The sequence below is a fragment of the Diabrotica virgifera genome, chromosome 9 (assembly GCF_917563875.1).
Source record: "Diabrotica virgifera virgifera chromosome 9, PGI_DIABVI_V3a".
Classification (NCBI taxonomy): domain Eukaryota; kingdom Metazoa; phylum Arthropoda; class Insecta; order Coleoptera; family Chrysomelidae; genus Diabrotica; species Diabrotica virgifera.
This window is the reverse complement of record NC_065451.1, coordinates 180,744,120-180,888,298: the sequence shown is the minus strand read 5'-3', so window position 1 is coordinate 180,888,298 and position 144,179 is coordinate 180,744,120. Positions and strand designations below refer to the sequence as shown.

Below are 144,179 nucleotides of genomic sequence, written 5' to 3'. Positions count from 1 at the left end.
CGTCCCGCACTCGAATACCGAGCAAGCGTTAGTAATTGACGCTTAAAATATCTTCAATTTTCTTCAATATTGTATCCAAAAATAATTATGTTGCTGCAAAGACTGCACTTTTTTGTTTAGTTGCTAGTTGTCATTATCAAGATATAAATAAATATGTAGGTATATAAATATGGCTTTTATTCACTTGTGGATAAATATGTATGACTATAAATATGTATCAATATATTGTAGTTCGATTATCCGAACAAATCGGTTTTCCGAACACCTATGTCCCCCAATTAGTTCGGATAATCGACGCTCTACTGTATTTCAACCTAATCCAAATGTATAATTACAATATGATTATAATAAAAACTACTTACCAAATTAGTATGAGTTTTCCTTGTCCAAAATAGTCCAAAAGTCAAAAATATAGGTATATGAAAACTATTTAAAAAGGCAGTATAACTATTAACTAACTTTTGTTTGTTGTTTCTTTTCACACAAATTTTAAAACGCAACAACCATAAATAATCTAACTACAGCTGTGCAACATCCGCCATATTGAATAATTTTTGACATGTCACTTGAACATCCAATCAGAACAAAGTTATAATGCGCATGCGCCGGGATCATAGGTTTTAACATATAAAAATTCACCCTCATATCGCCGGTAAAGAAGTATAACTTCAATAAGGGGGCAAAACAAGCCTGTCCTTATTCAATGTTTTTCCATCACTTAGGTTACACTTGGAACCTTCCTAATTCGCTTAGAAAATCTTTGTAATGTGTCAAAACCGTCCACCAAATTTCATTAAAATTGACTTACTAGATTTTGCATACTAATTTTGCAATCTAAACTTTTTTTAAAAAATTAAAATTTTTTAAAATCTTGCACAACAAAAACTAGAACATAGGTACAAAGATTTGTCAATTTTTTTACATATAAAGAAGCACTCCACCTATCTAATGCACTTTACAGAATTGAAATCGGATTGTTTTAAAGTTATAAACAATTTTTTGGCTTATAAACAAATAAGTGCTGTGTCCAGGAGGGGGTGCTACTGGCTCCTTTATTTAGATGAACTTACCCAAGTTTTTTTATGTATTTTGACCCGTAGAACACGAATTTTTTGGGTAACAGTTGATCCGGATGTCGATAAGATTGTTATAAACAAAGAACTTGAAGAATTACATAACATAAATTTTTCGCAAAATAAAACATTTTTTCGTATTTCTTGGGTAATTCTAAGCAAAAAATGTTCCTACAAGTTTTTTCGTAGGATGCATAGTTTTCGAGATACACGCGGTGGAACATTAAAAAAATCGAAAAATTGCAATTTTTGAACGAGAATAACTTTTGATTAAAAAATAAAATAGCAATTCTGCTGACAGCATTTAAAAGTCAAATTATACCGGTTTTAATTATTTGCATTGCTAAAAATTAATGTTTTTATTATTAAACAAAGCTATTTGTTTATAAGCCAAAAATTGTTTATAATTTTAAAACATTGCTGAGGCCCCTTAAATAATCCGATTTCAATTTCCGAATTACTAAGGTTCTAAGTGCCACCAAAGTGGTTAAGAAACATTGAATAACAACAGGCGTATTTTGCCCCCTTATTTTGTATTTATTGCTATATTGCAGAAAAGGTAATACTTTAAGACATTTTTGACCAGTCGTATATCATACAAAATTCAATTATGTTTATTTTATTTTTCTACGACTTTGTTCCAAAACGAACCGTTTTAAAGTTATAAGCAAAGAAAGCAGAAAAATATCGATGGTTTTCGAAATTTTTGAATATTTTAATTTTTTTATTAATGTTACGGGCATAACTGAGAAGGAGCATAATTCAATTTTTGTTACTGAAGGTGTCACCTAACTTTATCTGCAAAAATCCGAATGCCACCTCTCACATCCAAAAATACACGTTTTTTTACAGATTAGTCCTGGTCTATAACAATTTCAAGTCCGCCAAGTTCTTTCAAATAAGCCTCCAACTAAATATGAACATTTCTACCAACAGAACTAAATATATGGCAATAGGAAAAGATCTGCTCAGATATAAGTTAGTGGTTGAGAACAACCCCATAGAACGGGTGATGCAGCAGTGCCGGATTAACCAATAGGCAAAGTAGGCAGTTGCCTAGGGGCCTCTGCCTCAAAGGAGGCCTCGTTGGGCCCAAAATGAAAAAATAAGAATTAGATTTAAATAAAAATTATAAATCATATTACATATGTTGAAAAATTCAAATATCGCGCAACACCATAAAAGTACATTACAATGCATAATTTTGTTCACATAGAAAACCTATATGGTGAGCAGAAATCGCTATTGCGATTTCTGCAGGCTTGCAGGCTTGCAGGATTGCATTATGCAACAGGCGAACGGTCATTTTCAAAAATGAAAATTATTAAAAACTGTCAGCCATCGACAGTGGCACAAAATAGACTAGGATTTCCCCCAATTATGGCTATTGATATGGCAAGATAATGTTATTTATCAAAGTGACTAATAGCCTTTACATGTCAGTAGACTACTATACTTTTTCTACGACCTTCTTTCTTTTTTTTAGTGTTAGAAAAATTATTATACTTTAAAATGAATCGTTCGTTTATTAATAACAAAAAAAACTAAAATAATTTTTTAATGCAACATTTAAGCAAAATTATATAAATAAACAGTTTCTTGACTATTTCTTTGTTTTATTTCTTCAAGCAACACGTTTTACAAAATGAAGCAAAAATTTAAGTCTCAACCTACAAAATATCCACTAAGATATCAAAGAAATACTGCTCGGAGATGGAGCGGTTGGTTATCCGAAGTTTTGGGGGGAAAAGACAAAAGTTTCTTAAAGGGCCTCCTAGCTTGGGTTGCCTAGGGGCCTCAAGATTCTTAATCCGGGACTGGTGATGCAATTCAGATATCTGGGCATAGATATATCAAGCACTCACGACCCAGTAAAAGACCTGAGGAGTCAGATCAGAGTTGTTAACCCTACGGATTTTTCCGTAGATCTACGGATTTTCGAAATTATTTCGGATTTTCGGATATCGACCACATTTCTACGGATTTTTCAGCTGCAGCCATCAAGAAGCTAAAATGGGTATTTTTTGCTCTTTAAGTGTCATTCTGCTTCTTTTTTGGTCTGTCGAGTGACATTCGTCTTCTTTTTTGGTGTGTCAAGTGTCATTCTTCTTCTTTTTTGGTCTGTCAAGTGTCAGTCTTCTTCTTTTTGGCCTGTCAAGTGTCATTTTTCTTCTTTTTTGGTCTGTCAAGTGCCACTCTTCTTCTTTTTTTGGTCTCTCAAGTGTCATTTTCTGTCAAATTTCTGCACTACGGATTTCTACGGATTTTTAAAGCGCCCTCTACGGAAATATTCTGTTGCGGTGTTAACAACACTGAGTCAGATCAACAAGGCATCTGCATCGTCAGGATGACTGCGGGAGTTAGTCTGGTCAAATCCGTACACGCGCACAGATAGTAAATTTAGAATCTACAAAACTTGCATACAACCGATCATGACATATTTGGCATATAAGTGCGCGAAGTAGGGATGGGAAAAACCTACCGGTTTTAACCTATAACCGTTTTTTTTTTTACTTTGCAATAACCGGTTTTAACGGTTGTTTTTTGTCCCCGTTATAACCGGTTTTTTCTTTTTAAAGTAAAAACAGGTTATTAGGGTTTTTACGGTGATTAGAATCAGGTTAGGTATTATTTTGGATCCCAATCATAATTATATTCTCAAGTAATTATTCCATACAAAACCATAATTCAAATTTTATTTTATAAATACAGAAGCAAACTGAAAGTGCAAACTCACATCAGCCAGAAACAATTAAGTTTTATTACAATATTTCGTTGAAAAATTATTTGTAATCATAATATTTACATAAGAAACGCAAACATCATCTATTTTTCACACTTGACTATTAACATTGAAAGTGGATGAATGACTTTTTCTGATTACCAAAAATAATCTTCTGACTATGATTATCAAATTACCGATTACGAATACGAATCTCTAAGGTTTTCTCTACGTTTTCAAAACGATACACCCATACAGGAAGCATTCAATGAGTTAAAAGGTACCTATTATACAAATATACAAACGTGTTAAAAGAAATACATGATAATTTTTTTTACGAGCGTGCAAAAATGTCTACTTTCGCGCACGCGTTTTAGTTTAGAAAGTTTTACTTTTCCGCACACGTGTTACTTTTCCGCACGCGCTTTACTTTTCCGCACGCGTGTTAATTTAGATATGTTAATATGGCCTTAAAGTAATTATAATACATGCAATAAACTAATATTTAGATATTATTTACTAATTTATTTCAAATATATCTTATTGTGTTCATGTTTTAATGAAATTAACGCGAGAATTCGATGAAATAAAATAATTTTGACATAATATTCGAAAGTCAAATCAGTAGACAATAACAGTGGTTTTGAATCGTCGTCATGGAAACCAAGATCGTCGTCATGCTAACCAATTATGCTGAAAGTTTGGTTTTGACAACCTTGTCAAAGAATTAATTTGTGTATGTATTTTCTTATTAATTAAATTAATTGATTAAGATTTGGTCATTTTTTAAAGACTCGTAGAAAAAATATTGTTCCTAACGCTTGCAGAAAGTCTCTTTTCCGCACTCGACTGCTTGCCGAATTCCCGCTTCGCGTCGTTCGGCAAACTGCAGTCGCGTGCGGAAAAGTATGACTTTCTGCGCTTGTTAGGAAAATAACTATTTTGATAGTAGTAAAAATAAAAGATAAATTGCATTATCCAATTTATTTTTAAGTAAAATATTGTTGATATTATTTTTTTTAAATCCCATTTGAAAGAGTCTGGGAAATTTTTTATAAGTTGAAATGGTTGGGTTAAGTATATTATTGCAATATGTACCTATATATTAATCTTACGCTATATTATATTTAATAATCAATAAATATATAATAATAATAAAATAATAATTAAATATAATAATTAATAGAATAAAATAGTTTTATTAAAAATTGTGTTTTATTTATATTGACATTGATGTCCTTTCGATAGTACTAATTTTGATCATATTGATATCGAGTCGAGTGGAGTATAGCAAACTAAAGTGCATTGTAAATATAACATTGTAACCTATTGGATTAAAAAAACCGAAAACCGGTTTTTGTAAAAACCGGTTTTTTTGGCCGGTTAGAACCGCCAGGTTAAACCGTAAGCAAAAAAACCGGTATAACCGAAAACCGGTGTTTTGTCAAAAACCGCCATCCCTAGCGCGAAGGCACCAACAAAACGAAACAGATGCTAAGAGTTGCCGAAATGAAAACCCTGAGAACAATAGTGGGGAAAACGGGAAGAGACAGAGTTAGAAATACAGACATCAGAGATCAATGCAAAATTCAAGATATTGTAAGATGGGGAAGGCAGACGGAAGATAGTTGGTAATCTACCTCCCAGGAAATTAACCAGAGGCAGCTTCAGAATTAAACAGATCGAAAGGTCTCCAAGAAGTAAGAGAAGAAGAATAATTTCAAGTCCACTTAGAAAATAAAAAAAATACTTTTGAATTTTGAAAAATATATAGAATCGAATAAAAAGGTTTGGTGCGGTAGAAATAAAAAAAAGTAGATATATTCAGTTTCTAAGCGTTTTTTAGGGGTAGGTAAACCCCATGAAACCGCCTAAGAAGCTGTAGGGCGTAAGAGAGACTAGATAAACTGTTAAATGAACCTATGAAGCTCAGGTCATGCATACACAAGAGCTGTTATTAGCCAATAATATACCCATTATTGTAGACAGCTATACATATTACATTATTAAATATAAATAATGTGTAAATTATATTAGACCAGTAAGGATCTGTGAAAAAACGTCTATTTTTGGATGTGCGAGGTGGCATTCGGATTTTTGCAGATAAAGTTAGGTGACACCTTCAGTAATAATAATTGACTTATGCTCCTTCTCAAATATGCCCGGAACATTAATAAAAAAATTAAAATATTTATAAATTTCGAAAAACGTCGATTTGTTTCTGTTTTCTTTGCTTATAATTTTAAAACGATTCGTTTTCGAACAAAGTCGTAGAGAAATAAAATAAAGATAATTGAATTTTGTATGATATACGACTGGTCAAAAATGTCTTAACGTATTACCTTTTCTGCAATATAGCAATAAATACAAAATAAGGTGGCAAAATACTCCTGTTGTTATTCAATGTTTTTAACCACTTTGGTGGCACTTAGAACCTTAGTAATTCACTTAGGAAATTCTTTGTAATATACTTAAACTGTGTACCAAATTTCATTAAAATCGACCTAATTTATTTTGCATAATAAATTTGCAATCTAAATGTTTTTAAAAAGGTTCAAATTTTTTAAAATCTTTCTGAACAAAAAGTAGACCATTTAGAAGTTGGCTAATTTTTTTTCTTATATAGAGGTGCTCTACCTATCTAATACACTTTACAGAATTAAAATCGGATTAATTAAGTGGCCTCAGCAATGGTTTAAACTTATAAACAATTTTTTGGCTTATAAACAAATAGCTTTGTTTAATAATAAAAAAATTAATTTTTAGCAATGCAAATAATTAAAACCGGTATAATTTGACTTAAACTTTCAAATGCTGTCAGCAAAATTGCTATTTTATTTTTTAATCAAAAGTTATTCGCGTTCAAAAATTGCAATTTTTCGATTTTTTGAAAGTTCCACTGCGTTTATCTCGAAAACTGTGCATCCTACGAAAAAACTTGTAAGAACATTTTTTGCTTAGAATTACCCAAGAAATACAAAAAAATATATTATTTTGCGAAAAATCGATGTTATGTAATTCCTCAAGTTCTTTGTTTATAACAATCTTATCGACATCCAGATCAACTGTTATCCAAAAAAAAATCGTGTTCTACGGGTCAAAAAATACATAAAAATCTTGGGTAAGTCCATATAAATAAAGGAGCCCGTAGCACACCCTCCTGGCCACAGCACTAATTTGTTTATAAGCCAAAAAATTATTTATAATTTTAAAACATTGCTGAGGCTGCTTAAATAATCCGATTTCAATTCTGTAAAGTGTATTAGATAGGTGGAGTGCTTCTTTATGTGTAAAAAAATTAACAAATCTTTGTATGTTCTAGTTTTTGTTGTGCAATATTTTAAATATTTCAATTTTTAAAAAAAGTTTAGATTGCAAAATTATTATTCAAAATATAGTAAGTCAATTTTAATGAAATTTGGTGTACGGTTTTAGCACATTACAAAATTTTTTTAAGCGAATTAGGAATGTTCCAAGTGTAACCTAAGTGATGGAAAATCATTGAATAAGGACAGACTTGTTTTGCCCCCTTATTTTATATTTATTGCTATTCTGCAGCAAGGGTAATACATTAAGACATTTTTAACCAATCGCATCTGATAGAAAATTTAATTATTTTTGTTTTATTCCTATACGACTTTGTTCCAAAATGAATCGTTTTAAAGTTATAAGCAAAAAAAGTAGAAAAAAAGCGATATTTTTTGAAATTTTTAAATATTTTATTTTTTTTAAGAATGTTCCGGGCATATTTGAGAAGGAGCATAGATCAATTATTATTAACGAAGTTATCACCTAACTTTATCCGCAAAAATCTGAATGCCACCTCTCACATCCACCTCAAAACAGATCCTTACTGGTCTATATAGGTAGATAGGTATCTAACAATAGATAATATAGATAATGTAGTAACGTATAATGTTAATTTTGTTTGTATTTTTAAAAGTATTGAAATGTTGTTTTTTCGAAATATTACATTAGTTAAACGTTTTGTAAGCACATAAAAAAATATTGTTGGATATGTTTCTAAATTGTTTTTCAAAATTAAATAATTTTATATATTTAACTTCGTCACCTTTTTTCCATTAAACGTGGTCCAAGTGACCTCCGATGCCAGAAGCGTACTAAGTGTAAACTGGTGTCACCTAGCTATTATAGTCCAGGAACCTAAGCTTTTCACCTTGCAATTTTTACAGAATGGATCGATTTGCTTGAAAATTTGAGGATAAGTAGTGGATAGTCCAAGTATCAAAATCTATATGATGGCGAGAGGCGCTGTTACCGTGGGGGTGGTTGCCACCTTATTTCGGGGGTGGAAATTTTAATTATATTTTGACCGCAAAAGTTGATAAAAACGTTCATTTTAAGCAAAAAATGTTCTATACGTTTTTTTGATAAAATTAACAGTTTTCGATTTATTCGCTACCGAAAAAGTTAGTTTTATATCGAAAAAATAAATGTTTTTCAATAATATATACTCATTTATAATTCACTCAATTTTTGCTGTAGAAAAATTTTTTTCAAACCGAGTGCTTGGAAATTGAATAACCTATAATTTAATATTTAAATATTTTTTCATATCTCTGATGCTAATCTTTCCATTCTGAAGAAAATGGCATTTTTGCCATACTACAAAAATTTGTTATTCGCTTTTAACTAATTTTTTTTAAAAGCTAATCATTCTAAGCCAGTCAAACTTCTGGAATATCTTAATAATTCATAAATAAAGCAGAATGAATAAGGCAAATGACTAAAAACACCGCTAACTTACATTATTATATTCCAATAATTGGATTTCTCTTTTTATTTTTTATTCTGGAATGTTTGGTAAAAAAGAATTTTATAGGTTCTTACAAGGTTTATAAGGCTATTAATATTAAATCCTTTTAGAATCCTCAGTCGCAAAAAGAGGTGAGTTTGAAAGGGTTGGTAAAGGTGGTTTTTGCATGTTATTACAAGATTTTATTGTCAACAGATTTCTTAATTTTTGCCGTAGAAAAGATTTTTGCTAACTAAGTTCTTGGGAATTAAATAAGCTACAATTTTCTATTGAAATATTTTTTCGTGTCTCTGATGGTAATCTTTCTATTCTGAAGAAAAAAGAAATTTTTTTACCCAACTACAAAAATTCGTTATTTGCTTTTAACTCCATATTTTAAAAACAGATCATTCCAGGCCGGTCAAACGTCTAGAACCTATTATTAATACATAAATATAGAAGACCAAATACGGTCACTGCCTAATTTTAATTAGGGTGGTGAGTAGGAGGAAGTTTCCGATCACTTTTTCGCTGAAAAAAAATAGGGATTGACATTCTTTTTATTATAGGTATTTCACACAATTGTTGAGCTAGAGGCTATTTTTATACTACTAGAGATAGATATTTTTAAATACTTTAAATTAGTTTGAACAAGTTGTCCTCGAAAAATGCATAGTTTTCCCGTCTTTTGACTTTGAAACTACAATATTCAGCATTTGACAAAGAAGAGCTAACATATAATAAAGTATAGCTCGATTACTATTAGTCTTAAAAAAAATAAAAAAAAATTTGTTTACTTTTTCAAAAGGTACATTTTTGTTGAGAAAAGTTGTGTGTGTGATAAAACCAAAACTTTTTGAGTTATTAGCAGAAAATTTATTAAAAACATTGATTTTTTCGATATAAAACTAACACGTTCGATAGGGAATAAATCGAAAACTATTTATTTTATCAAAAAAATGTATAGAACATTTTTTGCTTAGAATTAACGTGTTTATGAACTTTTGTGGTCAAAATAAAATGAAAAATTTCCACCCCCGAGATGGGGTGGCAACCACCCCCATGGTAAAAGCGCCTTTCGGTCTCATAGATTTTGATCCTTGGACTATCCACTTAATCCACTACTTATTCTCAAATTTTCAAATAAATCGATCCATTCTGTAAAAATTGCGAGGTTTTGTCCTATTTTAAGCTTCATTACTTGGCCTATTAGTTATAAACATTCTAATAATAAGCGTCTTTAGGGTTCGAAGTAAAAATCGACTGTAGAGAGGCGAGCAGGGGCGGTTTCACCATTAGTTCACTTGTGCAGTGAACACCCAATCAAATTTCATTAAAATACGTATTTTTAAAAATCTCATAAATATCATTAAAATCTTTTTTCTTAAATCTCATAAATATCATAGTATCATTAAAATATAACTGTATTTATTAATCACATAATTTGTTTGCACAACACCGCTACGCTAGATGCAAGTGGTAAGTGCAGAATTCAAATTGAACAAAGCCACTATACAGTAACCCTATTGGGACCGTGCAAGTTCGGCAAAGCGACCTCTATTTCTACGCTCTGTACTTTTATTCGCACTTTTAATTATATTGGCCAATTATATTAGTCCTGGTTGCTGGATAATTGTCAAGACCATAGTCCAAAAAAATAATAAGAAGAAAAAATAAGATGCAGGTTATGTTTAGCAAACGTAAACAATTGTATGTAGTAAATAAAATAAGTTATTAAAATGCAGTACTGCAAGCAAAATACAATTAATTAAATTTACCTTTATATAATAATTGCATATCATATCAATATTGTGGAGCAATATATAATTTTTCTGCGTCAATGACAGAAGGTATGAAATATACGTCAATTTGACAATTTCAATTGACAATATGAATTATTTAAGATAGATGCAATATTTCTCCGCGACTCGCGCACGGTCGTTTCTCGTTTCCCTTTCCAAGTACTTGCACACCGCGAATAGAAGAACGAGAGCTCTTAAATCCGTGAACCAGGGATTCTCCTATCTTAAAACATTGACCATTTGTGCACTGCACACAGAGACCGGGGCGAAGCGTTTCGATTCACAGTTTGGCATTTTCTGTTGTGGGATTTTATTAAATACAATATTAGGTAGTTTTTTTAGGATGGTGGAGCCTTATTCCGTGAAGTTTATAAAAGAAAATGCAAATAGTTTTTGAAAATCGACTTCTTATAAAATGAATGGACTAACTTGGCCGGAGATAAACTTGGTACAAGAATGTGCAATAAGAAACAAAAAGTTTAAACATTGTTTTAAAGTTGAACAATATAGAAAAACTTAGTGATTATGTGGGTGTGATAAACTACATTCTTTATTTTGTTTTCCATGTTTAGTATTTTCAAAGAATAAAACTATAATTTTAATCTCGGTCTTTGGATGCCGTTAAAATAAACGGATTTTTAAACAGTTTTGACAAAGCCATTTCATTATTCGTAACTTCTGCCTCCACCTTCACCACCGAAGAAGCGCCATCATTCAGTAGGTATCATATTCTGCACAAAACAAAAAAAGTGTGTGACATCCTGACTAATCGGGTCAAAGATAGGTTTCATTTTACAGAACATCTTTTGGCGAGGCCCCAAAAATTTTTCGGCGCTTATTCACCGTTTGTATAATTACATTCTTTAATTGAACACCCTCCTTAAATTACCACGAGCCGCCACTGGAGGCGAGTCCAATGATTGAACCTCTAGTATGGAACAAACATGAAACTCCGACCGATAATACAGTGATGTGATGAGTACGTATTGAAACTATCAATATAATTGTAAATTTATAGGTTTATGCTGATAATTTTCCACCTCTACTAGTTTTGTCTCTTTTTATTTCACAACGTATTATGTTTTCTGTCTTTTACGTTATTTTGCCAGTTATTAGCGAACTCATCACTGTATACGAGTACTATATATTCAGTTTTATCGTGGAGAACTATTTTCGGTAATACAAAAAAGGTCACGAAAACGGTCCAAGCTTAAAATTAACAATGCTTTGTTATCATGTAGGGATCAAATTATCAATGCAATCATGTTGATAAGAACACGTTCTTATCGAGCAGTGAATCATGTTGCCCTTTGAGCACTCTTAATAAATTTGTCTTTTAACATCGACTTAGAGTCGCTACTAACATCAGATTATCAACATGTAAATCATATTTCTCGATGTCACCTATTTTATAAGGTTGCAAGTTTCATGTACTAAGCAGAACGCACTGAAGATGATCTGGTCTAGATCGAAAACGTTTTGCGAATCCTTTTGGATGACTTTTTAATAGTTTTTCAATAAACTTTTCATACCATTGTACACACGAAGATTTTACTTGTTCTGTATGATTTTTAATTATGGTATATAGCCAGCTACTGGGATTTTCCCATTGATTTTGAATTAGTTTACTAGATTTTCGTCGATTTTCGTCGTCCCGGTGCAAGAGGAAGACGGAACACCGGACGGAAAATGCAGGGACGCGCCAAGTAACTTCGGCGCCGTCGTGCAAAATATTGATAAGCGCCTCTATCAAAAGTACCAGGGTAGTAGAAATATTATAATCAATCATTCCTTCATATTTCAACGTGGAAAACTATGAACTTTTTTCTACATCTACCTAGATTTTTTTGAAGAAAACAATAAGTACACAGTACACAAGTACACTTATAAAAATAATATATTCTTCTTCTTCTTCTTCCTTCTTGTATGTAGGCTTTAAAGCCTGTTTCTTCTTCAATATTAGCCTCCTAAATTGTTTAGATTATCGCATTATCTTTTTCTGGGTCTGCCAATACTTCTTTGTCCATTTGGTGACTTATCCCGTGCTATACTAATGTGTTCGTTCCGCTCCTGCTTTCATTTTGTCACCCATCCATTTATATCTTATACATTGCATGCTCTTCTTATATTTTCGCTTCTTTTCCTATCCAACAGACTTTTCCCTGTTTTTGGTCGAAGTATTTTCATCTCTGTTTTTTTCTAGTAGTCTACGATCTGTTTTTAAATCAAGAGAAGTAATTCAAATTTACCGCGCCGTAATGCTTGTTTGTAATTGGTCCAACCTCAGGCAAGTTTACTTTACTGTTATAAAATTTTGACACTACTGGCATTTCATAGGTTAATTAAGTTATATCGGTGATTTTTTGTGTTTTCAGCGTTATTCCTTTAACTTTTAGATTCTTAGTCTGCTTTTATATAAAAAACAGTTCTTTTTAGAACTCTTTTAGCGACATAAGTAGTAAGTAGTATAATATAATATGTATGGATTACCGTCGAAGGCCGACATGATCGACAAAAAAAGAAGATGTATTTGGTGATTTTTCTAGTGACTTTCTTGGGTGTGAGTTGTCTTTTTAGTTTACTCCTCCTGGTTTAAAAATAAACTACATATAGTAGTTATTAAAAATAATATACAGTGCGTCCATAAAGTAACGCATAAATTATTTCGTAAACTGGCGACTTTAAGAAAAAATCCCGAAATGGGTGGATTTTTATTTTTAAATTACGATTTTTTGGCATATATATCATACTAGTGACGTCATCCATCTGGGTGTGATGACGTAATTGATGTTTTTGTTAAATGAGAATAGGGGTCATGTTATAGCTCACTTGAAAGGGTATTTAATTCTATATTCACTAATATAAACACTAAAATAATTATTTATACAGGGCGTCAAAAAAAAATTGTTTAAATTAAATTAATTGACACAAAAAGATAAATGTACCTATGTAATTTGTTTGATTCTAAATACATTTTACTTCTCTCAGAAAACATAAAAGTGCTTAATTTGAAAAATAAACATTGATTTTCGCTTAAACATAATGTTCAAATTTCCAAGAGGCAGGTGGGTGGCAGCTTTAACATTGAATTTAATAGCGAATGAAGCGAAAAGCAATATTTATTTGTCAAATAATAGCTATTTGTATAACAAGGGAGGAAAGTGCTACTTTTCCTCCCAAGAATGAAGTTTACTGCCCGACGCGTAGCGGAGGGCAGTAATCATTCAAGGGAGGAAAAGGCACTTTACCCCCATGTTATACATATGGTTTTTCCACCTTCCTCAAATAACAAGTCATTTTTTCATTTTTACTTCATTTATTTATGTAACTAATCAAAAAAATTTATTAGAACTAAAACAAACAAGTAGGTACAATATAACTGTCAACTGTCAAATATAAGTCAAATTGTTAATGTAAACATTGGTAAATCAAAATCACAATTTACTGTTTTTTACCTTTCTGCAAAATACAGGGTGTTTTATAAATAAACGTTAAAATGTATAGATACTTACGTAATAGAAAATAGATATTGTACAGGGCGTCAATAAGTTATATTTCATGAATGAAATACTATGACGTCACTTTCACTTTTCCTCCCTAGGGAGGAAAAGTACAACTTTGCTCCCTACAATCAGGTCCGGAAAAGTATACTTTCGGTAGAGGTAGGTGGAAAACATGTTTTTCCTGTTTTCTGACAACCGTAAAACGTATTCTGAATTAAATAAATTACATACATTCTTCTTTTTGTCTCAATTACTTTAATTAAAAAAGTATTGTGTGGACACCCTGTATAAATAATTATGGTAATGTTTATACTAGTGAATAGAGAATTGAATACCCTTTCAAATGAGCTATCACATGACTCCTATTCTCATTTAAAAAAATCATCGATTACGTCATCAAGTCCAGATGGATGACGTCACTAGTATATTATATATGCCAAAAAATTGTATTTTAAAAATAAAAATCGACCCGCTTCGAGATTTTTCCTTAAAGTCGCCGGCTCATGAAATAATGAATTTATGCGTTACTTTATGGACGCACTGTATAAAACACTATAAGTATTCACAATATACAGCGATGAGCGTGCTAATAACCGGCAAAATAGCTCAAAAGATGGAAAACATAATACATTGCGAAACAAACAGAGATGAAACTAGTGGAGGTGGAAATTATCGTGATAAACGTATTAATTAACATTACATTACATAGTTTCCCATCTTTAGACGTCTGTGACAGGAGTATTTTATAAAATTCTCCTGTCACAGTGACAGTTGTCATACTCCTCTGATACGTCTAAAGGTGGAAAACTATGTAATGTAATGTTAGTTAATACGTTTATCACGATAATTTCCACCTCCACTAGTTTCATCTCTTTTTGTTTCGCAATATATTATGTATTCCATCTTTTGAGCTATTTTGCCGGTAATTAGCGCGCTCATCACTGTATAAAATATATTGCACAATAAAACAGAACAGAATAAAAACTTTGTGAAAGTTATAAATCATTACTTAAACTTATTAAAAAACTGAAGATAAAAAAATAAAACATATTTTTATATTGCGATTTTTTTTAAACAAATATACTTATTATGATGAAAACTAATGAAATAAAAAATTTTAGTAGTTCCAAAATGACACAAAATCTAGGCATCGGATAAAAAAGTTTATTTGAAGAAAGTGTATTTTTCTGTTCTTCTTAATGGCGGTACAGGCTCGTTTTTTTAATATTGTATTTAATTACAGAGTAATTTCCACATATTAATATATTTTTCAAATTGGGCTCTGTACCGCCATTCTTTATTATATTACGAAAACTTGTGCCAAATATCTCGAAAAAATCTTCAAAATTACAGCCGCAATTTTGGAACGCGTTTTCGCTACCTGTTGATCGCTACTGTTTCCTCTTAATATACTATTGTAAATGACAAATCTTCTCTTATTTAAGACGATACTGTATAATTATATTAGCACATGTTTTATTATGTATGCATGTTTTATTGTTCAAGCATGACTAAGTGCGTAGCAAAATTGTCGCCAATAAAATATGTTATGTACATTATTCAATATATTCAAGTCACGAGAGGGAAAACCACATCTACGTTTGGTTTTTAATTATTAAAATATCTATAATAACTATTTTAACACATAAAATACACTCACCGGCACAGAATTACGCCACCCAAAATTTTTGATGTTTGACAATTTATAACTTTATTATTTTTTTGTTCTCCGACTTTCAAGATTATTGCATCAATTTGTAGGCACATGTATAGGGCTTTTCATCGATTGTCATTTGTTTCGAGCTGCTGTCATAAATATGTTGTATAATCTGTGTAGAATATTAATATCCACGGATTATACAACATTTGACGGAAGCTCGAAACAAATGACTTTGAATGAAAAGCCCTATTGATGTCGTTTGTTATTATTCCGGCAACAAAAAAATTTTGCATTATACGGGGGTGAATGAAAGCGTTGTAATTTCCCAAAAGTTTAAAAAATTCTGTGGAAAAATTGGAGGGCTGATTTTGTTTCATACTCCTTTTGTATTATCCTGGAGGTATCTCTAAGATTTAGTTTTTTGAATTATCCGAATATTTCTTTTATTGTAAAAGGTGTAAATAAAAACACTGCTTTGAAAGTTTATTTAATTAGAAATATCAAACGCACTAAAATTAACAACACAAAACAAAATTAACAACAAAACAAAACAAAACAATTCAATAGCGGGTATGTCCATGGGCGTCCACAGGGAGGGGTAGGGGGCATCTGCCCCCTAGAGAGGACGAGGTGAGTGTAAAATTGGTGAATAAGCAATATAGAAAAATACAAAGTTGTAACTTAATCTTGAATTTGAATGCAACCACTTTGTTTCTGCATTCTAGCTGGGACGAAAAAACCACATAAACTTAACAAAACTTTAATGAACATTTGAAATTTGCTATTATTTGTCAGAGTTGTCAATTGGTTAGAGATATTTTGATGAAGAAGCAGAAGAAATTCGTGAAGAATTTACAGGGTTTGTTCAGCTCGATGCTCTAAATGCACCCAGCATTGCAAAGGCAATTGATAATTTCCTGACAAATCATGAAGTTGATCCACTCAAATGTGTCCGCCTGAGGTTTGATGGTTGCTCCACTATGTCGGTAAAGGAAGGCAGAGTTCAAGCAATTTCAAGGGAAAAATACAGCAAATCTTTTTTTTTTACTGTGCTTCATACAGATTAAATTTAGTTGTGAACGATGTGAATCATTTAACCCTAGCAGAATTGCTATTTTATTTTTTAATCAAAAGATATTCTCGTTCAAAAATTGCAACTTTTCGATTTTTTTAATGTTCCACGGCGTTTATCTCGAAAACTATGCATCCTACGAAAAAACTTGCAGGAAAATTTTTTGCTTAGAATTACCCAAGAAATACAAAAAAATGTTTTATTTTGCGAAAAATCGATGCTATGTAATTCCTCAAGTTCTTTGTTTATAGCAATCTTATCGACATCCGGAACAACTGTTACCCAAAAATTCGTGTTCTACGGGTCAAAATACATAAAAAAAACTTGGGTAAGTCCATCTAAATAAAGGAGCCCGTAGCACCCTCTCCTGGACACAGCACTAATTTGCTTATAAGCCAAAAAATTGTTTATAACTTTAAAACATTGCTGAGGAAGCTTAAATTATCCGACTTCAATTCTGTAAAGTGCATTAGATATGTGGAGTGCTTCTTTATATGTAAAAAAATTGACAAATTTTGTATGTTCTAGTTTTTGTTGTGAAAGATTTTAAAAAATTTTAATTTTGAAAAAAAGTTTGGATTGCAAAATTATTATGCAAAATCTAGTACCTAAGTCAATTTTAATGAAATTTGGTGGACGGTTTTAACACATTACAAAAATTTTCTAAGCGAATTAGGAAGTTTTCAAGTGTAGCCTAAGTGATGGAAAAACAATGAATAAGGACAGGCTTGTTTTGTCCCCTTATTTTATATTTATTGCCATTTTGCAGCAAGGGTGTTAAATTAAGACATTTTTAACCATACATAATCGTATCTGAGAGAAAATTTAATTATCTTTGTTTTATTTCTATACGACTTTGTTCCAAAATGAATCGTTTTAAAGTTATAAGCAAAGAAAATAGAAAAAAACGAAATTTTTTGAAATTTTTAAATCTTTTATTTTTTTATTAATGTTCCGGGCATATTTGAGAAGGAGCATAAGTCAATTAAATTAAAGTCAATTAAATTAAAGTCAATTAAATTAAAGTCAATTAAATTAAATTATTATTAACGAAGTTATCACCTAACTTTATCCGCAAAAATCCGAATGCCACCTCTCACATCCACCTAAAAACAGATCCTTTCTGGTCTACCATGGGAAGCCGAGAAAATGCATTTTTTTAACGTATACCGATTTTGAACTTTGAGATTACATTTTCTCCAACCGAATTTTTGATTGGAATTTTGCTATTTTTGACAATTTTCACTCGTAATATCGATAGTTTTTATTATAATAATATATTTTATGAGTATTTTAAAGATATGAAAATTGGTGTGAAGAAAGAGGACCGAAATAAAAAGGTGATGTTTCGAAAATTATGATCCTATTGTTTATATCTTTGCCGTAAATACCGGTCAACTTTGACCGGTTTTATCTCTGAAACCACTCATCACAATTAAAGGTTTTTTCTTTTAAAAGAAGCGTCCTACCGCTTTTTTTTCCAGTACCGTTTTCATTATTTAATTTAATTTAGTATTTCCTGAGATATTCTATTTGTTTATAAGCCAAAAAATTGTTTATAATTTAGAGCTTTAATTTATTAGAGCTTTTATATTACCAAGGTATTTAATTATTGATAAACAATTACTCATCTAAAATCTTACTTGAAAACTAAAGATTTTGTTGGAAAAACCCGCATTTCCCGGGGAAAGTTTCCGTCCAAGTAAATCGGGAAAAACGTGTCTCTATTCAGAATTTAATTACGGTTAATTTTTATTTGAGTGTTTTTGATGTAAAGTTAAAATATTTGGAGTTATAGAGCAAAAATTGAAAAAACACGATTTTCGGGCGCCATTTTGTTTATAAAAAAAGTAGCACACTATCTGCGGACTTTGCATACCTCTATTATTAATATATTATACAATGATAAGATTCTATTCCAGCAATAAAATTGCTGGCAAATAACTTTTCCCAAAAATGACCTATTCTTCGATAATCTGCCCAGACTACTAAAAAAGTTGTCAGATATCTGGATAATTCAGTGTCCTCAGAAAATCTTCATTTTCCTGGACTATAAGTCAATAAAACTTCAATAGCTCATCACTAGTTTAGTGACGTTTATTTTCGAAACACATATGAGCAATAAAATCTATTTTTGTATTTACAAATATTCAATGTTATGTAGATGTACAACACTACAACAGTTATGAAGAAGTTAGTAAGTCAGTTATTTTGTTATTTAAGAACTTTAGATAAAAGCATACATTTGCAGCTTTTAGACCCATTTTCTCACTGAGGAGTTAATATTTTGATTAGCTAACCTAGGTTAAATTTTAACCAATATTTTAACCCTTCTAGTGTTTTTCAGTGCTTTAAACAACGTTAAAAAAAGGTCGTTAGCTAACCACCTTTTTTTCTGACGTCTTCAGGATAGTGTCAAAATTATCAGAAAGCTGAGTAAGTGACTACTGAATAGGTACATACAATCAAAACCTTAGCCGTCCACTCCAGGGTCTAATGAAAAATAAAAGTTATATTTTTGAGGAAAGATGTTTCAATTGCGTCCAGAAGTCGATCCAGCTCCTGAAATATTTAAGACTTAGCTTGCCAAATCTTTTCACCTAGTAATAAAGACAGAGATTATCGCTTTTTCTGCGTCAACACTTGATAATCTAATACCACTTTGTATGCCAGTATAATTTTTAATGGGATTGTCATGACTTGTATGAGATATAATCTGATAATATTATGAGTACTCTGGGCTAATTAGCAAAATACAAGGAAAAGTTATTTACCAGCAATTTTATTGCTGGAATCGAATCTTATTATTGTATGTATTAATAATATAGATATGCAAAGTCCGCAGATAGTGTGCTACTTTTTTTATAAACAAAATGGCGCCCGAAAATCGTGTTTTTTTCAATTTTTGCTCTATAACTCCAAAGATTTTAACTTTAGACCAAAAACACCCAAATAAAAATTCACCACAATTAAATTCTGCATAGAGACGTGTTTTTTCTGATTTACTTCGACGAAAACTTTCCCCGGAAAAAGCAGGTTTTTCCAACAAAATCTTTAATTTTCAACTAAACCTTTAGATAAGTAGTTGTTAATCAATAATTAAATAACTTAGTAAAGTAAAAGCCCTTTCCGTATATATTATGATTCCAGAAGTCTATGGAAATTGAATTAACAGTTTAGCAACAATTAAAATGTTAATTAAAAATTTACGGTCGCTATAATAACGACAATAATTATTACGCATAATAACAACTATGATTTTTTTATAAAAATTCACTATACCTATCTAATGTACTTTACAGAATTGAAATTCCACTATTTAAGCGGCCTCAGGAATATTTTAAAATTATAAACAATTTTTTTGTTTATAAACAACTAGAATATCTCGAGAAATATTAAACTAAATTAAATTGTGAAAACGGTATTCGAAAGTCAGTAGTAGGACGCTTCTTTTAAAATAAAAAACGTTTAATTATGATGAGTGGTTCCTGAGATACAACCGGTCAAAGTTGACCAGAATTTACGGCAAAGATATAGACAACAGGATCATAATTTTTAAACCATCACCTTTTTATTTTTGTCCTCTTTCTCCGTACCAATTTTCATATCTTTAAAATTCTCATAACATATATTATTATACTAAAAACTTTCGATAATACGTGTGAAAATTGCCAAAAATATCAAAATTCCAATCAAAAATTAGGTTGGAGAAAATGTAACCCTTAAAGTTCAAAATCGGTATACGTTAACAAAATGCATTCTCTCGGCTTCCCATGGAGCAATTTCCTTCATTCTTTTTTTGTTCCCTACTATCTCGAGTAGAGCCATCGAACTAACGTATTATTAAATGTCAAACTTGCTTTTGTTTTGTTATAATAGATTAATTTATTTATAAGAAGAGAAAATTACATATTTTTTCCAGTTGTAGGCTTTTTTTTTAAATAAACTTACTACAAGTATACCTTTTAAAGTTAAAAACATAAATATTCTCATTTGAAAGCTGTATAATTATTTAAACAATTTTTATTTAAACAAATTTAAATATTGTGTTATAATAAATAAATTAATTTATTATAACAAAACAAAAGCAAGTTTGACATTTAATAATGCGTTAGTTCGATGGCTCTACTCGAGTTACTTGGGAACAAAAAAAGAATGAACGAAATTGCTCAATAGGAAGCCGAGAAAATGCATTTTGTTAACGTATACCGATTTTGAACTTTGAGGGTTACATTTTCTCCAATCTAATTTTTGATTGGAATTTTGCTATTTTTGGCAATTTTCACACGTATTATCGATAGTTTTTATTATAATAATATATGTTATGAGGATTTTAAAGATATGAAAATTGGTGTGGAGAAAGAGAACCAAAACAAAAAGGTGATGGTTTGATAATTATGATCCTATTGTTTATATCTTTGCTGTAAATTTTGGTCAAATTTGACCGGTTGTATCTCAGGAACCACTCATCATAATTAAACGATTTTACTTTTAAAAGAAGCGTCCTGCCACTGCCTTTCGAATACCGTTTTCACAATTCAATTTAGTTTAATATTTCCCGAGATATTCTATTTGTTTATAAGCCAAAAAATTGTTTATAATTTTAAAATATTCCTGAGGCCGCTTAAATAGTCCAATTTCAATTCTGTAAAGTACATTAGATAGGTATAGTATATTTTTATGAAAAAATCATAATTATTCTTATGCATCATAATTATTGTCGTTATTATAGCAACCGTAAATTTTTAATTAACATTTCAATTGTTGCTAAACTGTTTATTAAATTTCCATGGCCTTCTGGAATTATAATACATATGGAAAGGGCTTTTACTTTACTAAGTTATTTAATTATTAATTAACAACTACTTATCTAAAAGTTTAGTTGAAAATTAAAGATTTTGTTGGAAAAACCCGCTTTTTCCGGGGAAAGTTTTCGTCGAAGTAAATCGGAAAAAACACGTCTCTATGTAGAATTTAATTGTGGTGGATTTTTACTTGAGTATTTTTGGTCTAAAGTTAAAATCTTTGGAGTTATAGAGCAAAAATTGAAAAAAAAAACACGATTTTCGGGCGCCATTTTGTTTATAAAAAAAGTAGCACACTATCTGCGGACTTTGCATAACTATATTATTAATACATACAAAAATAAGATTTGATTCCAGCAATAAAATTGCTGGTAAATAACTTTTCCTTGTATTTTGCTAATTAGCCCAGAGTAATAGTACTAATTTTGATCATATTGATATCGATTATCGAGTCGAGTGGAGTATCGCAAACTAAAGTGCATTGTAAATGTAACATTGTAACCTATTGGATTAAAAAAACCGATAACCGGTTTATGGGAAAACCGGTTTTTTTGGCCGGTTATAACCGCCATGTTAAACCGTAAGCCAAAAAATACGGTATAACCTAAAACCGGTGTTTTGTCAAAAACCGCCATCCCTAGTTAATTCCAAGCAATTTCTGCAAAACAATATGAGTCACCTCTCAACGTCCATCTCAAAACAGATGCGCCCTGGACTAATCATTGTCCGGTCAATGTCAGCAATTTCCGTTGTTAATCGGTCAATCTTGAAATTTACCCTAAAAGATAGGTTATGTTTATTATTTGCTTCATTTCTGTTCTCGTCCTGAAATATTACTCATAGTACATTTATGTAAAAAGTGTTACAAAATGCCATGGTTCACTATCTTAGCCTTGTTCGTTATAACCGACAATGTATTAAGGTGATACAGTAGCGATCAACAGGTAGCAAAAACGCGTTCCAAGATTGCGGCTGTAATTTTGAATGTTTTTTCGAGATATTTGGCACACGTATTAGTAATATAATAAAGAATGGCAGTACAGAGCCCAATTTGAAAAATATATTAATATGTGGAAATTACTCTGCAATTAAATACAATATTAAAAAAACGAGCCTGTACCGCCATTAAGAAGAACAAAAAAATACACTTTCTTCAAATAAACTTTTTTATCCGATTTTGGAACTACTAATGAAATAAAAAATTTTAGTAGTTCCAAAATGACACAAAATCTAGACATCGGATAAAAAAGTTTATTTGAAGAAAGTGTATTTTTTTTGTTCTTCTTAATGGCGGTACAGGCTCGTTTTTTTAATATTGTATTTAATTACAGAGTAATTTCCACATATTAATATATTTTACAAATTGGGCTCTGTACCGCCATTCTTTCTTATATTACGAATACGTGTGCCAAATATCTCGAAAAAATATTCAAAATTACAGCCGCAATCTTGGAACGCGTTTTCGCTACCTGTTGATCGCTACTGTTTCCTCTTAATATCGTTCTCCATACTACCAGATTTACAATAACAGATGAAAACTCTCTGGTTACTACCTCCGCGGCTTTCAAAAATTATAAGCCATACGGGTGCAGAGACGAACAGTAAAGCCGCGTTTACACGATGACAATGGACATCCTAAGTCTTGACGTCACAAAATTGGGAGGAGCTTATATCTGGCTCCAAACAATTTTGTTTATAGTGTTAAACACCCATAAGGAATTTTTAATTTATTGTTTACGTGGTTTGTGTGACAAAATAAGACTTTTCATTTAGGTATTTAGTTAAAGAAACGTGCCAATTAAGAGATTTTTATTCGTTTTGGCTCAGGTGTATTAATTTAATGCAATGATTAGAACGTAAACAGTGTTGAGGTTATGTTTATTTTCAATCACTAAGGAATAAAAACTACCTGAGCAAAAACGAATAAAAATCTCTTAATTAACACGTTTCTTTGACGAAATACGTAAATGAAGTCTTATTTTGCCACACAAAGCACATAAATGAAAAATTCCTTATGACCATTTAACGTTACAATCAAAATTGTTTGGAGCCAATATAAGCTCCTCCCAATTTTGTGACATTTGTGACGTCAGACTCAGGCTGTCCATTTAATTGGCGAGACAATTGTCAGAAGACAACTGACTGGCATGAAATTATTGTCTTCGTCTAAACACTTCAGGCCAATTGCCTTGCCAACTGTACTCGCCATTGGCCCAAGATTCAGTTGTCTCCGGGAGTAGACTGAGGACAATGAGCTGCGCCCAGTGAGCCCCCCACCACTAGAAATCTCAATTGTCGCGACAATTGTCGCCGTTTGAACGGTGTAGGCCTGTAAAGCTGATTTAACATTAGTTTTAAGTCCTCACCGGACACAACAGATGACGAGCAGTCGGCCATGTTTTAGCTGTCTATTGCCATGGCAATAGTTGGCCCCGTATAAACATCTTCTCGTTCAACTGGACTGGCCTCCGACAATCCGCAACCACGTGATGACAATTGTCTCGCCAATTGTCATCGTGTAGATTTCCTAAGGACTCCAAAAAGAGTAAATAAATTAAAAACCTATACAGAAGTAAAAACTTCAAATTGTATTTTGGTATAAAATAGTTTATTTAAAACTTCTAAAAGTCATCCACATGGATTGCAAAACGTTTTCGTTCTGAACAGAACATCTTCAGTGCCTGGAATGAAGTATTTCCACGTTAGATTAAGGCAAAAAGGTTAAAATTGTGACTGTTAATGAGAAAATTATGTGGAGAATACTTACATTCCGCAAAGTAGTTGTAACTAGCACACCAATGAAGGTGGTAACTTCAAAATATATCGCTTACATTATACCTTATGATAAAATATTATGACTACAAGTCGATGTTACTAGATTAAAATATGTATGTGCCTAAAGAGCAACATGCTTCCCTGCTCGAAAAAACTATTGTTTGTTTTTTAACCAAGAGGAGTGATTCAAATTTACCGCGCCGTAATGCTTGTTTCTAATTGGTCAAACCGCGGGCAAGTTTACTCCACTGTTATTAACTTTTGACACTAATGACATTTCTGAAATTTTGGAACTTCTGTCATTTTATAGGTTAATTAAGTATATCGGCGATTTTTTGTGTTTTCTGCATTATTCCTTTAATTTTTAGATTTTTAGTCCGCTTTTATATAAAAACAGTTGTTTTTAGATCTCTTTAGCGATGTGTTAGTATAATATAATATGTATGGATTATCATCGAAAGCTGATATGATCAACGAAAAAAGAAGATGAATTTGGTGACGTTTCTAGTAACTTTCTTGGGTGTGAATCTGTCTTTTTAGTTTACTCCTCTTGGTAAAAAAATCAACATAGGTACTTGCCATTTGAATTAGCACAGACCAACTGATGTAAAATGAAAAGGAATGACAAAGAGTGACATGACAAGACAAGGTAAAGTCAATTTTTGGTTACGAACTTCAAAAAGTGTAGTTTTAATTTTTTGGATTTTAATAAAATGTAAAGGTAGGTAATAGCTGATTGAAAATATAATTAAAAATGTTTAAAAAATAAGTTGAGAATCTATTGTAAAGTCTAAATAGCAACTCTCTAATCCAGAAAAAACTTTAGGTTTGTTGGAAATAAGATTGGTATAAGTCATGGTTAGAAGCTTGACGTCATCGATTGTTAAATTTAAAGGTGAAAGTTTAATTTGGTGTAATAGAATGAGGTTTATATGAAGGTCATTTTATTAAGGTAATGAGGTTTATATTAAGGTCATTTATTGTTTACATATAGTATAAACCTCATTCTATTACACCAAATTAAACTTTCACCTTTAAATTTAACAATCGATGACGTCAAGCTTCTAACCATGACTTCTACCAATCTTATTTCCAACAAACCTAAAGTTTTTTCTGGATTAGAGAGTTGCTATTTAGACTTTACAATAGATTCTCAACTTATTTTTTAAACATTTTTAATTATATTTTCAATCAGCTATTACCTACCTTTACATTTTATTAAAATCCAAAAAATTAAAACTACACTTTTTGAAGTTCGTAACCAAAAATTGACTTTACCTTGTCTTGTCATGTCACTCTTTGTCATTCCTTTTCATTTTACATCAGTTGGTCTGTGCTAATTCAAATGGCAAGTACCTAGTTTTTTCGAGCAGGGAAGCATGTTGCTCTTTAGGCACATACATATTTTAATCTAGTAACATCGACTTGTAGTCATAATATTTTATCATAAGGTATAATGTAAGCCATATATTTTGAAGTTACCACCTTCATTGGTGTGCTAGTTACAACTACTTTGCGGAATGTAAGTATTCTCCACATAATTTTCTCATTAACAGTCACAATTTTAACCTTTTTGCCTTAATCTAACGTGGAAATACTTCATTCCAGGCACTGAAGATGTTCTGTTCAGAACGAAAACGTTTTGCAATCCATGTGGACGACTTTTAGAAGTTTTAAATAAACTATTTTATACCAAAATACAATTTGAAGTTTTTACTTCTGTATAGGTTTTTAAACTATGGTATACAGCCAACTATTGGGATTTTTCCATTGATTTTAAATAAATTAAAAATGTATAAACATTTTCATCAAAAAACATCTTCAGAAACATCTGAAGAAATGGAAATAAAGAGAGGAGTCAGGCAAGGCTGCATACTATCACCTCTATTATTTAACGCTTATTCTGAAGAGGTAATTCGAGAAACTCTGGAAGATGAAACAGTCGGCATAAGAGTAAATGGAGTCTTAGTTAACAACATCAGATATGCAGATGATACAGTAATAATAGCCGATAGTTTACAAGACCTGCAAAAATCATGAGTAAAATAGTAAGGTGTAGTAGGGAGTACGGACTCTCTCTTAATATCAAAAAGACGAAGTTTATGAAAATTAGTAAAAACAACCATAATACTAAATAAATCTTAATAGTAGAGGATCAACAGATCGAAAGAGTAAAAAAGTACACTTACCTAAAAACACTTATAACAAAAAATAATGACTACACTGCAGAAATCAAAGTCAGAATCGAAAAAGCACGTTCTAATTTTATGAAAATGAAAAAGGTCCTATGTAGCAAAGATTTAACAATAGCTCTTAAAGTACGCCTAACAAAATGTTACGTATACAGTGTACTATACTATGGAGTGGAATCATGGACGTTAAATGCAGAGACAATGAGACGACTTAACGCCTTTGAAATGTGGACCTATAGAAGAGATATGAGGGTTTCCTGGGTAGATAGAGTTACGAACAACGAAGTACTGAGAAGAATATCTAGGTAAAGAGAAGGAAGTTGAACTTACAATTAAAGAAAGAAAACTACAGTATCTCGGACATGTGATGCGGGGCGAGAAATATGGCATCCTGCGATTCATAATGCAAGGAAAGATAGATGGCAGAAGAAGCATCGGAAGAAGACGAGTTTCATGGCTGAAGAACCTGAGAGAATGGTTTGGATGCAGCTCAAAACAACTATTTAGAGCTACTGCCTCAAAAATTAAAATAGCTATGATGATTGCCAACCTCCGTAGCGGAGATGGCACCTGAAGAAGAAGAAACATGTTCAATTTCGTTGCAACCCGAAAACGCAGTAGTACCATATTCTGGTTCAATCGAAGAGTGCAGGAAGAGTCTATACCGGTTTCGGTGCTTTTTTTGCCCCATCATAAGTAGTCCCATATACTCTTCTCTCCGACCAAATCAGATAACTCAAGTCCCAATTTGGTAAGATTGGCAAAAAAAAATTACTAAATAGTTAATAATCACCAAATAGTCAGTAATTTTACCAATTTTGGTAAAATTGGCCAAATGCAAAAAAATTACCTACTAAAATCACTAGCCAGTTGTGTCTGAGTTTAGCGAACCGACTATAAATATACGGAACAATTTTAACGTTTTTGTTCCCACTAGAATTATCATAAAAAATCTATAAATATGAAAATAGTCAGAAGAGTAGGTTGGCATTAAAAATCAAGATGAAAATTATCAGATAGGAGAAGAAAAATTAACATTTTTGTAGTCGAAACAAAAATTAGAAGAAAAGACCAAAAATAAAACATATTATATCATAAGTATTATTGTGTTTCAATTTATCAATGAAAGATAGAATAAAAATTTTAATTTTTTAAATATAACGCGGGCACATAAATTTGATACACCCTGTATATTGATTTCTAAATATTTATTAGAAGTTAGCTTTCAACGCAAAATGGTTTCTCCTTAATGAATTTTTCCATGAAGAATACTACATTAAGAAACATTTTTGTAAATAAAAGTGAAGTGAAAGTTATTTAGGATTAGTATTTTAAACCGATTGTTTATTACGGGAAAGATAGAAGCCATAGGTAATTAGTTCTTAGAAAATTAAGGTAAAGAAAGTTTGGAATTTTTTTTAAACTTTTTGTTTAACCCCGAGTAAAGTTTGTAGAATTTCCCGAAAGTAATTAGTATGATGGTAGGAAAAATTTTGAAAGTATGAGTGGGTTTTCGAATGAAAAAAAGAATGGGGAGAGAAAAATGTTTCTGATTGGCTTAGAAATTTGGAATGGGGAAAGTTTTGTTTGAATGTTGGGACGGTTTGGAAAAGAAAAGATCATTGTGTTACGGGCATTCGAGAAGAGCAGTCAAAAGTTTTCGTGAGTAGTTCAGACGTTCAGAAGCAAGTACTAGTGGTTGTTTTTGATAGTGAGAGTAGCTGAAAGTGGAACGAGAGACAAATCAAATCGAGAAGAAATACCTCTTTGATTCTGTAAAGTCCAAGAGAGTAAGTTACAAGAATTATCGTTATTAAAATTATTTGTAACACCAATTCAAAAAGATACTTGGGTCTCAGGAGATTATTGTTGAGAGAAAGAGAAGAGAGAGATTTGGAGTTTATTGAACGAGTCCTGGTCAAAGGAAGCCTGGCTTGTGTTTTGGAGAAATAGTTGCTGGTATCCTGCTGGATTGTTTGCTGAGAACGGAGAGGGCTTTGATTGGTAGCTTAACATAATCAACAAGGAGGAGCTGTTTGGGTCAAGAGGAGACATCATTGTGTGTGAATCAAAAAGGTCAGTCAATAACCTATGTGATAGATTTTTTTTATAATCAGAAGTTAATTTTTTTACGTAAAAGCATATGAATTTAAGATTCCAACATTTCAAAAATTTAATAGGAAGTATAAGTAATTTTGCGAATACCAAATTTGTTTGTTTAGCTGGGTTTATTAATGGTATCAAGAACAAAGCGATAAATATTTGTTTGAATTAGATTAATTTATATGGTAAAAGTTTGTTTTGGACAGTTATGCCCACAGAATTTAATTGATAAATTTACAGAACATTGCTTTTGGTAATAAAGATAATTGTATGTTTTTATTTATGATTTTTCTATTTATTCCCTTTTCCTATTTTATCCCGATAAGGATCAACTAAGAGATACTGAAACCACGAGAGAAGATAAGGATAACATAAGATAATTTAGACATTTTTTTATATTATAAAAGGGCACCCTGAGAGTCTTTCTTAATTTTTATGTATGATTTGCGTTAATTAAATAATTGATCAAGTAAATAATAATTAATATAAAAGCAATAGAAAGCAGATCATAACAGTATATTATATTTTCCTCTAGGTATGTGGGCCTATCCTATATATAATTTTATTTTTTGTATCTCATTCTATAATTAGGTACAGTTTATTTAAAATAATAGATATGCGTATGCATGTGAAAAACTTTATTTGGTCAGAAATCAGAAATATTCTTAAGCCAGCACTGTGCAGCAGTTTTCCAAATATCTAACATTTATTGATAATTTGCGTCATAAATAGATAACTATCCATTGAACTTTCTGTGCTTCTGTGCTGTATGTTACGTATGTTACGCAGTCGTGAGAAAGAATGAAAGAATAATAATATTATTATGTGATAATTGTATAATACTGTATGTTTATAAATTGTATAGGTAAGTTTCATTTTTAGAATTGTTTTCTTTTAATAATGTGAAACACTTAAATTCATAGATGTTTTGTACGAAATGAGTTTAATTAACATATGCATTCATTCATTAAGCATTACAATCATAGGCTTGTATCCCGCGTACCAAAAAAGTTGATTAATAACAAGCTGAAAATTTGTTAATAGCTTAAAGGTGTCTAGTCCGACATGATGTAGGGAACACTGGAACAGGGAAAGTTTTATTTGTGGAACAGCTTAAAAATTTGAAACGTCAGATTACGAAAACGGCCCATGTATTTTGTCTGACAAAACATCCAATTGATTTGTTACCCTTTCATTAAACTCTCATGCAAAAATCAGACTGCTATTAGGTACTAACCAACATGATTGCTGTCATTTGACATGTTCTTCGTTTTCCATTCATTGAAATGCCCAGTTGGTGATAAACACCAGTCTGATTTTTGCATGAGAGTTTAATGAACTGGTAACAATTCAATTGGAAGTTCTGTCCGACAAAATACATGGAGCGTTTTCGTAGGCTGAAGTTCCAAATTTTTACTGTTCCACAATTAAAACTTCCCCTGTTCCAGTGTTCCCATACATCAAAGTTTGTCCGACTAGACACCGTTAAGCTATTAACAAATTTTCAACTTGCTATTAATCAACCTTTTTTTCGGTACGCGGGACCCAGGTCTATCATACACTTCTTAGAGATTTTAGCTGACGCCATGGCGTTTAAAATCCTATTCTTGAGTGAGGTGGATTACTCCTCTGTCCTTCACTGGTTCTTGCACTGAACTTTCCAGTCTTTCACATTCATTGCTCTTAAGTCTTCTTCTACATCATCCAGCTATCTTCTTCTAGGTCTTCCTCTATACCTGGACCATAGTGGTGTCCAGTCAGTTATTCTTCTCAACACATCTGATTGTGGGCGACTTTGTATGTGTCCTCCATTCTAAGCTAAGAGATTTTATGTATCTGTCTATATTTTCTCTCTTTAATTCTTCTTCAATTTCGGCATTTGTTTTCATTCATATCTCCCTCTCGTGTTACATTGTGGCCCAGTACACGGGCGCCCATATAAAATTTTCAGGGAGGGGGGCAGTTCCGGATTTACCACTAGGCCGACTAGGCCGCGGCCTAGGGCCGCAGCGTTTTGTGAAAAAAACTTTTTTTTAATCTAATTTAATTTAATTTAAATTTTTGTATTCTTAATATTTTTATTTTTGAGTACCGTATCCTATTACTATTACAGTTCATATTATTTTGCTTGTTCTTTTACTTATAATGCCTTTTCAACTCGGCTTTTTTTAGTCTTTTTTTGTCACCTGTACTTTTCCTAATCGAATGAAACAAATGTTATTTAACTTTAACAATCAACTGCAATCCTAATTTTAGCCCACTAAATGACCGATTTGGAGTGTAATAATTTTCAAGGGCAACTCCAAATTGCATGAAAATTTGGATTTAGGTTCTACTTACCCTCCACGTCAAAGTTGAATTTGTGCCGTTTGTTACTTTTACTTGGGGGGTGACAGTCATCCCTTCTTGGGGGTGAAAAAACGCGTGTTTAAAATAAGCCCGGGAATGGATAAATTGACTAAGTCTAAGCAACTTTCGTTCTATAGAGTTTTTTATTTATGTAAGTCAATGCTGTTCGAGTTCTTTGCGATTGAAAATGTTTAATTTTCGACAAAAAATCTACGTTTTCAGACAGTTTTTCGCAAATAACTCAAAAAGTAAATATTTTATCGAAATAAATATTCTTAGCAAAAGTGTAGATTATAAAAAACACCAGCTAAACACGTGCCAACTTTATTTTGAGCGTAACTCGCTTATTCTTAACGCTAGAAACTTTTGTAAACAGTTAAAATAAAGCTTTTTTTACACACCTTTTTAAAATTTAAATGGGATTTTCCCGAAAAGTGCTCAATTTTTTGGTTATTTCACGATGAAATATTCGATTTGAAATTGGACGAATAAAAACGTATTTTTTATGAGCTACAAATTTGTTTTTGATGGATCTATACACTTCACGACTACACAACTCTTTTCGTTTTTTTCTAAGGTACACTTTTGCTAAAAATAGTTTTTTCGATAAAATATTTACTTTTTGAGTGATTTGCGAAAAACCGTCTGAAACCTTAGTTTTTGTCGAAAAATAAACATTTTCAATCGCAAACAACTCGAAAAGTTTTGACTTACATAAAAAACTCAGTTGAACCCGCTTATTAGAATACCATTTATAGGAATATCCCGCTTAAAGGAATAAAAATTTGAGGTCCCGGAACGTTACTATATATTCGCCACCAATGATCGGTTATTAGAATATAGAAATACTTTTGCATGGCACGAAGGCTATTCCAATAAGCGGGTTCGACTGTATAATGAAAGTTGCTTATAATCAGTCAATTTATCCATTTCCGGTTTTATCTTAGCTACTGCCTCAAAAATTAAAATGGCCATGATGATTGCCAACCTAGGTAGCGGAGATTGCACCTGAAGAAGAAGAAGGTCTTATCTTGAACGTATGTTTTTTCACCCCCGAGAAGGGGTTACTGTCACCCCCCAAGTAAAAAAACCAACGGCACAAATTCAACTTTGAAGTGGAGGGTAAGCAGAACCTAAATCCAAATTTTCATTCAATTCGGAGTTGCCCCTAAAAATTCAACGTTATCGTGTATCGCCGTATTTTTCGTTCATTTACTGGACTATTTAGGTATAATATAATAATTTTAGCAATATTAATATTTACAATATTTTTACAAATAACTGCTGGTTGCTAACTTTTTGAGTTAGGTATATACTTTCTATAATTTATAGAAATTGTTGTTGAAGCTGTTTTGGAATTTTAGCCAAATTTGTAAACCAAGAATATTCAATTAGTGAATACAACTTTTCAGCCTATTTATGTACCGTATTCAAATAATAGAACATTATTTTTCAGTTCTTTTCATTTATGTTATGCTATCGTGAAGTTATCCGGGGCCGCTCGGGGTAATTTGGCCTAGGACCGCAGGTATCCTAAATCCGGCACTGGCGGGGGGGGGGGGGTCAGACGTGAAGAATGTTGCACACTATATTTTGAATACTTTGGATAATCATCATAGTTTACAGCACCCAAATAACCAGTATCGTTCTCAATATTTTTTCTTTCAAATTTCAGAAGGCTATCTTCCTCTTTCTTGTTAATCGTCGTTGCTTCCATACCATATGTAACAACAGGTCTTATATAGGTTCATCTTTGTTATCATACTTACAGTCTTGCTTCTCTATTCATTCCATATGTTTTTTTGCCTTTAAGAATTCTTTCCTCTGTTCTCTCTTTGCGGTTTTCCCTATTGTTACTTCCAAGTAGCTAAAGGTGGATAGTTTCAAATTTATGGTTCTGTGTTATTAGATATTTCTGAGTTATTGTGTCATCCTTCCCTAACGTAATGTATTTTGTTTTGTGCTGGTTTATCTCTAGTCCTATTCTCTTCGCTTCCTTATCTATTTTTCAACTGTTTTTATAAGTGTCACCTTCATCTTCTATATGTTGACCAGATCATCTTCATATGCTACTAGTTGAAGTTGATCTGTAATAATGTTTTTGTTTGCAAAGTTTGTTCTTCTTATTATTACTTCCAATTTCAGGTTAATAGTGTCAATGAGATACAGTCACCTTGTTTCACTCCTTTGTTTACATTGATCTCCTTAGAAGTTGTTCCGTTGAAACTGATCTTTGCTGTGGTGTTATTTAGGCTCACTGTCAGCATATTTATTAAATTTTCTGAAATTCCAAGATTCTGTAGCTCCTCCATTATTTTCGTCCGATTGATTCTGTCAAAAGCGTTTTTGAAATCCAATTGAAATAAAATTATTTTTAATTCGACGCGGCCTCTCAGCTGATTGTGGACATCCAGACTTATGCTTCTAATGCTGGGGCCACAGTAACGTTAACGTCTAACTTCCATTATCGTATTAATTAACACACCAAAAATGATGGAATAAACTGCGCGCTAAAGTGACTGGCTACACTGATTTTAGCGCGTAGTCAGCAGAAAACGCGTTTTTAATCCAATAATTTCAAGATGGAAGTCCAAGCTGCCACGCTGTTATATTTTATGACTGCTAATTATTATTTTATAAACGGATCAAGCAAAAACCAAGACTCAGAAGAAGATGGTGGATGATAAATATTCACAGAAAACCAACACGGTAATGACATCAAATGCAAACCAGCTTGTTTTAGGTATATACCTGATTCGGTTCCATGTCAGATTTTAACGATTTTTTATATTTATTTAAATGCGTCCTATATTATGCCATAAGTATGTCTTTTTTTTTCAAATCTTCTACTTCGCTGGAAAAGATAATGATTGCACAATTCGACGCCAAGCATCACCATGAACACCACGATTTTCATGTGATTTTTGTCGGGGATGCCATAAACAAGGTTCTGTTTTAAACACTGTTAAAAATTCAAGTATTTTCTCGTTACTCCACTCCATTTTCGTAGAATAGTATCTATGTAACCTATTTCACAAAACAAATTACTCTGCTGCGATGCAAGCTAGAACTTGTTGAAACAGTGCAAGTGTAGCCACAGCCACAACAACGCGATAAGTAACGGAGTAACTACTTTGTGGTGTCGAAAGAAACCGACACCCGATCTATCGCCTAACGTTTAACCGCATTAATAATGGCAATGCCATTAACAAATTAGCGCGCTAAGTCATGGCTACACCTAACGCGTTAGTCAAATAACGCGTTAATTAACGGCATTAGATGTTACTGTGGCCCCAACATAAAAGGCGCTTGTAATGCGGTAAATCTGAATATTCTCCAAGAAAGCATAGTAAATAAGTCGAAAGTATCGGCCAACATGTTAATATATTCGCGAAGAGAAAATTTTATCAAAAAATAAAACACTGAAAACTTTTGTTTTCAATATTTCCACAAAACTGATTATAAATTAATGCCACCGCAGCTGTTTCGGCAGAGTGTCTTTCTCAAGTGATTTGTTTATTAATTTCCTTAGATTCTAATAATGATAGCTTAAGGCCATTATTCTGATTATGAAAAATTTGATCATCTCGGGGATTTATTATGGGTTAGTAGAAGGTGACCCGGTTATTTCTAAGCATTAAAACAATCTAATAGCTACAAAGATTTATTTAACAAAAAACTATAAAATAAAACAGACAGTGGAGAATTGAACCAGAAATATATGAAAAATGTATTGACTATTGAAACTACAAATTAATTATAAAATATTGCTATGACTTAAAAGCCCTAACTTATCACGTATATTATATGTATACACCTTTAATACCCTACAGTATAAAAGAATATGGATATAAAATACTACCAGATATGCACCCTGAATAGTAAAATGCGAGTACGTTCAGCAAGAATCAGATATGTACCGTACCATCTATATGAATTTTATTCTTCTTCTTCGTCTAGCCATTCACGTCCACATCTGAACATAAGCCTCTTCAAGTCTTCCTTTCCATTGTTTTTTGTTGTACGCTACTTGTAGCCAATTTTTCCTTGCAGTTATTATTATTATTATTATTATGTGAATATTATTATACCAAAAATAATGTAAATAATCTATACCATGAAGTGTCAAATACCTACTTCTTGCAAGTCTACCTGTGGAATTAACTAAGTACAACACCCTGTAATTACTCTGTTAAAATTAATATAGTACCTTCGTATAGCTCTATGTTCCGATGTACAACGAGGGTAACAGGAAGGACTTAGGTCTGAACAAAGTGGTAGGTATAGACACAGTATAGGATAGATGGTATACAGTGCGTCCATAAAGTAACGCATAAATTCATTATTTCGTAAACCAGCGATATTAAGGAAAAATCCCGAAACAGGTCAATTTTTATTTTTAAATTCCGATTTTTTGGCATATATATCATACTAGTGACGTCATCCATCTGGGCATGATGACGTAATCGATGTTTTTTTTAAAGAGAATAGGGGTCATGTAATAGCTCATTTGAAAGGGTATTCAATTCTCTGTTCACTAATATAAACATTAACATATTTATTTATACAAGGTGTTCAAACAAACATTTTTTTAATTAAAATAATTGAGACAAAAAGAAGAATGTATGTAATTTATTTAATTCAAAATACGTTTTACTGTTGCCAGAAAACAGGAAAAAAATGTTTATTTGACAAATAAATATTGTTTTTCGCTTAAATTCAATGTTAAAGCTGCCACCCACTTGGCTCTTGGCAGTTTGAACATTTCGTTTAAACGAAAATCTGCACAAATTAGGAATAGTTAATTCATCAATCTCTTTTTGTGATAATGTTTCGATTAGATATTTGAACCATATTTTCTTTGAATGCAAAATTAACGAGAGATATATAAATCAATTATATTACAATTTACGACAAACACAAGTTCATTTTCCAATTAGTATAGAATATCTAATAAGTTGTCATAAAATGGAAATATTTAAATTACTCATTAACTACTTGAGAAAAACAAATATAGTTATTTAAGTGAAATAGGTATAAATATAACAAAACTAATAAATTGAGGTAAAAATAAAATAAAAATCTGTGGCTAACGGACACGCATCCAAGCCATTTTTTCTCTCTCTCACACACAAATGTTTATTTGTCAAATACATTTTTTTTCCTTTACTGACAGTAGTAAAATGCATTTTGAATTAAAATAAATTACATATATTATTTTTTTTGTCTCACTTATTTTAATTAAAAAAATGTGTATAAATAATTATGTTAATGTTTATATTATTGGATACAGAATTAAATACTCTTTCAAATGAGCTATCATATGACCCCTATTCCCATTAAAAAAGATCATCGATTACGTCATCACGCCCAGATGGATGACGTCACTAGTATGATATGTATGCCAAAAAAATCGGAATTTAAAAATAAAAATCGACCTGTTTCGGGATTTTTCCTTAATATCGCCGGTTTACGAAATATTGAGTTTATTCGTTACTTTAAGGACGCACTGTATACAGCGTGTCTACTTAAGTTGGAGACATATGGGAAACTTTTTTGTTATTCATTTTACGAAAAAAAGTTATTCTTTATAAAAAGTTCTGCATGCTCTAAAACCTAAGATTCAATCATCAGATATCAAATTTTGTCAATATTATACGAGGTAAGTCAAAAAATATAAACTTCGTTCAAGAGTAAAGTACCTTTATTTCTCTCAATTTCGAAAATTCTTATTATGAAAAGTTGTTTGGAAATAGAAACTAAGGTCAAATATGCAATTACATGCTTCTAATGGGAAAAAAATATTTTCCAAATTTTTCTCAAATTTATTGATACTGAACTTCGTTTGTAGTTATTACATATACGATAACTTTTTTATTATTACTTTTACGAAAAAAAGGTATTATTTATAAAAAGCTCTGTATGCCCTAAGACCGAAGATGCAACCATCAGATATCACATTTTATTAATTTTATACGAGGTATGTCAAAAAATATGGGTCTCACTCAAGAATAAAGTACCTTTATTTTTCAGAATATTGAAAATGGTTATTAAAAAAAGTTGTTTAGAATTAAAAACAATGTTTCAAAATGCAATTACATCCTTCTAATTGAAATATTGTGAAATATAAAGGTACTATAATCTTGAGCGAATTTCATATTTTTTGACACACCTCGTATAAAATTAATAAAAGTTGATATATCATAGTTGTGTCCTAAATTTTAGACCATGCAGAGCTTTTTATGAAGAATAAGTTTTTTTCGTAAAATGGATAATAAAAGAGTTAATAATTAAAAACGATGTTGGGTACCTATCCATAAATTTGAGAAAAATTTTAATTTTTTTTTTCAATTAGAAGCATGTAATTACATATTTGATCTGAGTTTTTAATTCCAAACAACTTTTTATCATAAGATTTTTCGATATTGAGAGAAATAAAGGTACTTTACCCTTGACCGAAATTCATATTTTTTGACATACCTCGTATAATATTGAGAAAATTTTATATCTGATGATTGAATATTAGGTTTTGGGGCATGCAGAACTTTTTATAAAGAATAACTTTTTTTCGTAAAATTAATAATAAAAAAGTTTCCCATATGTTTCCAACTTAAATAGACACGCTGTATAAAAAATAGAGGTTATAGTACTGACTTCCTCTTCTTGCTCACGGTGTCGTAGGTGGGTGTTCCAGTTGTGATGACTGGTTGAATTAACTAGGTGCTAGCTACTAGTTGGTGGTATTGGGTGTTAGGACAGCCACGAGTTCCAAGTTGTGTCTTCAGGAAATTGGCCTACCAAGGAGAGAAAATACACTGACAGTAGGGACTATACGAGACACTAGAAATACTAGAGGCCATAAGCCTAGTAATAGCTTTAGGGCCGGTTGTTCGAACGCTAATCAACAATGATCATTATCAAATATTTAATTACTGTCGCCAACTGTCAATGTCAACTTTGTTTGGGTTGCTGAAAACATAATTGATTACAATTATGAAATTACTTAATCAATTATGTTAATAATTGTTATAATTATAATCAATTATGTTTTCAGCAACCCAATAAAAGTTGACATTGACAGTTTTGGTGACAGTAATTAAATATTTGATAGTGATCATTGTTGATTAGCGTTCGAACAACCGGCCCTTAAAGATATTTACCTGTGGTGGTATGTGGCCAACAGATAGGGGTTGTTACCAGGACCTTCCCTTAGCCTCGCGTGATGAAAGACAGCCTAGGAACGACACAGGGCATTAGTCCAAGCGTACCACAACGACCCAAACTACTGATTATAGTATAAACTTCTAAAATACTCACGTGTCCCAAGCTGAGGTTATGTCACAAGCCCTTCAAATAACGATGAGTTTTCATAAACTCAGCTGAATTATCGCTGATCAGATTTGCAAAGTTCCCCACTTTACAATAGCCGATGTCGTCAAGCCCCAATCAAAGAGACCGGATATCCACCGCCTTTCCTTAATGTAATTCGAGTCCACGGCTCAAAACGAACATCTGAGCACGGAACCACGGTTGATTTAGTTATGTGACAAGAACCTATACAACCTGTGAACGAGAGAAAGACAGCATATTTCTACGTTCTAAGACATTCCCAAAACAGAACCGTTTTGCGAAGGAACCAACTATTTTATAGCAGCAACTTAGGCGTAACCAGGGGGGGCTTGTAATATTTAAATATTTTTCAGCTTAATATACATAAATAAATTGTGAAGGATTAAAAAGAAACCGTAACAACTGTTCATTAAAAGAATAATAATTATGATCTTAGAAGGTAAAGTGCGTACCTAGAATCTGGTTTTCTATTATTGAAAGCCCTTTTGTGTTCTGCTATGTGTGGCTGTCAAAGGTTTTGACAGTTTGACGGATGTAAGTACACCACATAAACTGACATGTGATGGACAGTCACCAGATGTCAGTTTGTATACCTCACTCTGCAATTGCTTTTTCTTTTGACTCTTATTGCTCTTAATGTATTTGCCTAAGTTATTGTTAGTTTTGAAAGCTGTTGTTGTTTGTTTCTTATTTATGTGTTTGGCTATTTTTGTTGATATCTTGCCTCTATATGTGATAGAACAGAAGCTACTGGGTTTTCTCTGTGGTACTGGGAAGACTAATTTAAGGGTTTTCTTATGCAGTTTTTGGTTTAAAATTTTGTTGTAAAACAACAAAGAAAATATCAAAGTTGTTTGGCGTAAGGGAGATGCGTGTATTACTGGCAATAAAGAAGTAGAGATATGGCAACCAAAAGTGCTTCTGCTACTAAAATAGAAACAACGATTTAAAGCAATAATGAAATTTTTTTTAGATATATGTACTAAGTTATGCTAATCGTCAATTTTCCCGTGAGTGTACCAAATGTGTATTAAGTCAATAACAACGTATAACATTCTAGTAGAAAATAGTTCCAAAAATAGAATTGTTGTTTACTTGTTCATTTGCAGATTTGCATAAAAATGAGTTGCAAGGATAGGATATTATTTTAAGTTAAATATTTAAGTTTCACATGCTGCTTTTCCTTGCACCTTGATGTCTTCGTTTTTTGGCTCTGTTATAATTCCGAATATATCTGACTACCTTCCACATAATGACGATCAACATAACAATGAATATAGTCACTAAATCCGTGGTTAAATGAGGAATCCACTGATGGTTGGCAACGGTGTTCCACGTGTGTTCGTGTTCGGATATGTCTTGGTCCAAATGCTCTGCCTTAAGTACTATATTTGGCAACTCATCTTTCTTCCAATCCGTTACTGGATGTGAGTAATGCTATGTTCCGGGTCTGAGCAACACATTTTGATGACATCTTTTTTTTTTATAAAATTCGTTTGATTTATTATGTGTTCAGAACGAGAACAGTCGCTCATTATAGCTAAATTTATAGCGTATGGTGGAATGACTAGCCAGAAATTCATTAGGCACATTTTAAACCAACTGGCCTCCTTTATTAAGAATAGTAGTCTGATTAGTTCCTAATTTTTTTATGTAAAGCATTAATTCTTTGTTGTTTTTAGTTCTATTGATTAAAAGTTGCTAATGCAGTCTTAATGGTATTTCACGCTACTTATGTGATAAAGTTTTATTACTGAATATACTGAAGAATCTTATTTATATCTACTGTTTTATTAATTGTATAGAGAATCAATAGATACCATTTATTACGATATTACCTAAAAATAATTTAATATGTCAATGTACGGGTATTAAACAGATTTAGCAAGATAATAATTAATAATACCGACGTTATTTTAAGATTGTCATTTTGTGCGTCATGTTCTCCATATTTATTTTATGGACAATGGCCTGGTGGTTACATTTCTTACATAATTAATGAGGGAATGGGTGGTCCTGCAGTTAGTAGGTAAAGAGCCGACAAATGGTTATTTCGTTCTGAATTTTACCTGAAATCGGCAGGACTTTTGCAGGAATGGGATCACTCAATTTTCACTTGTCCACTACTGGACATAGATCTCCTTCATAATTTTCCATCTGTTTCGATCTTGTGCCTCTTGCATTCAATTCCTATGACAACGTTTTAGATCATCAGTCCAACGTGTTGTTGGATGACTTCTGCTTCTGCATCATCTATTGGTCTCCATTGCAGTACAATGATATCATGAAGGAATTAAAGATGTACAATAAGTCAATTGGCTGCAGTATGACCGGTTTATTACAGAAGGCTTCGAGAAAAAGTCTTACTTTTCTGGTTTTGTTAGTTAATTCTGAAACAATCAATTAAGCCCTGTTTTTAAGTCAGAAATATTTATCAGCTATCAGAAAATCGGAGATGGTATCCCGAATAAAGTACGTGTCTACTAGTGGCGAGATACGGGCAACAATACATTGGCTTATAGGGCAGTCCTTACAGTAGGGATCCTGGCCTATACAGAAAATGCAGGCGGGTGTGGGGTGATACTGCACTTTGGTTGTATTGGTGGGGTATTGGCTAAATGTGCAGGACAGGGTATGATGCTGATAGAAAAGGCATTCAGGCATCAAATATCCAAAAATCTTTTCAGGCTATCATAATGAAAAGACCTTCTCCAAAGCAATAAAAACTTATACTGAAATGATGGCATCTCCTGAGGTAAAATATTCCGGAAGTAAAATGAGCCTCCGTTTGAATCTCTGGGTGAGGACTATCTCAGGGGGAACACCATTACAGGTTAGAAAAATCAGGATAGGGTCTTAGAATCTTGGTAGTCTGACAGGTAAGAGTCTGGAGTTAGTGGATGCGCTCAAACGAAGAAGAGTTCAAATTGCTTGTATTCAAGAAACTAGGTAAAAAGGACAAAGAACTAGGTGAAGGATACAAATTGTGGTATATAGCGAGTAGTAGCACTAGAAATGGAGTTAGTATAATTGCTGATACTGAAATAATGAAAGATAACGTAGTAGAAGTTGTAAGAACGAGTGATAGAATGATGTCAGTGAAATTTGTAATTAATAAAGAGGTACTGAATGTTGTGTGTGTATGCTCCTCAAACAGGTCTGGGTGAGAATGAAAGAAGAAGAGCTTTCTATGAGCAATTAGGAGACGTACTGAATGATATTCCAGCAGAGGAGAAAGTTATAATAGGAGGGGATTTCAATGCACATGTGGGCCAAGCCAAGACAGGATATTAAACAATACAAGGGGGATTAGGCTTTAGAACTAGAAATGAAGCTGGAGATGACATGCTTGAATTAGCAACAGCATTGGATATGGCGATTGTTAACAAATTCTTTAAAAAGAGAGAAACTCAACTTATTACCTACAAAAGTGGACAACGTCAATCCCAAATAGACTCCTTCATGATAAGGAAAGAAGATATACGTGAATGCAAGGACTGCAAGGTAACAGTTAGTGAGACAGTAAGCCAACAACATAAGCTGCTTGTTCTGGACATCGAAGTAAAAAGCGAAACTAAACAAAAATATCGGAGAGGACCACAAAAAATCAAGTGGTGGATGCTAAAAGATGAGAAAGAAGGTCTATTCAGGGAAAGAATAGTAGAAAAAATATGTTGGAACATGAAAGGAAGCCCTAACACAATTTGGAGAAAAATGGCCAATATTATTAGAGAGACGGCTATTGAAATACTTGGGAAAACGTCAGGAAAGAAGTTTGAGGATAAAGAGACATGGTGGTGGTCAAATCAAGTACAAGGAAAAATAAAAAAGAAGGGAAAATTATATAAAAAGTGGCAAGAAACCAGATCGGACATAGGTCCTTAAAACTATATGGTCGCCAAAAAGGAAGCGAAAGTAGCAATAGCAAAAGCTAAAGCAGAAGCGTATTCAAACCTATACGATCGATCAACTTGATACTAGGGAATGCGAAACGAAGATATATAAAATAGCCAAACAGAGAGCAAAGAAAGCAGGAGATCTTAATCAGATTAGATGTATCCGAGATGAAAATAATAAAATACTAACTCACGAAAAGGATGTCAAAAAGCGATGGAGAAAGTATTTTGACAGTTTATTAAATGAAGAATTTGAGAGACAGGCTGTGGAGTTAACGGAGACAGTAACAGCAATGGATACCAGAATAACAAACGAGGAAGTGGCTCAAGCGCTTTAAAAAATAAAGAAAGGAAAAGCGGTCGGACCAGATGACATTCCTGGGGAAGTATGGAGAGCATTGGGAGAGACCGGAATAAGTTGACTAGCAGGTCTATTTAATAGAATTATGGAAGTTGGACAAATACCAGACGAATGGAGAAGCAGTATATTAGTACCTGTCTACAAAAACAAGGGAGACGTACAACAATGTACAAACTACAGGGCTATAAAACTACTTAGCCACACCATGAAAATATGGGTAAAGTAATTTATAGACGGATACGTGAAGAAACCGAAATATCCGATAATCAATTTGGCTTTATGCAGGGCAGATCAACAACAGAGGCAATTTTCATTGTAAGGCAACTGATGGAAAAATACAGGAATAAAGAGACCAACGCTCATATGGTATTCATTGATCTTGAGAAAGCATATGATATAGTTCCTCGAGAGATTCTGTGGTGGGCACTCAATACGAAAGGAGTTCCTGGCGAATATGTAAAGATTGTGAGAGATATGTATGAGGGAGTAACGACTAGTGTTAGGACAGGTGTGGGAGAGACTGATAAACAGGTGAAAGTAGGATTGCACCAAGGCTCGGTGCTTAGTCCTTATATTATAAAATTATATAAAAACTGGAACAGTGGAAACAAGCTCTGAAGGAAAAAAGTTATAAACTTAGTAGGACAAAAACAGAGTATTTGGAATGTTCATTTAAAGATGGAGTTACTACAAATAAAATGGTATCTTTGGATGGTGAACTGATTGTGAAAAGCAATAGTCTTAAGTACCTAGGATCGGTATTACAGAGTAATGGAGAAATAGATGGAGATGCATCCAGTAGAATTAGGGCTGGACGGATGAAGTGGAAAGAAGCGAGTGGTGTGTTGTGTGACAGAAAAATTCCAATGAAGCTGAAGGGAAAATTCTATAAAACAGCCATAAGACCGGCTATGATGTACGGAACTGAATGTTGGGCAGTGAATAAGAAAGAGGAACAACGAATGCATGTGGCGGAAATGAGAATGCTTAGATGGATGAGTGGAGTGACAAAGAAGGATAAAATTAGAAATGAGTATATTATAGAGCAAAATGAGAGAGCATAGGTTAAAATGGTTTGATCATGTTCAACGTCGAGACGTTAATCACCCAATACGAAGAATAGCTGAACTGCAGATTCCTGGAAGGAGTAGGAGAGGAAGACCAAAGAAGACCTGGGGGGAGACGATAAGGCAGGACATGTTCATAAAGGGGATTAACATTGATATGACCCAAGATAGAATTGTGTGGAGAAATGCAATTAGGGAAGCCGACCCCGCATAGGGACAAGGCAAAGAGAATGATGATGATCAGAAAATCGCAAATGATTCAGGTGTTTCTTTATTTATTAAACTGGGGAAAGACTAGTGTACTTCATTTTTTATTACGTTAGTTTTAGATATAATAGAATTGATTGATATCTTGAGTGTACTAATCGGAATACCGAGAACAATAAACTTTACGTGGAATTGCAAGGAAATTAGTACTTTTGATAACACACATGATTGAAATAGTTTTTGGGAAATTATTACAAATGTTTTTTAACGTAATCGTCCGTGAAATAATTTTTTATACCTGTCACGTTAAAATTATTTTTAGTCATTTATTGTTTTATCTATTCATATCATTATCAGGGCTTGGATTTATAGGCCAAAAAATTTGAAGAAGAAGGCGCCTATAGAGACAAAGGGTTTTGTTAAAAAAGGCAGGAATCTTTTAGGCAAGATATAGGCAATATAGGCAAATAACTTTACTAAATATACAATGTAATGTTAACATAAAAATAGTTTGAAAAGCATAACATTAGTAGGTAATGTACCTAATAAATTATTTAATAAATTTAAATTAATTATTTAAAACTAAATAATTGTTAGTAGTCCATTCTTTCACGGTTTTTGCTCTAAATTTTAAAGAACCGCTTTGATTGACATGAAATTTGGCACATATATAGCTTACATGTCAAAGAAAAAAAGTGATATTGTGCCGATGTGTGCTTTTGCCCTGGGGGTGACTTTCACCCCTTCTTGGGGGTGAAAAAATATATGTCCAAAATAAGTCCGGAAATGGGTAAACTGACTAATTTTAAGTAACTTTTGTTCTATAGAGCTTTTTCGCCAAGTGAACAGTTTTCGAGTTATTTGCAAGTGAATATGTTCATTTTTCAACAAAATAACTACATTTTTAGACGGTTTTTCGCAAATAACTCAAAAATTAAGTATTTTGTCGAAAAAAATGTTCTTAGCAAAAATATAGCCTATAAAAAAGTAAAAAAAAAATGGTGTGCGCATTAGGTCTCTGGATCTAGTAGAACCAGAGTTATAGCCAATGAAAAATAGATTCATATTCACCAAATTTCAAATAGAATATTTCGACGTGAAATATCCAAAAAATTAAGCACTTTTTGGGGAAAACCTATTATAATTTTTTTAAAGTGTTAAAAAAAAGCTTTATTTCTGTTTTTACAAAAAGTTTCTAGCATTAAATTTAAGCAAGTTACGCTCAAAATAAAGTTGGTCCCTTTTGTTTTTGCAAAAAAAAATCGGGAAGACCACCCCCTATTTAGCAACTTAATTAGCAAATTAATCGTTACCGCTTCACAAATTATTTTACTTATGTTGTGTTTATATGATCTGTAAGTTTCATCGATTCAAAGTGCTTATTTTTGAAAAAATTTGGTTTCAAAGTAAAATTTTTAAAAATTTAAATTTTGAAAAATATGTTTTTTTTTCAAAATAACTTAAAAATTGTTAGAGATACCAAAAATCTCGAAAAACAAAAAAAGTTAGATTTGCTTTTCTGAATATTATGTATTTTTTTGTTTTTCTGTTGGACAAAAATTGATTAAGATTTGGTGTTTCTAAATTTGCATACATTCGTGATCAGTGACTGGTTTAAGCCCTTTTAACTACAGCCCTTTCAATAATAAGGACTTGAACCGATGAAACTTACAGATCATATAAACAATATATACAGGAGTCAAGAAACTTATGAAGTCGTAACGATTAAGTTCATTTAAGATACTAATTAGTGGGTGATTTTCTCGATTTTTTTACCAAAACCAAAAGGAACTAACTTTATTTTGAGCGTAACTTGTTTAATTTTGATGCTAGAAATTTTTTTTATAAAACAAAAATGAAGCTTTTTTTAAACACTTTAAATAAGTTGTAATGAGTTTTCCCGGAAATGTGCTTCATTTTTGGTTATTTCACGTTAAAGTATTTCATTTGGAATTTGACGAATATGAACCTATTTTTCATTAGCTATAACTCGGCTTCTACTAGGTGTAGAGACGTGATGTATACACCATTTTTTAAATTTTTTACAGGCTATATTTTTACTAAGAATGTCTTTTCGACGAAATACTTACTATTTGAGTTATTTGCGAAAAACCGTCTAAAAGCGTGGTTATTTTGTTGAAAAAATGAACATATTCACTGCCAAATAACTAGAAAAGTATTGACTTAGTGAAAAACTCTATAGACTTAAAATTATCCAGTTTATCCATTTCCTGACTTTCTTTGGACGAAAATTTTTTCACCCCCAAGCGGGGGTGAAAACCACCCCCAGGGCAAAAGCACATATCGGCACAATATCACTTTTTTTCTTTGACTTATTAGCTATGTGTTTGCCAAATTTCATGTCAATCCAAGCGGTTCTTTACAATTTAGAGGTTTTGCAATATTTTACCGTTAAAGAACGGACTATAGTTAGTAAATAAACATTCTAAATACTTAACATGTTATCATTAATAGCTATAAGTAAATGCTTTTCAATATTTTCGGTCTTAAAACTATACCTTTGATCTCATAATTAATTAAAATGAACGTTTTGTATCGATATATAGGGTGTTTCAAAAAAAGATAACACCGTCTTTAGGATAGGGAAAAACTAAAAAAATAATAAGGGTTGTTTAGTAAAAAGTTTTTGTAACACCATGCATTTTCAACATACAGAGCGTTGAAGAAAATAATTTTTATTGTCCATTTTTTGACATAAGTACAACCAAGAATTTTATATTCATCATTGGCGCTTATATGGGTAATGGTCTGAGTGTTTTAAAGACAAAAAGTAGTATAACACTGAGATATTTCCAATTAAAAATCATTTTTAAATTCCTCGTCTAATTCAATTTGTAACAAAAAATCTTTACTTTTTTAATTAACTATTTAGATGGGAAATAAGCCACAACTAAATTGAAAAAAAAATATAATTTTATTAACGTTAGTATTTTGTATTTTGACAACGACACCCGATTTGGACGTCGAAACGTTAATAAAATTTTGTTCTTTTTCAATTTAATTGTGGCTTATTTCCCATCTAAATACTTAATTATAAAAATGCCACAAGGAAAAAGCTTCAGAACAATTTCTCTTTTTTCATACGACGCTTCGTTTTTATACAAAAAATAAAATATCTACAAAGTATTCGAAATTAGAAACTTAATTCGAATACTTTGGAAGCGTTCAGATATTTTATTTTTTGCATGAAAACAGAGCGCCATATGAAAAAAAAGGGAAGATAAATTTTTAATTTGAAATATCTCGGTGGCGTACTATTTTTTTTCTTTTAAAAATTCAAGCCAATACCCGCATGCGCGCCAATGATGAATATAAAATTCTTAATATTATATGTTAAAAAATGCACAATAACTACCTCTTAAAATCCACCAAATTTCATTACAATGTTGCCAGTAGTTTCGACAAAATCGTAAAAAATGTGTAAAATTGTTTTTCGTCAATGTCCTGTTGTTATGTTCAATGTCCAATTATTTGAGTTTTTTTTAGAAATTTAGTTTCTCAAAGTACCCTGCAGAAATCTTATGGAAATTGGGTCTTCAATACTATGATCGCCGTTTCCATGGTAATATTGACAATACAAACACAATTAATGTTGTCAAATAAATGTGTTAAGCAAAACCTACCAGAAATTACCTTTCAAAAATAACTGTTTATTAGAATTTTAAAAAATTATAAGGTATATAAATTTTAAGAATATTAAATACCTACATGTGTATGTATTTTATTTCAATTTATGCATATATTATACCTAAAAGCACCTAAATTATTTAATTTTGAAATTTGAACTCTTGACAAAACCGCATCCATAGAAAAACTACAGTGTACAACACATGAGAAAATCACATATTTTTCCCTCGCTTGATTTGCGACCAACAAACTTCTGCGCTCGTGAGAAATATGTCTTTTTTCTCACTTGTACAATATACTATTTTTTAAAAACTACTTAAAATTTTTCGTTTTTTCTCCTGAAAAAGTCCCCTGAATGCCGTATGGATGAAAACGTGAGAGATAGAAAAAGAAAGTTTTCGATAGTATTGTAGATTAAATAAAAATTTTTTTAATGCAAGAAAATGATGTCTTCTTCTTCTTTTATTTAGGCAGTACTGCCTGTTTTTCTTCAACAGTGCCTTTCAGTCGGCGTCTAAATTGACATTCTATCTTTTCCTTGGGCATCCTATACTTCTTCTGCCTAACGGTGATTTGTCCTTGGCTCTTTTTACTATCCTTGATTCAGACATCCTGCTTATGTGTTGATTCCACTCTTTTCTGTTCTTTACCCAGTTATCTATATTGTCTACCCCACATATGCGTCTGATTTGCTTTCTTTTACCCTGTTTTGTAGTCCTTTTCCAGCAATCCTTCTTAAGATCTTCATTTCTTTGGTCTTCAGATCTCTTCGTGTTTTGCTTGTATCTGGTCTTGTTTCAGCCGTGTAAGTCATAACTGGCCTAATAACTGACTTATATATTCGGGCCTTTGTTTCCAATCTTAGGTGTTTGTTTTTCCAAATTGTGTCGTTTAGGCATGCGGCCGTTCTACTGGCTTTAATTATTTGGCCTCTTACCTCTTCTTCGATATTGTTGCTAGCTAATAGATTAATTCCCAGGTATTTGAAATTCATTACGTGTTGTATAATTTGATTGTCTAACTCCAATTTACATCTTATTGGTTCTTTGGCTATTACTAAGCTTTTTGTTTTTTGGGCTGATATTTTCATATATTCATTTCTTTTGCGTTAATGTTGAATTCGTGCAGTAATCTTTGTAGGTCGTCTTGGCACTCTGCTAATAACACGGTGACATCAGCGTAACAGAGTATTTTTATTTCTCTATCGCCCATTTTGTACCCTCTTTTTTTCTTCACTTATTTTATTATTGCATCCAACATTATGTTAAACAGTAAGGGCTTAGTGAATCTCCTTGCCTGATTCCTGTGTTTGCTTCTACTGGTTCTGTTACTATTCCAATGACTTTCATTTCTATTTCATTTCTTATACAGCGTGTCTACTTAAGTTGGAAACATATGGGAAACTTTTTTGTTATTCATTTTACGAAAAAAAGTTATTCTTTATAAAAAGTTCTGCATGCTCTAAACTAAGGTATGTCAAAAAATATGAACTTCGTTCAAGAGTAAAGTACTTTTATTTCTCTCAATATCGAAAATTCTTATTATGAAAAGTTGTTTGGAAATAAAAACTAAGATCAAATATGAAAATACATGCTTCTAATTGGAAAAAAATATTTTCCAAATTTTTCTCAAATTTATTGATGCTAACTTCGTTTTTATTTATTACACATACGATAACTCTTTTATTATTACTTTTACGAAAAAAAGGTATTCTTTATAAAAAGCTCTGTATGTCCTAAGACCGAAGATGCAACCATCAGATATCACATTTTATTAATTTTATACGAGGTATGTCAAAAAATTTGAATTTCACTCAAGAATAAAGTACCTTTATTTTTCACAATATTGAAAACGGTTATTAAAAAAGTTGTTTAGAATTAAAACTATATCTCAATATGAAATTACATCCTTCTAATTGAAATACTGTGAAATATAAAGGTACTATCATCTTGAGCGAATTTCATATTTTTTGACACACCTCGTATAAAATTAATAAAAGTTGATATATCATGGTTGTGTCTTAGATTTTAGACCATGCAATGCTTTTTATGAAGAATAACTTTTTTTTCGTAAAATGAATAATAAATAAGTTATCATATTTGTAATAATTAAAAACGATGTTGGGTATCCATAGATTTGAGAAACATTTTTTTTTCAATTAGAAGCATGTAATTGCATATTTGATCTTAGTTTTTAATTCCAAACAAATTTTTATCATAAGAATTTTCGATAATGAGAGAAATAAAGATACTTTACCCTTGACTTAAATTCATATTTTTTGACATACCTCGTATAATATTGAGAAAATTTGATATTTGATGATTGAATTTTAGGTTTTGGGGCATGCAGAACTTTTTATAGAGAATAACTTTTTTTCGTAAAATTAATAATAAAAAAGTCTCCCATATGTTTCCAACTTAAGTAGACACGCTGTATATGTATATGTTTTCTATCAGTTTTATGATATCCAGTGGTAAATTTTTATCATATAGTAGGTGTATCACATCTTTTAATTGTATTCTATCAAACGCTTTCTCTATACTAAATTTAAAATCAAGATGCAGTAGAAATAAACAAACCAAGACACGTTAAATGCTACTAGGAGCACTCCCGAACCATAATTTACAATTTATAAACTTTGGAAATCATGATTTAGGATTTGCAATGTATATATGTTACAGTTCAAGTTGATTATCCAGTTGGAGTTGACTCCAACTAGTTGGAGTCAACTCTAACGGCTGGTTTCAGTAAAAGTTGATTATAAATATAAAATGAAGATTTATATTCAACATTTACTAGTAAAAGTAGACTCCAACTAGGAAAAGTATACTCTTCCCAATGCCATTTAGTAAAAGTTGATTCTGATTCACACAAACAGCCGATTCTAGAAATTAAATGTTACTGAATATGTTCAAATTAGTCTAGGCTGTATCGTCGCCCCCGTTAGGTAAATTACTCCGATTCGAATTTTTTGCACAAACTTACTCAAAAAGAGATCCTTATAACAAATCTACTGGGTGCCGGGCAGTACCTTGATGGATAAATTGTTTAAACAATTTTTTTAGACAAATTCACAAAAATAATTTTTTCACTTCGAATAATTTTTTTTTAGATCATTTGGGTTATTCTGAGCAAAAAAAGGTATTTTGTGATTTTTCTCTAAAATTGATTGTTGTCGACTTATACGAGATTTAAAATTTGAAAAATGCGAAAATAGCCATTTTCAAGGCTTAATAACTCGGTTAAAATCCATTATTATGAAAGTCAGAAAGTGACCAAATCAAAGTTTATAGCCCCCTCTGCAAGATCCAGCAGACATTTTTGTCACTATTTTATTACTAAGCTTTATCTTTAATTATTAACAATGAGCGCTAAGTGCGTATTAGGCGGTCGTCAATGGTGAGTGCTAAAGAGATGCACCATTCCGGCCGTCCAATAGTGAATCTCACTCGCACTCACATTGACGGCCGCCTCAATACACGCTTAGCGCTCATTGTTGATAATTAAAAATAATATCTTATTAATGAAATAATGACAAAAATTTCTTCAGGATCTTATAGAGGTAGCTTTAATCTTTGATTTTGTTTAGTTTCTGACTTTGATAATATATAATATCGTATGAAATTTTTGCCTTTCGGACAGTTCCGGCGCCAATTACATCTTTAACCCTGTTTCAAGTAACTATTGTCGATGTACACTAGCCCAGGGGGACCGACGGCTTAACGTGCTATCCGAGGCACGGTGAGACGGCTCGTGTCATTATTGGAAATGAAAATGGTTTGTCTTTGGCAGGACTCGAACACACGTGCACTGGCGTATGAGGCCAGCGATTATGCGGTTACTCCACGGCCGCTCGCTCGACTTTCACAATAATTATCTTTAACCGAGTTATTAAACTTTAAAAATGGTTATTTTGGCGTTTTTCAAAATTTAAGTCGCTAATAACTCGACAACAGTCAATTTTAGAGAAAAAAGGCCCAAAGGATCTAAAAAAAATTTGTACGAAGTGAAAAAATTATTTTTGCGAATTTGTTTAAAATCATTGTTTATCGCCAAAGTCACTAAAATCATCCATTATTGTACTCATTTGCCCTCATTTTCGGCAGTAAAGTAACACTTTGTTGTATTGAAAGAAGAATGTTACTTTACCTGTCGCGATTATTAATCAAATTAACCGAGATTGAATGTAAGTGGTCAATGGCAGCAATGGATTATTTATTTGAGTGAAATTAAAATTTAGTTACTTTAATTATTAAAAATATTGTACAAAATTTATCTTATTATTAATAAAATTTATGTCAAAAAGTAAAATTCTGTAGTGTTTCGCAATTATATTCATACAAAATAAATCAAAACTTTACAGATTTAGTAATTAGGTAGGTATACAATATGCAAAAGTCATCTGTCATTACTGGCATTACTGTCATACGAATTTTAACGACCCCCTAGAAGGTACTGAAGAAATTTTTGTTATTATTTTATTACTAAGCGGTTATTTTTAATTATTAACAATGAGCGCTAGGAGCGTATTGACGCAGCTATCAATGTGAGTGCGAGTGAGATGCACCATTGCACCATTTTGACATTTAAAAATTCAAACTTCTGTCAAACCACAAAACTGTCAAAACTTTTTTTGTAATTTATTGCTCACATGTCATCACCATAACATGTGGTGCTTTCTCCTTTAGTGGAGGTTAGCGACTACACTGGCAAATCTGTCTCTGTCCAATGCGGCTCTAAACAAAGATGTTGAATCAAGGCCGGTCCAGTCTCTGATATTTCTAAGCCATGAAATCTGGCGCCTACCGGGACCCCGTTTTCCTTCAATCCTACCCTGGATGATCAGTTGCGTGAGGCGGTACTTTTTTTTTCCTCATTATGTGTCCCAGGTAGCTAACTTTTCTGGCTTTAATGATTTTTAGCAGTTCCCTATCTTTACCTATTCTCCTCAGAACATATTCGTTGGTGGTGTGGGTTGTCCAAGGTATTTTCAAGTCTCTTCTATAAAGCCAGAGTTCAAAGGCGTCCAACTTGTTCATCAGTGTTGTGTTGTGTCCAGGCCTCCGTTCCATACAAAAGTCTTGACCACATAGCAATGCAGAAAACGACATCTAAGGCTGATATTATCATTTTGATAAACCCCTGTCGGGCTACCTCTATTCTCGCTCTTGACTTCTTGTTTATAATTAAGTTGATTGTTGAACCAGCAACCAAGATATTTGTACTGGCTTACGTGTTCAAGCTGTTGGTGTTTCACATATTTATTGGAAGAGATAAATTTTTGTTCCTTGATATTCTTATAACTTTGGTTTTCGCAGTATTGATCTTCATCCCCATTTTTTCACAACTCTCAGTAACCCTATCCAACAGTATCTACAGACTATGGTCCGAATCAGTCATTAATACTGTGTCATCTGCATACCGGATGTTATTTACTCTCTGCCCGTTTATCCTGATTCCTTCTGAAGAGTGCGATAAAGAGTTCGCAAATATTACCTCAGAGTAGACGTTAAAAGTATGGGTGATAGCACACAACCCTGTCTAACACCTCGTTGTATTTCAATTGGCCTTGACGTATTACCATTGGTCTTTATGATTGCTGTCTGATTCCAATAAATAGCCTCTATAATTTTAGAATCTCTTTTGTCGACTCCGATGTCGTTCAATCTTTCTATCAAGGTCTTGTGCTTCACCCTATCGAACGCTTTCTCAAAATCTATGAAACAGATAAAAAGGTCTGCTTGCTGATCTTTGTATCTTTGTGCCAGAGTTTGAAGACAGAATATTGCTTCTCGTGTCCCCATACCTTTCCTGAAGCCAAATTGTTCTTGACCGGTGATCTCATCACATTTTTGATAATATATTATGTTCTGTATGATACGCAAGAAAAGCTTCAGAATGTTATTTAATAGACTTACACGGCGGAAGTCCTGGCATAATTTGGCGTTCTTCTTTTTAGGCAGTGGTATGAAGACTGATTCAAGCCATATTTTAGGGATAGTCCCTGTATTGTAAACATTATTAAATAGTCCAAGAAGAAGGTCTAAGTTTTCCTCGTTGATTAACTTCAATAGCTCAGCTGGTATTTCATCTTTTCCTACAGATTTGTTGTTTTTTAGTTGACGTCCATTAAATCCAATATTTCCTCTGTCATCCATCTTTGCTTCCGTGGTCGCTGTTTTGTGAGCATTTCAGTTGCCGTTGCAAGGGTGTGTCTGATTTCCTCCCGAAGGCGAAAGTTAAGGATGTTTAATTATATGAAAGTGTGCTAAAAAACAGTGCGAAAAAGTAAAACCGATTTAAAATACATTGTTACTTCAGACACACTTTAAACCCTTCATGTACTGATATCTATATTTACAATTTTCACACAATAAAACCTTTACAACTTTACATAATATGAGATAGAGTAGATAAAAATTATTTTTGTGAATTTGGTTAACAAAAATTGGTTAAACAATTTTTCGACCGCGGTACCGCGTGACACCCTGTGTATTTGTTATAAGGATTGTTATACGGATATATTTCTTTGAGTAAGTGTGTGCAAAAAATCGAATCAGAATAATTTACCTAACGGGGGCGACGTTACAGACTATACTAATAAGTAGTTGAAACGGTCAAAACAAAGAAACGCACACTCATCAAAAATGCACTTGAGATTCTCGTATAATCAACATTTACTGAATCGATCCAGGAAGAGTCAACTCCAACTAGTAAAAGTTGATTTAAATTTTTAAAATCAACTTTTACTGCTCGTTTCAGTTGGAGTTGACTCCAACTACTTAGTTGGAGTCAACTCTAACTGAGAATCAACTTGAACTGTAACATATACATTATAAATTATGATTTACTTATGAGTGCTGCTAGTAGCATTTAACGTGTCTTGGTTTGTTTATTTCTACTGCATCTTGATTGTAAATTTAGTATAAGTCTATGAAACAGAAAAGGCTGGTTTGTTATGATTTCTCCGCCATTTGCCTTATCACAAAAACTGCATCGTTACATGATCTCCCCTCTAAATTCATTGTTCAGAGAATAATGTGATTTACAAAATTACTCGTTTGATATTGTTTTCGTCAACAATTGTGTCAATACCACCGGTACTTGAACTATTATGCGCTAACGCGAAGTTCAACAAGTTTGTAAAGATGCATCTTATCTCCCATTATCTTCATAATTTTATCACACATTTTTCTGACACTGTATTCATTAGCGGCGAATAATAATTAAATATTCAAGGTTAAATGAACATCCAAGTTTATGAGCCAAGGAATTGGACTCGCTGCACAAATACATCAAAGTTGTTGCGGCGTGCGGTACCGCGGTACGACCACAAGCGAAATGGCCCATTATTGGATTGAAGAAAATATAATCAAAACTGAAGATGTCAACTATAATTTCGATGGACTTGGTGGTATTGGACATGTGTTTTTTGAGAAGATGAAAAAGCAAGGACTGAAAATTGCACAGGTAAATATTATTTTTACTATAAACTTTTATGTACTTTGGTGTAAAAACAAAAATATGCAATTATCGCGACATTGTATAACCGGCAAATTTAAATACGCGTTATTATGTGAGCAGTTTTTGTAAACATGCCATAAACTCTGGGTACGTAAAGGTAAAACGCACACATACACCAGGGAAATAAGGCAAAAATATACATGTTCGGGACACTTGAGCAGCTAGGTTTCAAATGAGTTTTTTGGGTATTATATACCTAATACATTATAAATACAAAAATGCCCGTCACAGTTTGGATGAGAAATTTAGTTATTAACAAATAAGGGTCAAAAATGAGAGTTTTTTCGTTTAAATCGCTACAGGTAAAAATAGGGTAATTAAATGTCTTATTTATAATATTTTTCTTTTAGTAGATGAGACAAGGTTTAAAATAGCGTTTTTTGAATTTTGGTCCGAGTATTTGTTGTTTCAGATATTGCAAAATAAAACTTCTTCTTCTTCTTATAGTTCCGCTCCTATCGGAGATTGGAAATCATTCTGGCAATTATAATTTTGTTGGTTACGCGCCGGAACAGTTCAATTGAGCTGCATCCAAACCATGCACGGAGATTGCGTAGCCACGAGATTTTACGTCTTCCTACGCTTCTTCTGCCTTTGATTTTACCCTGCATTATATTCCTTAATAGTTCGTATTTTTCACCTCTCATGATGTGCCCCAAGTACTCCAACTTCCTGATTTTTATGGAATTTAAAACTTCGCATTGTTTTCCTAGTTGTTCGAGCACTTGTGCGTTTGTTTTACGATCTGTCCATGATATTTTCAGAATACGTCTATAACACCACATTTCGAATGCTCCAGGTTTTTAATGTGGGATTGTTTTAGTGTCCATGCCTCAACCCCATACAAAAGGGTGGAGAAAATATAACAACGAAGCATTCTTATCCGGAGCGTTATATTGATATTGCGATTACAGAAAAGTTTCCTCATTCTGTTAAAAATGGATCGTGCAATTTCAATGCGGCATCTTATTTCTTTTGTCTGATCAGTATCTTCTGTGATCCATGCTCCAAGGTATTTGTACGAAGATATTTGCTCAATTTCTGTATTATCCAGTACTAGTCTAACTCTGATGTTTTGTGCTTTTGTAAATATCATGAACTTGGTTTTCGTCAAATTTATTTTTAGTCCATAATCGTTGCAATGTATATTTAGTTGTTGAGCAAGATGTTGCAATTCTTCTAGTGTTCCCGCTAAAAGTACGGTATCGTCAGCATATCTTATATTATTAAGTGACTCACCGTTTATTATTAGGCCCTCATTGACTTCGGCCAACGCTAATTCTGAGATGGCTTCACTATATAAATTAAATAACAATCACGACGAATCTGGATATCCTCAGTCAGTTCATTTTCAACTTTCACTTTTGCTGTCTGATTCCAATAGAGGTTACATATAATTCTAATATCTCTACTAATAAAAAAACTACTAATAAAAAATAAAAATAAAATTTGGAAAATAAATAATTTGCTATACCTTTTGCGAAAATGAATTTAGGACTTTCATATTGCATGAAAAGTTGAGTCAAACAGTCCATACAATCCACAAAAAATTTTAAGACGATGCGTCAATTAATTTAAATTTTATTCAATTTGTTTATCCCAAAGAGCTTTTTTTCGCAATGTTGTTGTTCAGAAAATAATAATGATACAGCAATTCTGTAAAAAGAACATGAAAGAAGAATATTCATATTTTCAACTCATTTAAAAAAAATCATTCAAAAGTCATTTCTATCACTCAGAAAACATTTTACTAAAATAGAGTCATTTTTGGCTTATAAACAATTTGAATAACTTTGTTATATTGACTGTAGGCTAAAACTGCAATGGAATTTTAAAAACTGGTATAATACGAATTTTCAAAGAAAAACTTTTCGCCTAGGTTAATTACGGTCAAAGTTAACCACTTTTTTATTTAATTGACGGCTACTTTGTTTATAACAATTAAGCAACCTAACTAGAGCCATTTTGAAGTTGAAGATATATAGGTTATGTGTAAAAGTTTTAGTAAACTTTGAACCTTAGCAGAGTGGTTAATAAAGCTTTAAAAATGGCGTCCGAACGGAATTAATTCGTGGTCGGTGGAGGGGAATTACTAAAATACGTGCACTCAAAAAATGAAACTGATTCTGCAAACATATGCTGCGATTAATATCGCTGGAACTTGTTATTGGATTTTGATCATAATTTTTTTAATTTGTATGTACTCGTAGTCTTATAGAGTACGTTATGTACACAAAACCCCACCTAACATTACAACATGTTAGGGGGAACTCCCCTTATCAGTCAGGGATATGAAAAATAGATTACGACCAATAATTGGTCGTAATAATTGGTAGAATTATTCTAAGACCTACCGAATATACATATATGATTTCATAAAAATCGGTCAAGCGGTCTTAAAGGAGTATGGAAACTAACACTGTGGCAGGAGAATTTTATAGTTGTAAATATATAGATGGCTATTAGCAAATAGAGGTTGGTGATAGAAGAGTGAAAATTAAGGGTTGTATGTATTTTTTAATTCTACATCATATAAAATTAAGGCAGATCATTTTGTCCAAAAAAATAAAAAAAGAATGTGTGTGTACTTTGTACGCACGTAAGAAGTTATACTTCTACTACATATTATGTGATTTTTAAGACTATACCAAAAATTTAAAAAAATAAAAGAATAAAACGCACACAAACACATTGACAATGCCACAAAGAAAAAATGATTTCTGGACGATAATAATTGTTGGCAAAAATTTTAAATACGCATTTGCTGAAAAAAAAAAAATTATATAACAAATATACTTACAATCATAATATGCATTAAAAAATAAAAAAATAAAACTTGCATCGGGAATTGAACCCTTGAATTTCGTGCCGCTTTGACTCGTAATCGAAGCGTAGACTCACTCGTCCAATCGCACATTATTTATCATGTGGAAAAATACGGCAACTGAACGTTTTACTGTTTGACAGTTGTTTTGAAAATTATGTAGTTTAAATTTTGTGGAAGAAAATATAAAAATATAACAAAACAGTAAGAAAACAATATATTAGATGAAGATTGGTAGAACTTTTGTTGGTAATCAAATTAAGTATGTAAATCAAAGCATTACATACCTACTAGATAAATAAATCTACGCCAAAAAATCATAATTTAAAAATAAAAATCGAACCTAATTTGGGATTTCTCTCTAAAATCCGCATTCTTGAGAAAATAAATGTATGTATTTCAGCCTAATCCAAATGTATAATTACAATATGATTATAATAAAAACTAGTTACTTACAAATTAGAATGAGTTTTCCTTGTCCAAAATAGTCCAAAATTCCAAAAATATAGGTATATGAAAACTATTTAAAAAGGCAGTATAACTATTAACTAACTTTTGTTTGTTGTTTCTTTTCACACAAATTTTAAAACGCAACAACCATAAATAATCTAACTACAGCTGTGCCACAGCCGCCATATTGAATAATTTTTGACATGTCATTTGAACATCAAATCAGAACAAAGTTATAATGCGCATGCGCCCGGTCGCTAGGTTTTCCCATATAAAAATTTACCCTCTATCGCCGGTAAAGAAGTATAACTTCAAAAAAAAATGTCAGGGGGGCAATCCCCCTTATAACTTATGGGTATAAAAAATAGATTAAAACCTCTTCAACGTCCTACAGGATAAGCGTGTAAAATTTTATAAAAATCGGCAAAGCCGTTTCGGAGTAGTATGGTAACTAACACTGTTACAGGAGAATTTGATGTATATAGAAGTAACTGCGAATTAAATAATAAAAGTGGCTAACTTTGAACCTATTTAACCTAGGCAAAAAGTTTTTTTTTCTGAAAATTCGTATAGAAATACCAGCTATTGAAATCCTAAAGTAGATTTACTCTATAGTCAATATTAACAAAGTTATTCAAATTGTTTAGAAACCAAAAATGACTCTATTTTACTAAACTTTTTTCGGAGTGATAAAAACGACTTTTTAATGATTTTTTTTCAATACTTTAAAAATATAACTATTCTTGCATGTGGTTTCCACAGAATTGCTATGTCATTATTAGTTTCTGAACAATAACATTGCGAAAAAAAGCTCTTTGCGATAAACAAATTGAATAAAATTTAAACTAATTGACGAATAATCTTAAAATTTTTTGTGCATTATATGGAATGTTTGACTCAACTTTTCGTGCAATATGAAAGTCTTAAGGCCATTTTTGCAAAAGTTCTAGCACTTTTTATATTTTTGAAATTTTAGTCTTATTATCGGACCAAAATTCAAAAAGTGCCATTTTAAACCTTGGCTCATCTACAAAAAGGGAAATATTATAAATAAGATATTTAATTAACCTATTTCTACCTGTAGCGATTTAAACGAAAAAACTGCCATTTTTGACTCTTATTGGTTAATAACTAAGTTTCTCGACCGAACTGTGACGGGCATTTTTGTATTTATAATATATTAGGTATATAGTACCCAAAAAATCCATTTGCAACCTGGCTGCTCAAGTGTCCCGACAAAAACCTTATTCCTCTGGACTAATAGTTTTGTTTTAATTTATGTTCATTTTTGAATGAACCATACACACACACTTTTAATGACTTTAGAATTTGCATTGACCATTTCTATATCCTCATACTAATAATCTTTTTGTCCTCTCTATGCCATGTCGTGTTTCTGTTGCGTATGTTATTATTGGTCTGATGACTGTTTTGTAAATTCTGCCTTTAATTTCTTATCTGAAATTTTTTTTCTCCATATTGTGCCATTCAGGAAACCTGGGCTCTGTTTGCTCTATTCACTTGATTTTCCATATCTGTTTTGAGGTTTTCGTAGCAAGAGAGTGTGAGGCCTAGATATTTAGACGGCATCACTTGTTCTATGATCTGCTTAAGGGTCAACAAGACAAGAATTCTTGTCTTGACAACAACTTCTTGTCTGGCTTTGAGAAAAAATCAAGAAATTTAAAAAAATCTTGTCTTGACATTTTCTTGACATCTTGCATCTTGTCTTGGCTCAAGAAATTTCAAAATCTTGAAATTTCTTGATTACCCGGGCGGGTGATTACGGCCTCCGCTGCCACTCGGGGGAGTCCCTGATTTGCATTTGTTTCCTGACGAACCCAAAATTGATGTGTAGTTGCTTGCTTACAATAAGTATTTTGTATGTTTCGCACATATTGTAAGCTTAGCTGTCCAGGATTTCATAAAAATTGCTGAGCCAAACAGTTTTGACATCGAAAAGGATTTGGATTATTTGGAGGATGAGATCGAAGTAGAAAATGATATAAATGCTACTACTTTAGATTTTAACTCTCCTGTAAGTAAAATTAAACAACTTGTAAAAAAAAATCAAAAATGTAACCATAAATTGTAAGATGACTATGCCTTATGCCAGAACTAGATGTGCCTACAAGATGGCATTCAACTGTCGAGATGCTTCAATCAGAGGCAGTACAGAAATTTGAACAAATATTTAAAGCTAATTACTTTAATAAATCCCAGAATGATCTATAGAATCCAATACCAGAGCCAGTACTTAGTATGAAAAAAGAAGATAACGAATTAGATTTAGATATTACTTACCTATTTAAGAAAGCTGATAATGATAAGATGATAACTTACAATCTTGGAAGTATGAAAGAAAAATACTTAATTGAGCCTAGTTCAGAAGATTCTGAGAATATACATACAGTGGAACCTCGATAAGTCGGATTAATCGGGACCGCGGCCGATTCAGGTTATCGAAAATCTGGGTTAGCCGGAAAATATGGTAAAAGTTAGTAAAATAAATATTTTTTAATAGGAAAATACACATTATAATTGCAAAAACATGAAATACATATGCACAGTACATCTAAATTACGTACAGTTTTGTATACACTATTGTTTATTTCTTGGTAAAAAACTCAGTCAAAGTGAAAAAATGTTTGTTTTGTCTGATGAAAATCGGTCCGGGTTAGCCGGATTTCCGGGTTATCGGGGCCGACTTATCGGGGTTCCACTGTACTTGATTTGTGGAAAAGACATGAAAATATCTACTAGTCATTATCGAAAATGGCCAAGGATTTTCTCGGAACGTCAGCAACATCTGTACCTGCGGAAATGCTATTTTCAAGAGCAACTTTAATAATAACAAAGCCAAGAAATCAGCTAGGCGTTGACTCCATAAGAAGTGTTGTCTGCCTTAATTCACGGCTTATCAATTCTGATTTAAAAATGTGCTAAATTTGTTATTTAAAATAAATATACCTAGTTTTTATTATTAGGTAGTCAAGATATTTCAAGATTTCTTGTTTTCTTGACAAGAAATCTTGGTATTGACATAAAATTTCTTGTCTTGTCTTGAAATCTAAAATTACTTCTTGTCTTGATCTTGCCTTGAAATCAAGACAAGATCAAGACAAAATCTTGAAATTTCAAGAAGTTGGCGACCCCTGGATCTGCTCTCCAGATCCAATTTACATCTTATTGGATTTGCTGTTATAACCATGCATTTTGTCTTTTTTGGGAAACTAACATGTTAAATTTTCTTGCGTTTATATTAAATTAGTGCAGCATACGTTGTAAATGATCTTTACTTTGAGAAATTAGTATTGTATCGTCTGCACAGCAGATTATTTTAAGTTGTTTTTCTACCATTTGGTATCCTATTTGATCTTCCTTTGGATACCTTTGGTGTCCTCTTACGTATTTTATTATTTCATTTATGATCAGGTTAAACAATAAAGAACTCAGGGAATCCCCATGTCTTATCCCATTGCCAGCTTCAATTGGGTCAATTGGTTCATCTTCTACTTTTACTTTTATTGTGTTGTTCAGGTAGATGTTTTGGGTCGTTTTAATTATTCCTAGAGGTACCACTCTTGAGTATAACAGATGGATAGCGTCGTTTAATTTGAACCTGTCAAATGATTTCTTAATGTCCACGAAGCATAAATATGCCGGTTTGTTGTATTCTAATGATTTCTCTTGAACTTGCCTCATTATAAATATAGCGTCGGTGCATGATATTCCCGACTTAAAACCTTGTTGTTCTTCTGCTAATGTTATAATTTCATTAAGTTTGTTTATTATCGTGTTGGTTGTTAATTAATTTTATTGTTGTGTTTAATAAGTCAATTCATTTGTAATTCTCCGCGTCCGATTTGTCTCCTTTTTTGAAGAGAGGTATTAGGATGCTTGATCTAGATTCATACTTATCTTACAGCCAAATAATTTTTCTTCTGCGTTTTGTTTTTCGATTTTTAGAAATTCACTTATCCTTCCTGTTTTTTGACATTAAGATTTGTTTGGTAACTGAGAATTTTTTGTTAGACGTTTTCTTTGTTATGTGCGACAATCATCAATTTTCAAAATCTTCCTGTAATAAAAAAAACTGTCTTTAACACATGAAGATTAGATGCACTAGATAGTGACGGTGGACTCTGCTTTTTAGTTTTCCACCAAATAGATAAAAGTACTGTGAAAATTTATAGCATAACCACAACCACTAATACTCCATTAAAATGTTACATTTTTTAAGCCGTACCTTGCATTTTTTAGAGGAGTCAATTTTATTTCTTTAATGTGTAGGGAAGATCAGTAGAAGCTTAAGTTCAAGTTTTTGGGGTCGCCACCCTGGTCCCCCGGCCGCCATCTTGGAAATGCTGTGCAAAGGGGTTTCGCGCTATATCTCGTAAACTACCAACCCTACGGAAAATCTAATTAAACATAAAATGTAGCAAACTAAATTTTCTACAATTTTATTTCTATTACTTTTTATCGTCAAGTGACCAACAAAAAAGATATAAACAAAAATATGTAAAAAAATTTTAACAAGATTCCTTTTGGAGGTTATAACTTTTTTCAGTTCATTTTAAAATAAAATAACATTATAGCAATATAGAGAGGGTTTGTCAGCAAACAATTTCCACTATAAATTTGTTTAATTTTATTTATTTATATAGGTGTTACAGCGCTCCAAACTTGACCAGATTCTCGAATGCTCATAGGGATATAATAAAAACAAAAGTTAGGCTTACTTTTCTATCTATATGTATTTTTTATTCATACAATTTATTATGATTTTAACATTCCTATGCTATTATTAATCTGTTTTTGACCTTTCTCCCAACTATAAAACTTAAAACCCGAAGCATATATAGAAACGGCCCAGGAAGTTGTTTGAGGACAAATTCGCCGGTTCAGAAGAAGAATGACGCAACCTCATATTGCAAAATTCTTAAGAAGAGCAAAAAACGAATTTTTGTTATCAAAATCATAAAGTACGATCAAAATTAGCCATTCACTACACCGTGGTCAGGATCTCGAGATATAAGCGTTTTTTGGGGTGTGCCGCTTGTTTATGAAGTAACATAACTTTTTTCCTTTTATATATTTTGACTTAAAATTTTCCAAAAAACTTCTTCATGAATTATATTTTATTGTTGCGTTGGTTAAAATTATAAATTTAAAAGTTTGTCACTCAACTTTTTTAAGAAAACATGAAACTAACGAAATATGATGACAAAATGTTTTAAAACTAACAAATCCTTTTTTAATGTGTTTAAATATATAGGACAAATCCCATTGTTATCTACATACTTCAGAGATTAAACAGTAAAATTTTCAAATGGAAATATTTACAGCGACCAAAGATACAGCGAGGTAAATTTGAAAAATCATCAAAATTGATTTTCGGCATTTTTGTATAAAATTTGATTTTTGAACATGTTCTACCAAATCTAGATAAAAATAAACTTCATATTCTGATTCACCTCGAAAATATAAAAATAGAACAAAATTGGTCATTCACCTTAAAGCTTTTCGTGGTCGGCATAAAGATTGCTGCCGCTCGACTAATATATAGATAAAAAAGTATTTTTTTAATTGTATTCCTATGAGAATTCGAGAATCTGGTCAAGCTTGGAGCGCTGTAAAACCTAGATTATAAATAAAATTAAACAACTTTATAACGAAAATTTTTCATTGAAAAATCCTCTACAAAATCGCTATGATGTTATTTTATTGTGAAATGAACGGAAAAAAGTTTTCTCATATTTTTATTTATAACTATTTTGTTGGTCACTTGACGATAAAAAGTAATAGATATAAAATTGTAGAAAATTTAATTTGCTACATTTTATGTGTAATTAAATTTTCTGTAGGATTGCTAGTTTAGAAGATACAGCGCGAAAACCCTTTGCACCCCTTTTTCCAATATGTCGGTCGGGGGACAAGGGTGGCGACCCCAAAAACTTGAACTTAAGCTTCTACTGATCCCCCCTACACATTAAAAAAATAAAATTGACTCCTCTAAGAAATGCAACCTAAATGTAACATTTTAATGGACTATAATACGTTTCCTATGAATTTGATTTATTTGCAAAATCTGATAGATGGTTTGTTGATAGATGGTAGAAATTTCATAAGCTTCCTTTACACATGGCAAGTTCACTGGCTGAAAGTACTTGCGGCTACTAAACTTGCCATGTGTACCTAAACAACAGGAAAGTGCTAGCAAGTGCTAGCACTTGGAGACGATTTTCCATTGAGGCAACAAGCAACCAATGAACAAACAAGATTACTTATATTAAGAAAGAAGAAGAAAAAAAATTAGGATTTTACATAAATATGAGTACATACTGATTCTATTAGTCGAAGTGCAAAACAAATATTGAAATCCATTACAAAATATTATAAAACCATTCTTTAACAAAACTGCTTTCTGAAAATTAAAGAATACATACTTTTTATAATCGCTAACATACTTTTATTGATATCTTTATCTTTACACCTCTGTGGTAAATATACCAATAAAACATTTGTTTGTATTTAGCTATTTTCCATTTTATAATAACTAACTTGTAATGGAAAATACATTTATTGCCGACTTGTATAAATCTTCTTCTTCTTCTTCTTCAGATACAAATCCACTGATGGATTTTAGCGATCAGATTTTCCGTTAGCTCTGTTTCTTGCAATGTGTATCATATATTGTATGTCGTTAATCCCTGTCCATTGCCTTATGTTTGCCATCTCCATTCATTCCTCTCTTGCCTTCAATATTACCCTCGAATATATGTGACCCAGATACGCCGTTTTCTTTTTCTTTATGGATTCGAAAGATAACGTTTTTGCTTGATTCTTTTAAGGGCATCTACATTGGTGACTTTCGCCGTCCATGGTATCTGGTATCTTTAGTATAATATGACGATAAATAGTACATTCTTTCGCGGTTTTTTCTCTAAATTTTAAAGAACCGCTTGGATTGACATGAAATTTGGCATACGCATAGCTTACATGTCAAAGAAAAAAGCGATATTGTGCCGATGTGTGCTTTTGCCCTGGGGGTGACTTTCACCCCCTCTTGTTGGTGAAAAAATATATGTCCAAAACAAGTCCGGAAATGGGTAAACTGACTAATTTTAAGTAACTTTTGTTCTAATAGCTTTTTCGCCAAGTCAACACTTTTCGAGTTATTTGCGAGTGAATATGTTCATTTTTCAACAAAATAACCACATTTTTAGACGGTTTTTCGCAAATAACTCAAAAAGTAAGTATTTTGTCGAAAAAATCGTTCTTTGCAAAAATATATAGCCTGTAAAAGAGTGAAAAAATGGTGTACGCGTTAGGTCTCTGGACCTCGTAGAACCAAAGTTATATCCAATGAAAAATAGATTCATATTCACCAAATTTCAAATAGAATATTTCGACGTGAATTATTCAAAAAATGAAGCACTTTTTGGGGAAAACTCATTATAACTTTTTTAAAGTGTTTAAAAAATCTTTATTTTTGTTTTTATAAAAAGTTTCTAGCATTAAATTTAAGCAAGTTACGCTCAAAATAAAGTTGGTCCCTTTTGTTTTGGCAAAAAAAAAACGGGAAGACCACCCCCTTATTAGCAACTTAAATGAAATTAATCATTACCTCTCCAGAATTTATTTTACTTATGTTGTGTTTATTATGATCTGTAAGTTACATCGATTCAAAGTGCATATTTTTGAAAAAATTTGGTTTTAAAGTAAAACTTTTAAAAATTTAAATTTTGAAAAATATGCTTTTTTTCAAAATAACTAGATTTTTAGAGATACCAAAAATCTCGAAAAATAAAAAAAGTCAGCATTGCTTTTCTAAATATCATGTATTTTTTTGTTTTTCTGTTAGACAATAATTTATTAAGATTTAGTGTTTCTAAATTTGCATACATTCGTGATCTGTGACTCGTTCAACCCTTTTAACTACAGCCATTTCAAAGATAAGGACTTTGAACCGATGAAACTTACAGATCATATAAACAATACATACACGAGTCAAGAAACTTGTGAAGTCGTAACGATTAAGTTCATTTGAGATACTAATTAGGGGGTGATTTTCCCGATTTTATTACCAAAAAATAGGGACTAACTTTATTTTGAGCGAAACTTGTTTACTTTTGATGCTAGAATTTTTTTTTATAAAACAAAAATGAAGCTTTTTTTAAACACTTTAAATAAGTTGTAATGAGTTTTCCCCGAAATGTGCTTCAATTTTGGTTATTTCACGTTAAAATATTCTATTTGGAATTTGACGAATATGAACCTATTTTTCATTAGCTATAACTCTGCTTCTACTAGGTATAGAGACGAGATATATACACCATTTTTTTAAATCTTTTACAGGCTATATTTTTACTAAGAATGTTTTTTCGACAAAATACTTACTATTTGAGTTATTTATGAAAAACCGTCTAAAAGCGTGGTTATTTTGTTGAAAAAATGAACATATTCACTGGCAAATAAGTCGAAAAGTATTGACTTAGTGAAAAAACTCTATAGAACAAAAGTTACTTAAAATTAGTCAGTTTATCCATTTCCGGACTTACTTTGGACGAATATTTTTTCACCCCCAAGAGGGGGTATGAAATGATCATGGATTAGTATGACATGGGAAATGATCATGAATTTAGTCTTTTTGGTATTAACCCGGCACCTGCCACGTGGGGTGCTACTAGCACCCACGTGGGGTGCTACTAGCACCCCATAACACATTTTAATCAAATATAATATGGTATTTCAAGTTTGGTAACCGTGCTGTGCGTCATAGTAGCTTTCTATAATATTTAGCATCGATCTGTTTGCGTTTGAAGTGGTTATTTAGTGTCATTCTGAAGTTGTGCTCCAAAGTAGAATTGGGTTGTCATCATCCGGCAGTTCAATTTTTTTTTGTGTTTTTGATAAACAGGTCAAATTTACAATTTTTGTTGCAATAACTGATTTAAATTATTAATATAGACTCTATACTCAATAAATCTTTTTTTTTAGATATTTTACTTCAGTTCATTTATTATGGCTTGGTACTTGCTACTTTGCTTATAAAACCTTTTTAATTTTATTTTTCAACTTCTATAATATATTAGTAGATAATAAGTTAATAAAACTACCCCAGGCTGTGGGTGAAAAAACGTGATATAATTCAGGAATTTCTGAAACCTATCAGGTGTTGTAAAGGACGATACCAGGAATAATTTCTACTAAAATGTGACCAAAAGTATTGTGAGTTTTTTTTTATCGCGACTTTCATTTGTTAAATTTAGAGAAAAACTTTTTAATAGAAAGTTGTAGTAAATTAAAAAACCTACCATTTGAGCTATGGTAAAATTAATTTCTTTTATTGGTTATTGGAAAACAGCCTGCGAAAGGTCCAAAATGGCCGTTTTTTTACAATTACGTTATTTATTGTACAAATAATTTTTTTATTTTTTAAAGCTTTAAAATGAAGATCTTTCAATTCCAAACATAAAAAAAATTGTAAGGCCGGATTAACTAATTTGTTGCTTAGATATTATAAATTGTTTATCCCAAGAGGTCAAATGTCGAAGGCTATAACTTTCAAAAAAAAATCGTAGAGAGTTGGTGAAACATCCAATCTCCTTCTAAAGAGTTATATTTTCATATTCTGGTGTAAATAAATGCGTAAAACATTTTTAGACCTCTAATTTTTGGGTTTGAAAATAAGGGGGCAAATTATTATATATATTATATTTATTTATTATATTATTTACTTGATTTCAGATTCTGGCTTCAACTGGAGAGCGAGATACATTCGAGTCCCTTTTACAAAGATGCATCAGGTGTGCTATAGCACTGCAAAAGAAAGGAATAAAAAAAGGCGACATCGTAACCGGCTGTTCTGATAATCACCTTGACGCATGCGTACCAATAATTGCTTCATTCTTTATTGGTGCCATCCCGTGCTCTTTGGATCCAACTCTTTCCAACATAGAGTTAGAGAAGCTGATATCTGCGGTCCGACCAAAAATCATCTTCACTGTGAGGGATTCCCTCAAAGAAATCAAGTACTTTGCTAAAAAATTGGAGCTAAAGAGCGAGATTGTGGTGTTTGGAGAAACTAGTGAATTCACGCCATTTTCTGATTTTGTCGAACCACAAGAATTAGAAAATGACTTTAAACCAATAATCATTAAAGATCACATGGAAACAGCAGTTATTTACTTCAGTAGTGGTACTTCTGGGTTTCCAAAAGGTATATGCCTAAACCATTATTATTATCTACATCATTCTCCACTTGTACCGCAGCCTATAAACAACGATGTAGATACAACTAGAAGACAGTTCGAAATGAAAATGAGGGAGGGTCCTATAAGCTTCTTAACATATGGTTCTCTCTACTGGAACTCTTCGGGCATGGGACTGTTTATGTCAGCAATTACTGGAGTTACTAGGTTGTTATGTAGCAGTTTTGATCCTCAAGAATTTTGGTACTTAGTTGATAAGTATAGGGTAAGTTACTATACATACACGATTTCTGAATTTAAAGTAACATTACAGATGAATAAAGGAGGATTAACCCCGCAGTAGTGAGGGCGCTTTTATCGCGGCTTTAGTACGTGGGGTCTCATAGACCCCAAATTTACAATTTTATGTTTTAGGTGATCGACGTATGTATCCGTAGTCTGTGTATAACAGTCTTCTATGTATCATGCTGTGCAGCATATGTATATGTTGTGTGTATGTAAAACGTATATACCTAAGTACTTTAGATTGTTTGTGCATAATGTCAAAATGAGTGAGGTTTTTATGGCTTACTACCTTGTTTGATTTTTCATTTCGATGTATTCATACGTCAAAATCGGACCAATAACAACGAAGATACGATACAGTGTCCCTTTGGCACTGCTGTCAGGTTTTTTCTCTGCTACCCTTGGTGTCCAATCCCCTTTCATTTAACCTCTCAAACGTTAAAATTAATACTTCTGTTTTCCAACGTATACTTAAATTATTCAAAATGTATAAAAATCTCGCTTTCACACAACCAACGGAAACTATTATATTCCGGTAGGTGTGGTTGACGGAATTAATAAAAAATAAGTGTAACAACGAACAGTAATATATTTATTTGTTTGGGTAACAAAAAGTGTTTTGCTTATACATCGGGTAAGAGGGTTTGTTATTGTCTTCGGCCCAGCGAGCGGCCGATGTCTCTGGGGTGTTGTGACCGACCGACTGAGTGGCTGAAAAGAAACCACAGACGCTAATCTGTTTGTGTTTCACCATCTGACCAGATGGGCCATAAAATATTTAGATCTGGCGATTAAAGGTTGAAACATTTCTGCAGTTTTACGTTTTCAAATGCATGTTCAATTGTGAGTTATTGACATAAGGTCTGATAAGGTAATTAATTTATGGGGAATTCAGTTTGTTAAACTGAAAACACCAAAAACATATGGTTAAGGATACATTCCGTTTTGTAAAACTGTGTCCCTCTTAGCATCTGGTTTGTATTTTACATGTGAATTTATATGACCCATATTATTTCGTTTTGAGAAAAGTTATTAAAAATTAAGAAAATAAGATTAGCAAAAATAGTAATTAAAGCGTACCGCTATAATTATAATAAAAAATAATTAGTGTAAAGCCCTTTATTGATTCATAAACATATAAAATAAATTTCACCATATTCAACGTTAAAACCATGAACAATAATTTCTTTTCTCTAGTAAAAAATGAGTTCACATCTACACATGTCCCGCTCAATAAATTGAAATTAGGTCACGCTCGTCCCTTCTGTAAATCGTAATAAAAAAGGGAATTATAAGGCACTCTATCGTCTTAATCGCCAAGCAGAAAACACACACACACTTCACATTTTTTCACTCTTACGCATTTTTCTATTAGTAGTTCAGAGAAATAAGGAAAAAAAATAGCCTGTTGGTGACACAACCCCCTCCAGGCCGAAACCAAATTTTTTGAGTAATATGGACATCTATAATAATAACCTATATATTTCCTGCAGCCGATTTTGATGATATACATAGTTATAAACAAATGAAGATCAAAAAACGGTAAATTTTCGCTTTTTTCGTCTATTACTAAGAAAATAGTCATTTTAAACAAATTTGAGAGTAAGAAGCTCATAAACGGTATAAAAAACTTCAATATGGCGTTTGCTTAATATGTCTATCCTTATTGGTTGCTTAGAAAATTGCAAAATAAATCATAAATTTTGAGTTTTTATAAATATTTATAACTTAAGTAAAAATTAACTTAGAACCTTCTTATTACACGGAATACTGAGACTTATGGTGCTTAATTCATACCCTAAATTTCGAAGAAATTGGTCAAATAGTTTAAAAGTTATTTAATTTGTTTATCCCAAATTTATTTTTTTTGCAACACTGTAAGTCAGAAAATAATGAAGCTACAGTAATACTTTGGATAGTTTATGGAAGAAGGAAATTTACAGTATTAATTTAATTAAAAAAAATTACAAAAAATAATTATAAATATTGCAAAATTATTTTGCAAAAACATGTGAATTGAATAAATGGGGGGGCTAACTTTGTCACTAATTGTCCTAGGACAGTTGTTTTTCTTTCTAAATGTGTATAAAAATTCAGTCTTTCTAAATATGAAAAAATAATTTTTCTACAGGTAACGGTTAAGAAGTTATTCTAATTGTTTATAAGTAAGCAAAAAATCGACATGTTTTTTCAAAATAATTTTACACTGTTTAAAATTATTTTTTGTCATTTATTTTTAATAATGGTAATAGTATAAATGTTCTTCTTTCATAAACTGTCCGAAGTATGATTGTAGCCTCATAATTTTCTGACTTGTAGTGTTGCAAAAAAATGAATTTGGGATAAACAAATTAAATAACTTTTAAACTATTTGACCAATTGCTTTGAAATTTAAAATATAATTTAAGTACAAGAAGTATCAGCAGTCCGTGTAATAAGAAGGTTCTAAGTTAATTATTACATAAGTTATGAATATTTTTAAAAACTCAAAATTTATGATTTATTTTGCAATTTTCTAAGCAACCAATAAGGATGGACATATTCAGCGAACGCCATATTGAAGTTTTTTATACGATTTATGAGTTTCTTACACTCAAATTTGTTTAAAGTGCTTAACTTTTTGGTAATATACGAAAAAAGCGAAAATTTAGGGTTTTTTGATCTTCATTTGTTTATAACTATGTATATCATCAAAATCGGCTGCAGGAAACATATAGGTTAATAATATAGATGTCCATACTACTCAAAAAATTTGGTTTCGGCCTGGAGGGGGATGTGTCACGAGAAAAATCTTATTTCTCTGGACTATAGAAAGACCGTCTCTATTTTCGAGTGCGACTTAATTAAGTTAAATAAGTTGTACAGTTAATTAGTGTAATATTAAACAACTCGATTTATAGGCTATTGATTATGTATTATAGAAAGGAACTACAATGCTAATGGGGTTTTATTATTTCATATGGTCAATGAATATGAAAAAACCGCGGAGTGCTACCATTTAAAGGGGTGCGTTTTTGAGAAATGGGTGAATTAGTCCCTGGGCACAGGTTACATTAGGGTAAGTTCTATGCACTTTTGGTACAAACACGTTTACATAAAAATTGTTTCTGGTTAAATTTCCTATCTAAAGATACTTTTTTTTTACAAAAATATATTCAAAAGAAAAAACACAAAGAAACCCAAAAGAAAGAAATTTTGTTTTTTGTCCCATAACTTTTGTCTACGGGGATATAGGTATAGGCATTGCTTCACAGAAAAAAAACTTACATATTTTCTCTTTAAAATGATGTTTGGTAGAGGTCATTAGGATTTAGAGTTTTCGAAATATGATTTTTCCAATTTCGCCACTCACAGCAATTTTGAGCAATTTTCCTTGTTATTTCGCAAATATTGTTCTGTAACTTTTTTATACGCAACTTTAGGCATATGCAATGGTACATGTAAGAGGAATAGAAATTAATTACCTTTAAAATGTTCTACTGTATAATGTTGTACGACTTCTTTTAAAGAGGTTATCTTTTTCAAGGTTTTATACTTTTAACGAGTTTTTATATTTTTTACGATTATTTTTTAAATTTCCCATTATAACTTTTTTTTCTACATTTAGGTATATATTATATAATAAAAAAGAAAGCTTATTATGTTTACTTTAAAATGGTGTATTAAAAAAAATTCTAGGATTACTTTTGAATAAGATGCTTTTTCAAAATATAATAAGTACATACTTGTAACGATTTTTGATTTTAGGATTATTTTTTAAATTTCTCATTATAACTTTTTCATGTGATTGTGTGTTATGATTAAATCTTATTTTTTATAGGTACCTAATACTTTGGATCCACTTGACTCGGCCGGGCAAACTTTAAATATTTACTGTCAAAGCTCCTGTACCACAAGCTGTGCTTGAAAAAATAGCATGTAAATGTACCAAAGGATGTACAAAAAACTGCGGTTGTAGGAAGATAGGAATTAGTTGTTCAATATTCTGCAAAGATGCATGTGAATGGATACTAAATGTGGGAACTCTAAGATAACTGAGGTGTCAGAGGAAGATATTGAAGCTAATGCTAACGAAGAGATGGACTTTGATTTTGAAAACTTTTTAAATGTCAACGTTTAAATAATTTTAACTAAAGTGATGTTTTCTAAGACTAATGTTTATGTAATTTTTGTAAAAGAAATAATTTTAAATAATACAGGTAAAAAAATATCAAAGAATCACTGGGTTTCCATTATTTAAATATAGATGATACACCATTTTAAAGAACAGAAAGTATGCCCTCTTTATTGAGCAATATATAGTATATTCATGTACAAGAAAAAAAAGTTATAATGAGAAATTTAAAAAACAATCCTAAAATCAAAAATTGTTGCAAGTGCTTATTACATTTTGAAAAATACTATCTGTAGTTTTTTGTATTTTTGAATTTTTTGAAAAACACCATTAAAGTAAATAAGCTTTTTTATTATATAATATAATAATATATACCTAAATGTAGAAGAAAAAAAGTTATAATGATCGTAATATATAGGTATCGTACCAAAAATAATCGTAAAAAATGATATTTTTTTATATTAGGTATTATATAATATATAATATAATATTATATAATAATATTATTTTATTTTTATATTATATTATAAAAAATCGTTAAAAGTATAAAACCTTGAAAAACCATAATCTCTTTAAAAGAAAGTCGTTCAACGTTATACAGTAGACCATTTTAAAGGTAATTGATTTCTATTTCTATTACGTGTACCATTGCATACCTAAAGTTACGTAGAAAAAAGTTACAGAACAATATTTGCAAAATAACAAGGAAAATTGCCCAAAATTGCTGTGAGTGGCGAAATTTGAAAAATCATATTTCGAAAACTATAAATCCTAATTACCTCTACTAAACAACATTTTAAAGAAGAAACATGTAGGTTTTTTTTCTGTAAAGCAATGTCTATACCTATATCCTCGTGGACAAAAGTTATGGGGCAAAAAACAAAATTTCTTTCTTTTGGGTTTTTTTGTGCTTTTTCTTTTGAATATATTTTTGTAAAAATAAGTACCATTGACTTTAAAAAGTGATATTTAGATAGAAAATTTAACCAGGAACAATAATTATGTAGGTATGTTTGTACCAAAAGTGCATAGAACTCACCCTAATGTAACCTGTGCCCAGGGACTAATTCACTCATTTCTCAAAAACGCACCCCTTTAAATGGTAGCAGTCCGCGGTTTTTTCATATATAGATGTCCATTGACCATATGAAATAATAAAATCCCGTTAACGTTGTAGTTCCTTTTAGCTATCTTATTTTGAATATAATCAATAGCCTATTATAAGTGAAAAATAAAAATTAATTTGCATTTGGTGCTTTAATTTGGTATTGGTAGCAGTTTCCCCAGTAGAAGAATAATTACTTTAACTCATTCTTATGTGTGGAGATTGTTACAAGATCCGCACACAGACCAATAATAACGAAAATAAAATATAGCATAGATAAATGAAAATATAGGTACAGTCAAACCTGCCATATCTGGATCAATGTGCAGGGCCACGTTTAGGTCAATTGCCGCCCTAGGCAATTCTCTAGTAGCCGCCCTTCAAACATGTACCATTTTTGCGAAAAAAAAAATGCAAGCAGAATTTTTTATTTAGGGAGCGTTCATGTATTAAAGTATTATGTAACACGATTTTTGAAGATTTTTACCCCCCTCCCCCCTACGTAACGCAATTTTTGAAGATTTTTGACCCCCCTCCCAACCTGCGTTACGTAATACTTGAACGGTCTCTTAAATAAGAAATGTATTGTTTGGAAATATATTAAAATGAGGAACATAGAATTTATAAAAAATAATATTTTACACAAGTGAGAAGAACAAAAATCACACTGATCACAGTATGGTATGAATTCACTTTTGACCGGTGAAAATAAACACAGAATGTTTTACATAAAAATGAAAAATTATGATTATGTATAATTTGCAATTTGCACTAGTATAAGATAGGAATGTGTTGCGATAGCAGTAGCCGTTATGTTTTAACTGTTATTTCACTGAAGCTATTTCACACTGTTACATCATTTTCATAACAACTGAAATATTCAGGTAGCTGACTACTTTTTTAATTATTGTAGACCTATAGGAAGAAAACCTACCCGTGTCCTGTCTAGAGTTCACGTCCGTTTTTTTAATTAGTAACAATTTAATTTGTATGTAATTTCTACATACATTACATATATGCAATTTTATTATAAATGTATTAATTAATAAAAGGTCTACTTTGTTTAAACATTTCTTGAAAAAATTATTTTTTTCCAAATAGGTACCTATTTTCTTAATCATATCATTATAGTATGGTATAACTAGATCCAAACCCAGACATCCAAAGTGAAAGTTATCCTCCAGCACCAAATTGTTCTATATGGTCTACATAATGTTCAGAAAAAAGTCACACCATTTTGAGCGTCGGGTTTGGGGGGAAGAGGGGGAGAAATCGGTAAATTCGTGGTTTTTTAAGTTTTTCGTCAATATTTCTAAAACTATGCGGTTTAGCATGAACAACCTTCTATACAAAAATGTTCTACATTAAATTTGAAACAAAAAAGGTCCTCTGCATAATCCGTCTAAAATGAACGGCTCCAAAGTTATGGAGGTAGTATAGTATAATTGGTCCAAAAAAGGCCTAACCCAGACATTAAAAGTAAAAGTTTTCCTCCAACACCAAATTGTTCTATATGGTCCAGATATTATTCAGTAAAAAGTTACACCATTTTGAGCGTCCCGTTTGGGGGGTAAATAGAGGAGAAATCGGTAAATTAGTAGTTTTTTTTTTATGTTTTTCGTCAATATTTCTAAAAGTATGCTTTAATGTTCTATACAAAAATGTTCTACATTAAATTTAAAACAAAAAAGGTCCTATACAGAATTGTTATAAAATCAACGATTCCACAGTTACGGAGGGTGAAAAGTGGAGGTTTTCGATACTTTTTATATTTTTTGAGCCATTTATAATATTTTTACTGATTGAAATAAATTTTCTTTAACAGGATTTGCTATTTCAGTGGCCGATGGTATGTTAGTGATAATCCCTTGAAGAATTAAACGTCAACCTCACTACCCAAAATCATCTTCAATTGCCCAAAAAATATAAAAAGTATCGAAAACCTCCACATTTCACCCTCTGTAACTCTGAAACCGTTGATTTTATAACAATTAAGGATAGGACCATTTTTGTTTTAAATTTTATGTAGAACGTTTTTGTATATAACATTGTCTACGCTTAAACATAGTTTTAGAAATATTAACGAAAAACGTAAAGAAATAACTAATTGACCGACTTCTCCCCCATCTCCCCCCCAAACCGGAAGCTCAAAATGGTGTAACTTTTTACTGAACAATATGTGGATCATATAGAACAATTTGGTGTTGGAGGAAAACTTTTACGTTGGATGTCTAGGTTAGGCCTTTTTTTGGACCATTTATACTATACTACCTCCGTAACTTTGGAATCGTTCATTTTAGAAGGATTATGAATAGAACATTTTTTATTTCAAATTTATTGTAGAATATTTTTGTATAAAATGTTGTTCATGCTAAACCTCATAGTTTTAGAAATATTGACGAAAAACGTAAAAAACTACGAATTTACCAACTTCTACTCTCCTCCCCTCCCCCTCAAACCCGACGCTAAAAAAGTGTACCTTTTTTCTGAACGTTATATGGACGATATAGAACAATTTGGTGTTCGGGGATAACTTTCACTTTGGATGTCTGGGTTACGTCATTTTTTGAATCAATTCTATCATATTATTAATGATCATAGAAGAAGTTAAAGTATATTTTAGTAAATAAATTATTTTTATTAAATAATAATTTATTGAACATAATTTATTCATTAAAATATACCTTAACTTTTTCTATGATTAATAATGATAGTATCATTACAAACAATGGATTTTTGAGAAAATATTATTTTTTCAAAAATTATATAAAAAATTAGACTGTTTATTATTTATTAAATGTCTAGACAAATTGCATATTTGTAATTTACACAAAAGTACATACAAATTAAAAGAAGAAATATCAAAATTCATTGAGTAGATCCCAAGATATAGAAAATGGTAGTAGTTTTAAGTTGCTTTTTTAGTTTTTGAACTCGTGCATTTTTCGGCTCCCGCCAGGTAGCTGACAACTGTTTTAATTGTTGACCTATAGGATGAAAACGTGCATGTTTCCTGCCTAGAGTTCGCGTTCGTTTTTTAATCATCATTTGAACTACATTTTTAAAAATTCGAGTAAAATATCATCTTTCCGAATACCTATGTAAGAAGATGTTTTCTACCGACAAAATTTTTAAAGTTATTGTAAATATTTATAAACTAGTATTTTTTACTATATAAGATAATTTTTATCTTTTCTTAATACATTTTGATAGGATCCCTTTCCTAGTTTCATTTGGCATACGCAGAATTGTCCTATCTACATTATTTTCTGTCATTTGTTATTGCAAAACAAAGGTCTCTAGGATAAATAAATAGAATACCTAACTTTTAAACTAATTAATGGATCGGTCTCAAATTTTGGGAGTTTGTTATGTACCCCAATAACCAACTTTGAGTAAAGCGAAACACTACAGTTCTAAGTTAGTTTTAGGAAAACTTATTAATAAATAACGATTTTCAGTTATTTTGCAGTTTACGAAGCTACAAATTAACTTTTTGACTTTCAAAAATCGTCATTTTGAAGGTTTTCAATGTTCTAAAAAAATAAATTTTGTAATTTTATGTCAACTATTTAGCTTTTTAATTGAGTGCAAAAAATGGAAAAAATCGCGTTGATTGCACCAAATTGTTAATAATTAAAAAACATGAACTCTAGGCAGGAAACATGATGGTTTTCATCCTATAGGTCAAGTCCACAATAACTAAAAAGTAGTCAGCTACCTTGATATTAATTTCATTGTCCCGAACATGGTCTATTTCTTGCTTATTTCCCTGGTTGGAGTATTATATCAGTGCGACGACACGAATATTATCTCCTTGTAATAATTCAGTTTGAAAATCCCAACTCTAACTCGATTTCCTACTGGTAATCTTTAGTTTCTGCAATATGTGCAATATTGATATGATCAGTCAATTCACCGTCTTTGCGGAGCTTCTGGCGACCCAATAATCACAAATTTATGACTTCCGTTTTTTTGGATGAATAGTGTTTAGGTTTAAGATAACAGAATGCTATGTTTGTTTTATTTTTGATATGAATGCAATTTCTTTTATTTAGAAACGAACGCCCACTTCTATTTCATTGATGGATGAATGATGAATATACATATTTGATATTCGATTTTAATTTTTAAATACAAATATTTTTTTGTACAGTATTTTTGCCGCCCCAGGGGCGTCATTTGATAGGATTAGGGGAGGCAGTTGCCCCCTCCCCTGAAACTAAAAATGAGTAAAATTTACAAAAAATACTTTCAGTTTTCATCATTACATCATTTAATATAATATATTGTATATTATATAATGCTTGCCCCCCCCCCCCCCAATCAAAATTTCAAGCCCCTGTGCCGCCCTTTCACAATTTGCCGCCCTAGGCAGCTGCCTATATTGCCTAATGGATAGAGCAGCCCTGTCAATGTGGCGACAGAACGATCCGGATATGAAAAAATCCGGATATCAAGACCACTACTTCTTTTACAGTCTCTGAAACGTTTTCTCCTTCATACATTCCAGTAATCAACGCCGGCGCCGTCAATAACTTTCGTCGATAGACACGTGTTATAGATTCTATAATACATTATTTCGCCATCTTTTAGTTCTTCTTTTAGTGCGTTGTTCAACAGCAGGACTGCCTTTCTCGGTAGATTTCGGTAGATCCGGACGGCGCAGAACCGTCCGGATATGGGGAGGTTCGGATATGACAGGTCCGGATATGGCAGGTTGTGCTGTAGTATATTTATAGTGCCCCTGGCAATGTTGCCATGTTTGTTTTTATCTCAATATATTCGCTATCCCCTCCACTTTTAAACGAACCCTCTTACCGACGACCGACGATGGTAGGTTCAACCGTTGCTCTGTTCTCATTGGTAGCGCGCATTAGTTCTCTGATTTTTGTGTTCAGTCGGGATTAGAAAACAAAAAACAATAGTTAGAAATAGTACTTAAATAATCAAACGTTTTGTTATCAGGCATTCCAACAACTACTTATTCTGTTATCTCAATCAGAATCTATAATCCTTAATATAATTTATTAAAATAAAAAAGGTGTAATCGATCAATGTCACGGCTGCATGTAGCCGATTAAAAACTTTGTGTATACAATAATCGCAACTCATCATAATATATATTTTCTGAGGCAATTTTCACTGTATTAGTATATAATTTTATTGCCCTAATAAAACATCCAATATATATGGTAAACAGTAGCTATAAATAAAGATAAAGTGAGCTGTCTTATATACTGTGTATTATGTGAATTATTTCCAAAATAATATAAAATTGCAGTTTGTTTTATTCATATATGTTCGAATTTATTAAAATGTTGCTAATGGTAGGGGAGTCCAAGCGGGGATTTTTGCAGTTACTCGAGCGCGCCAGAAAATCACATACGGAGAAACCTTGTACCTTGTAAATGTACCACTACCATATATTGGCTCTTAATATACAGGGGAGTTTGTTATAATGTATAATGTTCTATAACTCCTAAGTGGAGCATAGAGCTTCCGTTAAAACGCGCCATAGGGTTCTATTTTGAGCTAAGGTCTTCACCTCATTCCAAGACTTTCCTGATTTTCCTTCTAGTGCAATTCTTGGTAGTCTGTGCTCCTCCATTATTTTTACATGACTGAACCATTCTCTTCGTCTTTGCGTGCCCCATCTGACTACATCTTGCACGCCACATTGTTCCCTGATGATGTTGTTTCGTATTCTATCTCTTCTTGTCTTCCCTGCTATTGCTCTTAGTGTCTTCATTTCGGCTGTTCGTAATATGCTTTTGGTTTTATTGTTGTCTTCTCTTGATTTAATGCCATAGGTCTGGGGGAAATTTTATAAATTCTAACTTGCTGTCAACATCCGGACCGTAACATCCGGACATGACTGCTGCCTTGTTTATTTGTCCTCTTAGGTCTCTGGCTGGGCCATGATAACTTGATAAGTCTACACCTAGATATTTAAACTGGTTTAGCTGTTCTATGGGTTTCCCCTCTACCACGAGCCAGTGGCGTAGCTGCAGGCCCGCAGGGCCCGCAAGGCGGGGGGCCCCGACCTTAGGAGGGGCCCCACAAAGCCTTCAAGCTTAATACTTCTACTTTCTTAAATTGGGGACCAAAACATATTTTCCTAATAAGCATCAAAATAATAACTAAGAAGTGGCAACTCCGCATCACTACCAGCACCGTGTCTTTATTACTAGGAATCCCCGGTGGTAGCGGAGAACAACCGTCCGATTGAATTCGGCAAAATTCAAACTCAGCATTAACTTATCCATTTCGGTTTCGCCTCATGTGGAAATCGTGACAGAAGTTTAATAGGTATTTTGTCTGTGAATTTCACTGAGTTAACAAATCCAAACCAAGTAGGTACCGACCTAGTTATATTTGGATAGCGTTTATCTAAAAGGTACCAAGCGCCAAATTGCCATTTCTGACTTAATTACATTAACTGGCCGATAATATTAAACTTTGTTTATCTAAAAAGTCCCAAGCACCAACTAAACGTCAGAGACCTCTTTTGGCAAAGGTTACCAAGTTGCGTGTTATGAATTATAGGACTCTGTTGATCTCTAAACGGATCCAAGCGACGAAAGTTTTATCATGTCGCATGTCGCTTGGATTCCTTTTGACATTCTTCATTTCAATCATTTGGTTTTCTTTTGATTAACGTGTTTTCGTAAAGTCTTTCTGATAATCATCATCTTTAAGAAGTGCTGAAATATATAAAATGATGAAAGAAGCTGATGAGTCTGATTTGACTCTACAGACCAAGAACAAGATGATGAACAAGAAGACGAACCACAACACCACACTCGTCTAACAGGTCGACTAAAGAAAGGGGGATTTGCAAAATATCCCGGACAGTCTTTTAAATCCAGAAAAAAAATTAAAAGACGGTAACAAAAAACACTACACACTGAAAGGAATATTGAAGGAACAAAAACATATATCGACTTTCAGTGTAAATGTACATTAAAATGTAATGAAAGCTTAATTAATGTTGACAGGTTATTAAAAAAAGGTTATAATTGAATGGTACTAACAACTTATTAATGTTCTGTTATTTAATAAAAGGATCCAAGTAAACAGTAGTTTTATATAAAAAGATCCAAATCCTAAAATTAGTATTTAAACAGATTCATATACATTATTTAGATTTTATCAAAAAAGAACCAAGCGCCATTTCATACTACAAAAAAGAGAAAAACTATTTTATTATATTTTGTTATAGAAGACAAATATCTAAACTCAATCTTTCCCCTAAAAAAATTGAGAAACCTAAAAAATGATAAAATGCCGATTTTTAAAACTGATAAATCTTTAATCTTAATTTACTCAAAACTGCAAAATGGCTGTTGGTACCTTTTTGATAAGCGCTATCCATTTCATAATTGTGAATTAAGTGTAATACAAATTTTCTGGTGAGTTTTTTACCACGTTTTTTCACGTATGTCTGTGGTTATTTTGTTTGTGACGCATACACACACATTAGCAAGTAGGTATGAGTATCTAGTATCTCCATTTCCTTGTGAAATGTTTGATTCTTTTAAACACTTGAATAGTGTTGGAATATGTAGGTTAATCTGCAGAGCACATTAATATTCATAACAGAATAATCCGCCGGGTGTAATTTCCTCACCAAAATAATCTTTTACCTGCGTTTGGAAGGGTATGCCATAATCCCACAGGTATTTTCCTCACCAAAATCGAAGTGATTATTTCAGGTAGATTTTACAAAAAGGCATTCAAAGGAATTATTTATCTACCTGCTCTAAGATTACAGTAGGTACCTATAATAATTAATGAGTTAATAATTATGGTATTTTATTTTTAGTTAAAATTGCAATTTTGGCATATTTAATATGCAATGGCATATTTAATAGAAAGTAATCGCGATAAACCTTTACTGCTATTTGAAAATTTTATTTTTTATTAAGTGAAAGTTTTATAAAATGAAAGTTTTTAAAAGTGAAGAAGTGTACTGGAGGTGTAATAAAACAATTTGTAGTGCGAAATTGTTTACTATTGGTGCAAATTTTATAATTTCTAGAAGTAGCCTACCACATAATCATGTACCAGATCGTCAGTAGATAGATCGGAAAATTGTTTCTAACTCTTGTAAACGTTAAGCCGAAGAGAATATTACTGAAAAACCAGCAAAAATTATACGCCAAGAGCTTGCAGCTAATTTGCCTGAAACAATTCTACGATTGATATAAGAAAAAATATACGTTAATAATAAATATACGTTAAATATATACGTTAAATATGCGTTATAAGTTACATAAGACAAAATATATAATTATCGACAAAAAATGATGCCTGGTGGACTTCCTTCCAATATTGATAAGGTTCAAGAAGGGGAAAAATATTCTCTCTATAAACTGTGTCAAAGGTAAGATAATAGTGAAACAAATGTAAGACTTTTAGCCACATTGAATTTTATATATTATATAGATGGCATATTTTCTTACTTTACCAGATATTACATATTTGCAATCTTTCACTATTCACGGGCTAATTAATGGGCATTGTATTTCTTTATTATACTGTTTACTGCCAAACAAAAAAAAAACAAACTTAAAAATCTTTTTTATTTGTTAAAATCAGAAATTCTTAAAGCTCTCAAAATTAAGTTTTTTCCTAGTAAAATTTGTATAGATTTTGAAAAAGCTATATATAATGAAATCATTCAAATATGTCCGAACACTGAAATACATGGTTGTAGATTTCACCTACTGCAAGCTTCTAGTATGTGGTATAGAAAAATTCTGTCTCTTGATTTAACATCAAAATCAGAATATACGAATGATTGTGAAGTAGGCAAGTAAGTATTGGCAAGGTGTAAGAAGTCAGGACCTCGATTTTTGACCCTTCGCTTCGTTATCGATCATTCGCTATCTGTACACTAAACAGATACGAAGCGAATACGTTCGATAACGAAGCGAAGGGTCAAAAATCGAGGTCCTGTAAGTTTAAGTCTTATAAATTTCTGAGATTCTACTAAATATAGGTTTTCCACGTTCAGTAAAACTTTTATAGGTCTGGATCCCGCGTATGAAAAAAAAATTGATTAATAGCAAGCTGAAATATCTTAAGGGTGTCTAGTCGGACAAACTTTGATATATGGGAACACTGGAACAGGGAAGTTTTAATTGTGGAACAGGTTAAAAATTTGAAACGGTCAGACCACGAAAACGGCACATGTATTTTGTCCGATAGAACAGACTTAAACTCTCGGAACAGAGATTAAACTCTCATGCAAAAATCAGACTGCTATTTATCACCAAATGGTCGTTTTAATGAGTGGAACATGTAGAATATGTCAAATGACAGGAATTATGACAAGTGATAAATAGCAGTCTGATTTTTGCATGAAAGTTTAATCTCTGTTCGGAGAGTTTAAGTCTGTTCTGTCGGACAAAATAAATGTGCCGTTTTCGTGGTTTGACCGTTCCAAATTTTTAACCTGTTCCACAATTAAAACTGCCCCTGTTCCAGTGTTCCCATATATCAAAGTTTGTCCGACTAGACACCCTTAAGCTATTAACAAATTTTCAGCTTGCTATTAATCAACTTTTTTTTCATACGCGGGATCCAGACCTATTAGAGCATTCCACATTGTTTTGATTGCAAGTAGTTAGGTACTACAAAGTGAAAGTGAAAAGAAATTTAAACTTTCTTAAACTCAAGTTGGTTTTTCCAGAAATTATAATCCCTTGCTCAGGGCCAGATGACCTACTATAAAATTACAGTACCTAGTATTTTTGTGCAGTATTTAAAAGCTCCATCAACCTAAATAATTGCTTCTAATTTACTTAAAAACGTCAAGTTGATTTTTTTTTTGAGTAAAACATCGTTTAGTAATATATTTAATAAGTAAGTTGTTTAGTAAGATTTTAGAGTCCTATAGGTAAAATTGTATTAGTTACACATTTTTAAACCATTTTTGATTATAATTCATGTACGTCCCACCTTCCGCCCACACCGTACGTTTGCCCATATTTTTTCTGTTTATTTCAACTGTAAGATAAGCTTTAATATTCTTCTTTCGTTTCCAATTTGTAAAATTTAGTTTGATCAATTAGTTAAGAAATTATAATAAATTAAAAAAAACAATAGAATCCTTTATAAAAGGTACATATTTTGTAAGCACACATCATCAGTGCTTATCTAAAATGATTGGTCAACCAATCGAAAACTAGTTCTGTGATGTAGCCCTTTTTAGGGATTTTTAAATATATACCTTTTATAAAGGATTTTATTCGTATTTTGTATTATATGGTATACAGCCTACAGGAAAGCTATTTCCTTGTGGATTTTTATAATAAGTTAATTCAAACGCGCGCAGCGTTGAACGCTTCTATAAAGTGCGCCAATATTTGTGAGAAGGGTGACTTGAGCGTTCTAAATAAAAAAATTATAGAAGTTGTAGATTTAATATTAGACAAATCTTTGTATTCGGTTCTTTACGTAGAATTTTTAAGTCAGTTTTTTTCTAAAATTTATAATTTTCGTCGGCATTTAAAAAAACAATTCATTTCGCAGTTCATTTGTTTAATAAAAAGTGATCCACCCACTTTTGGAGTACCTACTACTTTTTGATATGTTGTTTATTTAACATTTCTTAATGAAATTATAAAAAGTTCTATCTTATTTGATTTTTTCCATAAGCAAAAACTCCATTGACTCCTCTATTATACATTTTGCCTATTATATTATAAACTATTATTATAATGTAAGGACATTAACGACTTTATATTCGGATTTCGGATTCTTTCATAATGAATATTCTTAAGATGAAAAAGGGGTTCGACGCAGGTTTTGTTTATATTTGATTCCGAGTTGGACCACCATCTCCATATAGCTATTTCAGCATCCTTATGCGTCTTCAGTGAAGCTCAGAAGTCACAACTCTTCTTAATTACATCTATTCTTAATCTATACAAATAATATCTATACAAATATTCTTAAATTACATCTACCTTTTTATTTTATTACCTGAGTGAGTTGGTGAGGAAAATACCTGCCGGATTAATATGAACATTTAAATTTGGTGAGGAAAATACCTGTCGGATTATATGTTTTTAATGGTTGGTGAGGAATTTACCTCCGCCCGAATAATCTCGCAAGGAAATATTTATTAATAAAAATACACATTGATCTTTCTTACCGCGTGTCTCAGAAATGTATACCTATGGTAAAATTTTGAATAGGCATCAGGGGTGTAGTGGAGCACCGGAACGCCGTTCCAGTACTGCTATTTTTCTAGGGAGATTGTAGGGAACTGAACCCCGCGAAAAATTTACCACTGCACTGACAAGTAATATCACAAAGTCATAGCGTTCCGGTACGCGTATTTCCGTTTACGTGTCCATTTCAAGACATTGAGGTTTTGAAACGGACACCGAAACGGTGATACATATCTAGTTCCAAAAAGGTGTTGATTTGAAAGCGCCAACCCCCGAAATGTGCAAGGGTTTGTACCGAAACATGTGGCGTTGGAATTCTACAAATAGGTGCATAGAACTAATAGGTCTATTATAATTACGGTGACCATATCTTTTTAAAGAAAAAAAAGTACAAAAAACAAAAATGTATTAAAAACGCAAAATGTATCTTGTTGTTGGACAAATATAACTTTTTGGCATTAAAAATAAATGAACTATGTAGCTAAACATAAAAAATTATATTAAATAAACTAAATATAACACATTACATTCACTTTGAAAAAGTTACAAGCCTGTAATTAAGAGTTTTTAGATGAGAGACCTGGAATAGCCTCATCTTCTTCCGGTTTTTTGCATCATTCATATTTTTCTGAACTTAAAATTAATTTAAGAAGGTCCGGCTTCGACTGAAGTAAATGAAACATTTCATACAAGTCTCATCAAAATTTGCGTACACCAGCATCGCTGCCTTGAGAGTGGATATGGACATTTGTGACTTTTCCGACGTCCAATAATAATTATTTATTACAGAAAATAAACACTCGATAGCCGCACTAGTACCCGGAAGGGAAAAAATAAATTCGCATAATATTTTAAGTTTTTCAGTTTGAATTGATCTACACACTTAAAAACTTTAAGCCATCGATCCTGACTATTTTTTTTTTCTGTTCCACTCAGCAATTTTTTCACTTGTAGCCACGTCTTTCAAAATTCCCAGTTCGTCAAAGAGTTGATCTTCGTTTAACATGGTTGCCTTGATATACAATTTAAAAGCTTCGAGAGAATAACAAACATCGTTCCATGTTATTTCACTTCTTATGCGAGCTCCACACTCTCGCCGAAGTCGATTGAGGTTCAACAAGTACGAAAGTGTAGACGGCCACCTTGTGTAACTTTGCCTCACTTCGTTCTACTTCCATTTTCTGTCGGTCTGGTCAAAGGGATCTTTGTCGGTATCGCACTTCCTCGCGAAGTAGAACGAGTGTGTAGAGAGGGTACTTCGGACTTCGGTCAACTTTGGCGAAGTAACTTCGCCGAGAGTGTGGAGCCCACTTTAGATCTATGCTTTTGAATAGTTTAAATTCATGAAAATTTGTACTCCAGTTTTCTAGATAGGTTACACATTTTGTGTAAAAATGTTTCACTTGTGCAGTGAAGTTTTGTGTACGACCACCGCACCATAAGCCTGATGTCTCACACACTTAAAATGTTTTTAAAGATCATTCATAAACGCATTTACCACACTTGATATGAATATTGAAGAAACCCACTTTGGATTTACATTACTAATCCAGAGATGCTTGGATGTGAACCAGGATATGTACGTCTGTTTCATATATTACAACAAGGCTTTCGATAAAGTCCGCCACACAGAGCTAATGGACGTCCTCAAAGTAAAACAATTACAATACAATGACCTTTGAATTATAACAAATCTATATTATAAACAGCAGGCACACATACGCATTAACGAACACACATCAGAAGAGTTCAAAATTAAAAGAGGAGTGCGACAGGGGTGTGTATTGTCACTACTACTATTAAATGCATACTCTGAAGAAATTATGAAAAAAGTTATTGAGGAAGAAACAGCAGGAATAAAGGTACCTAAATGGAACGCCAATTAACAACATTAGATATGCGAATGACACTATCATAATAGCGGACAACCTCCAAGACCTCCAAAAGCTCATGAACAAGATAGTTGAGTATGGAGAACAATATGGATTATCAGTAAACATCAAGAAAACTAAATTTATGAGGATATCAAAAACCCAAAATAATGATAAAAGCCTGACTTTAGAACAAGTTGAAAACTACAACTATCTTGGCACAATAATTAATCACACAAACGATTACTCCAAAGAAATTAAAGTTTGAATAGAGAAGGCAAGAACCAACTTCAATAAAATGAGAAGGGTAGTTTGTGCAAGAGAACTGAAATAATTAAGACTTGAGAGTTAGGCTGGCAAGGTGTTATATTTTCTCGACTCTGCTTTACGGGATAGAAGCATGGTCAATTAACGCGTCGACTACTAAAAAGTTGGAAGCATTTGAACTGTGGGTGAAGGTACCTGAAGATAGCATGGACCGAGCCTGTAACAAACAACGAAGTCATGAGAAGAGTCAACAAAAGAATGGAAATATTGGAAACCATCAAGACACAAAAGCTGCAATACCTGGAACAGTATACAAAGAAATTTGTTTAAAAGTAGTAAAAGATAAAAATATTCATTTTTTAGAAAAAATAAGTACATTCGCGTGTCCTTAGAAAGGTTTTAAAGTACATTAGGACAATATTTAAAAATAAGTACTGTCCTACTTAAATAAGTACATATGGTCACCGTAATTATAATTTGCCGTCTAATTTGTCGCAACTAAAAACTCCATCGAATATTATATCATTTATTTGTGAAAATAATATTATAAGAAGATCTCGAAAAATCCGTGTATGTACACGTACAGCCTACATCGATCACTCGACGCAAAGATAGAAGCTTACCTTGTAGTGGAAGAATTCAATCAGGCAGACCTACAAAAGCAGAAAACATAATATTTCATTAAACATTAAAAACAATGAATCTGTTGCAGAAATGTTGAATGCAGAATGTTGAAGAAACATTAATACTATTGTTATAATGTACGTTTCTAAAAAAAAATTACTTTCAAATAAATGTACCTATTTGTGTTTCATACTACATAATTCAAACATTTTTACACCATTAGGTATAACAAACCGACTCCTTTCTACCAATACCTCCTATATACCAATTTTATGCAAAATGATATATTTACATAAAAAATTATGATTTTTCCCTCGATATCTAGCCTTCCTATTGTATGTTGCTTAGAATTAATCATGAACTTGGTTTTCTTAACGTTCATTCGTAGTTCATATTTTATACTGACTTGATGTAATATATTTAGGTACTAATCGTTGCAGTGCTTTTAAACTGTCTGCAAAAATAGCGGTGTCGTCTGCGAATCTTATGTTTTTCAAGATTTTTCCGTTTACTGATATACCCGGTTCTTTCTCTGATATTGCTTCATTAAAAATAGCTTTAAAAACAGCTAAATATACTGCCGTGCTAAGCCCAAAGGCGGTAACTGATTTTTTATCGAAAATGAGATTTTTGTATTTCTAGGTAGGTTTCATTATATTATAATGCTTCTACAACTCCAAAGACTTTGTAAATATATTCTAGATACCCATTATAATACTTCTGCAACTCCAAGAACTTTGTAAATATATTCTAAATACCAATACCCTGTTCTACCCTAGAAATACAACAATCTCATTTTCGATAAAAAAATCAGTTACCGCCTTTGGGCTTAGCACGGCAGTATATGTTTGCTGAACAATAATTGTTTAGCTGAAACTAAAATATGTTTTTAATATAACACTTTTAGTACCTACTAGTGATGTAACGAATATTCGTATTTGCATTCGCATTCGCGAATATTCGCATGTTTTTGCATATTCGCATTCGCATCCGCATTCGCGAAATTTGTGCGAATGTTTTGCGAATATGAAAACCAGAAAAAAAAATAATTTTAAGATAATATTAGGTTAATAAAATCAAAATCTATTCAGTTCTCATCTTTTTTATTAAGAAAAGGTAACTTAACCTCAAACATGTAGCTACTCTCAAATGGAAATATGCAGGACACAACAGCAGACAAAGAGACGGAAGATGGAATGAAGCGATAACTCACTGGAGACCTTAGGATACAAAAGATGAAGTTGCAGACCACAGACAAGATGGTCGGATGACCTAAAAAGATACGCAGGGACCAGATCGACAGCATTAGCACTGAACCGAGAAGAGTGGAAAAATAAGAGGGAGGCCTACGTGCAACTTTGGACAAATGAAGGGCAATAGATAGATTAACCTCGTATAATCACATTATCAGCCTTCACTTTTTTTATTATTTGGTAGTATGTAATAAAGGTTAAGATTCAGATTGATTTACACTAAATATCGATTAACTTTTCATTATAAATTTAGGAAAAATTACAAAAATAAAAACAAATTAAAAAAAAACTGAATATTCGCATTCGCATCCGCATTCGCGAATGTCGGTAGCAGATATTCGCATTCGCATTCGTATTCGCGAATGTTCAAAAAATGACATTCGTTACATCACTAGTACCTACCTATATTGTTGTGCATTACTACAAAATGTATACGTATCGTAATAGTTTATTTTGACAGGATACTTTGGCACTACTTTGAGTTTTTTGAACAATTATAAAGAAAAAAAGAAGGTAACTTTGGCAACAAAAAACAAAATTGTTTTATTTCCACAGATCCAATGAATGATAATTTGTTATTCTGCAGATAGGCGCTATTTGTGATAAACAGTTCCAATAAAATAAAATAATGTTACAACTTAACACGTATTTGTGATAATTTTACGCGCGAAGTTCTTTTACAAACCAGTGCGCATTTCAAAATTAAACGTCTTGAAATGGACACGTATTTGCAAGCAGATATGCTCCGCCGTTTACGTGCCGTTTTCAAAACTACCCGGTCTTGGAATGAACACGGAAACGTAAATACGATTCCGGTACTGCTTAATTTGCGACTACACCCCTGATAGGTATGCATAAACTTTTTTTTTTGTTCAGACACACACAGAATGTATACATTCCATAATTACTTATTAAGTATATTTTTTTATATGTCGTGCAAGTTTCTAATAAATATAGAAAATGGTTTTTCTATAGAAAAATAATAGTAGTCCAGTAAACGAACGGGAAATACGGCGAAACCGTGTAAATTTAAAGGTCAACTCCAAATTATATGAAAATTTGGATTTTAGTTTCTATTACCCTCCACTTCAAAGTTGAACTTGTGATGTTGGTTGCTTTTACCTGGGGGTGACAGTCACCCCTTCTCGGGGGTGAAAAACGGGCGTTTAAAATAAGTCCGAAAATGAATAAACTGACTAATTCTAAAAAAATTTCGTTCTATAGAGTTTTTTAAGTACATACCCAAGTCAATACTTATTTGCGATTGAAAATATATTTTTCAACAAAAAACCACGTTTTCTGGCGGTTCTTCGCAAATAACTCAAAAACTAAGTATTTTATCGAAAAAAATATTCTTAGCGAAAATGTAGCATAGAAACAAACAAAAAACGTTGTGTATTCGTAAGTACATAGACCCAGCGCAAGCAAAGTTGGAGCTCACAGAAATATGTTTTTATTCGTCAAATTTCCAATCGAATATTTCAACGTGAAATAACCAAAGAATGAAGAAGCACTTTCAAGGAAAAGCGCATTAAAACTTTTTTAAAGTGTTCAAAAAAAGCTTTATTTTTATTTTTAAAAAAGTTTATAGCATTAAAACTAAGCGAGTTATGCTCAACATAAAGTTGCTCCTCTTTTTTTGGTAAAAAAAAAATCGTGAAAATCTCCCCCTGTTTAGCACCTCATATAAAATTAGTTGTTGCCGCTTTACAAACAATTTACTTATGTATGTTTTATATGATCTCTAAGTGTCATCGTTTAAAGTGCTTATTTTTGAAAGGATTATAGCTGAAAGGGATTGACTGAGTCACTAATCACGAATGTATGCAAACTTTCAACAGCCATATCTTAACCAGTTTTTGTCTTTTGTCCAGAAAAACAAAATGAATCTATCATATTTGTAAAAGCAAAACCTACATTTTTTACTCTTTGTATCACTAATACTTTTTAAAATATTTTGAAAAATATTTTTTTCTATTAAATTTCATTTATTTAAAAATAAGCACTACGAATCGGTCAAACTTACAGATCGTATAAACAATATAAATACATGTTATTATTTATACCTGACCTAAAGTTAAATGTAAATTATAAAGTAACGATTAATTTTATTTAGGGTGCTAAATAGAGGGAGATTTTCACGTTTTTTTTAACAAAAAAAAGGCCAAATTTATTTTGAGCGTAACTCGTTTAGTTTTGGTGCTAGAAACTATTATAAAAAACAAAGATAAAGCCATTTTTAAATAGGTACCTAATTTAAAAATTTTTAATAAGTTTTTCCCGAAATTTGCTTAATTTTTTGAATTTTTTTCGTTTTTTTTTTTATAAGCTACATTTTTGCTAGGAACATTTTTTCGATAAAATATTTTCTTTTTGAGTTATTTGCGAAAAACAGCTTGAAAACGTTGTTTTTTTTTGTCGAAAAATCAACATTTTTAATAGCAAAAAAAGGATTCACTTACGTAAAAAACTCTATAGAACTAAATTTGCTTAGAATTAGCTAATTTATCTATTTCCGGACTTACTTTAAACGCGCGTTTTTCACCTCCAAGAAGGGGTGAATATCACCCCTCAAGTAAAAGCAACCAACGGCACAAATTCAACTTTGAATTAAGTAGAACCTAAATCCAAATTTTTATCCAATTTGGAGTTGACCCTGAAGATTACACTCCAAAACGGTCATTTACTGGGCTTATAGTAGTAATATATAATATATTAACACTTATTTCTTTTTTGTCATTTATTTTTTTACTTAGTCTCTTTCATTACACATATTTTAGTAATTATACTGTTATTAGATGTCGTCATGTTTATAATACATAATTAATACATAAATAATACATAATTGTGGGGGCCCACAAAATTGTCGCGGGGGGGCCCCCCAATCTTCAGCTACGCCACTGCCACGAGCTTGCATCTAATTGGATCTTTCGCATGGTAATGCATTTTGTTTTCTGCGTGGATATGTCTATATTGAGTCGTCGACATGCTTGGTATAGAATCGATAAAGTTGTCGTTGTAGGTCATCTTCATCCTTTTCATCCGCATAGCACACTGTATTACTGATTACTGTTTCTACTGTGACTGAGTCTGTATCTTAGTTGCAGCGATTCCACATCTTCTATTATTTCATCAATTAGCATATTTAATAGAAATGGGCTGAAGCTGTCTTCTTGCCTGATTCTTCCTGGTGTTGGTATGTTAGTCGTTTGTTCTTCATTCTAGGGGAAATAAAGGATGAAGTTACGAATACAGTAAAGACATGATGCTTCTTTTCATTAATTTTAAGCAGGCTTACTATCGAGTTCAACGAATCGAACGATTATAAGATGACAATGTTTGTCCAAAACTTATTTAAAATGCTGAAATCTCTAGACATTAGAATTGAATAGAGATGTAAATTAGAATGATAGAATAACTCTCCAAACTGACAGTGAATAGTGTCAAGATAAACAATAGTTAAAAGTTTCTAAAAACAGTTTTACAAATTCCAGAAAAAACAATAATTGAATTGTAGTTATTGATAAAAATATTAAGTATCCACATTGATTTTATCGATATCTATTATAGATAAAGTAAATATAGGTTTTACGTATCCATTTATTTTTGTTTATATTAAATTTTTTGCGTTAATCGGGAACTGTGTTGAAATATTGTAGATTTTTACTAATGATTTGTTTAAGCTTACTTAAAGATTATACAGAGAATCGGGTTTATTCTTAGCGTAATAAAAAACATACCAAAAAATACATAAAAAACAAAATAAAAATAAATGAGAAAAAAATAATACAAAATATAATAAAAAATATAATAAAAATTAATAAAAAACAGACTAAAAAACTAAGAATGATAGTAATACAGTCAAACCCGCTTATTGGAATAGCCTTTGTGCCAAGTAAAAGTATTCCTATAACCGGGATATTCTATTAACCGATCATGGGTTGCTACTATAAATGATTCGGTATCTCAAATTTCTATTCCTTAAACCGGGATATTCCTTTAAGAGGTATTCTAATAAGCGGGTTCGACTGTAGTTTTAAATGTAGATACTAAGCTCATCTTTTGTAAAAGAGAGAACTCAAAACAAATTGACTGGCCAGTCAATAGCTCCAAAACGCTTCTATTTAGAAAAACGAAAACAGGTACGCCTATTTATCTTCCAGAGATAAATCGATTTCATCAATTGTGAATTTATAGTACCGGTTATAAGCTTACCGCTTATTTTATTCCATAACTTTTTTGTCTTTAACTTTTAATTTTTTTTGACACTGGATTATTAAACTCTGAGGTATGCTAGTAGTAAAATGTACTCTTGCTTTAAGTCGGTATAATTTACCGTTTTCTAGAAAAATCAATTTCAAAATTTTTCGTTTTTTGAATTTAAAAAAAAATAAAAAAAAAACTATTTAGAAAAACGAAAACTGGTACGTTTATTTATCTTCCAGAAATAAATCGATTTTATCAATTGCGAATTTCTAGTAACTGCCATAGACATTAGTTTTGAGTAGGTAAACAGTTAATTTATCGCTTTATCTGTTTCGCCTTTAATTTTTGAGCATTTTTGAAACTAAATTATTGAATTATGAGGTATTCTAATATTAAAAGTTACTCTTGATTTAAGTCAATAAAATACATCGTACTAGAATTCCTCAGGATTTATTAATCCAGTGTCAAAAATACTTAAAGGTTAAATACAAAAAAGTTATGCGATTAAATAACCGTTACCCTTCCCAAAACGAACGCCTATGACCGGTACTAGAAATTCGCCATTGATATAGTCGATTTATCTCTGGAAGATAAATAGGCGTACCAGTTTTTGTTTTTCTACATAGAAGCGTTCTGGAGCTATTTAAAAAACTAACTACAATACACCGCTTATTGGAATAGCCTTCGTGCCAAGCAAAAATATTCTTATAACCGGGATATTCTAATAACCGATCATTGGTGGCTAGCCGTAATAAGTGTACCTACCGAATATACGTAATAATAATACATACTATATACTATGTTAATATTATGTATATGTATATGATTCTAGGTCTTTTTATGTCAATAATACAATACAATAGCGTAACGTATTTCTTAAAAAACCAAATTACATTATATTATGTGGATGTATACAGTAATTAATATGAAATGTATGCAATATATAGATTATGTAAATATTTTCGTATTAAAATACATAATATACTGAATAAGAAAATTACTTATTTAGTCTTGACAAATAATCGGTAATTGTAGCTTGTTTTTTGTTACATAAAATACTAGTCACTTTTGTTCCTCTGAATTATATAAATTAGAAAAATTTACAATGGTTTGGCCATCCCGAAAAGTTTTATAACTTTACCAGCAATTAGGATCGCCGAACTGTTTCTTAAAACTGTTATAACATGTAACTGGGTGGCAATATGTATGGTTTCTAGACAAAGGAAATTAATTTACGACTGGATTTGTCGGTAAACGATTGAATTGGTAGTCATAACAACGCAATACCATATTTATTACCTATCTGACAAACCCAAATAATATAAATAAAACAGCACTACAGGCCTTCGAAGCCCTTGGCGAGAAACCATAGTACAAGACATAATTTGAATTTTTAGGAAATTCGAAATTGTAGGTAAAAATTTATTCGTCGATCTGAAAAATATTATTCTAATAAGCGGTATTGTTTTATGAATACGTATTATAATAAACGGATAAATTTATTAAGGAGTAAATGGAAACGTTTCGGAACCTCGAATTTATATTCCATAAACCGGGATATTCCTATAACCGGTACTCTAATAAGCGGGTTCGACTGTACTTTATATTTAAAGAACTCTAGCTCCTTAGGAAGCATTTTCAGGCTAGGTGAATTGGGTTAAATTATCTTAAAATTATCTGACGAATCCACGGATTTCGTTTGTCGTGAGAGTTTCTGGACAACCTGTATATAATATAAGTAATATAATAATGATGTTTGCTTTTGCTAAAGGTACGATTCCGACATCGACGGCAGGCGGTAACTGCAGACGGCAACTGCAGACGGCAGTTGCAGTTGTCACCGTGGCAGACGTCACTACTTTGCCCTATTAATTTGTATGAGACTGATTCCGACAACTAACTCAAATTGCTGTCTGGCAGAGCTTCAGTTGCTAATAAATATACAAATTAATAGTGCAAAGTTATGACGTCGTCATGGTGACAACCCTAACTGCAGCCTGCAGTTGCCGTCGATGTTGGAATCGTACCTTAACCATAAACAAAGTTTTCGTTGTGATAATGCTCGTATTCTTCGCTTGATGTATACGTATACAATACATTTATTTTCTCATAAATTTTTTGAGAAAAATTTTTCCTGATTAATTTTTTTTGCTTTAGGTCTTTAACGTATTTTTAAGTCCATTCCAAGTATCAGAACTGGTTAAAAATGGAAAACCAACAGATACCAACTGTGATACCTTAGTAAGAATAATCACCGGCGGTTCTGCATTGTCCAAGGAGAAGATATTTGCTCTACAAGAGTTGTTACCCGAAACTGATATTATCCCTACGTACGGACAAACTGAAGTAGGAATTTTGACAAGTTTTCAAGTTCATCATAAAACGCAGAGGCAATTATACAAGAATAATCCAGATATCGTTGGTATACCAATTAGAGGCATATGGTACAAGGTAAATTATTGTATAATCTAATCTTATAAAAACCTAATGTGCCAAGTCACGCGTCTGTCTGGGACATTTGTCGATTTATAAACATTAAATGACGTATATTTGTCGTCATTGTTTCTCTTTTATCTCTTTTAGAACAGCTTCAAAATAAATGAACCGATTTAACTAATTGAAGAGTACCGGGAAAAACAAGGAATGTCACATTTGACATTTTATACATACTGAGATAAACACCAATAAAGATTTAATTCTTATGATATCTAAAAACTACTTATAGTCTAGTCGCAACATAGGGAGTCCCGTGGGAAATTCTAGCTCGCCGTGATTTGATGGTGGTATTATAGGTTTTTTGGGTCGCTGAATCGAATGGAAGTGGTCTGGAAGCCCAAATGTGGCGCGTTTGTTATTAACAAATAATGGTAAAATTAGGCATTTTTCAGAAATTATTAGAAGCCCTGTAAATAAATTGATAGTGTGAAGGTCTTCTCTAGTGTATTTTTGGTCGCTGAATTGAATGTGATCAGTCGCGATTACTCAAAATATGTTCTTATTTTGTTAATAACCAAATAATTGTTTATTCGCCGAAAAGCTCGAAATAATGCGCTATCTACAGCAAGTTTGTAGTCTTTTTCATAGTATTTTTATACGCTATATCGATTGCTACTAGTCGTGATAGATTAAACCACGTTCCGACTTTGTTATTAATAAATTATTGCAAAAATAACGGTTTATAGTAGGTACGTTTACTCATGGTTTTTGCTTTAAAATTTAAAAAACCACTTGGATTGACATGAGATTTGGCATACACGTAGCCAACATGTCAATCAAAACAAGTGATGTTGTGCCGATGTGTGCCTTTACTCTGGGGGTGAGTTTCACCCCTTTTCGAGGGTGAAAAATATACCTTTAAAATAAGTCCGGAAGTGGATAAACTGATTAATTCTAAGCAACTTTTGTTCTTCTTCTTCTTCTTATACTTGTAGATCTGTCGATCTGTTAATTCCGACGTTGAAGTATTTCTTGAGAGGGAGACTGCCAGCTATCTCTCCATCTTTTTGGTTTCCCTCTAGCGCAATTCTTGGTAGTCTGTGCTCCTCTATTCTTTTTACATGACTGAACCATTCTCTTCGTCTTTGCCTGCCCCATCTGACTACATCTTGCACGCCACATTGTTCCCTGATGGTGTTGTTTCGTATTCTATCTCTTCTTGTCTTCTCTGCTATTGCTCTTAGTGTCTTCATTTCGGCTGTTCGTAGCATGCTTTTCGTTTTATTGGTGTCTTCTTTTGATTCAATGCCATAGGTCATGACAGGTCTGATGCAAGTTTTATAAATTCTAACTTTGCTATGCATTCTCATATATGGGTTATTCCAGACCACATCTCTCAAACATCCGGACAAGACAGCGGCCTTGTTAATTTGTCCTCTTAGGTCTCTGGCTGGGTCATGATAACTTGACAACTATACACCTAGATATTTGAACCAGTTTTGCTGTTCTATGGGTTTCCTCTCTACCACGAACTTGCATCTAATTGGGTCTTTCGCAATGGTAATGCATTTTGTTTTTGCCTGGATATGTTCATGTTGAGTCGTCGACATGCTTGATAGAATCGACAAAGTTGTCTTTGTAGGTCATCCTCGTCCTCTGCAATCAGGGCTGCATCATCCGCATAGCACACTATACTGATTCTACTGCGGCCAAGTCTGTATCCTAGTTGAAGCGATTCCACATCTTCTATTATTTCATCCATTAGCATATTGAATAGAAATGGACTGAGGCTGTCTCCCTGCCTGATTTCTCCTGATGTTGGTATGTTGGCCGTAGTGGTGTCGTTTGTTTTAATTTTTGTTTGTTTTAATATTAACAAAACAAGAACATACTATTTTGAGTAATCGAGACTAGTCGCATTCGATTCAGCGACCAAAAATACACCAGAGAAGACCTTAACACTATCAATTTATTTACAAGACTTCTAATAATTCCTGAAAAATAACTAATTTTACCATAATTTGTTAATAACAATTAAACGCACCATATTTGGGCTTCCAGACTACTTCCGTTGGATTCAGCGACCCAAAAAACCTATAATACCACCATCAAATCACGGTGAGCTATAATTTCCCACGGGACCCCTATGTTGCAACTAGACTATTAGGAGATTCTTAGCAGAATTCTAGCAATTCTATGTCTATAATCTTAATATAATATTCTTCTTCTTCAAGTGCCATCTCCGCAACGGAGGTCGGCAATCATCATAGCTATGCGGACTTTGGAGACGGCTGCTCTGAAAAGTTCGTTTGATGTACACCTGGTTCCAAAAAAAAACTGATACGACTCTTGAAGCGTATTTTGTAGAAAATTGAGCAGTGTATTTTGAAGGATAAATACTTAATATTTACATACTGTCAATGTCACTGCCAAATCTTAAAATTTGTCAGATAACTTATTCTTTTCGACCCATACGAACTGTCAGTATTGACAGTTCTGGTTCATCCTCAAAAAATGGCTCCACACGCTAGCAAAGAACTAAAAGCAAGAATTGTAACAAAATTAGAAGATGGTTGGTCACTATCTGCAGTAGCAAACCATTTTAACGTAAGCAGAACAACAGTTTTTTTATATTAATAAAAGATGGAGAGAACAAGAGACTCTCGAAAGAAAGCAAGGTTCTGGAAGACCAAAAATATCTACCGCTCATGAAGATCGTACGCTTTTGGAAAGATTAGAAGAGAATCCTTTTGAAGATGCGAAAACTGCAAGAATTATGTCACAGTTTCCGGGAATAAAGACAACAACTTGGCTTAGGTACCGAACTGCAGCAAAAAACAAGCTTTTACACCAGAACAGAAGCAGTCAAGACTTTTATTTGCTTTAAACCATCAGCTACAAAATCAAGATTTTTGGGATGTGATAATATTTACAGATGAGAAAATTTTTCAATCTTATAAAAAGGGCAAAATTGGGGTGTATAGACCAGATAATAATAGATTTAATCCTCTATATGTTGATAGATATCGAGCAGCTGGTCATTTTAGCGTCAACGTATTGGGATGGATTTCGTCTAGAGGAATGGGAATTGTATGGCGTATTGATGGCAGGTTGTTGGGCAGACTTATCTGAATATTCTAGAAAACATGATGTTTCCCAGTGTAGAACAGTTGTATCCAGAAAATAATTTTATCCTCCAACAAGATAATTGTCCTGTTCACACTGCAAATATTATAAACCAGTGGCTCCAGAATAACAACGTCGAAACCTTACCATGGCCCAGCTACAGTCCAGATTTAAACCCAATCGCGAATGTCTGGGGGGTTATTGTAAAACGGTTGTATCAACGTAAGTTTTTACCTCAAAATGCTGAAGAGCTGTGGCACAGTATACAACAGGTTTGGGAAGAGCTCGCTGAAGAAAACAATTTCATAGTTCCTTTCACGCAGATGGACCGAAGACTACAAGCTGTTATCAATGCTGCTGGAGATATCACAAAATATTAATTTTATTTTTATATACCTAAATTTAGTATAGTTTTGATCTTCCAAACTGTGACATAATTCTTGCAGTTTTCGCATCTTCAAGAGGATTCTCTTTTAATCTCTCCAAAAGCATACGATCTTCATGAGCGGCAGATATTTTTGGTCTTCCAGACCATCGCTTTCTTTCGAGAGTTTCTTATTCCCTCCATTTTTATTAATAGAAAAACTGTGGTTCTGATTATGTTAAAATCTTTTGCTGCATATGTTAGTGCCCAGTTATCTTTTAATTTGGTTACAATTCTTGCTTCAATATATTGTTGAGTTAACCCTAACAACACACAACATTCCAGGAATGTACTACCAAAGTTCTATCAATATTTGAATGTCCTGGACATTTAGGGAACATTCGGTGAACATCTGTTTAAATTATTCCTGGAATGTTACCATAAGACATTCTGTGAACATACTACCAATGTTCCTATATTTTAAGTTGCGAAATAATACATACGTGTAAGAGATACAACATTACTTATAACATACCAGACAAACTAAGTGACATTTTAGGCCTACAGTGCAATAATATGTCAAATTTAAAGAGTTTACCAAGATTATAAACATACAAATGTAATAAAAATTATTGTTCGCGAATATTCAATTTGGAATGCGATTTTGTTAATAAAAAAAATACTTATAACTTATGCAAAACCCAAGAGAGGCATTTATATTTATTTCTTTTGCGTTCATTTTCAAATTCGCCGTGCATATATTTTTGTGCATGGCGCTTGAGAGGGCATCACGTGACTAAAAACGACCAACCATCGACCTCGCTTCGGCCATCTTGGCATCTTCATCTTGGCGACCTTGCCTTGCCGTGGATTGTTTTTAGTTGTTTGTATTATTTGTGCTTTTTAAGAATATTTTTTTAATTCGGATACTTTTATAATAGCTTTAATAGTATTATTAATATAGTGCATAAAATGGTGTCCTGTTTTTAACGCAGTTGGAGTAGCAGAAACAAATGTAGATAAAAAAATCTGCAGGAATAACGTTTCAATTATGACAGAAGCTCCAAACAAATGACTGAATGAAAAGCCCTATTAAAAGGTTAGTATGCAAATATGTAAACGAAAGCATGCCCTGTATTTCAGAAAATAAATTAATACTATTAATACCCTAATAATACTATTCATAAAAAATCTTTTAAGTAACGTAGATATAACAAAGTGAATAAAAGGCATAAATCAGAAGAATTATTATTTTATTTTATAAGTTAATAATTGGTCATATCCATTTATTATTTTAATAATAATTGTGAATAAGCCACAAACTTCGCTTATTCCTAACTAAAATAGTAAATAGAGATAGGTAATAACAAAAGGATTTATAAAACTAAAATAATTCTTTTTGCGTTTTTGCTAGTGTATGCGTTTATAAATAGGATGGTAGACCACACACTATAATATGCAGTACCAACTAATGTGTGTGTGTGTTCACAAAGAGGGGATGGCATTAGATAAACTTTTTGCCACAGATATTTACCAACTAATGAATACACAGAATATTATAGTCGATTTGCTAAACTCAGTCTCAGTACTAATTACTGTAATTTTGGCAAAATTGGCCAAAAACAAAAAAAATTACCTACTAAAATCACTAGCCAGTTGTGTCTGAGTTTGGGGAACCGACTATACTAATAAACAATTTCTAAGCTGTTTTATAATAATTTTGTGAGTTCATTAATCATATTTTTTATTTAAAACTAAAATTTGTTAATAATGCTTAGTAATGCATATATTTTGTATTTTTAGCTTTCCAGAAGATCCTGCGAAGAAGACATGAAGTATAGATCAGATTTGTTAATAGAGGAGTATGTTCAAAACACTTTTTAGAAAAAGATATTGACAGAACTTCACTTTCATCTGTTCGTTTGAGAGACTGTGCTGTTCCAATAGCTTATGCCACACAGGTATATGCATAACCTAATTAATAATACAGTCCGTACAATATAGATACTGTTGTAATTCATTATCTACATCGGAGATCTAAGTTGACATTGTTGCCCAACTACAAAAAATTTTTGAATTCATTTTAAGTCAAATATATCACATAATTATTGCGAAGTAGATTATACAACAAAACAGATTAATATTCAATGTAAATAAATAAAAACATCAGAAATCGAAAACCAGAATTAAGGTATAATCTTATGTTACAGTTATTAAGGTACCAAGGGTATTATAGGGATATACGTTGACCGAAAGCGTTATTATTATAATACCTGTGGTGCCTTCAACGTTTAATGCCCGACTAAATTATTCTTTATATGCGAAAAATTTGAATGAATTTTGAATTGATTAGTTTTTAAATAAGTACATTTACCAGTAACAGTAGTAACGTAATTGTGGTAACCATAGTTTTACTTAGGTTGATATTTGTCAACTTGACAGTATCTAAGTCGTTATTTAAATTTAATGCCCAAGGGCGTTATATCGTACTTAACAGACTTCGAAATGTCATTATTTGTCAAATAATGTACCAGTAGGACATTAAAGTAAATAATAAAAACAATAAATATAATGAATACTAAATACTTATTTGTTTGTGAAAAATCTATTTCTTTGTGGCTTTTTTGTAATTAATTATTCTAATGGGGAAATAAGCCACAATTTACTTGAAAAAATAATTTTATTAAGGTTTCTACTTCCACATCGGATGTCGTTGTCAAAATACAAAATGTTCATTATTATTATTTTATTTATTAAATATTATTTATGCATATTATTACCTGTAAATAATATTTCTTCTGATTGTTAATTGTAAAGGATAGAAAAATTACCTTTTATTTTATTTTCTTTTAGAATCAGCTGAGAGAAGTGGTCTACAAAAAACCAGAAAGGAAACGGAATATGTGGCTACGAAAAGCAAAAGAAAGGTTTACAAAGCAAATGTGACACATTTTTTTATAATATTTAGGAATGTCGGCAAATTACATTAAAAAATGTATGTAAAGATTTTTTGCAATAAAAATGTTTATATTTATCAAGGATGTATTATTTGGTATGGCCATATATCGTCAATGATGTGACAGTACCTCCTATCTGTTTTTTTCAAGAGATTTGTAAGATAGACTAAAAACTTGTTTCGGCCACCTCCTGTTTTCATATATTTTTTGACTTGTTTTGCAGTAAATTCAACTATCTATTTACTACAAAAAAGTCAGAATACGTACGAAACCAGAAAGTGACCTTAAAAAATGTTTTTCGTCTCCTGCAAACCTCATGAAAAAACATATAGGAGGTATTGTCACATTACTGACGATATATTTCAGTGAATGTCTAAAAAATATACTGTGAATGTTCAAAGAACGTTCGTAGACATTCATGGAATGTTCTAACAAGACATTCAGTCTAAAAATATACTGTGAATGTCCAAAGAACATTCATGGAATGTTCCAACAAGACATTCAGTCTAAAAAATAGACTGTGAATGTCCAAAGAACATTCGTAGACATTCATGGAATGTTCCAACAGAACATTCTAAGAATATTTAAAATGCTGACACAGCACTTTCCTGGTACTTTCCAGGGACATTCGTGTGCATTTGGGGACATTCCAGGAATGTTTTCAATGTCCTGTGTGTACATTCTAGGAACATTCATGGAATGTTTTGTGTTATTAGGGAAGTCGTTTGTTTTATTCCAATAATAACAATAAAAAAGAATGTGTGTGTACTTTGTACGCACGTAAGAAGTTATACTTCTATTATATGATTTCTTAAAAATAAATATACTTTATACTGTTTGTTTTAATTTTTTTAAACACCAAACTAATTTTGTGCTTACCGGTTTCAAAAAAATAAAAAAAAGTATAGGATTGCTCTGGATTCGAAGATCCTCTACTATAAAAATATAAATTTCACCTAATTTTATCACGACTTGGAATAATCGAGGTATCTGACAACTTTTTTAGTTGTTATTGTGGACATATACAAAGAAACCTATCGGCTTCTCCCAAGAGTTGGGAGCCGTTTTTAATAATTATTAACAATGCAGTGCAAAAACGCTTGCACTACAAATCTTAATAGATTATAACTTAATACTTGTTCTCTATTTCTTAAGTTTTTATTTATTTACATTGAACATTAATTTGTTTTGTTGTATAATCCACGTTTACAATAATTATGTGATCTATTTTATGTAAAAACTATCATATAAATACTCTTTATAAAATACAGGAATTCAAAATAATACAAACATTTAGACCTTAATAATTAGCACAATTTATGAATTAACATAATATGTAATCAGTTGTTTGTTGTTTGTTTATTTTATTATTTGTCTGTCATAATAAATATAATGTCAGATCAATCAAATACACTGCTCAACATGATCAAATCTTACTAAGAGTCGTATCAGTTTTTTAGGAACCGGGTGTACAGCTGGTTCCTAAAAAAACTGATACGACTCTTAGTAAGATTTGATTATTTTGAGCAGTGTATGGTTGATGTGACATTATATTATATTTATTATGACAGACAAATAATAAAATAAACAAACAAACCAGAGACATATAAAAGGATAGACTTGGCTAGGGATATGCCACTCAATGCATTGGGGTGTAACGTCGACATAGGATTGAGTGGTCTCGCCATCTTTGTCAGTCACATGCGCGGTCCCGTTTGCCTTGGTTAAAAGAGATAGATAGACCACCGATCGACTGTTTCCATCCTGTTTTCGCCTTACGCTTTTTTGGTGAGTATGCCGAGTCTACGCTTAATATGTCAATGAAACAAACATCCATTTTTTGACGTTGAACAAAATAAGTTATGTGACAAATTTTAAGATTTGGCAGTGACAGTGACAGAATGTAAATATTAATTATTATTTAACCTTCAAAGTACACTGCTCAATTTTCACTAGTAATACCACTAGAGGTCAAATTATTTCCGGAAATTTTTTTGAGATCATGAATATTTTGAAACTTTCCCGAGTCGCAGACGAGGGAAATTTTCTAAAAATATTCATGATCAAAAAAAAATTTCCGGATATTAATTTGACTTCGCGTGGTATTCGGTAAGAAAATTCCACACCAAATTGTGGTGGGAAATCAAATATTTTTAAAATTTATTTCAACAAGTTTCGATACCATCCTGCGATAATTCTGAAATTTTTACTCATTGTAGTTGCATGAAAATGTCAATCTAAAGCGTAACATAATATATTTTTCTATTTTATGTCATTTTTGGATTACTACAGGTGGTAGAAAGTTATAATTTTATCAAATTTAATGTGTTTTGTAGTTTCGGTAATGGCCATGTAATGGCTTCTCAGCCTGCCCTTTAAGATATTGTTTTCTACTCATTGTAGTTACACGGTAATGCAGTTTTATAATGAAATATATTACAGTCTTTGATTTTTTTATTTACTTCGGGCTACTACAAGTGGTAGAAAATAAAAAAAATATTAGTTTTACGGTTACATACCTACAGGAACAGATTACATAATAATATTCAGTTTGTTTTCACACCAATGGACTCTTAGCCTATTAAACTATTGATTACCACTGATTGTAGTAGCTCAAAAGTGCCATTTAGGGACAAAAAATATAATATTTTATTTTATAGTTACTTGAGCTTAGGACAAGTGGTAGAAAATTATAATTTTAGAGGTTTTTCGGGAAGCTGCATGAACAGATTAATAGCGCGCCATAGCTTTGTCAGCAATTATTTAGGCTTTCAAATTCGTAATTTCTACTCATTGTAGTTGCATGGGAATACCATTTTAAGATAGAAAATAGTATATTCTTCAATTTTACATAAGTTTTGAGTAACTACAAGTGATAGAAAATTATTTTTTGGCGTTTTTCTTAACGTGCGTTATGCGCGTTTTAATGGTATGGAATTCATAACCAGCGTCAGCAAGCATCAATCATAGGAGGCTGTGATCATTATATTTTGACACTTCAAAACATCAAAAAAAAACTCGCGTTTTGTTACAATAAATAATATTGCACAGTCAGTAAAACCAATAAAATTCTTTGTTTAAAAAATGAGTCGATTTGAAAATCATACAATATGCAAAATATGCGTGAAATTATCTGATGTAAAGATCAATCATCGTACCATGGCTTATTTATTTGAATTAATAGAGGATTGTGGCTTCAACTTAAAGAAAGAAAATCTGTTCCAAATTGTCCACGAATATTTGCGTCTAAACTACGCAAAATTGAAAGTACTGAATGGGAAAAAGGTAAATAAATTAGTGTCTAAATATTATATATATTTTATTAGACATAGAAACTTAATTGAAAACATTCAAAGTGCTGCATTTTCGCCATTAAGAAGAGAGGAGGTGTCCGAAGAATATAGAAAATATCTTAGCTTTGTAACTAAAATGAATCAAAACTAAATTATGTAAATAAATAAAAACCAGTCTGTCAAAAATGTTTTGTTATTGTAAACGTCAAAAAATTTCCACTATAATTCGCTGTTGGGTACCCCACGAGCAAAAAATTTCCGATAAAATACCTCCGTTGCCATGGTGATCTGTCAAAATAACGTATTTTGATTGGTTCAAAATTACAGGTGTGGAATTTTCTACAAAATACGCTTTAAGAGTCGTATCAGTTTTTTTTTGAACCAGCTGTACATCTGTTCCATTCTCTCAGGTTGCTCAGCCACGATATTCTGCGTCTCCCTACGCTTCTCTTTCCTTGAATCTTTCCCTGCATAATCAATTGGAGTAAGCTGTATCTCTCTCCACGTGTAATATGTCCGACATATTTCAATTTTCTTGTTTTGATTGTATTTAATTTGATTAAATGTTTCTGTTTTTGTGGATATTCCGATTGGCCTGTGGATTAGGTTTTTTAAAACTATCCTTTGAAGTCCTGGGGTTCATCAAAAACTGCTTCATAGCTTAATATGGAAGCAGAACAACTGCACTGGCACTTTCGCAGATAGAGGCCCAGCGTAATCGCTTGTTTCACCCACGTGACGCTTACCAAATGAAATCTTTCCGCGTACCATCAGTGGTACGCGTACCACCGGTTGGTAACCCCTGGTCTAGTCGATAGTACTCAGTTTTTGCTACCACATGACGAGAAAAGCCAGAATTTATGAAGAAGTGACATTCCTTATTTTTCCCCTGTACTCTTCAATTTCAATTTTAAAACATTTGTAGAAATCCAAGGAAGGTTTAAAAGGTGAGAAAATGTGAGTAAATTGCAAAAAAATACTAAAAATACGAATGTTATACAGTTATAATAAACTCCTTTAGATTGACGTCACTAAGAACTGCAGCTATTTTGGCGACTATTTATTTTTTACGTTGACCATTAATGAGTTTTAATCCCAACCAGTGAGAACTTTTTTTATTTTTTAAATCCCTACCTTTTTATATTTTATTATTCTAAATCTTATAAATGATTAAAGAAATCAATCAAATTAAAATGAAATAAGTAACCAGTCTTCCACAGTTACTTCAAACATAGTCTGTAATTTTTAAAGCGAATACTTCTTATCGCTACCCAAGATAATAATGATAATAAATAAAGTAGACTAAAATAAAATAAGGTAATCTTCTTTTATTCGTCACAAACCAGTAGATTAATGTTTATAACATAATAATAATCAAAATTAAGTAATTAAATGTAAATATAAGATAAAAATGAAAATGTAAATAATGAATACATTCTATGGTATATTTAAGACATTACATCAAACAAAGTGACAAAATCGGCTAATTTGAAATAATTGCCATGTATCTAACATAACATTTGACAGTTTAATATCCTCATATACCAGGGGTGGCCAAACTCCTTGAAAGTCCCCTAATAGCACACGACGTCCTTTGGACGTCCAAAATAGGTCCATTTTTGGTCCTTACGTCCATGGACTATAAACGGACGTCCTTTGGACGTCCCATGTTGGACGTCCTTCGGAAGGAATAAATATGGACGTCCTTTGGACGTCCGACGTTGGACGTCCTTCGGGCGGAATAAATATGGACGTCCTTTGGACGTCCGACGTTGAACGTCCTTTGGACGTCCATACTGGACGAAATACGGACGTTTTATGAACGCTTATATATTTTATATTGGACACATTATTACGGGATCAAATAGCAAAATAATTCAATAAAATATTAACTTACGCGTTAACTTTACGTTAATGAAATACAGTCAAACCTGTCAGTAACGGCCACTAAAATGAAAGAACTATTGGCTGATATAGAAAGGTGGCCGTTATTGCCAGTTTTTGTAGTCTAGATATACAGTAAAACTTGTGTTACTGGCCACCTGATAAAATCGGCCACCTGTACTAACGGCCAATTTAAAAATTCCCCAAACCAATTATATCTAGACTACAAAAACTGGCAATACCGGTCACCTTTCTACATCGGCCAATAGCTTTTTCATTTTTAGTGGCCGTTACTGACAGGTTTTACTGTAATTGGTTTGGGGAATTTTTAAACTGGCCGTTAGTACAGGTGGCCGGTGTTTGCAGGGGGCCGGTAACACAGGTTTTACTGTAGTTTAAATCGAAAAGATTAAATCTTAATTCAAAATTGTATATATACAATTATTACAATTATAAACTATATATAGTTTAGTATCCAAAACATGTTTTTGATTTTATGTAATGTAATGAAAATCTTATTTGTAAATTATTGGTTACAACTGTTTAACAATAGGAAATATTCAAGAATAAATAAAATAAAAGTTTAATCCTAACAACACAAAACATTCCAGGAATGTAGGTACTACCGTTCTATTCCGTGAACATCTATCTGATTAAATTATGGGTGGAAAGTTACCACAAGATATTCTATGAACATAGTACAATGTCTTCCTGGAGGGGTAAAATTTTCCATTACAAGATTTTAAGAGAGGCCATTTACTATTCAATTTGCGTTCATTTTCAAATTTGCCGCGCGAGTATCTATGTAGTGTCACGTGGTCATTGGCATTCATTGGTCATCACATTTCATATATTTATTTCATTTTCATGGGATAACCGATAACTTAAAAATTTAGTAAAAATTTTGATTGGAAAAAAATGCATCGATAACTGTCGATAAGGGGGTGTGGGAAATGGAAATTAGTGGCTTTTTTGCTGTACTGTCTGCCAGTTTTTGCTCTGGGCTCTGGCTGGATCTCTTGTTTAAACAATTTTGTAAGTATTATAAAATCCGTTTTCAATTTTCTTTATTCTTTATGAAACGAATCATTTATACATGCATATTATTACCTGTAAATAGGTACCTATTTCTTTTGATTTTTAATTGTAAAGAATAGAAAAATTACCGTTCATTTTAATTTTTTTTAGAATCAGCTGAAAGTGGCCTACAAAAAAAAAACCAAGAAGGAAATGTATAGCCTTGTGGCTATGAAAGGCAAACGAGAGATATAAAAAGTGTATTGGCTAGTTGGAAGAAAGTCCACATTGTCCATGCATAATAAGTTATTACTTTATCAACAAATATCAAGAAGATGCAGGGTCACGAGCATCAACTTCATAAGTTCAAGAATATCGAGGAAATCCAGCTCCTCGATACTACTGGGCAAACTAGAAGATTGAAGAGGACAAATCCTTTTGAACTAGTTTGAGTGATAGGTGATAGTGAAAAACGGAGCATAGTGCTTGTGTGCTGTGCCTGTGTATGTTAGAATAATAGTGCACGATCTTGTTAGATTAGATAAGAGACGCTATGGGGTAAGCTCTTCATTTTAAGAAACAGTAGTAATTTAGGTTAAATTAAAATTGCTCATTGGTCAGTTATGACCAGATTGTTTTTTTATGTTTGGCAAAAAGGACTTAAGTCAGAATTGCACATTGATAATGTTTTGATGATTTCTGGACCAGAAAAAAACTGTTGTAGATGTAAACTGTATGTACAGTAGAATCTACTACAGTACTGTAGAAATCATCAAAACATTATCGATGTGCAATTCTGACTTAAGCCCTTTTTCCCAAACATCAGAGAATTGTAATGTACAATAATTCTCCTATCTGCTTTTTCATGAATTTTGTAGGAGACGAAAAACCATTTTTAGGATCGTCTGCTTTCACATGTAAATTTTGACATGTTTTGTAGTAAATAGATAGTTGAATTTACTACAAAACATGTCAAAAAATATATGAAAACAGGAGGTGACTATAAAAAAAGTTTTTAGTCTCTCTTACAAAACTCATGAAAAACAAATCGGAGATATGTCACATCGGTGACTATATCCAGGGAATGTCTAAAAAATATACTTTGATGTCCCAAGAACCAAATATAACCTACAGTCCATCTAATTTACTTACCGTTGCACGTCATTATCTACGCCAGAGATCTAAGTTGACATAGTTGCCAAAGTATAAAAAGATCCTGAATCCATTTTAAATCAAATTTATCACATAATTATTGTAAACGTGGATTATACAACAAAACAAATTAATATTCAATGTACATAAGTAAAAACTTAAGAAATAGAGAACAAGAATTAAGTTATAATCTTTTAAGATTTGCAGTGCAAGCGTTTTTGCACTGCATTGTTAATAATTAAAAAACGGCAACTCTTGGCAAAAAGCCGGTAGGTTTCTTTGTATAAGTATGTCTACAATAACAACTAAAAAAGTTGTCAGATACCTCGATTATTCCAAGTCGTTATAAAATTAGGTGAAATTTATATTTTTATAGTAGAGGATCTTTTTATAGTAAAGTAAATAATAAAAACAGTAAATATAATAAATAAAACAGATACTTATAGTAAAGAATATAAACAAATATGAAGTGTCATCACCGCAACTGTCAAATAAATGTTACCAATTTATTCTAAAATGTCACCTTCGTTCGATTACAGTTACAGTGTGATCCGAACAAATCTGCTTCATAAAAACACTTTATAATCTATTTATACAAATTAAATGAAACATATTATTGTGTATTTCTTTAGGTTAACATTAATAGAAATCTTCAAATATTATTTCTACTCGTATATAATAAAATATGTCTAGTGGCTGTAATTCCAGTGTACTCGGCAAAGTGATTCTAAAAAAGAACACACCTACCGCCTAAATATTTCGTGTTGGTATCATGCGACGTCACAGGCTACGACGCGGATGACGCGCAACAGTTTTAGTAAATTAGACGAAGTATGTACATATATACAGGGTGTAACAAAAATACAGGTCATAAATTTAATCACATATTCTGGGACCAAAAATAGTTTGATTGGACCTAACTTACCTTAGTACAAATGTGCACACAAGAAAAGTTACAGCCCTTTGATGTTATATAAATATTATATATATAATAGCACTAAGGGCCTTAGAGGCCCATGGCTAGAAAAGTTTGTTTTTTTTTCTTCATTTTCACGTTTCTTTATGTACTGAGATCTTCTCTGGCTTGATATGTGATTTTTCTTCATTCCTTCCTGTTATTCATTTTTCTTTTCTGACCCTGTAGCACCATTCTTTCCAAATCTTTTTCGACCTCTTGCTTCCATCTATTTTTCGGCCTTCCTCTTCTCTTTCTTGAAGTTGTAGTGTAGTTTAGTACCCTTTTTGGAGTCCTCGTGTTTGGCATCCTTTCAATGTGACCTCGCCATCTAAGTCTCTGTGCCTTTATCACTCATTTGAAGTTACAAGATGAAGTGATTTTTTCCAATATATCGAAAACTATTAGAGATTTTTTATTGAAAATGGACATGTGGCATTATTATGGCAGCAGTATCTTACGAAAAAACTATAGTAAAATTTGGACACCCCATAAAAATTTTATAGGGGTTTTGTTCCTATAAACCCCCCCCCCCCAAACTTTTGTGCATGTTTCAATTTAATTATTATTGTAGTACCATTTAAACACAACGTTTTAAAAACTTTTTTGCCTCTTATTGCTTTTTCGAAAAGTCAATTTTTATCGAAATATTTTGAATATTTTTTAAATCCACCACATATTTGTATATGGTTAAGTACGATTATGGAGACTTAATAATAATATGCAGACTTATTTATGCTTTACATTGTTAGGTATATTTTGAACCATAGTAAAAAAGAAGCCAGATCTCGATAAAACGTGCCTTATCGAAAAAATACAAAGAGGCAAAAATGTTTTAAAAACATTCTGTTTAACTAATGGTACCTCAGTAATAGTTTAATTGGAACGTACACAAACATTTGGGGGGTTTAAAGGAACAAAACCCCCATAAAATTTTTATGTAGACATGTTAAAAAAGAAGTCGCAACTCGATAAAAACTGCCTTATCTGAAAAATACTAAGAAACAAAAATATTGAATTTAACTAATGGTACCACAATAATAAAATTGAATTGGAACGTACACAAAAGTTTGGGAGGATCTAAGGGATCAAAACCCCCATAAAATTTTTATGGGGTGCACAAATTTCACCATAATTTTTCTTTAAGATATTCCTGCCATAATAATGCCACATGTCCATTTTCAATAAAAAATCGCTAATAGTTTTCGACATAATCGAAAAAATCTATTTTCATTTTGTAATTTCAAAGGGTTGTAACTTTTTTTATGTGCATATTTGTACTAAGGTAAGTTAGGTTCATTCGAACTATTTTTGGTCCCAGAATATGTGATTTAATTTATGACCTGTATTTTTGTTACACCCTGTATATACAGCCCATTACGCACCAGCTTAAAAATTGGGCATTTTTGATGTCTCAAATTTCCTAAACATGTTGCATCTAAGTGATTTTTTTATAATATTCTAGCCTAGGCCCTAGGCTATAGGTTAAGTACCTCCTTATGCTTGTCATGCACGGGGAGCTATACTGTATATATTATATCACATCGCTCTCTATAGTAATGAGTGAGCCTGCACATACGGAACCATTTGTTTCCTGTCTGCAGGCTCACTCATTACTATAGAGAGCGATATGATATAATGTACATATATTACAGCATAGCTCCCTGTGCATGACAAGCTTAAGGAGGTAACCTATAGCCTAGGCTATAATATTATAAAAAAATCACTTAGATGAAACAACAGGTTTAGGAAATACGAGACATCAAAAATACCCCATATTTAAGGTGGTGCGTTAATTTCTTGGAGAAGTGTATAGTAATTTAATGTAAATAATGTAATATCCAATAATTGTAATTTAATATAAGATGTAATATAAGTTCCTTAAAAAATATATTTTTTATTTCCCACGACATTAGATGGATGTTCGGCAGCAAGACATTGGACCAAACTGGGATGTCCTATGAAGGCCCAATTGACGTCCACCGAATGTCCCTTCGGATGTTAAGTGGACCTCCATTGAACGTTTGGCAACGTGGCATTTGGACCAAAATTGGACGTCCTGTTAAGGTCCAATTCACGTCCCCTAGGACGTCCGGTTAAGGTCCAATTTACTTCCGAATAAGGTCCAATTTACGTCCGATTAAGGTCCCATTTACGTCCGATGAAGGTCCAATTTACGTCCGATGAAGGTCCAATTTACGTCCGATTAAGGTCCAATTTACGTCCGATTAAGGTCCAATTTACGTCCGATTAAGGTCCCATTTACGTCCGATTAAGGTCCAATTTACGTCCTATTAAGGTCCAATTTACGTTCGGTTAAGGTCCAATTTACGTCCGATTAAGGTCCAATTTACGTCCGATTAAGGTCCAATTTATGTCCGATTAAGGTCCAATTTACGTCCGATTAAGGTCCAATTTACGTCCGATTAAGGTCCAATTTACGTCCCCTAGGACGTCCGATTAAGGTCCAAATTACGTCCGATTAAGGTCCAATATACGTCCCCTCGGACCTTAGATGGACGTCCAATGGACGTTCGGTAGCGCGACATTTGGACCAAAATAGGACGTATAAAGGACGTTCCTCGGACGAAAACGGACGTCCAATGGACGTCCCTAAAGTCCGTGAAGGACGTCCAATGGACGTCCATTGGACGTCCTTGTGCTATTAGGGTCCGAGCCATTTTTCAAAATTTGAAATTTTTCGCGAGCCACAATTAAACAATCATTTAAAAAGAAGTGTAAAAAGGTTAAAAAAGGTATTAAATTTTTCTCTTACTGTTTGGACTACACGAATTTTAAAGTGAAATAAATTGGTTCAAATCGTTGTTTCAACTATGCCAATAAATCTACAAGTAGTCTTTACTAATTCAGGATATTTCGATTTTTCATCGTCCTTCCATCTTTTTTTGGGACGGCGTACTGATCTACTACCGTCTCTCAAAAACACTGTCTTTAACACTCTGTGTTCCTCTTATCTTACCACATGGCGTGCCCATCTAATCTTAGCTTTTAGAACTGTCTGTGTAAATTACTGTGTAATCCACCAAGTCGCTGAGTATAGATTTTACTAAAATATTATTTAAATGATTTGATTCTGTGATCTTAAAATTATGATTCTTGGTTTTTTTTATCAAAGTTTTATACAGACATTTATAAATTGGTAATAATTTACTGTTGTGTAAATCTGTATAATTCCTGGTTTCAATGAATGCCTCTGTTAGTGGTGGTGAATTTTTTATTCTCCAATATTTGCTAGTTAAGTTTTCCATGTTTAATTAAGCCAGATTTGTTAAAAGGTCTGACTCAGTGTTTCTTAGCTTTATGCAGTATTTTTGAGCTAAAAATTGTCTACGTAAATTTAATGGGATTTCATTACACTCTGCTAGCATAACGTTTGTTGGAGTGGATACCATTGCACTTAAACATATTCTCAAGCATTTGTACTGTATCAGATCTAATATTTTTAAATTCGTATTGCTTGCTGATCCATATATCCAACACCCATAGTCCACGACTGACCGAATACAAGCATTGTAGAACAATAAAGCTGTTTTGGGGTCTGCACCCCATTTTCTGTTGGTAATACACCTTAGTATATTTATTTTTTTTCACACTTACCTTTGATGTATTGAATATGTTTAGTCCACAGAAGTTTATTATCTAGTACTATCCCTAGATACTTATACTGATTCACCACTGGTATAGTACGCCCACTCGAGGTTACGTTTCCCGGTGCGCGCAACCTATGCCTGGTGAAAAACATAATATTGGATTTTTCTGTGGACATTGTCATATTATTTTCATTTGTCCATTGTATAATAATTTCAACTATATGCCTCAATGACCGTAGACAGTCGTCGTAGGTTTTTTGGGTGGAGTATATACAGATATCATCTGCATATTGTAAACATTTAATGTTTTCGTCAAACAAACTATGAATACTAGCAGAATATAAGTTGAATAATGTTGGACTTAATACTGAACACTGCGGCAGACCTTGATTTACAACTCTTGGTCCGTGTAGTATATTCCTATGATCTTTTAACCATACTGTTCTATTAGTATATAGATTTAATACATTATTACAGATTTTATTATTGAAACCAAGTGAACACATTTTATATTTTAGTAAGTATATTAAGATCTACTGAATCATAAGCTCCTTTTATATCCAGAAACAAACAAACTAGGTACTCATTTTTATACGCGCAATTTGTATATCTGTGACTAGCTTCGTTACTACATCCAATGATCCAAGGCCTCGGCGAAATCCATACTGTGTACTAGGCAAAATACAATTTGATTCTAAAAACCATTCTAGTCGAGCTTTATTTAATCTTTCGAAGGTTTTACGTTTTACTTATACACGACATTAAAGAAATTGGTCGATATGACTTAGATAAATTTTTGTCTTTATTAGCTTTTAATAATGGTAGTATGATATATTTTTTAAAATGATCTATGTATTGCTCTCCTATAATACCCACCAACTATTGAAAATTTCTCCTGAAAAGTAATGAAAAGTAATTGCTTCTTAGCTATTATGGGTAAATTATAAATTAATTCATAGGTAATAAAATCATAGCCAGGAGAAATATTCTTTGTTGTTTTCATTTCAACCTAGAAATCTTCAAGATATACATATTATATGCATATTATTATCTATTGTCTTTAATATATTTGGTACATAAGTCGGTGCATATGTATCTAATAATTCCTCAATAATTGATTGCTTTAGTGGAGGTTTTTTGTAAGTGTTATTCTTATTTGATATTTTTTTAATAAAATTCCAAATTTTTGATATAGGTGTGTTTTTATTTAGTTGATTGATAAATTCTACCCAACATTTTTTTTGTTTTTGTTTAAATAGTAGTTTACACTGTGCTTGTATTTTGCGTAGATCTATAGATATAATTTTGAAAATTTGATACTCTATTATACTTCTTTAAAGCGTCTTTTCTATCTCTCACTTTCTCGTCGCAATCTCTATCCCACCACACTGCTCTTGTGGTTTTCTTACTAGAGGCTGTGCGACATTTCATTGCCTCACCAGCTGCTTTATTAATATTAGAAACTAACTGTTCAAAATTGTCTTCAGTGGAAGTGAAAGTTTCATTTTCCATGCTGTGTGTTAAAATATTTTGATAGTGTTCCCAGTTGGCCGAAGATTCAATCCATTTTCTACTTGGTTGTATTATGCTGTTATTATTCTCCTTGTTAAGATTGTACTTATGGGAAAGTGGTCTGAGTCTAGCGTATCGTCTAAAGGATTCCATCCTATTTAACCGATCAAGCTTGGTGAAATAAGTGTTAGATCCACTGGAGAAGGATTTTCATTTGGTCTAGTAATTTTTGTAGGTCTACCATCATTTAAAACAATAAAATTGAGATTTTCTAGAGCATCTGCTAAATTTTACCTTGAATATTGTCGTGCACCGAGCCCCATATGCTATGATGTGCATTGAAGTCCCCATAAATTATACTTTCTCCTTATATTTGTGTAAATATGTTCGTCCAATCATTTTTAGTAGCTTGTACATTTGGTGGTTTATATATACATATTATTGATATTTTGAGGTCTTCTATATATATTGCACAAATTTCTACTTTTGTATTAAAGTTTTTTCTAAATTTTATTTCAGAATAACAAAATCTTTTATCAGTATTCATACGCCACCATATCCATCTGCTCTACTTTTATTTATAAAATTATAGTTATTTAATCTAAAACTTTGGTTAGGTGATAACCAAGTTTCATTTAGTGCAATTAAATCAACATTTTGTGTTTGCTTTATATGATTTAAGAGATTTGGTTTATTTTTTATTATAGACTTTGCATTCCACTGTAATATATTAAACTCCTTATTCATTTTGTTGATTTCCATCATCTTGTTGAATAGATCCTAATAAATGATTTAGTTAATTTTGTGTGTCTTTTATAACCTGCATTTCTGACATCTAAATTAAGTTTTTTATATAAATATATTTTCGAATATTATAGGTAGTTTTTGCACTACTGTCATTTCTAATTTTTCCTTGTTTATCTGAAAGTCTTCTCTGTGAGGATTCGGCAAGATTGAATAATTTATTTTAATTTTATTTTGAAAATTTGGTGTTTCTTCTATAATAATCGGTGAAATAGCTTACGCTTTTTTGGTTGTGATTGGGGTACCCAATTTTTATTTGAACTGGTTGGTGTAGATGATATGTCAGAGTTATCAATTTGAGTCATTTGTGTAAAATTTTCCAAATTATTCAATACATCAAATCTATTATTAGAAGTTACTTTAGAGTAACTGCTATTTTTTCTAACAATTCCGCTTCCTTAAAAGATAAATTTTTTTGTGACATAATCTTTTTTACATTTACCTGTTGCAAATATTTGGGACAATATCTGGAAATAGACTGATGTCCATTTGTTTAACAATGTATGCAATATTCTTCTTTTGTGCATTCTTGAGTGTCTGTATTTTTGTGAATTTGGCCACATCGTTTACGTTTATTTGTGGTACTTCTACACTATTTTGCTCTATGTCCATATCTTATACATTTCAAACATTGGACCACCGGATAAATATATGGTTCTACTACAAACCTGACCAAATTTATTTTTACATATTGTGGTAAATTATTATCTAAAAATGTCACGATAAGCATTTGTCTAGGTACATATTGTACCTCATTATCTGAGCCTAGTATTTTCTTCGTCATTCTTTTTACCTGCACTACTTTTTTTTCGCTCTCAATATTATCTAATAAGTATATATTTGCCAGTTAAAAACGTGTCAATTTCTTTGATTATACCCTTCTTGTGGTTAAAAAACATAGGAATGTAAGCGATTAAATTATTTTTTTTAATAACCTCATTTTCAATGATTTTATTTGCTGTATAGAATGTTTTAAATATAACTTTTACTTTGTTTCTACCTATTAATTTAATGTCAACAACCTCGTGTTTAAAATTAGAATTATTAAAAAGAAAATGACCTACTTTTACTGGTGATAAACGATAACTATTATCTACTGGTTCAACAATGACATAAAAGGGACCTATATCTATTGCTGCATACCTGTTCTGGATATCATAAACTTTACCATTATTTTTTGTTATATCTATTTCTGAGTTTATTACGTTTCTAGCAGGTGGATCCTGTTTAGGCGGGGGCTGATCCCCGCCTATTTTATCGTCCATATTACCTTAATACAATACTATAGTACTTATAATGAAGTTTCCAATACCTTACCTAATCAGAAGAAATAAATTGTCAGTAAACTATTCTAAACTGCAAATAACATATTAAAAAACCAAACGGGAACACAAACCAACACACTATCTACTAAAAACCGCCAAAATTCAATATTTTCTGTAAGAGATCCAAAAATAATTATAACTTTGGCATTTGTCAACTTGACACTAAAAATATCATTTTGAGAACTTTGAATAACCTTTCAAATAAGCTAGCACACGACCCCTATTATCATTTAAAAAATAGTCGATTACGTCATCACGCCCAGATGGATGACATTACTAGTACGATATATATGTCAAAAAATCATAATTAAAAATCGAATAACTTTTGAATTTTACATTTTTTTCTAATTCTGTAAATAAAACAGTTTAGAGGGGGGTCAAAAGATAGTGAATAGCCCTGTACATTCATTGGGGCCGACTGACCAGCTCTGTCCCGTCATACAGCTTACCGACTATAATAACTTTTATTTATATTCAATTTAGAATGTGTGTACCGATTTTCAGCCTTAGTAAATGGATTTAATTACCTCCGTAGCTAACCAACTTTGACAAGCTGTTAGTACCACCTGTTCTACGTTTCGCTTGACCGACCGCAGTATGTTTCTCTACACAATCACGGTAATCAACTGTGAAAAAACTAGCTTTAGTAAATTCAGAGAGATTTTTCGGTGCTGCCTCTCTGTCTATTTACTCTATCACTTAAATTTATTGTTTTTCTCATGATCATCTTTCAGTGCGTCACAGTTTTTCGATTTCTTTCTAACGCATTAAATTGTATGTGACAGAAAAAAAGGCACGTCCGTGATTACAGACATTTACAACATTTATGCTAGTTATTCTAGTTGTCTATAGATGGCGCCATAATAAAAAAATATTTTTTTAATTAGATAATAATATTACAAATATAATCTGTCCAATTTATAAGACTATACAAATCAAAGAAAATACCTTTTTATAAATGCAAGAAACACATTTGATTTTTTTTTATTCCAAATTGAAAATAAAATGTGACAACTGTCAGATTTAACTAAAATGTCATGTTAGAATAAATGTCATAAATGTGTATTATCACGGACTTACCCTTTTTCCTATCATTTGTTACGCACTGAAAAATGCTCATGAAAAGGACAATACCTATTTTACATCGTTTATCGAGAAGTTCGGACAGTGAGTATTGGAAGTATATATATTCAATTTGTATTATATTCGAATTAACCATTTGGTCCTTCAAGGCAGATTTCAACTAGCTATCTATGGTTGTATAATTCGAATGGCATTCGAATTTAATCCGATGTTTTAATTAATAATTAATAAATTAACTAAAATCACTATTTATGTTTTTAGGTTGTAGACCCAGAAACCCGTGAGATCCTTGGTGCCAATCAACCCGGAGAACTGCTAATCAAAGCAAAAACGGTAATGAATTGCTATTACCAAAGAGACTGTAGCAATAGATACGATAAAGACGGATGGTTCAGAACTGGAGATGTCGTTAAATACGACGAAGACTGCAACTTCTACGTAGTAGATAGAGTGAAAGAAATGCTTAAGTATAGAGGTTGGCATATTCCGCCTGCAATTTTGGAACTGGAACTATCACATCATCCTGCTGTGCGACAATCTGTGGTGATAGGTATGTAAAAATAAAAACCTTAAAAACATTTTGTTTCTTTGGCATCCTAACCCTGGATGGGTTTTTGTCCGTCTTCGATTACGACTTTTGTCCGACTTCGAAGTCAGTCTTCGATTATATTATTATGCCACTTTAGTTTTTATTGAAACATGTTTCTTTTAAATTTTGAAAAAGATGCAAACAATATTTATTATTAATATTCCTTCGTCTTCTTTTGGTATCATAACCCCTTTCCTCCTTCCTTTTTAAGTAGTTTTTTGTAGCTTTGTGAATCGTTATACGGTGTACCTGCAAACTATTTTTTATGTATTTTAAAAGTCAAAAGGCAGATATCGAGCACTGAATTTATTAAATCTTGCCCAAACTTTCGCTATCTAGAGCATCCTCAGGGCATCTGAAATAAGTAAAGAAAACGCCATTGTAGAAGAGGAAAAAGTTAGACACTTCGACAAAAGGTGATGTGATAAAACGTACAAAAACGTTTCTAGACTTACTCCGTCAATAAAAGAAGGTATCCACGAATGTCATTTAATTAAAATAAATAATTTGTTGGCAAACTTAAATTAACATCTTACTAAACACTGAACAAGGGACAAAACAGATAAATTAAAGTGCCAGGAGGTACTACATTTTGCAATATGGAGGCAGAATGAAGTATGAAGTAATGGAGTATTACTTTTCTTGACGGAAATGATCCAGTGATGGCTGACAGATGACAACTTGGTGAGACTGTGACTGTGTAATATGTACAGTCACTACACATTGGGCTGCACATTAAAAAAAACTGTAAACGATCAAAGGCCTCAAGCAAGACAAAACAGTATCAGTAGCAAACGGTGAAATGAGAGGTTATTAAAATTTTTTTTTTGTTAAATTATTTATTTGTAGTTAAATGTGAAAGCCAGTTACCACATTCAAACTTGTCAGAGGTGAGCTAAGATGTTGGTTGGCGACAATATTTGTGGACATAGATATTGGATGTGGTACTGGTTAACATCTGAAGAGTGGGTTGCATACTCTGTAGTACTAATTAGGTATCAGCTGTTGAAAAAAATTGAAATTGACTTATTGAAATGGACCGAGTAAAATTTGAGATTTAGAAAACTTAATGAAATATGAAATATTATACCACTGTTGAGTCAAACTTGAAGTCAATGATCGGAATACAAGATTGAAGTGTCAAGCACTATCCAAGATCAAATGAAAACAGCGAGGGCCATGTAAATATATGATGTCAATGAAATATTAAAATTCCAAAAAAAGAGTATATATAAGTTATAATTAAGGCCAGCTGTAAAACAATTAACCCCAAATAAGTTTGGCTAACATGTAATGTGTTATGGACGATACAAATTTAAAGAAATGTAAAACTATTAATGAATACAGACTCAGTGCTGGAAAGCCTATACAGTCGAGCTGGGACTCGACAATTTTCTTTGTGACACGGGGACAAGAAAATACAGCGTGTTTTATATGTTCGTTCATGGGTATTCTTTCATTTTTCCGACTGTATTTTTCCTTTATTTCCCGACGACGAGCTGGGCAAATACCCAAGTAGATGGAGGCCAATAAACTAAAGAAGAAGAAGAATATACGTAAATATATATAACCATAAAAGGAACCACATAGTTAAACTCTGTGACGTCACGGGTCATTTGAACTATTTTAAAATAAAGAAGACTTTAAATTTGTACTTCTAAGTTATTATGAGTTTTTGAAGCGTGAAATTTTGGAAATCTCATTTTTATACAAAACTTGAACATTATTATGTAATCAAAAAAATGTTCAAGTTCCCTATTGGATAAAATGACTAATGTTGAACAACTTTTTTTCTGTTTATTAAGTTTTTTCACTAAGTCAATGCTTTTCTAGTTATTGGCAAGTAAATATGTTCATTTTCCAATGAAAAAAAAAAAAACACCTGTTTAGACGGATTTTCGTAAATAACTCGAAAAGTAAGTATTTTATCGAAAAAAATATAGGTATCTTATCGAAAAACATGGTGTAATTTATGAAGTCTGCAGACCCAATAGAAGCAGAGCTGTAGCTAATGAAAAGGAGGTTCTTATTCGTCAAATTACAAATCGAATATTTCAATGTGAAATAAGTGTTTAAAAGAAGCTATATTTTTATTTTTTTAGGTGTTTTTTTTTAATATCAAAAGTAAGAGTAAGGTACGCTCAAAATAATGTAATTCCCTTTTTTTTGGTAAACAAATCGTGAAAATTACCCCCTAATTAGCATCCCAAATGAAATTAATCGTTACCGCTTCATCACAAGATACTTTACTTAGGTAGTGTTTATATGATCTGAAGTTTTATCGATTTAAAGTGTTTATTTTTGAAAAAGCTGTAGTTATAAGGGTTTGAACGAGTCACTAATCATGAGTGTATGCAAATTTTGAACAGCCATAACCAATTTCCTCTTACAGAAAAACAAAAGATCCAAAATATTCAGAAAAGCAAAACCTTATTTTTACTGCTTGAAATTTTTTACTGAAATTTTTGGTATCATTAATAATTTTTAAGTTATTTGGAAAAAAGGAATTTATTCAAGATTAAGATTAAGATTAAGATTAAGATTAAGATTAAGATCAAGATTAATAACTCGAAAAGTATTGACTTAGTGAAAATCTCTATGGAACAAAAGTTGCTTATAATTAGTCAGGTTATCCAATTACGGACTTATTTTGAACGTATGTTTTTTCACCCCGAGAATATCCCCAGATACAGCACACATCGGCACAATATCACTTATTTTCTTGTTAGCTATGTGTATGACAAATTTCATGTCAATATAAGCGGTTCTTTAGAATTCACAGCAAAAACCGTGAGCAAGTAGACTATTATTTGTAGACTAAAATATCAAAATGAAACAAGAAGAATAAAATCGTAACAAAATAAATTAAAATGCCTGATTTCTGATATGTTCTTGCAAATGGGAATCGGCAGTAACTGGTTGATATACTAATAAAATTTCGTGTGTGTTTATACTTAATCCTATTTAATTTCTCAACTTTTATTTTAAAATTAATTTTTATTTTTTTGTTTGTTTTTTTTTGCAATTTTTGACTCCGGTTTTGGCGCCCCTAAAGGATTGCGCCCGTGTGCATTGCACACTTTGCACATATGGTAGCGGGGACCCTGAACGCTTCCATTAGTCGTACACAACGTACCATTACAAGTAGCACAACGAAAAATGGAGAGATCCATGCTTGGCCTAACTTTGAGAGACAGAATACGAAAAGATGAGTACGGCGAAGAACTGGAGTGGAAGACATCATAAAACGCATTACGAAGTTGAAGTGAAAATGGTCAGGACACGTCGCAAAACGGAGAGACAACAGATGGACAAAGAATATTTTGGAGTGGCGGCCAAGGGCAGACAAGCGAAGTCGTGAAAAACCACCTACCAGATGGCGGACAACATAAGAATAACCGACAAACTGGATTGCAGATGCGCAGGACAGAAAAGGGTGAAGACATCTTGAGGAGGCCTATGTCCGACAGTGGACAAATTTGGCTGTGTGATGATGATGATTCCATTAGTCGTTACTTATTCCTACTAATGATAGCTACATCGTCTGTAGCTTAGCCTACTTACGTATTATTGCTTTTTCTGATGACTGCCTCAAAAACTATGCTGAATAGCACATGGTTGATACTGCGTCTCCCTGTTTCACTCCCACATTCATGTCAAATAGGAGAGTCAGTTCTCCATCTATTCTATAAGGTTCTTTATGAGGCTGATATATTTTTTAGGTATACCTAGATTACGAATTTCTTCCAGCATTTTCTTTCTTTTTACACTATATTTAGTCTGGGCAGATTATCGAAGCATAGGCCATTTTTGCGAAAAGTTATTTATATACAAGCAATTTTATTACTGGAATCGAATCTTATGATTGTATATATTAATAATATAGGTATGCAAAGTCCGCAGATAGTGTGCTACTTTTTTTATAAACAAAATGGCGCCCGAAAATCGTGTTTTTTTAAATTTTTGCTCTATAACTTCAAAGACTTTAACTTTACATCAAGAACACCCAAATAAAAATTCAGCGTAATTAAATTTCTGCATAGAGATATGTTATTCCTGATTTACTCCGACGAAAATTTTCCCCGGAAAATGCGGGGTTTTCCAACAAAATCTTTAATTTTCAACTAAAATTTTAGATAAGTAATTGTCTATCAATAATTAAATAACATGGTAATATAAAAGCTCTTTTCATATAGATTATAATTCCAGAAGACGATGAAAATTGAATAAACAGTTAAGCAACAATTTAATTGTTAATTAAAAAATTACGGTCGCTATAATAACCACAATAATTATGATACATAAGATTAACTATGATTTTTGTATAAAACGACACTGTACCTATCTAATTTACTTTACAGAATTGAAAGTAGACTATTTCAGCGGCCTCAGGAATATTTTAAAATTATAAACAATTTTTTGTCTTATAAACAAATCGAATATCTCGGGAAATATTAAATTAAATTAAATCATGAAAACGGTATTGGAAAAAAGCGGCAGGACGCTTCTTCTAAAAGAAAAAAACGTTGAATTGTGATGAGTGGTTCCTGAGATACAACCGGTCAAATTTGACCGGCATTTACGACAAAGATATAAACAATAGGATCATAATTTTCAAACCGTCATTTCTTTATTTTTATCCTCTTTCTTCACACTAATTTTCATATCTTTAAAATAATCATAACATAATATATTATTATAATAAAAACTATCGATATTACGAGTGAAAATTTCCAAAAATAGCAAAATTCCAATCAAAAATTAGGTTGGAGAAAATGTAATTAAATCTCAAAGTTCAAAATCGGTATATTAAAAAAATGCATTTTCTCGGCTTCCCATGGAGCAGTTTTCTTCATTCTTTTTTTGTTCCCAAGTAACTCGAGTAGAGTCATCTAACTAATGCATTATTAAATGTGAGAGTTGCTTTTGTTTTGTTATAATAAATTAATTTATTTATTATAAAAAATTGTTTAATTTGTTTAAAAAAAGATTGTTTAAATAATTATACAGCTTTCAAGTGAGAATATTTGTGTTTTTAACGTTAAAAGGTACACTTGTAGTAAGTTTTTCTAAAAAAAGTCTACAACTGGAAAAAATATATTGATTTCTTTTCTGATTAATATATTAATCTATTATAACAAAACAATAGCAAGTTTGACATTTAATAATGCATTAATTAGATGACTCTACTCGAGTTACTTGGGAACAAAAAAAGAATGAAGAAAATTGCTCCTTGGTAAGCCGAGAAAATGCATTTTTTTTAACGTACCTATACCGATTTTGAACTTTGGGATTACATTTTCTCCAGCCTAATTTTTGATTGAAATTTTGCTATTTTTTGCAATTTTCACTCGTAATATCGATAGTTTTTATTATAATAATATATGTTATGAGTATTTTTTTAATTAACAATTCAATTGTTGCTAAACTGTTCATTCAATTTCCATCGACTTCTGGAATTATAATCTATACGAAAGGAGCTTTTATATTACCAAGTTATTTAATTATTGATAAAAATAGGTTTTTCTAGCAAACAGTCAAACTAGTCAGAAACCGTTAGCAAACAGTTGGTCAGTGAGAGAACATAATACAGTCACCAGTGCTATCCCCTCTACTCGCGCTGGTCGACTATTCGCTGATGGTTTCAAACCGTTTGAAATTGATGCTAGAACAAACCTAATTACTTATCAAATTTTTAATTGAAAATTAAAGATTTTGTTGTCCAAACCCGAATTTTTTGGGGAAAATTTTCGTCGAAGTAAATCGGGAAAACACGTCTGTATGCAGAATTTAATTATGGTGAATTTTTATTTGAGTGTTTTTGGTGTAAAGTTAAAATCTTTAGAGGTATTGAGCATGAATTGAAAAAAAACACGATTTTCGGGCGCCATTTTGTCTATAAAAAAGTAGCACACTATCTGCGAACTTTGCGTACATATATTTTATAGACTAATTTTGATAGTGTACAATGCTGTAGTTTAGTTTACCTTGTAGTCGATAAAATCACCGGCCATTGTTTTTAGGGTCTCCGCTCGTATACTATCGGTCTCTGTGCTTTTGTTTATTAGTTTGTTAAGAGCCTTCTGTATTTCTGTAAGAGCACAAACAAGCTCGTAAAATGTTTGTTCTATCCTTCTGATTGCTCGTCTCTTGTAGTCTGAGACTGATGCATTTTTTAGCTGTCTTTGTATAATTCTGAGCAGCAATTTTTTCAGTTCTCTGCATGTGTTTGCGAGATTTTGTACATACTATTTGTTCCGTCTCCTTTTTAGTTAATTTTGATTTTCGATTTTATTTTACGATGTAAATTCATATCAGTAATTCTTAAAGTTTGGGTAAATTAGTTTCCAGAAATCTCTTAAAGGATTAAATTACATTCATTTTTATATCTATTTCTGGGTAACATTTGTCATTTGTATCATAAGCCTTGCCTTTAGAAAGTAGGTATGTATTTGGAAATTAACAGTGAGGCAACTCAAGCGGTTATTGTTAGCTTCTGAGAAGGACAGTGATGACGATTTTGTAATTAAGTTTTTTAAGGTGGAATTGTGAAGCATTTTCTCTCGCAATTTTTTCGTCCAGTATGGATTTACTTGAAATTTTCACAAAAGGCAGAGAATAGTCCAAGGATCATTTTCTATTTCATGCCGCTGTACGCTAAAACCTTGGGGGTGGTTGCCACCCTATCTCGGGGGTGGGAATTTTTTATTACATATTAACCATGTAAATCGATGTAAAAAGTAATTCTAAGAAAAAAATGTTTTTTACATTTTCTTCGTAAAACTAATATTTTTCGAGTTATTCGCGCTTGAAAGTAACAGTTTTTCGATGAAAAAATCGACTTTTTTAGAGGGTTTTTTGAGAATACCTCGAAAAATATGCATTTAATCAAAAAAACTGTGTATACCAAAATTGTATCTTTTAGTAACACAAACCAAATTATTTTTCTGTAATATCTTTAAGACCAATACAAATCGAGATACGGCATGTTAAAAGTTAGCTTTTTTCGTCAAATGCATAATTCTAAATATTCAAAGTAAAATAACGGAACAACTTTGCCTTTTTCGAGGAAAACTTAACTAACCTTTTTCAAGTATACAGTTAGACCTTTCAAAAAATAATAATTAAAAGTTTCTAGCCTAAAAATTAAGCGACTTATGATCAAAAAAAGTCGGTACCTGTTTTCTTTATGAAAAAATCAGTGAAAACAACTCCCTAACTACCCTCCTAATTAAAAATTGGTCTTCACATATCTGTAATTCCTTTTATATTTGTATTATCAATACACCCAAGAAGTTTGACTTATTTAAAAGGCCTAATTTTAGAAAAATTGGAGTTTAATAAAAAGTGAATTTTTTGGAATTTCCCATTTTTTACCATTTACTTCAAAATATCTCCGAAAATACTGGAGATATGAAAAAAATGATGGCCTACTAAATTGTAGCTTTTTTCATAACTAAAATTCCCTGGTGCATAGATTTTCATTACAGTGAACAGTTAGCGAGATATAGCTGTTTAGAACCTCTATTTACGAGCAAACACCCCCTTATTCGCGCCCTTTAAACCCACCCAAATTAAAAACTAAGGGATCTTACGGAATTTTGTTTACACAGTCTTATAACTCTTCAAAAATCCTGCTAAGTTATTTTTGAAAAAAACTTTTTATCATCAAAAATGAAGAAGCTATGTTTATAAAACTAATTTTTTTTTTCTAAAAATTCGGATAGTCCGCTTATGGATAATTTTCAATATAAATAATACCACAGAACCGGTTCGTATACTGGAAGATGACTAAGAAACTATTTGTATTTGTACATATTTGTAAATTCGTATTTTTGTGTAAATAAATGTTTTTGTAATTCTTTAATTCTACTTTTTTTCTGTATAGATCTATTAAAATGTCTACTTATAAAAGCTGTAATGTTATTAAGGGTGGTTTTTAAGGGTTGAAATATTATGATATTCTAAATGGTTTATCCTAAAGCATAAAATAATTATTATTTAACCAATCAAAACCAAATTTTACTCATATTAAAGTTTACAATGTTTTTATATAATTTTTGACAATAAGGGGTAGTTTACACCCCTAAAAATAATCAACGCCCTTAAGCATGATATGGAATATGAAGTACAGGGTGAGATGATCCTAATCCCAAATTTTTATGTAAATCGATGCAAGCCGAAATTATTCTTTTAGAAAAAGTAAATTTTTTTTATATAGCTCCAACAAGGGTGGTTTAAGGATTGAAATATTATGATCGTATATCTTAAAGCATAAAACAATCATTATGTAACTAATAAGAACCAAGTTTTGACAATATTAAAGTTTAAAATGTTATTTTATAATTTTTTACAATTAGGGGTAGTTTTCACCCTTAAAAGACCAAAAGCGTACAACGGCTCATAGAAAATGAACTAGAGGGTGTAATGAGCCTAATCCCAAATTTTTGTACAAATCGATGCTGGACGAAAAAATTGCGAGGTTTTGCCATTTTTTCAGCTTCATTTCCTCGACTATAGACATTTTTGTGTTCCCCACAATCAGGTATTTCTTGTGAGGAGTTGTTTTGTATTTTTAGTAGTATTCAGTAGCCAGCGAAAATTAGATCTGCAAACACGTATAGTAATCAATAAATAGTTCTGGCGAAAATAATCGTGGGTTAAAACACTATTATTAAATAATTTTAAATAATAAAATATTAAATTTTATAAGCATGAATTATAATACAAATTGGTCACAATTACAATCATATTTTAGGAAGAAAGCACGAAGAAGATGGCGACCATCCTATGGCGATAGTAGTTCTGGAAAATGAATACAAAGGAAAAGTAACCGAAGAAGATATAGCGAAGTATATTGAAGAAAGAGTTCAAGATAAGCAAAGGTTGCGTGGTGGAGTGATGTTTGTCGATAGTATACCGTTAACACCTTCTGGAAAAGTCAAAAGGAACGAACTAAGAGACCTAGCCGAACAACAGTATTGCTGGAGGTATTCCAAACGGCCCTCTATAGGTAATTTTTATTAGTAGAGGATCAGAAATAAGGTCGACCTCCACACCGACCTGTTTAATGGATAAAAATTAATGGACATGTAATTTAGTATATTAAAAAATATAAAAAAAACAAGGGTGCCCGATATAATTTTGTCCTGGCTATAAATATGTTATTAATATGTAATTAAAATGATTTTTTTATAAATAAAAACAAAATCGGCCCGGGTATAGGTATATTATTTTAGATTTTTTGGATCATTCGAAACAAAAAAGTATTTGGTAATTTTTCTCTAAGTTGATGGTTTTACAGTTATAAGCAGTTTAAAACTGAATAAAAAACAAAAAATAACCATTTTTACTGCTCAAAAATACAAGTTAAAAATATTATTTTTGTAATTATGAACTACCTAAATTCATCGGAAGTAGAAATCAACTCGGGAATCAAGGAGATAGCTTGAGCCCATTGCTTTATAATTTAGTAATGGACAAAATCATAACAAACATTAAAGCTAGGTACTGGAAAAGGATATAAGATGGCAGAATAGAAAAACGAATAAAAATCCTCTGTTATGCTGACGACGCAATCTTAATCTCCTATAACGAGGAAAACCTACAGAGAATGGCACAAACTTTCAATGCAGTGGCGAAGAACTACAGCATGAAAATATCAACAGCTAAGACAAAATGCCTGGTAGTGTCAAGGGAACCCATAAGATGCAAATTAGTAATTAACTACAAACTAATTGAACAAGTCTCGAGATTCGAATATCTGGGTGTCGGAATATGTAGTTATGGAGATGTTAAAGAGAGCGTCCGAAAGCAAGCAAATAAAGCCAATTACGTATCAGGATGTCTTAATTCAATTATTATGACATCTTTTTGTTTAAATATATATGTAAATACCTGTTAGTCAACTAGCCTACTTCCTTGAGTTTCCACAGCATCGTAAAATGCCTGGTCTAGGTCGGTAGTTACCGCTGTCGGAGTACATGTGACTACATCGTCAGTAATAAACGTAACTGCACTAAGACTTCTTGCACAGCCAGTATGGAAACAGCTTTCACAAATACTGCACTTTACACCATTTAAAACATTCTTTTTACACTTTTTACAGGACTTTGGCTTAGGAACATTTTCCAACGTGCCTATGCCATTTGATGCCATGTTGCCACGTCTGAGGGATGCCATCTGGAGAAATAAAGATATGAGGCTGGAAGGGAAGTACGCATATACAAATCATGTGTAAGACGGATCATGACGTACGCGGTAGAAACCAAGAGGATACTGAGAACATCAGAAATGAGAACGTTGAGGTCAATAACTGGGAAGATACTGAGAGACAAAATACCGAACGACGAAATAAGAGATCTCTGTAACATACAAGATATAGTACGGTGGGGAAGACAGATACGACGAGAGTGGAATCAGTATGTGACGAGAATGGACAGCGGGAGAATAGCCCGTATAGCCAGGGATTCGAAGCCAACAGGCAAAACGAACCAATTGGAAGGCCCTTTAAAAGGTGGCGAGCCCACATAACAATTTCATGTTCTTAGTATATTCATAGAACATACTTTTCAGAAGAACATACTTTTATGTATGTACCTACCTACATACATAAATTTTTAAATTTTATTAATTATTCTTAACAAAGTTGATAATCTATAAGCTAACATTATTCTTCGCATTCTTTTGAAGATATTTTAAAAGTACTTATAATATAAGTAATGTGTCAAGCATAAATATACTTTTAAAGAATATTGAATAAAGGTATATTCTAAGAATAAACCTTTTTGAATATTCCGAGATACTACGTACACGAATGTGCTCAGTCTATTAGGTACGAGAATATTCTTTGAAGTATATGCAAAGAACATGAAATTTGGAATGTTTTTTTATGGTACTTGCTATGCTTGCACTACGCATATACTAAAAAGAATATAGGTACTCCGACGAATGTTGGTAGAATATGCTTTGAACATGATGCGAGCATCATTGTTATGTGTGAGATAGCTGACAGTCAACATCACAGCTACGAATACAAGCTCAAAATCGGTTAAGAACAGGTCAAGAGGCCTAATATAAGAAGAAGAAAAAGAAGAAGAAGAAGAAGAAAAAGAAGAAGAAGAAGAAGAAGAAGAAGAAGAAGAAGAAGTAATCATTAACTACCTAAATTCAAGATGTAACCTTATTATATCAGATACCATTACGAATTTTTGACATGTTTTATTCTGAAATATATTTTTTTTAATTGTTAATGAGGAAGGTTCCTTATGAGGAAGGTTCAAGAATAAGTTCAAAATACTAATTAAGAACTGATAGAATAAGGTTTGAACATAAAAAAAAGATACTTCGTAATTTCAAAAATAATATTTTTTATTTCTTGTTTTGAGCCTTGAAAATCGTCACCTTTCGTCCTTTTTTCAGTTTTAAATTGTTTATAACTCGAAAACGATCAATTTGAGAGAAAAATTCAAAAAGACCTTTTTTTAATTCGAATGGTCCAAAAATTTTTTTAATTAATAAAAACAGTTATTTTTTAATTATTAATTAATTTTAGTCAGGAAAAAATTATATCGGGCACCCCTTCTTTTTTATAATTTTAAACATAATAAATTAATTTAGTATATTAAAAATTATAATAATAATAATAGTCTCCCGTTTAAACAAATGAAAACCGAACTAACTTCTGAATTTGTACGAAGGGTAAGACAGCTTAATCGGTCATATCTCAATAGTAAAAATTTGTTTAAGGCATTAAATACGTACGCCTTTTCCGCGCTTAGCTACTCATTTGGTATTATCAAATGGTCAAAAACCGATATAGAAAGTCTTCAGCGGAAAGTAAGAACACTTCTCACAAAGGCACACAACCATCATCCTCGCAGTGCAGTAGAGAGAACAACATTACCGCGGTATCTAGGAGGAAGAGGACTCATGGACATAGGTGAGCAATTGGATAAACAAGTGGCTAACTTAAGAACTTATTTTCAGGCACAGGCTGAATCATCTACTTTACATCGTGCAATCTGCGCAGTAGATGACTCAACGCCGCTTAAACTGAGGGAACAAGAAATGCGCATAAACCACCTATCTAAGGACGAAAAAATGCGCACCTGGATGGGTAAACCACTGCATGGACGGCATCTCAATGAGGTCAACCAAGAATATGTCGACAGTAGAGCGTCGAACTATTGGTTGGTATCAGGAAAGATGTTTCCCGAGACAGAAGGTTTCCTACTTGCCATTCAGGATCAGGTTATTCCAACTAGAAATTACCTGAAGTATATTGTAAAAGATCCTCAGGTCCAAAACGACAAATGCCGATATGGATGTCAAGCCCAAGAATCCATCCAACATCTTACCGGGGGCTGCCAGGCGTTTGTCGGAACTGATTATAAAGAACGCCACGACTCAGTAGGAAAGATTCTCCACCAAGAACTAGCTAACAAACTTGGACTTCTCCAAACCGACCATCTTCCTTATTATCAATACGTCCCTGATAGAATGCTTGAAAACGACAACTACAAGCTATACTGGGATCGCACTGTGCTCACAGACCAAACAGTGGCACACAATAGACCGGATCTCATACTAGTTAATAAACTTACTAGACAAACAACATTAATAGAGGTGGCGATACCTAACAACAATAATCTGCGTGTTAAGCGCAACGAAAAGATCGCGAAGTATAGAGATCTCGAAATACAAATAAGGAGACAATGGAGAATGGAAAGTACCCAGACAATACCTATTATTATTTCTACTACTGGAGTCATTCCAAAGAACCTCATAGAAAACATCAAAAAGCTAGGTCTAAATGAACATCTTTACAAGACTATGCAGAAAGCTGTGCTACTCTCGACCTCCAGATGCGTGCGAAAATTTTTGGGAGACACTCCGGCGTACCAAGTCACCTAGGGCTCGATAACATGGAAAGAGTCCCACCAGAGCTCAATCCTTTTGATACCCTAGGTATCTGGGATGAGTGAATTTTCCCCTTACAGGGAGTGCGGGCCGTATGGCTAAATCTGGTCTCCCGTTTTATACCGCACGCGGCTTTTAGAGTACAGCAGGGTAGTCTGCTATATCTAGGGCCTACGGTATACAAGGAAGGTAACAGGGCCAGTGCTACGCTTCAACCGCCTATTATATATTATATATTATCAAATAATTTTTATCCATTAAACAGATCATTGCAAGTCGACCTTATAATCGTATATTAGACTATGTATATTAATGTAGGAAATATTTTATACAAAAATATTTTTGATACAAAAATTGTACTTATTTATTACTTAAGTAATATATTTTTCCATTTTTTTCTTAATAGAAAAATAATTGGAGAATAAAAAAATTTATTTAATTCTAGATAATTACAATAAATGACATATTGTTTATATACTCATTAATAATTAAAATGTAAAAAATGTAATACTTTTATTCAAATAAATGTTTGATGATTTATTTTTTTATTCGAAGTTGTTTCTTTTTAAATCGACTGTATATTTGTGCTACAGATCCACGAAAACGAAACACCAGAAAATACAGAATTAAACAAACAAGTTAGGAAAAAAGTAAGAAAATGCATTATACACTGTAACACGAAACTTGTAAGAATAATTGAGGCGCTCAGGACAACAGTGGCCTAACCCACAATCCACAATTTTACCAAAACGCTTTTATTCAGAGGCGTAACAGAGGCCCCCGGAACATGAAGCTTGAGGGGGGCCCAATATCTCAGGGGTCCCATCATGTCGTCTGATATATTATGTAAAATGTGTTATTGTTATATATTATTTTACGCATACATACGCAACGTTTTTTAAACAGAGTAGTATTGAAAATGAAGTTGTCCATCAGATACATATGTACGAGTATTAATAAAATTGTAGATGTATTAGCTGATAGTGGTTCACGAAGAAAGTTGTTCATCTCATAGAATAGAATAATAGTATGTAAGCAATCATTTATTAACTTTAGTTCTATTTTATTTCATACCAATAAAGATGAAAAATGTAAGTTGCTATAAATATTGCATGAATAGGTACACTAGTAGCCCAGTAAATGAACGCTCTGGAGTGTAATTATCAGCTGCACGACGGATTTGCTTGACAATTTGGATTTAGGTTCTACTTACCCTCCACGACGTTGGTTGCTTTTACTTGGGTGGGGGCTGTTCTCGGGGGTGAAACACATACGTTAAAAATAAGTCCGGAAATGGATAAATTGATTAATAATTTTAAGCAACTTTTGTCTATAGAGTTTCTTCATCTAAGTCACTACTATTCGAGTTATTTACAAGTGAAATTTTTTATTTTTCAACAAAAAAAAAACAGAATATATTTTCGATAAACATAATAAAATAACTCGAAAATATTGACTTGACCACTTAGGCTGTGACACTGAAAATTACAGGGTATCGCCGTATTTCACGTTCATTTACTGGGCATACATACAGGGTGGGGCATTAGTATGACAAAGTCCAAATACTCGTTTGTCGTAAGAGATACGAAAAAAAGTTATTTAGGTAAAAGTTGGGGCACTGATAGGACCATAATCTAAAAATATTTTCAAATATACAGGGGCGTGCGTATTGATAGGGTGACACAAACTTATGTTTTTTTAAATGGAACACCCTGTATATTTTTACATTTTTGGATTCTCCTCAGTGTTTCCATTCTTAAAATATAGTTTTGTAATATTATACGAGGTAGTTTAAAAAATAATTACAATTTCGAAGCAATATTTACACCCTGTAGAATTGTAGTGATTTGACATCAAATTTTTATTTTATGTTCAAACGTTTTTAATATAGTCTACTATTGTTAAACATTAACAGTATAGTAAAATGTTAAATTTTAGTATACAGGGTTGGTCGAAACTCGGAATGAGTATTTTCTTAGTTTTCTTAAATGGAACACCGTGTATTTTAGTATTGTAATGAAATGATATTTTGTGGTACTTTTTTATTTCTTAAGGATTCCCTATACCTAAGTACTTTAATTTGTAAGTTATTCGTGATTCTTTAAGCCAAACATTAATTGCAAGAAAAATTACGTGAAATTTTATTAGGTGGCCGTGAAAATATTCAATCAAAAATATTTTTTTGAAAAAAAAGTCATCATAATCTAGCCTGATCCTTAATTTATTAATATTCAATGAGATATCCAAATAAATTCGTAGTTAAGATTGTTGGTGCGCAAAATATTAATAAAAATATACAATATTCTACCTAGTCGGCTATGACCCTAAATTTCCTTAAAAATTTGACATTATACTATTTTTATAGTTCCAGTTGCGTTGTTACCATTACTAATATGAATTTTTTCTACGGCCGTGCTAAAAGAGCCACTTTCACGCACGCATTTTGTTTCCGAAAGTTGCACTTTCCCGCACGGTGAAAGTAAATTTTCCCGCACGGCGTGCGGGAAAGTAAAATACCTTGTAAAATGGCATTATAATATATTATAATACATGCAATAAACTAATATTTAGATATTATTTACTAATTTATTTCAAATTTATCTTATTGTGTTCATGTTTTAATGAAATTAGCGCGATAATTCGATGAAATAAAATTATTTTGACATAATATTTAAAAGTCAGATCAGTAGAAAATTACAATGGTTTTGAATCGTCGTCATGGAAACCAATATCGTCGTGGTGGTAACCCATTATATTGATAGTTTGGTTTTGACAACCTTGCCAAAGAATTAATTTGTGTATTTTCACTTCTAAATAAAAATTGATATAACTCTATTTTTTGTGGCTTTTTTCCAAACGTACGGCCCTAGAAAAAATATTGTTCCTAACTCATGCGGAAAGTGTCTTCCCCGCACTCGACTGCTTGCCCGAACTCCGCTATCGCGTCGTTCGGGTCAACGGCAGTCTCGTGCGTGAAAGTATCACTTTCCGCGCTAGTTAGGAAAATAACTAAGTATTTCTAATGAGGAACTGATAAGATTTTTGTACTAATGGAGTATAACAAAAATGTGCTACTAGCAATAAGAATTTTTCATCAGAAATTCCCTGATAGACGACAACTAAGAAGAGAAACGTTTAAAAATATACTAGAACGGTTTCAGCGGAATGGACACTTATTATTAATCGACTTATTAAGCCTTAAAATGGCTATTTTCGCACTTTTCAAATTTTAAATCGCGTATAACTCGACAACAATAAATTTTAGAGAAAAATCACAAGATATTTTTTTTGCTAAGAATGATCCAAATCATCCAAAACAAATTTGTTCGAAGTGAAAAAAATGATTTTTGTGAATTTGTTTAAAAAAATTGTTTAAACAATTTTTCGACCAAGGTACCGCCTTGCACCCAGTGGATTTGTTATAAGGACCTCTTTCTGAGTAAGTTTGTGCAAAAAAATCGAATCGAAGTAATTTACCTAACGGGGGCGACGATACAGCCTGGACTAATTTGAATATATCCAGTAAGATTTAATTTCTAGAATCGGTTGTTAGTGTGAATCAGAATCAACTCTTACTAAATGCCATGGGGAAGAGTATACTTTTTCTAGTTGGAGTCTACTTTTACTAGTAAATGTTGAATATAAATCGTCATTTTTTATTTATAATCAACTTTTACTAAAACCAGCCGTTTGGGTTGACTCGAACTATTAGTAATAGTCAACACCAACTGGATAATCAACTTTTGATGTATGGGAACACTGGAACATTGGAAGTTTTAATTGTCGAACAGGTTAAAAATTTGGAACATCAGACGACGAAAACGTTCCATGTATTTTGTCGGACAGAACTTCCAATTGATTTGTTACCATTTCATTAAACTCTCACGCAAAAATCAGACTGGTGTTTATCAGCAACTGGGTATTTTAATGAGTGGAACACGAAGAGCATGTGAAAAGACAGGAATCATGTTGGTTAGTAATAGCAGTCTGATTTTTGCATGAAAGTTTATTGAAAGGGTAACAAATCAATTGGATATTCTGTCCGACAAAATACATGGGACGTTTGATATGACATTCCAAATTTTTAAACTGTTCCACAATTAAAACTTTCCCTGTTCCAGTGTTCCCGTACATCAAAGTTTGTCTGACTAGACACCGTTAAGGTATTAACAAATTTTCAGCTTGCTATTAATCAACTTTTTGTTGGTACGCGGGATCCAGGTCTACTTCTCATAAATAGCAAACAATTAATTTAAAAATAATTTGATCCAAAAACTTGATGTTGTTATTCTACTTAGTTAACAGTTCCGTTTTCACGGAAGTTGTGAGAAACATTTTATCAATATAAAATAAACAACAAGAATAAAAAACCGCTGAACGCGGTAAAAATGAGTGGCAAAAATGAGTTCCCAGACATGGGACACTATATTATTATATTTATGCAGTTTTCAATTCTTTCAACCTGTGGTACCTTTCACCAATATAATTCCTGTCATTTGACATGTTTTTTGTGTTAAACTCATTAAAATGCCCAGTTGGTGATAAACACCAGTCTGATTTTTTGCATAAGAGTTTAATGAAATGGTAACAAATAAATTGGAAGTTCTGTCCGACAAAATACGTGGAACGTTTTCGGAGTCTTACGTTCCAAATTTTTAACCTGTTCCACAGATTAAAATGTCCCCTGTTCCAATGTTCTTATACATCAAAGTTTGTCCGACTATACACCGTTAAGCCATTAACAAATGTTCAGCTTGCTATTAATCAACTTTTTTTGGTACGCGGGATCCAGGTCTACCTATACATTATTACGGAGGGCCGAATCTCCACTAGAATAAACAAAAAGTTTCTTTTAAATAAGATATATTATTTGAAATTTAAAATCTCACTCAATTTTCTCTTCTTTTTCACCCCTTTAACTTATTAAAATAAACATTATAGAAATGGACCAACTGGTCCAATTTCAACGAATGGACCAATGTTAAGGCAGTGGACTGTCAAGTGATGGTTCCTTTGAACAAGCTTTGCCGGTTGAGGAAGATGGATGCACTGGGATGGATTAATATTACCAAAATCAGGTTACACACACAACTTATTTGATACACAAAAACTTTTCTACATTTCTTGAGGTTACAAGTACATACCTAGAGCACAGTATAATAAACTAGACAAGCAAGGACACTCCCCGATGCCGGCTTTGAAGTTGAAAAGTACAGAGTCTCCATTTTTAGCGTAGTACATCTCAGTGGTGATGTGATGTGTTCGTTTGTCAGTGTTGCCGATGTCACTATATGAAATTATATTAAGCCACTGCTAAAATGATCAGATTTTGCCAAAAATTATGTTAAAATTTTTGATCTTTGTAGTTTCTAAGGGTAATAACAATACATTAAGAAATAGTTATTTTATTTAACTTGTTAATTCAAAAATACTTGTAACACATTTATATGTAATGTATTATACTATAATAAAACTACATCTGGAACGCTTTCAAATAAAATTTCCTCATCCTCATCTTGTGAAACTGAAGACTTTATGTGATTACAATAATTTAACATTTTCTGTATGTTTGAAAGGAGTAACATTCTTTTACTCCTTCACTTTTGCTAACACTAATTTAATATTTGCTGACAGATCGCATTTAAACTTCGACAGACAACGATATCTAAGAAAACGTGATTTTTTTAATTTCTGCATTGGTGCAGTATCAGTTATTGCACTATCTTTATTACCAGTAAGAGATTCTTTTTGAATATTTTCTGAAATTTCTGCAAAAGATTAACAATACAATCGCCATTCACTGTCAATATTTTGTGTTATGTCCCAATTATTGACATAATTCCCACAGGCATACGTATAAAATTATGTTAAAAAATATTTACTATCAGAATGTCATAAAAGTTAAGTAAATCTGATAATTATGTACAAATCGGTAACACTGTCGATTTTCTACACTGTCTGGTACTACGCGAAAAATGGCCGACGATCTGCGCAGTAAGAGTGCGCGAATTTTTCCCGCCTTCTAGTGTATCACTGCTGTTGCATTTATTATGCTGTGCCTAGAGTCGATGTCATTATGGTCTACATCACAAACCATACATACTCATAGACGTTTCACGGCCATGTTAATCTTTCGGATCGAATTAACGCCATCTCTTGATTGGAATGGGAACTAAATTGACAAATTTCAGTTACATGGAAATTTCAAATTATAAATTTTGCGGGATTTTTGATGAAATTTCGCAGGAAATTAAAACAACAGAAAGATAATTCAATGTTTTATTCAATGATTTACTGAAAACTTCAAATATTCCAATTTGTTTTTAAAATGCTACTGCCATGTGTCACGTGAAAGCACTGATGTGTATTGAGTTAAATGAAAATTTTTGAAAGAATCTTGTAGGATGATTGTTTAGATAAATACCTTTATAATCTTTTACAAACTTCCAATAATATATAGGCCCGAAATGTTGATGACACACTTGTCTATTGGAATAAACTGTTTCAGGATCTATTATATTGTTTTTTTTTAATGTGGAGAAACACAACACGGGATGATCAATGTAAACTAAAAATTCTACTCATAAAAACGGAGAGGAGGTTAATACAATTGATTAAAATTATGGTTAAATCTAATTAAAAACGTAACACCACTATAATAAAATAATTAAAGCCACAAACATGCCACAAACTATAAAATAAAAAGTAAATAACGAATTAATTTAATTGTCAACTGTCAGTTGTTAAATATGACAAGAGAATTGACTGACAGCGACATCTCTGGATTGGAATGGTAACTAATTTGCTGTCTTGACCTTGACAATTTACGTGAAACGTCTATGAGTATGTATGGTTTGTGGTCTACATTACAATATCACCGCCTGCGCGCGACGCTACCATGCAGATCCCTACACAGGTCGATAATACAGATTTTTACAATCACGGTAAGTCACCGCACGTGGTGTCTAAAATAATTCTACCGTTCGATATGGGATGGTGCAAACAGACCCATATTAAGCTGAACCCCCCACCATCGCGAATAAAGTTCGGACTAGGCAAAAAATTTAGTGCTATTTATGTGCTAATTAGTTGCTCTCTTCCGAATTTTGTTGCTCAAACCGTTTACCAGGAAATCGCGTTGAAAGTGGGGGGGTGCAGGTTAATGTAAAGCTGCACCCACCCACACCGAAAAAAGCTCAAACTTCTTGATTTTTTTTGGTGATAAATTTAGTGCTATTTATGTGCTAATTAGTTGCTCTATTCCGAATTTTGTTGCTCAAACCGTTTACCAGGAAATCGCGTTGAAAGTGGGGGGGGGGGGTGCAGGTTAATGTAAAGCTGCACCCACCCACACCGAAAAAAGCTCAAACTTCTTGATTTTTTTTGGTGATAAATTTAGTGCTATTTATGTGCTAATTAGTTGCTCTATTCCGAATTTTGTTGCTCAAACCGTTTACCAGGAAATGGCGTTGAAAATGAGGGGGTTCAGGTTAATGGCAAGCTGCACCCACCCACACCGAAAAAAGCTCAAACTTCTTGATTTTTTTTTGGTGATAAATTTAGTGCTATTTATGTGCTAATTAGTTGCTCTATTGAGAATTTTGTTGCTCAAACCGTTTACCAGGAAATCGCGTTCAAATTGGGGGGGTCAAGCTTAATGTCAAACTGCACCCACCACACCGAAAAAAGTTTAAACTTATTGATTTTTTTGGTGATAAATTTAGTGCTATTTATGTGCTAATTAGTTGCTCTAATCCGAATTTTGTTGCTCAAACCGTTGACCAAGAAATCGCGTTGAAAGTGGGGGGGTGCAAGTTAATGGCAAGTTGCACCCACCCACACCGAAAAAAGCTCAAACTTCTTGATTTTTTTGGTGAAAAATTTAGTGCTATTTATGTGCTAATTACTTGCTCTATTCCGAATTTTGTTGCTCAAACCGTTGACCAGGAAAATGCGTTCAAAGTGGGGGGTCCAGCTTAATGGCAAGCTGCACCCACTCACACCGAAAAAATCTCAAAGTTCTTGATTTTTTTGGTGAGAAATTTAGTGCTATTTATGTGCTAACTAGTTGCTCTATTCCGAATTTTGTTGCTCAAACCGTTGACCAGGAAATCGCGTTGAAAGTGGGGGGTGCAGGTTAATGTAAAGCTGCACCCACCCACACCGAAAAAAGCTCAAATTTCTTGATTTTTTTGGTGAAAAATTTAGTGCTATTTATGTGCTAATTAGTTGCTCTATTCCGAATTTTGTTGCTCAAACCGTTGACCAGGAAATCGCGTTGAAAGTGGGGCGGGGCCAGCTTCTCATTAGACGCACAACGAAACACTTGTATGTTCACTAAAATAATGAGCAATAAATTCAGATAGCGGTATAATTCGATGATACGTGTTCCCTAAATTATTTTAGTACAAAATAATATGTACGAGTAACTTATTTATTTAACATACAACAGAGACACATATAGCGCGGAGTAAGGTCGGGTGGGATAAACTAATGCATTTGCAAGTTCTACGGTTAGCAACAAAATCGGATACCGATATATTTCGATAGTACGTATCATCATCATCATCATCCAACCCTTGTCGTTCACTGCTGGACATAGGCCTCCCTCATTTTTGTCCATTGTGCTTTATTTTGAGCACTTTGCATCCAATTTCTTGACATTTTCTTGAGCTCATCAGTCCAACGAGTAGGTGGTCTTCCTCTACTTCTTTTGTCTAATCTCGGCCTCCACTGAAATAATCTCTTCGTCCACCCCCATCACTGATTCGGGCGACGTGTCCGGCCCAGTTCCATTTCAGGGTGGCAATTCGGGAAATTACATCGGTAACTCCTGTTCTTCGCCTTAAGTCTTCATTTCTAACTCGGTCACCAAGCGATATACTCAGCATTGACCTTTCCATTTTCCTCTGGGCTATTTGCAGCATTTTAGAAGTTGTAGCTGTCAATGTCAAAGTTTCGGCACCATAAGTCATCATAGGCAACACAAATTAGTCAAATGTTTTACGTTTTAGAGAAATTGGTACATATATCGCTTTTCAAGATTTCCTTTAGATTTCCATAGGCTGCCCATGGTAGGTTTATTCTTCTTCGTAGTTCGCATGTTTGGTTGTCTCTTGTGATCTTTATTTCGTGTCCAAGGTATATGTATTTTTTCACTAGTTCTACATCGTTGTCTCCAGTCTTGATATTTCCGCTAGGTACTAGGTTTGTCATGAATTTTGTTTTGGAGATGTTTATTTTAAGACCTACACTGGCATACACTAACTGAAGTTCATGTAGCATTGTACATATCTCCTTGAGTTTGTCAGAGAATAAAACTATGTCGTCTACGAATTGCAAATTTGTTAATCTTCTACCGTCAATATTCAGGTCTGGCTCTTCCCAGTTAAGTTTTATTCAAGCCTATTCTAGTACTGCGGTAAACAGTTTAGGCGATAAGTTATCTCCCTGTCAGACTCCTCTGCCGATTAGGATATGGTCCGTGTTTTTATGTAGTTTCACCGACATAGTTGCGTTCTTGTATGTATTGTAAATTAACCTTGTGTATCGGTAGTCAATGCGGCATGCTTGTAGTGCTTTCAGAATTTTGTCAAATTCTACCATGTCAAAGGCTTTATGGAAATCTACAAAAACCAAAACGAGTGGTCGATTTTATTCGATAGTCTTTTCTATTACCGTTTTAATGCTCTGTAGGTGATCATTTGTTCCAAATGCGGTACGAAATCCCGCTTGCTCCATTGGCTGGTAGAAATCAAGATTTTCTCTTACCTTATCTTAATGTATACTCGCATTTGTTCTATGTAAACTTTCGAAATTTCTATACATATTCGTCTATAGTTCATTTATTATATTATGCTATCATTTATTACATTAACACTTTTTAATCGCATTATTAATTGATGCTGAGCTTGTATTTTGTCCCTAAACTCTTTTTCTGTTAGTCATTTTTATTTTCAGTATTACATTAGTCCATGTGGTGAGACCGCTCCCGTCTGGAATAATTTCTGATTCGGTTTCTTTGTGGATTCCTATTCAAGAATGTCCCCTTTAAACAAATCTGAAGGGTGCCGGGTGGAATTTTTGGGCAGAAATTGTTTAAACAATTTAAAAACAATACAAAAGATCACGTTTTTTTGCCCTAATACATATATTTTTAGGTTTTTTGGCTCATTCTAAACAACAAAGTTATCTTGTAATTTTTCTTAAAAATTGATAGTTTTCGAGCAGCTGCTTCACAAGCAGAGTGAAACTTAGTCTTCAATATCTCACTTCCTTTAATTTTACTGGAAATACTGCGTAATTTTATTATAACGTAAGTAAGGCAGAAATGTTTAGTGCTTTTTCTTCATCCTCCTCAGTTTGGTCTTTATGTTCTTCATACTGCTGTTCTCGTCCATGATTTCCAGTTTCACTGTGTAATAAGGTCTTTAATAAATCTTGTACATCAAGGTTCAAAATGTGAGCAAAGCACCTAAAATGTTGATTGTCTGAATCGAAGTGTGGCAGCTGTTTGCCCAATTCATACATATTTACATTTGGTACTTGCAGTTGCGTTGTCGACCGTGATACGCTGTATTTTATCAATTATAGTCCGTCCGCTATAACTTTTCCCATGCGGTACGATTCATTTTCAATCAAATTAAGTCAAAACATAAATTGAAACGAACGTCGATGTGTACATATATACATTTTGTATACTGTATACTATATACTACACACATCGGCGTACGTTTCACTTTCTGTTTTGACTTAATTTGATTGAAAATGAATCGTACCGCATGGGAAAAGTTATAGCGGACGGACTATATGTCATATTCAATTAAACGTTCTTGGAAAATTAACAACTCGCTACTTTTTACTTGTTACTATCCAATAACCTGAGAACCGGATACCAAACCGAGAATTATACACTTCTCCAAGAAATTAACTCACATCCTTAAAAATGGGTCATTTTTGATGTCTTGAATTTCCTAAATCCGATTTAAGTGATTTTATTAATATGATATAGCCTTTTTGGTTAACAATATCACTGTAATAATATTGTTGCTAGAAGGTAAATTGTCATTATATAGGTACCGGATACCGTAGCGGTACCAATGAGTATACCAATCAAACTGTGTTTTTTTCTCAAAGTTCGCATCATCCTGTGGAATATTCCAGCATTTATAAAATACTGAAATTAAAACCCAACTACAGTCTGATATTTTCTTAACATTCTCTTGTTTTATTCATTCGCTTATGTTGGATAACAACAAAGTTATTTTAGCAACTAGCCATGTTTTTCATCAATCCAGGGTGTTTGGAAATACGTATGGCAATTTTTAAGAGGTAAACGGGTTACCCGAATGCGCGCCATTGGTGAATATTAAAAACTTAATTGTATATCAAAAATGCGTAATAACTACCTCTTAAAACCTACCAAATTTCATTTGCATATCTCAACTGGTTTTAGAGCAATAAATAAATCGTGAGTTTGTAAGAAAAATTTCAGCCCCCCTATTTGGTAAACAAAGCGTTTATAAAGTAAGCGTTTATGAAGCAAACTGTCATTACTTTTTCGTGCAGAATCACCCATTAAAGTTTGCCATACTTATTTAAGAACATTCTGTATTGATGAAAAACATGGCTAGTTAAAAAAGTACCTAACTTTTGTATTATCTAATATAAGTGAATGAATAAAAAAACATAATGTTAAGAAAATATGAGGCTATAGTTGGGCTTTAATTTCAGTATGCTATTGCATGCTAGAAGAATAAGTTAGCATAATGCTACAATATTCCACAGAGTGAGAAAAAACACAGTTTGATTGGTACACCCGGTATACACTGACAATAATTGATCTGTCTAGCAACAATATCTATTATTACTGCGATATTTATA

The 144,179-nt window shown here is 32.2% G+C and overlaps 1 protein-coding gene and 1 long non-coding RNA gene across 2 annotated transcripts; both read left to right on the top strand.

Moving 5' to 3' along the window:
• Nucleotides 1-29,206: 29,206 nt before the first annotated feature.
• Nucleotides 29,207-129,453, top strand: LOC126891863 (uncharacterized). The gene is made up of 6 exons (XM_050661190.1): nucleotides 29,207-29,328; nucleotides 54,581-54,811; nucleotides 67,893-68,621; nucleotides 95,425-95,718; nucleotides 119,048-119,336; nucleotides 128,134-129,453. The coding sequence occupies exons 2-6, from the start codon at nucleotides 54,602-54,604 to the stop codon at nucleotides 128,400-128,402; spliced, it is 1,791 nt and encodes a 596-aa protein (XP_050517147.1). The 5' UTR covers nucleotides 29,207-29,328; nucleotides 54,581-54,601; the 3' UTR covers nucleotides 128,403-129,453.
• Nucleotides 107,600-109,626, top strand: LOC126891864 (uncharacterized). The gene is made up of 2 exons (XR_007700601.1): nucleotides 107,600-108,362; nucleotides 108,516-109,626. It is a non-coding gene; the product is annotated as an uncharacterized LOC126891864 (long non-coding RNA).
• Nucleotides 129,454-144,179: the final 14,726 nt, after the last annotated feature.

Excerpts from the sequence above, each read along its gene's own strand:
- LOC126891863 (XM_050661190.1), top strand. The coding sequence starts at position 54,602 with ATGAGCCAAGGAATTGGACTCGCTGCACAAATACATCAAAGTTGTTGC. Across the intron at positions 95,719-119,047 it reads TTAGAGGCATATGGTACAAG|GTTGTAGACCCAGAAACCCG; the intron begins GTAAATTATTGT and ends TTATGTTTTTAG. Across the intron at positions 119,337-128,133 it reads GCGACAATCTGTGGTGATAG|GAAGAAAGCACGAAGAAGAT; the intron begins GTATGTAAAAAT and ends ATCATATTTTAG.